Here is a 125,325-nt window from a genome sequence, read left to right on the forward strand (position 1 = left end):
ATAAAGCTGAAGAGAGTTAAATGTTGGTCTTAAATGTGAGAAAATACACCCCCCCCCACACACACACACACACCCAGACACACACACACACACACACACGCAAAATTGCTCCAACTGTATGTCTCAGGATAACGGACAAAAAATCTTCATTTTTAAAAGTAGTCTTAAATGGGGGAGTATTTCAGAGTGCTTCAGAGATGTCTTGAACTGTTGTGAAAGTTGGAAGCACCGAGACAGGAAGGAGAGCATAGTGCAGTTACTAGATGATGTAGAGATCATAAAGATGACCCAGGCTGATCATAAACGTTTTTTACATCACAGATTTCATTAGTAATCTAATATATCCAATAACACACAAACAGTGTAGAAATTGCCAATTGAAGCCCAATCATTTTAGAAGTACCATGACTGGACTACTCTATTAATGATCTCTGGACCAAAAAGCTACCATGTACAATATGTGGATTGTAAATATGAATGAATAAACACACCGGTCAATTAAGACCGGCTTCCTTTCTTAGCCCTACGTATAACATATGTTGAACAAAAAGAGTACTAATCTGATCTTTCCTTGTAGCTCTGGTGGTACCCTTATCTTTTGTACCATTAATAAGTATCTTTTACAAGAAATATGGATAAAGTGACTTCAGTATACCTTCAAAGAAGATTTTACCTCCCACTTTCCAAAAACATGCCGATTATTTAATTGGCTACTCAAATTGCCCCTAGGGGTGTATGCGTATGTGAATGGTGCCCTGTGATTGGCTGATGTCCCAAGATAGACTCTGACCAGGATCAAGCGGTTACAGAAACGAATGAACGAAATGTTTTTCATGTAAACAGGAAACGTTACCTACCCTGGTTTGTGTTCATGCTTGCAAAGTGCAACAAGAAGCTAATGATTGACGTGACAGCCTGAGCTGTCCAGATACTGCAAACGTGTAGCCATACAATGCAAACACACTTTCTCTTGCTCTCTCATTTTCTCTCTCTCTCTCTCTCACACACACACACACACACCGAGCAGTCTCATTAAATCACAGTTCCTCTCTGCACACCATTTTCCTTTCCTAGGCATCTCTGTAAATCTGTTAGCTCACTAGCCAAGGCCCAGCAGGACATTTTTACAGAGATATGAGATGTTCCCTGCACACTGGCTGTATTAATGTTTTATTAGTCAGTCCTCAGCAGTTATCCTGTCCTCACTGGTACCCGTCTCAGCCCCAATGGCAAGCACAGCCCCCAACTACAGTACATGCTGCAAACTAAGGCTAGCTCCTAAGTTTCAATCTTATAATGCCTGTGATATTTTAAACACCTTCTCTTAACATTTTGTCCACCTGCTGAGAATATGGATCTATCTGTATTTCTAAACATTTTGCTGCATTCGCTTTTAGTACTTTCCCTGTTTCTTTAATGATCTCGTTCTCAGCACTACCCTTGCTCTATTGCGATATCTATTTTTGCAGGGGTTGACAGTCTCTCCCGCCTGTCTGTGCTATCTGCTCCAAACATCATCAGACCAAATTTCCAGTCAAGCATTGGTTATGACAAAGAAAACAAGTGGTTTTGCGGAGGAAGACACAACCTCCGGTGGCACGTCGAACGTCTCCTTGTCATGGCATCCATTTTTTCTGGGGTTTATGCGAGTTTAAACATTGAGGGGAGAGGCTGTGATGCTGTGCACTTTCACACATTTCTTCATTTTGCAGCAATCTGTTGCATCTCACAGGTATTTCAACACAGCATGAAAGTGCACATTTATAATGCAGAGTTCTCATCTGTCCTCCCTCTGAACGATAAATACTTTTCATCAATGCACTCTTCGTTGGACTGAATAGCTAATAGATAGATATTTAGAATAGATTTTTTTCCCCCACATATAATTTGCCACTGGTGGCATGGTGATGAAGCGTGTAGAGTTGCCACCTCACAGCTGCCACTAATTCTGGGATTGACTTCTGGGGTTGAATGCATGTTTAATGTTGAATGCAACTTCCTGTGTACTCTCTCTCTCTCTCTCTCTCTCTCTCTCTCTCAGTCTCCAATTCAATCCTGAGATTTTGTTACTGTCTTTGTAGAGTTTTCCGTGTTCTTCTTGTGGCTGCACGAGTTTCCTCTGGTTTGTCTGGTTTCCTTCCACCTCCTAAAACATGCAGGTAGAAGCTATGCTTAATAGTCCCTAGGTGTGAATGAGTGAGTGTGTGTGTGTGTGTGTGTGTGTGGTGCCCTGCAATGGGCCGAAATCTCATGCATGGTGTATTCTCTCCTCACCACCAATGTTCCTGGTATAGGCTCTGAATCCACTGCGACCCTGACCAGGATAAGTGGTTACTGAAGTTGAATGAATGAATGAATAATTTGTCACTACTTATATATTGTTTAATTTGAACAAAAAATAATCAGATTTGAGTGTTTAGCATGTTTGCCTCGCACATCCAAAGTTGGAGCGTTGGGTATTTCCTCTGTGTTCTCTCATTTCCTGCCCCAGTCCAAAGACATGGTGTAGGTTGATTAGCATTTCCAGATTGTCGGTAATGTGTAAATGTGTGTGCGATTGTGCCCTGTGATGGGTTGACTCCTCACATCCCTGTGTAGGATAATATCTATGGAATTTGGATAGATGGATAGAGTAGTTAGCATACTCAAATACATTTCATACCATTATTACTACATTCATTCATTAACGATTTAAAAAAAAAAAAGTTATAATATTATACATAATTGTCTATATATAAACAAAAATATATACAAATGTTCTAGTATCTACATTTTGGGGGGGAATAAATAAATAGAAATTATGTATATCTTAAACTGCTACTCATTTAGCCCAGAATTAGATTGTGTTCTTTCAGGGTTACAAAACAGTACAAATTGCTAAGCTCTAAATGACCAAATCTAGACCTGTTTACAGTACATCTAATTATTTCAACCTTTGTTCTCTTAATTCAAAAGTTAAAAAAATAAAGCAAAGAAAAAAAAAATCTGTGCTAAACGTTTGTCATTTTCTAACCTTCTTTTTTAGTTGTTTTCTGATCTTATAATATAATTAAATTATTAGCTTCCTTCTCCTTGTATAAAGGAGTTTAGCATATTTCCAGAGCACTTTTAATATTATCTGTGAACAAACTTGAGAGTTAAACTTTCCCTAACAATTCTGTCATTTAAATCCACCCCACACTAACAGTTTCTGGTTCTAGTACATGAAAAGCTTTACATTGTCTCCCAGTGTTAATACCAATGAAATTAATCTGTAATTTGCTATATCAATGGTATGTGTATACACAGCAAAATCCCCAGTGTTGATTTAACACACAGAGTGTTGAATTTGCACACTACAGTGTTTATATAGTTCAACTGGACTGTATAGTTTGTTTAGTGAATCTATGCCAATGCATGAGTCATCACTGGGTCATCTTAACAGGCAGGAAGACAACAACGGAGACAATAATGTCAGACACACACCGCAACATTTGTAATGTTCTGAGGTGTTGAGCAATTTTGTGGTCGGTTATGGCCAGAGTCATGTTTAAGGCATAAATTATGATCTGTTTGACACCAGTAGAGAGCAACAATAGGGGCTATACTTGCATGAAGGTCACTGGTGCACCAGTCGTCCTCTTATTCCTGGGCTGAGAAAAAATGAGAATAGCACTCCTTTAGAGGCTGTCTCATAAATCAAAGGTTTATTACATTTTTCTGTTTCAGTTTGTAGCTTTGTTTAATCTTCTACCTTTGCTCGTTTTTATAATCCTCTTTAAATCTATGCATCTCAAATGTTCTAGACCTGTTCCTTAAATAAACTATCAAGGCCTGTTTCGACTGTTTTTGTATTTTTGGAAATTCTCAGAAAACCTTTAAATGCATTAGTCCTTACTCAGTTGAGTCAAAAAAGAATAGGTTCCTCATAGTGCTAGATAGTATGCAAGATGAGCTCTTCCTCTTTTCTGTGTAATATAATGAAATTGTGACCTTTGCCAGAATACACATTTTTGCGGTTTAAGTACACCTGAAACAAGTTTCTGTAGAAATTACACAATACACGCTCTGTTGAACACCTATGATTTGTTTTCCTATTAATGACTTCTTTTATTGCGTTTGCAAAGACTTGCCGGCCTTGCAGATTGAGTCTTTTTCTGCCTAGTGGTTCTGTGGCTTCCTGTTTAGTATTCCTTGTGTTTTACCACGTTAAGCATTGTCTCATTTTCATTGACGTCAATTTGAATATGTACATCAACCGCCAGCCTCGAAGTGTGTCACTTACATTTTATCAGTAGTTTTTAGCAGTTTTTACTGGAGTCTGTGGTCATGTGAATTTTGCGGTCTCCTTAAACTTTCCCACAGAGTCACCCTGACATTTGACATGTTGCATTTTGCCATGTGTTGAAAATCAACCACATTTACTTCTTACTTTATGTCTTACGGCATCTGATGCATCACTGGCTAAATTTCCATATCATTGAGAATTTTTTTTCCCACCAGATTGAGATCAAAGTATCTCCAAAACCACACTCATGTGGGTCTGGCTAACATGTCTGCCATTAGTCTTCTCAACTAATGGCCATCCCCAAACTGACTCCTTTAGCCACAGTATAATGATTTATTCTCAACATACAGCCTAAACTTATGGCATGTATACTGACATGCCACATATATAAGCTTTCCTAGACTGTTATGATTCCATGTTGTCCATGTAGTCTTGGTTTCTCAAAAGATTTCTTTTTCATTCTTGAATTTATTTATTTATTTTTTGCTTTTGCACAGTGGGCCTTGGTTGGCTCTGTGGATCTAAAGCCACTGATGTCTTTAAAGCTGCATAGATAATTGCACTGTAACAGACACCTGAAAATGATATTCTGTATTATTCCAAGCCATTCTACCCAGTGCATAAGTAGCAGCTCAAACAATTAGTTCTCCTTTTCAGCCTTTTCAAACTTTCCCACTGAGACAGTCAGACTTTTGATGCACTGCAAGAATGCTTGTAGAAAACCACAATAAGCATCATACTGAGCTTAAAAACTGGGTTAAAGCTGCCTCAGTTATCTGATGTGTCTTTGATATCATTTCTAAGCTATTCTGCAATATGGGTCAAGAGTAGCAAATGGGATTTAGAACATTTGAAAACATTAGTAGCTTGAAATGGGATGAAAGACATGCCTCTGGAAAAGGCTTCTTCATTATCATCATTTGAGGGTTGAGCTGAACATTTGAGGGTTAAGTGATTTCTCAAAGGCCCAGTGGTGGAGCACTGGAAGTGCTTTCTTAGTTTTCAGGTGTTCCTCAGAGACTTTACAGAGTTTTTATGAAGTTGGTTGGACATGCCCGCATCTCTGTCAATCCTTTTAGTCTGATTCCACCAGAGAAGCTCAATTTGGATTAAGATTGGATGACTGGGCAAACCAGTCTGTTATAGGCTTCCTCTTCATAAACCTTTTCAGAGCCTTCCATTAAGTTTGACTGCAAATCAAATGACATGGAATTTTTAGGCAATGTGTGTTCAAACTTTTGACATTCAGAATATATATATATATATATATATATATATATATATATATATATATATATATATATATATATATATATATATATATATATATATATGGGTGGGTTACTGGCACTCACTGCTGTATGCTGGGAGGGCAGAGTTTTTGGAGCAAAGGGTGAGAATGCATGAGTGGGGAAGCATCCTCTTTCTTTGGTAGTGGGAAGGTAAAATCAAATATATGTCCAATGCACTGGCCACCTGAAAACCTAAACATAACTCCTTCTGGGAATACACAGCAGGCAGACATTTTTCTCTTGGAGTCATAAGGATGGATCTTCTTGTCTACAGCAAAAGACATCTTACCCAGGGGCTTGGGTGAGCAGCCAGACTGGTGGCTTGTTGGCTTGTAACAGCACTTGGTTCTGCCAGAACCTTGAAGCACCCAGACAATAGGGGTGGCTTGTGGGGGCAGTGAGTATGGTGTTGCCTTCCTGTGTAGGCAGTGAGTTTAAATGCCTCATCCTCCTTCTTCTTGTCACATCACCTTAATGCTGCTTAAGGGTTAGTGCTCTACAGGTACTCCTGCAACATGCCTTTTCTCACTGACAAGCACACCATAGAGATTGAGCCAGAGGGCAAGTCTGTCTTTCACATAAAATCCAGATATGCCATGCTTCAGGTCAAGTGAATCTCTCCAGTGATGCCTCATATTCCTTGTGCATGCAGGAAGTACAGGCAGAAGCTATTTCCTAGGTCTGATGGGAGGGCTTGAAAGTTTTTCATCATACACATATAGGTCAACTCTCATATTTAGTGTGATTTTGAAGCAATCTGATTTTGGTGACCAGCTCACACACCTCCAACATGATATCAGTTGGCTCGCTGGCATGGAGCATGGGTGGAAGGAATTGTGTCATCATCTGCAAAGTCCTCAAATTCATTAGCTTCCTTATCATCCTTTCTGGAGTTGAGCAGCATCCAGAGCTGCTGTACTGTCACAATGGCAAATAAATTGTGCTGTTCAGAATCAAAGTTCTAGGAGGCAGTGACAATGAGCAGAAGCTTCCTCAGAATGTTTTAGCCTCATTCAAGTAACCTAAAAGTGATGTGAATTTTTCACTGTGATAAGAACACAGCAGGCGACAAGACATGCTTGCAACTGCTCTGTCTCAGAGGCCTCAGGTGCAAAGGCTTTAGAGAGCACCATGCTAGAATGGAAACTCACTAACTGTGACCGACAGGTGGACAGCATTGTCAGTGTGAAAATGTGATAAACAATGTGGCAAAGCTACAAGGTAACATGTCAGACATGTTGCAATTGGATGCTTCTACAGAGGTCCCTCTTACAGGTGGATTTCAAATATGAGATGATAAGAGAACGTATACTAGTTATTACAAGACCTGAAATAGACACAAACCACCCATCCCCCACCCAAATATTTGCCCCAAAGCAGTTTAGTCTTTCAGAATTTACATATACTTTCAAGATGCATCATCAGAAGGAAGGTTTCCCATTATTCAAACTAGAAAAGTTTGTTCTGGAGACTAATGCTGTAAAAGGCTATTAGGTTTGTTTACTACAGATGTATTGAGGGTTTATTTTGACCAGTGCGTCACTGTAAACAGTGGTTAGAGGGGACAAAGATAACATGTTTGAGAGGACGTTATTAGATAGTAGTACAATTCCTTCATGAGTCTTAACCTCAGGGCAAATGGACAGGGTCTTAACTCATCTAAATAAATAAAAAATTCAAAGCATGACCCATAGAACTTCACAGCAATCTAGGCAGGCTGCAGGGCATGAAAACTACTTTGGTTTTTTTTATGAGTAGGTTAGATGAGTGGAGAGAGGTTGTTCTGTTGGTTGCAGAGCGAGAGGAATAGTCTGAATATTTCATCAGCCTCCTCTCTAAAAATACAGGGGAGGAAAAAAGGAATCAAATTTTGACAGCATTTAGCTGTACTTTGACTTCCATCTCCCAACCACCTCCATCATTCTATCACTCGTTTTTGTCATTCCTGTGACATTCCTTCACTCCATCAATCTTTCTCTGTCTGTCTCATTGTCTCTCCCTTCTTGTCTGACTCACATGTCTTCAGCAGGCTTGCTTGTGATGCAGGAAAGGTCTCCCTGGAGGCAGTTGCTAAGCAACTGGCTGCTATTGGATTATGGGTTAAGTTCAAGGCAAAGAAACACACCATGCTAGATGGTGTATGTGTGTGTGCAATGATGAAACATAAGGTGTTGCTTGTATGTGCTGTGTTTGAGCATCTGTGTCTGCATGTTGGTGTGTTTTGTGTGTGTATGAGGTTATAAGTACAGAGAGTCAAAGCTTTAAAGTAACAGGTATTCCTGCCTTAAGGCTCTGTGCACATAGCAACAGACCCCCTCCTTTCCTTCTTACCCTTTCTGAGATTCAGTATATATGATTAGTATAGAATTTGATGAAGAGACAAAGACAGAGAAAAAGTTACATAAAACTTAGAACCCATCTGGTGGGTAGAGTAGAAAAGGTACCATGTGCTGTACCCGATGACAGGGGGTATTTTGCTAAGTGCAAGAGGCACAGGCCCTCCAGGCATCTCCGATCCTCCCGTAGGACTGAATCGTGATACAAACCTATGAATCTATTACTCAAATCTATGAATGAAATCTATCAATACCACAATATATGGTAAAATCTAGATGTAGATGTGACAGTTTCTGGTTGTTTTTTTTAATCACTTACAACTGTCCCTCTCACTACTGAGGTCATAAATGTGAATTATTACTTCATAATCTGTGGCCATGCTGAATGTCTGTCTCTGCGAGTGTGTGCATGTGTGTGTATTCCGAAGCTAGTAATGTGAATGAATTCTGCTGTCACTCTGTTAACTGCCTGCTGTTCTGGGAGCTTCCAAATGGAAAGGGAGGGAGGAAGTGAGGGAGAAGAATGGTGAGAGAAAGAGAGCACCACACGAAAAGGGAGGGAGAGAGGAACAAGTGAGGAAGAGAGAAAAGAGGGAGAGAGAGAAAGGGAAGAGCTTAGAGCTGTACTGAGAGGGAAAGAAGAGACACGCCAAACAGGAAGTGAAATAAGGGAAAAGAAGACTTTGGTAGGATGTAAAGGAATTATACGCCAGGAGTGCTAACCGGAATCCTCTTTTTTTTTTTCTAGAAGAAATGATATAAAGAGCAAACAGAATAACTGAAATAGGAGAGAAATTTTTGCCTGGAACTGCCGTCATTCTCCTGCTCCTCTGTACCTCCCTCGGACGTTGAACCCTGTTGAACCCCTAATGCTTGGATACATCTATCATATCCATGTGCTCCTGAAAGTTTCTGAATCAACAGACGAAAAGAAATGCGAAAGAACCAGGAAGAAGCATGAACTCTTTTTTGAATCTTCAAACTTGGACCATTCGTAAGGTATGAAGTCTCTAAGGGGTTTGTACCTGTAGCGCACTGAGGGATGTATGCAGTTTTGCTTGACAAAGTGAGATTCACTTCAAGTTACTTATAATGAAAGATTCATGCAGACAGGCATACTGGAAGACAACCCCATGCTGTCCGATGCCTCGTAACACCGGCAAGCACATAAAGGAGACAAGATTTTAGCATCTCTGCAAGACCAAACTGACGACTCCACAAGGTTTGGCTAAATCCTGAGAACAATCTCTTTCCCTAATCTTATGACAGACTACAAGTTTTAGGAACCTCTCAGAAGCCTGCTGTGTGGGAAAGCCTTTCCACTGCGCACTCAGAAAGAAAGAGAAGACCTCAGAGGCATAGTGAACAACAATAATAATAATAATAAGAAGAAAACGAAGAAGAAGAAGAATTAAAGAACCAGGAGAAAGGGACAGACAGCCAGAGCTGGCTGTGGCAGGAACAAGGGAGCAGGGGGAAAGGGTGAAGAAGAGATGGGACTTCATGGGCTTTTGTGAAAGCTTGAAAGAATGGAAGCAGCTCCAAAATAAAAAGCAGAACAGGGAGTCCCTGCAATCCCCCTGGTACAATGCGTGGTAAGTAAAATAATGGGACTTTGAAGAATTTAAATGGATTTATGAAAAAAGTGAGAGTGTCTAGGCTTGTGTGGGTGGATGCATTTTTTGAAGATACTTCTGACAGGTAGAGATTTCATGTTTTAGGGAAAATATTACATAGAACAGATGCTCGGTTTAGGTTTCAATCAACCAGTATAGTAATTTCCTAATTACTAATTTCCATTTCCACATTTTTCACATTTTCTAAACTGCTATAAAATCAAGGGGTATTAAAAATTTAACAAAGGGGTTTTCTTTCATCTGTAATGGCTTTATCCCTACTGGTTTGACCAAGAAGTCACTGTGCTAGGGGTCAGGCAGTAGGCCCAGAAGATCAGGACTGACTCGGTACATGATGAATAATATGCTAAATGCATCAAATGATCTTTAAGTCTGGCTTCTTGTCATACGGTATCCTCCTTCCCAAAAACCCCTCACTCTATAAAGCTATAAATTATTTCTTTAACCATTAATATTTAACACCCTAAATGACAGACTTATAGTAGTATTACTTTAGAAAATGTGGACTGATGAAGCAGGTATTTTTTTTTTCTTCGAAATCTTTTGCTAGTATATAGGCAGTCTATTGCTGCATGAATATTCCTTGTTGTAAATATCAAATGAATCACTGAAAATTTGTTTTAATTTAACAATATGGCTGCAACGTCAGTATTCAGCAGCTTATAAAATAGCACTTGATCCAGCACATCCTTCTTTCTGCATGAACTAGAAGTACAGTGTCAGAGAGTATGAGGCTTAGGGAGAAGTGACAAAGCCTCTGTCTACTGTTGATGATCGAACCAAATAACTGGACAGGCCACACACACACAAACACAAAAATTATATATATATATATATATATATATATATATATATATATATATATATATATATATATATATATATATATATATATATATATATATATATATATATACGCTCTCTATGGACTTTCCAGGGACAGCACAATTGGCCGTTCCTGTTTTGTTGAATGTATTTATATGTCTAAAACCTGAATTAATAGGTCACATATTTCAGCACTGGATTTAATACTGCTCCTCACTCAAACTGATTTCTCTTGTTGGGCTGATATGATGAGACCTCATGACATAAACCGCAAAAGGTCACAAAGAATATCTCACACTTCTTCGTGTGCTACATCACTTAGACAACCTAAATCAGGATTCTGTACAACCATCGCAGCCATGGGATTCAAGTGATCAAAGCAGATGAAGCTGAAGAAAATCAGGTAACTAGCTTAGTTATTGCTGGGATAAATAAATAATGAGCATACTAGATATGTTCCAAATAAATTTTTCAAATGTTGTCCACTAATCAAAGGGTTGGCGGTTCGATCCCCGGCCCACATGACTCCACATTCTGAAGTATCCTTCAGTATCCACCAATTTGCTCCCGATGGCAGGCTAGCACCTTGCATGTGTGTGTGAATGGATGAATGAGAAAGGCTCTTTGTAGAACCGTTACGGATAAAAAGGCGCTATATAAGTGCAGACCATTTACCATTTATGATGTACCTGATGACACACCACCACAGTCACTGAAATAAAATATTCAGCACAATAAATAGGAGCTTAAAGATTTTAATGAGGATTTTTGCTTTTGACTATACAATATCTTTTCTAATCTTAGCTGTCATGATAAAAACAACTCAAGTCTCAAAGGATATCATTATATACTGAGGTGCCAGATTATTAGTTACAGCGGAACCTCATCCAATGAGGAATATCTGCATTTTATTCATGTTTCCTTCTGAGAAGACAGTGTTTAATCACTTTAATTTCAAGGTTGATAGAATTTAGGCCCTGGTCTATTGATTTACAGAACCCTGATCAATTTTTGACCCCAATATACATTAGTGTGCACCTTCATTTGCTGCCTTTAAAAGAAAAAAGTTAAATCTGCCGTCTGGGGTTGCCTACACTTAATGCAGTCAGTGTAACAGACATGTGGGTAAATGTTGATGTATTATATTCTCCTGTTTCACTTGCTCTCAGAACTCCTGGTCCCTTAGACTGAGGACCTAATCTATGATCAATATGTCCCTGTCCAACATTATTGGATGATTGTGTTCAAATATTAATGCTGTTCAAATGGTCGCTAGAGAGCAAGAATTGGATCTGTTGAAGTGTTGCAGTATGTTAAAGATTGACATCAGGGTTTCAACCTTTAAATCCATGAGGAAGATTCTTTGCAGCTTATATGTAATCTTTTCAGCTTTGTAGATATTTTACTTTTAGGGGCTGGGAAATAGCGGGGCTTGAGATGTTGTACTGTAGGTATAACATTGTTTCACAAAGCATCATAAACCTTTACTGTAGTACAAAAGTGTCAAAGATAATTACGAAAAAAAAAAAAAAACACTGATGTTGAACTGGAACGTAGACAAAATTGCTATTAAGGCTGTATTTTTTCCATATTATGATTTTTCCTGTAAATGGCTTTATGAGACAGCATAGGAGAGTGGGGAAAATTATAATGTAGTATACAGCCATGTGAAAAAAAATAGGTGCAGCCATGGAAATTGTTGTGTGTTTTTTTTTTTTTTTTTGGACAAATTTGGACAAGCATTTGATTCTCTTCGAAACAGTTCCTATTAATAAAGTTGATACACTCTATCAAATAACATAAAATGTAAAAAGTAAGTACATGGAGAAAGTAAGTACACCCCTACATTCAAGTGTTCAAGATTGGGTGCCAGTGATTAGAACCTGCTTAGGGAGTGCCGGTGGAACCTGTCTTATTTATACCCCTCTCATGTCTAGTGTCTAGTGTTCCCTTTGTTGTTGAGGTGTGTGGAGTCATCATGCCAAGATCTAAAGAGTTCTGTAAAGCCTTCAGGAAAAAAATAGTGTGGATGCCTATGAGTCTGGTAAGGGATATAAAAAGACCTCCACATTATTTGAAATACATCATTCCACTGGAAGGAAAATAATATAAAAGTAGCGTAGATTTCAAACAACTTCCAATTTGTCCAGGACAATTTTTAGTTGAACAACTTGTGTGCTTAGGGTCATTGTCTTGCTGCATGACCCACTTTCTCTTGAGATTCAGTTCACAGACCGATGTCCTGATATTATTCTTTGCAGGTATAATTCAGAATTCATTGTTCCATCAATGATGGCAAGTCATCCTGGTCCTAACCCAATCCATGATACTACAACCAAAATGTTTCACAGATGTGATAAGGTTCTTAGGCTGGAATGCAGAGTTTTACTTTCTCCAAACATACCGCTTTTCATTTAAACCCAAAAGTTCTATTTTGGTCTCATCCATCCATATTATTTCCAATAGCCTTCTGGCTTGTCCACATAATCTTTGAACTTCAGGCTGGCAGCAATGTTCTTTTTGGAGAGCAGTGGCTTTCTCCTTGCAACCCTGCCATGTACATCATTGTTGTTCAGTGTTCTCCTGATGGTGGACTCATGAACATTAACATTAGCCAACATCAGAGAGGTTGCTTAGAAGTTACCCTGGGTTCCTTTGTGACCTCGAGGACTATTACACGTCTTGCTCTTGGAGTGATCTTTGTTGGTCAACCACTCCTGTGGAGAGTAACAGTGGTCTTGAATTTTCTCAATTTGTACACAATCTATCTGACTGTGGATTGGTGGAGTCCAAACTCTTTAGAGATAGTTTTGTAACCTTTTCCATCCTGATGAACATCAGCAATTCTTTTTCTGAAATCCTCAGAAATCTCCATTGCTCGTGCTGTGATACACTTCCACAAACATGTGTTGTGAAGATCAGACTGAAGATGATAGACACCTGTTCTTTGACTAAAACATTGTACTCACTCACACCTGATCGTCCCATTGATTGAAACACTTGACTTTAATTTCATCTTCAGATAAACTGCTAATCCTAGAGCATACCTACATGTTTTTGCCACTCACATATATGTAATATTGGATAATTTTCCTCAATAAATAAATAAGCAAGTTTAATATCGCTGTCTCATTTGTTTAATTGGGTTCTCTTTGTCTACATTTAGGACTTGTGTAAAAATATGATGATGTTTTAGGACATATATATGCAGATATATATAGAAAATTCTAAAGGGTTCACAAACTTTCAAGCACCACTGTAGAACTCTTTAGTGTCCCCCAGAGAGACCTCTGAAGAACCCTTAAGAAGAGTTCTATATTTTCTAAGACTGTAGGAGCCAGGTAAAGAAACACAGTGGTAAAAACTGTCTGCCTAGAGAAGATGCTTCATCTTGCAAGCTCATGCTGTGAATGTCATGCTGTGATCATGTTTTTAGATATGTCACACAGCAAAACCGACATAAGCCTAATAGATTCAGTTTGTAAATGATCTAAATACCAGCTGTCAAATTATCCGTGTGCCATCAATGACAATGCATAAATGGCTGAGGACAAAGTTTGGCTTGAATACTAATATAAATCCGGGAAATTTAGCTAAAAGATGAGCCAGTGATCATTCAGAGACTGATGTGGATGAGGCTGATCAAAGTGTTTACAAATTCCCTGTCTTAAATGTGTAATACTTTGTGTCACTAATGCTGTTTATACATAAATATTTCAGATTAAAATATAGAATATTTGCTTAATAGTTTTCATGACCATATTTATCATTTTAGATTTATTACATACACACACAGATTAGCGAGAAAGGAAGTGTGTGTCGGTAAAATGTGGCCTACATTAGCTGTGCTGCTGCACGTCAAATAGCAGCTGGGACCTTCTCATAATTTTAATCATTTCCACATTCAGCAAATTCAGTTTGGTAAACGTCAGATTTTATGTAGAATATTTGTAAAAATATTTGCTTGCAGAATTCCACAAGATCATAGGTAGGAGAGAGAGAGAGAGAGAGAGAGAGAGAGGGGGGGGGGGGGGGGGGGGGTTATTGCTATCTCTTGTTTTTCTGTATCTTTTAATAATTGCTTGAACAGGTTTGATCTTGAGCCCAGGTTACTGTCTTACTGTTTACTGTGGGAAGCTCAGGTTACAGGTTACTGTGGGAAGCTTCCTTGCCATGCACATGCTTTCCTCGCACTTCCCAAAAACATGTTGGTTGTTGGATTGAGTATGCTAAATTGCCCCTGTGTGTGAAAGTTGTGTTTTGTGATGCCCAGCAATGGACTGTTTAGGCTACACCTCATATTTCATTAATTTACACAATGACTATTTGTCTTAATTACTACAGACGAGTGATCAACTTAAAGTAAATAAAAACATAAAATGGGTTAGGAAGGTGTTGGGCCACCACTGGCTGCCAGAACAGCAGAACAGCTGCCAGATATAACTTCATATCATCTGAATTCTTATCAAAGTTGTAAAGGTTATGCATACTACCATTCATACATATCAAATGTAATCTAACCAAATCTAATCACATCACAGTCACCCAATGATGATCTAATACTCCAGACCACAATGTTGTTCCTGGAACAAAAATATATTTTGATACTGATCCAGGAACTGGAGATCGTGAAGGCTTGAATGACAACAGTGTAATGATGCCCAAGTCTCCTGCCCAAGACTGGCTAAATATGACTAAGGGAGAGAGAGAGTACAAGCAAGAGAACAAGAAGAGAGATAGGGAGAGAGGAGGGAGAAGTGGACAGCCATCTAAAGCCATAAAGAGTTTGATAAAGAGCCTGCGCATGTCCTGGCATTATAAGTCTCGACTCACTCCAGCATCACAATATGAGTCATCAGACTCTGTGTGTGGGGGCAGATGGAAAAATACATGTGTATGTTTGGGTGTATACTAATGAATCTCTGGCATCATCTGTTTTGCTCTTTGAAGCTCAGATAACAAAAATCAATAATGACAAATTATTTTAATCTTGAATTTGTGCATTTCTAATGCTGTCAGTTTGAACAATGTGGTTTTATTTTTTATGAATGATCTTGAAGCAACAAGCTTAATATAAACATAGACTATGTCAACCTGATATAACTTAAATGCATCAACGAACCTCGTTTCTCTGAAGTGACACTGTAAAGAGTGTTTCTTGCTCTTTTCCTCAGTCCCCGTCTCTCTTTCTCGCTCTGCTCAGTGGCCCATAGTAATCTTATTACTTCCTTCGTTATGCAATAACCCCCAAACACTGGGGAATAAGTCACTACTTTCATGTAGTGATTTTTGCCTTGTCTACATTCAGAGGTCTACTAAAGGTCTGTGTGTGTAAAACCACGTAGAAAACTGATAACACCCACAAAAACTTGCAAGCTAATTTACTAACAGTCTATGGAGGATTGTGTATTGTCTGTTTTGTGTGTTTGCATAATGAGTATGGAATCTGGGTCATTTCAGGCTAAATGTGAATATAAGGCATTGTCAACGGAAATATTTTATTTTAGCACCAGCAGTGTGGATTACTGCAAAATCACTATGGGAACATTGATTTCAGGTGTAGATGAACATGGCTGAAGGGCCAGTATTAAATTAGCAAAAGCCTTTTTACACCATTTAAAGACAAAATAAAACCATTCCTAAATTATGTCTCAACAGCTCAAAATAATGAAAGAATTTCTTGAAATTGGCTTAGATTTACAGCAGTAAAGTTCATGGCTTCATATTAAATATCCTTCACACGTTCGTACCTGATCCCAACAACGTATAAAGAAAGGTAATGAAAAGGATTTCCTTACATATACCAATAAACAAATTAGTAACTCATTTCATTCTTTAATTTAACCTTATTTTGTATTTTGAACAGTGTCTCAATGTTTTTAATTCTATATATATATATATATATATATATATATATATATATATACTGTCTGATTCACAAACATTTTGGTTTCATTTTTCTTGAACACTGATTTTCTATGTATTCACAGTACGTATGCAGTATGTATGTTGATAAATGCCAATCACTCCATAAATTGCAATGCACATTTATGCTACAACTAATTACTACTAATTAATGTTTAGTGACACCCATAAAACTCCTTAAAAGGCAAAGCTCACAGAGAGCTAAAAATGGCAAACTGACGAACTAAACAGTGAAAAAGTGTGTTGGAGCAGTGTGTTAGTGTGTGTTAGCGTGTGTTAATGCCGCACATTGGCGACCATAGACACACGCTGTTATACAGTGCCATTTATTTTGTCCTAATTGAATGACTAATCTTTTCTGTCTTAATATATGGAGTTATTTTGTATTGCTTTCATTCACTTGTTAATAGGAAATGAACAAATTTCACAAAATTTTTACTAAAGTCATTTGTGCAATAAATAAATAATTGAAAAATGTATACAATTTGAAGCCGATCAACTGAGGCTGGAATTATACATACATTGACAGAAATTCAGGAATTCTCATAGTAGTGTCTTTCTAAACGAACTTGGTATTCACGAATGCCACATTTCTTGTATAAATGCTCCTGCATTATAGATGGAAATAGGCTTAGTTGAATGTAATTTCTAAAAAATCTTTCTACGTTGCTCTTTCCACACTCTTCCAGACCAGAGAGATAAAATGATCTCACATGGACTCAAAAAGTTAGGGTTGGGTCAGGGATAGTGTTCATACTATTGTTCCATGTTCCAAGTGTCCTTGCACTACTATCCTGGCTGATGGAGATAATCCACCAATCAGGTCAAGGTTTACGGTTCAACCCACCAAATCAGGACCAAAAAAAAAGAAACAGTTTAAAAGTGTAAAAATGTTCTCAATTTTTAAATCACTTATGCTCCTTTATTTTTGCAAACTGTAAGCCTTATTATGCAGTAGCTACATGGAAAATAATATCAGTATGAGTCCATAGTATGCATATGGGACTATCAACAGTTCCTTGGAGGTCAAGATGAAATGCCAGAACACTTAAATGTCTGAACATGTTCTCCCATGACATATCAAGTCTCCATCAATGTGAGAGGCCGACACGTCTTCTCTGATACACGTTAAGCCTGTAACTGCATCTTTATTGCACGTCCAGCCAGGTCTCACAGCTCTGCTAATCTCTTCAGTGCATCTCTGAGGATGTGTGTGCGGCTTTACAGACAAGCAAACATCTCACTTTTCCTCTCATATGTGTAGTGGCCTGGGAAAACCTGTTGGCTAGCACTATAGCTGAATTCTGGCAAACAGACTAAATAGTTTTTTTTCTGACAGTTCTAATTTATGAAGAGATAAATATTGTATATTTCACCAAATATCTGTCTAAAGATGCCTAAAACCTTGCTAGCTAGGTGTGATTTCCTCACGCAGTGAATGTCAGACTTTGATAAAGTTGTTGGAGAGCTACATGGCAAAATTAAATGGACATATGCATTAGCAATTTGTAGTTTTAAAACCAAAGTTTCTCATCAGATACTGACTGTCAAATTGGATGTAATGCTCCAGCACTGTCACATCATCATCAAAACAGAGAAGAGTGCTTACACACTCTGTAGACCAAGTTTTAAAGTATTTAAATGACCTATGGGGAATTGAAGCCACAGATCAGAACTCAATGAACTAACTAGTGATTATTTCAGCAATGTAAGAGCGAACATTGTTCACTCAAGTGATGAGATGATGATGAGGCTCTTTTTTGTTTTAATGCCAAAAGTGACTTTGACCTAATGTGATGAGACAGATGTGGATGATGCAGATGACCAAAATGGTTACATTTATCATTCTAAACATATAAGTAAATATATTAAAATATATAAATATGTAACATTAAAACACTTTTTTCGAGTAATCAGACTTTAACATGCTATAATTTTACTCAGAGTTGAGATCAATACAAAAGCAAAACACATTTAAGGTAGGAAAAACTGTAGTTTAAAGAATTACAGTATATGTAGTAGAAAATATCCAAATGTGAAGGGTTTTCCCAGGCCATTACACATATGAGGACACGGGACATTTATTTTATTTCTTTTACAGCGGTTTCAGCTTATGTCTTATGATTATGCATTGGTTAGACTACATAGTTCATGTTTTCTAAAATCAATAACTAGTAGGACATTGCTATCTCAGCTACAGGGTTTTCTTTATTGGGGTTTGTGAAGCCGAGAACCCAGACATCCTTCTCCCCAGGTAGGAACACAGAGTGCTACGGCCCTGGGCACTTCTCTACTCAGACAGCATGAAGCTCTGATTCAGCAACATTTCTCTATGCTATGCCTACACACTATCACCTCGAAGGAATTTTTTTTTTTTGTATTGTATACTATGTACATATTGTGTGAAGAAGTGCAGACAAGCAATATCCTAATATATATTTTCAGAAGAGAACACCGGGAAACTCCAAACTCTCGGATTTCCAGGTTGCATTGAACAAAAAATATTTCCACACTAACAAAGTACATTCAGACTGTTTCCTTTACCTTTTGCCTTGTTGTTTTTCTACCATGCTGACTACTTTAGAGCTCCCCAGAGCTACCTTGTTGAAGGATATCTGATATTACAATACTAAAATTATGTTCATAGATACTTTATTATCCTGAAGGTGTTTTGCTTATATGCCATATGCTTTCTTTTTTTCAGGCACACATTATTTTTTAGCTGTATGAATTATATTTAGTATTTCAGGCACATGTTGAATGAACGCTGTAGGCAGAGTACAGATTGTGTGTGGTATCGAGAGTACTCCTCAATCCTTCCATCGTGCCAAGGCTGAGGTGACTTTGGAGGCAGACAAAACTGGGCTACAGACGCTTCATCAGGGGAACCTGTTAGCTATTTTCAGTCTTTACAGGCTGAGAGGTCTGTCTGCTGGTCTAATGGCTTTCACTGGGCCTCCGCAGAGAAATGCTATGCGTGACAACCTGAAATGACATCACGGTTATCTAGTATCTATCCATTTAAAAAGATGTCCAATTATTAATACTAGACTGTTTTTAGGTTATTCTTGCTCAAGCAGTGCAAACCCCAGTCTGCCATGCTTTGCACATTCTTCTCTGCTCTAACACAACCAGTTCAACTCATGAGCTAATTACTGAGACTTTTACTTGCTGAGTCAAGCATATTAGACCAGGGAAAAGCCCCCCAAAAAACTCCTAGATCATATTGACTTACAAGATATTCTAAAAAACCGATGGAGAATCAAGTTCATCTTTTATTCATTTTAAACATGCCAAAGGCAAAGCCAGAGTGCTGCCTCTTCACATTCATTCCCCTGACTTAATGTCTTTGCTGAGCTATTTTTGTTCTGTCAGTGCAAACTGATGCAATCTGCGGCTGCTGGACCTGATAATGACTCCGCTCCAAGTGTGCGCAGAGCTGCGGGGATTAACTCGAGAATGACGCTTAATCCCAGTAATTACTTTGATTGATTAATGTGCCAATTAGTCTCTCCGAGATCTCAGCAGAGTTTCCTAAATCTCCTGAACTGGACTGACTGTAATTTCACAGCATGCCCTCAGTAAGTTACACGAAGTGGGAGTTTATGTCACTGAAGCACACTTGATGTAGTAAAGGATGCTGCGTTCAATGTGCAAATTCCATGTGAAGGTCTAGATTTCATGTATATCCAGAAAACACATTTACTCAGTATTTGTATCTGTATATGGCACAGGCTATGTAATAGGGTTTAGATAAAATTATCATAGTCCACTGAGTTTGATATTAACACGTTTTTTATTTGTTTCTAAAAATACTATTAATACTTCCTATATCATAATCTCTCTCCATCACACACACACACACACACACACACACACACACACACACACACACACACACACACACACACACATATATAAACAGACTACAGGCAGATATATGGAGGTGGTGTTGCCCTGACTGGGAGCTTATTAACTCAGGTCAAGGTGAGTGGTGTAATAGCCAGACTCTTTATTACATCCACTGAACACTCACTGAAACGTTTGGCGCAAATCCAAAGCTACTCGACCTTCAAAGGTACTCATTTGTTTCACAACAATTCTACTTCTCATTGGCAGCAGATGAATGGAAAAAATGTTTTATTTCAACCATGGTGGATTTTTCATCGCTGCCTTCATCCACTTTAATAAGGATGATATCCTAGACGATGACATGGCATGTGTTTTCAAGAGTTATATCATACATTTTTGAGTCGCAGTGTCATCACCAGTAGGCATCTGATGCACTTGAATAACAAGTAAAATGGCATTAGTATCTCTTTTCTCGGCTTCAACATGGCTTGCTTTTCTCCCATAGACAGCTCTCTGATCTTCATGTTTGCTTATCCTTTTCAACAATAAATGCAATCTTAACAGATGAAATTGAAGGATAAAACCAAGAGTAGATGTTCAGAGCTATTTATTGTGTAAAAAATCAACTAACAGGGTAACAAGAAACACCTGTCAGTCACATGGGTTTTTTTGTTTGTTTGTTTTTTTTGCTTGCTGACATATTAGGTGATCTGATACAAAATGTGCTATGTTCTATGTCGTTTAACACATCTACATATAAATAACAGGAAATAAAATCTGAAATGCTAAACTCTCTTCTCATACTTATCTACTGATCTCAAATCCAAATGTCTTCAGTCTACAGCAAAAATAATTGAACTGGCCTCCAATAGTTTCGGAGCGGACTGTACGTTTGCTGCTAACAAGCTGCTACTGTAAAGCAAGACATACCTCTGTGAGTGGGACATATACATTCTAGGGAGCATTTAATTGGAGGACATGAACACAAAACTAGTACAGGATGAATTATAAATAAACTCAGCAAAAAAAGAAACGCCCCTTTTTCAAGAGACTGTATTTTAAAGATGATTTTGTAAAAATCCAAATAAGCGTTACAGATCTTTAAGGGTTTAAACAATGTTTTTCATGTTTTAAACAACCATAAACAATTATTACACATACACCTGGGGAACAGTCCTTAAGACAACAGTTTACAGGTTGTTGTTTTTTTTTAAACAAAAGATCAAAAAGTTAAACAATCAAGAGAATTTTTCACAGCCTTCTTTGCTCATATTTAGCAAGGGTTCCAATATTAGTGGAGGACACTGTATATTATTATTATTATTATTATTATTATTATTATTAAACATTTTACTGCTTTCACAGAAGTGACAAACTATAAAAAGTAAGACCAGAATATCTGCAAAACATGTTTTTTGTTATGTTATTTTATTGTCCGTACACAACGCTCTGAAACACCAATTTTCATATCAGAGGCACTTTAAAGGGACTCAATGGATTGTGTAAAGTCTGTTTGTGTTATTTGATGCATTTTTATGACAGATGGGGTTAAACTGAAAGTGTGAACTCTGTTGAGGTGTGTTCAGTTTAGTTATAAAAGAACTTCTCCCTGTTGTTGTGATTTTGTTGTTGTTATTGTTGTTGTTGTTAAAAAATCATAGACTTTATCTGCGCCTCACAAGAGATTTTACATAACCCACTGTGATGCACACCCAAGCACGTCATTTCTTACAGCAATCACTGTAAAGTTTGTGACTCATAAAAAACGCTTATTGAACTCATAATTCCTACTTGGAATTTTCTGAAAGCTCTGACTGACAGTTATGACAGGCGTTATAAACAAACACAACCAAAAACATGACAGCAGCATCCACAGTTAAAGCTGGTTAGAAATCGAATTTCGGGATTTAACTTGGTTTAACTCTATATGTACAGTACAGTATGTGCATCAGACATGCCTATCATTATCATTCCCTAGTGATGACCTCATAAAAAAATCTTATAGTGTAGGTTATCTTTTTAGTTTGTAGCATTTAGTTTCTTATCCTAAAACAAGGAGATTTATGCAATTTTTAATTGTTCTATACTGTGGAAATGTTGAAACAAGAAATTTCCCAGTCTGAGGAGATTACGTGACATGTTTCAACAAGACATAACTGCACTACTAAGGGCTTTTCACACAGGGGCAACAAATTTCTCTCCACTTCCGGTATGAGAGATCAGAATTCCTGCTCAGTACAACTTTTTATACAAAAATTCATAAATAAAAAAATTTCTTGCATCTCTGTCAGGTGACCATGCTAACAGCAAGGCTAAACGTTGCTAGAATTTGTTCATATGCTATATTTTCAAAAAGGAACATGTTTTTTGACATACGTCTTTCAAAAATTCTCCAGCATTGCATTATAACAGACTTATGCAATTTTTGCATGTCATCTTCACAATATTCTTGGAATGTTGCTCTGCTGAAATATAAAAAGTGTTAACATTTCTTCATCATTAAACGTGTTTCAGCAACATTAAAGGAATGTTCATAAAATGTTACATGTTCTCAGAAAACGTTCTGACATCCTGAAAAAGAAAAAGTAGGCTGTGATGTACTTTTTCTCCTTCAAGTAGCCATTCATGTCATGTCTCTGGTAAGGGCTAAATTTAGCCATAGTAAACATAGTCTTGTTCTTCAAGCTACTTCCCTTACAGTATTAATGTTGGAACGTGGGCTCATGTAATGTTGCTTGTGTTAGAAGACCATCTCTAATGCATGCTTTGTGGACCGAATGGATTGCATCCCATCGGGACTTCATCCAATATTAATTGTGACTTCAGACTGGCCTGCTTTCTCTGAAGATATAGTTGATCGAAAACTTTCTCATGAATCATTCATATACAGTATAAGGTCAACCACAGCACTGTTGAATTCTCGATTCTGATTGGTCAGAAAGTGTTGATTAATATTCAATGTGACTAACTCTGATGACGATTCGGGCTGCAAGACAAATCGCAGGTTTATAGTGATGCACTCATTCTAATATGTTATCGTCTCTTTAGTAACAACTTATGCAGGGACTTGTAGAGTAGACGCTAAAGATAAATGGACTTAAAAAGTGGGTAATGGTTAATATGGTGAAGTTCACTGAAGTTCACTGTTTATTTGGAGTCTCCAGTGTCCTTTGTATTAGTCAACGTGAAGTTGTTCCTGTATGTTTTTTGTGACTGAAAACATCTAGGTTTGAGATTAAAAGATGAACATGAGAAGAAAGTGTAGAGTTTCAGCTTTTATTTCCTGGTATTTATATGTAGATGTGTTAAATGAGACAGAACATAGCACATTTTGTATCAGACCACCTAATTTGTAGGTGAGCTAAAAAAATAAAAAAAAATTTAAAAACGTGAGAGACAGGTATTTCTTGTTACCCAGGTGTGTCCTCTTAGACTGATTTTTTTTTTATTATTATTATTTTTTAATCAATAAACAGCTCTGGATTTAGATCTACTCTTGGTTTTAGCCTTCAGTTTCACCTGTGCGGTCTGTATTTGTTGCAAAAATAGATAAGCCAACATGAAGATCAGAGAGCTGTCTATGGGAGAAAAGTAAGCCATTTTGAAGCTGAGAAAAGCTGGAAAATTAAAACAGAAAACCACTGGTGTACTGAGCAACAGACATCGAATGGGCCGGCCAAGGAAAACAACAACAGCTGATGACAGAAACATAGTGAGAGCTGTGAAGATAAACCCAAAAACAAACAAATTGGCCTTGCCGTTCCAATAGTTTCAGAGGGGATTGTACATAAAAAGTATAAAGTATTGTCCTTTTTGTTAGCATGTTGTTAGCTTTGACAAATTCTTGTTGTATACGAGGAATTAAACACTTCAGAATGTTGTTGTTGAAAAATAATCAACTTCGGGGTAATTCTGCTTAGCATTGGGCCACATCACAACATCACTTGGTTGATTATTTTCCTATAAAAGCATACCATGTCACAGTTTATTCCTTAACAACTGAAAAAGACAAATATAGATTTAGTAAAGAGATTCTTGTCAAATAATTATCAGACTATTGAATTTCCTCAAGCCTACAGTATAGCATGCAAAAGAATGCTAATCTGCCAAGACAAGAATCTGCCAATATCTAGAAATAATCTGACGTTACAATTTGTTTAAAATTATCTCATAAAAACAAATAGTAAATTGGTCAAATAAACTGACTAAAAAGAGATCATTTAAGAGCCAGTAGGTAAGATGTTTGAAATCTTTCACATTACAGAACTGCAGTGAAGAATGTTGTGAAGATAGTAGTCATTTTCCCATGTTGATGTTTATCTGCCTGACACTGGTTTTGGGCTATGGGGTGAGTCAGATCCCTCTGTCCTTCCTCCATGCATCCTCTTCTTCTAACTCACTCTCTCCTCCTGTTTACTCGCAGAAAACATCTTCCCTGCCTACTATTATTTCATATACATGTTCAAAGGTTCTTATATATTCTTTTTCTCTCTCTCTTTTCTTCACATCTACAACTATTCTCCCCACACATTGTTTGCTGTAGCGCAGTGCCACTCCAATTCCCTCAGATCTGTATGACTCATTTGGGATGTGTGCGAGCATTTTCCTGACTGGCTCCTCAAGCCCTCCCTAATTGGGTTGGAACTAATCAAGTTTTACTGCTGAATGGCTAAACCAAAGCAGAGAGCAGGGAGAGTGACAGAAGCACATTGCAGGGTCTTCTCAGTCCATATGCTGCAACAACTGTTTACTTCCACTGTGTTCCAGTGGTGTGATTGCAGTGCTGTTCTGTGCACCTGATTAGTTTCCTAATAAAAGAAGCAGCTCATGCATGTGATTCAATTTGACAGGTAAAATGTGGGGAAACAACTGATGGAGATGGAAACATCAGTCCACAGGGCACAATCTTTCCCCACATATTTCAGTAATATGTCAGCATGATTTAAACTAATTCCTATTGAGTTTATCAACCAAAGAAAACAGCTTGTTCATGCGGAAATCTACATGCCTTCTGAACATCAACTTGTCAGAATATTAAGGTAGCAGTTTGAGAATCTATCCCATTCTCCACTTGTAGGCCAAATATAGATGATTAGCCAGGCCAGTATCTAGCATTTGCTTCTTAGTTTTGCCCTAGTGCTATGCAACTAATGTAGCTATTAAGTAAGGAAAGTAGACGCTGATTAAAAAAATATCATTAGTTTACCCAGTAGGCAATAAAAGCTCCAATGTGCCGCCCAGTCTCATGCTTTCATTGCCCAGAAACCTAATTAACTAGACTAAAAGGTAGTAGCTTAGTTAACAGTAGGTTCTGTATTTTGCTCAGTTTTGTCATGGTTTTCAAATCCCTGTGTGTTGCTGATTCATAGAAAGGTTTGCCTGCCATCTGTACAAGCTAATTAATTCACCTAATAAAAAAAAGTTCATACCAACGACAATCCAGAGGTTAGTGTGTGTTAGTTGTAGTTTAGGAACGAATAGTGCATTTTAATAAAGCGCATCACAAAATCATAAAATATTGGAACTAACTACAGCATGTTTATACATACATAAACCAGTATGCATATACTGTATGTCCATTAGAGATGTAACTAAATTATTTATTTTACATTATTTGGAATGAACAGGTAATGTTGTTCTAAACAGACTCAAATACAGATACTAATAAAGGTGCACTATTCAATCAGTTACTATTCAATGATTGGTTGGTTGGTTAATTTTACTGGTTCGTTTAATTAGTTATTTATAGAGAAAGCTTGCCAGAAAGATTGAGATTAGGGGTGTTCACTAGCAACAAAAATGCATGAACAAGCAGTCAGATATAAAGCCTGCCAGACAAAGAAAGGCTACACATTTTTTTGTATTTTCAGAACAAAAGAACCATTGATTGATTATAAAATGTGATGGGTAGTACAACAACAACACCAACAACAACAACAACAATAATAATATTATTATTATCACAAATTCCATAAATTCCAAAACAGTCGCATCAATATCTCTAGTTGAAACCTATTATGAACTGAAGTTGAGGAATTGTCAGGGCCAAAATTTGACCATTTGAGTTTTGTACAGTGTTTTTCAGTATACGTGGCAGCATAGGGTTAGGGTTCATATTTACTTCAAAGAAGAAAAAAAAATACAAGAAGGAAAATAAATGTCCACAGATGATTATATGGATATTTGCAGAACTAAATAGATACAGATACATGTACATGCACTATACACTAGAGATACTCATTAAAAATATGTTCTATACGAAAAAAAAAAAGAAAATACAACAACAACAACTGAGATTTGTAGTTATTCCTTTTCATGTATATAAATAAGTTGTTTCAATTGGTTGGGTGTGGGTTAGCTATAAATATCTGATAGGATGAGCTTGATTATTTCCATACAACTCTCAGATTATTAAAAGTGTCTGGTATGAACATGTTATACTGGGTTAGCAGCTTATGTACCTTACTAGGTACTAAGGAGGCATACTTAGTAACCTTGAGATTCAGTGTATATTTTTAGCCCTTACTATCAGACACAGACATAGTAGCGGAGTTGAAAATAAACAACAGGGCTTTATTGAGGAAAACACTAAGGCAGAGGATGCAAAAGCCAAAGGCAATAACATTGTTAAAAAAAAAGCAAGCAAAGGTTGAGGACAAAGGGGCAAAGGAAAAATCCACTGCTTAAGATTTACAAAAGCAAAGGTAGAAAAACAAAGTAAAGGTTCTTGCATGGAATATCAGTTGTAATTGGAATGTAATTCTATGAGACCTATTCCGAGTCATCCCTGATGTATATATATATATATACCAGTTTCTGTGCATTAAAGGAAACCTCCACCCTGAAAAACATTTCATATGTTTATACTGAAATAGTTCTGATGTGTTTAGTGTTTCTGGTGCTAATTTGTTGGTTGTGGCTGTATTTTCGTAATTCCCATGAGACATTAGTAGTGCCATGCTGATGTCACAGGGGGTTAGGGAGGTATTATCGTGAAAGGTGAAGCTTTAGAAGCTTCTGCTCGAGCAAGCTGAAGAGACTAAAGGACTAAAGCACTGATGCACTACTTTAAACAGAGATTAAATAGTCCAGTGAAGGACGTTTAAACAAAAAAAAATGTCAAGACAGAATTTTGTTGCAAAAAATAGCTTTGATTCTTCATTTTACTCGAACTATTGTTTTAAAACTATCCATCCTTTAATTCAATATATTCCAGTAATTAGCTGTGTAATTTCATTTCTATTCAAACAGTTTTGTGTAGAAGATCTATACTTCAGATGTGTGGGAATGGGAACTGCACACTGTATGAATATTAAGTTTGCCTGAAATAGGGTTTGGAGCGATGCTTTTATATCACCAAATCTGGATCAACAGCTAATCCTTTTTAAGCTGATCTACAGGGTATATAGTATACTACCCTATAAAACTATGAAATAAAACTTATTAATGATCCATGCTACCAGTTTTGCAGATATAAAGCAATTAGATGAGTGCTACATATGTCCTGGTAATGCTCCACTAGCTCTAAGGTCAAGGTTGGATGATGATTATTGTAGCTCTCTGCTGACATTGCAAACTTCTCCTCATCATAGAAAGAAAACTATACTCCATGTTTGTATTAGAGTCACTCTGTCCTTATTTAACAGCAGGATTTTGAAAACACATTTTAACATTTAGAAAATATGCACCAAATCGTGTGTTCATTTTGAAATATTGCAAGCCCCTTTGAATAATGCGAATAAGTGTCCTTGATTTTGTGTTCATTTCTGCGATTGAAAAATCACAAAATCCTGGAGAGACTGATATCTCTAATAGATCTAATAAATAAATAAGATGCCTAGTATTTAAATAGCTGAATTAAGTTAATCAAATAAATCTGTTCAGCAATCATAAGGTAGTCATGAATCTGAATTTTGAACTTCTGAACTGAAACTTTACGAACTTGCTTACAGAACACTCACATCGATTTCCTGTTTGCTTCAGCAGGTGTGGTGCCCCCTGGAGGTGGATATCACTGATGATAAACATGCTCCCCCATGGCCTTGCTCACGCGTGCCAGGCCATCGAGGAGGAGCAGGACAACGACAGAGAGGAGAGGATCTTGGCTATCCTGGGAATAGTTGGCACCATTCTCAACCTGCTGGTGGTCATCTTTGTCTACATCTACACCACCATCTGAAAACTGGAGTGGGAGAAGAGCCATCCAAAGATCTGAGAGGGAAAAGACTGGAAAGATTTGGATTAGTATATACACTCAGTGAGGACAGGAGAAGATGAGAAGAATGGACTAATGGACTACTTCATTTTCCAAAATATAAATATCATTCACAATCATCATTCATGCAAAGTAAATCTGAATAGTGTCCACCATTTTCACCATTAATTTAAAAAAACTCCATGTTTGAACTATTACGTTTGAATTATTATCTTTGAATGCTTTACTTACTAAGTTGTGTTGTAAATATTTGACCAATGGCATGGCGTTCTACTGTATTTCTCATGGCATGGCATTCTAATCTATTTCTTATGCAATTGATTGATTGATTAGTGACGGTTAAGCGTTTGCCAACTTTAACGATAACCCTTTCAACAAGAAGCACTGCAGATAATGGAGGCATCTGCTCAGGACACAGTTGCAACACTTGCTGGATGTCTTACTTTGAGCAAATCTGTTAAAAGGAGGGACATTTCCCTGAAATATGCAAACAGGACAGCATCCTCCGGCTCCATATACACTACTAGAGGAATAAATATCAACATGTACTTTATACTTCATGAGCTTTTCTCGACTAACAAAGTTGACAAAACGTGATATTGAGATTCCTATATGGAAGACATGCTAAGAGGCAAACTTAGCTTCTTTGGTTTACAGTATATGGTTATTCCAATGCCTAAGCAGGATCTGTAGCAGTGTACATGCTTTGCATCATTCATGGGCAGAAAAGTGGATTGTTTTGGATGTTCTGATTCACATGGCTTTTCTATAGCTTTATCAATCCATTAAAATGGGGGGTTAGAGTTTGCGCAGTATTATAACAGAAAAATGGAATGGAATAAAGTTACAGTTAAAGTTACGAGTTGCAAATGCTTACAGGAATTTCATTGTTTGTGTGAGATTATAGTTGACTCGATGACATCTTTCATCAAATTGCCTCAGCAATGCACAAGCATCGAGAACATGTCCTTACATGATAAGGAGACGTTCAGTCTTAAAAAAAAAAATTGCCTTCTTCTACTTCTAGGTCAGGCTTCCTGATTTTTTTTTCTCTAGCTAGACAAAAGCACTTCTTTAAGCTTGCAAATAAAACATTGCACAACACGTAATGATGTCTGAAAGAATGAGAGCGGACCAAATGTAATTTCTCTCCCTCTCTGACAAAATGGCACGAAGGAAGGCCAGAAATGAGCAGTGTGGTGGAGAAAAACAAGAGAGTACCGAGGGGAACAGGAGAGCCTGCAGCGAACACAGTGCCATCTGCTCTCCTCATGGACTACTGCATCACCCCCTTCCACATTTCAAACCCTAACACGCACACACACACACACACACACACATTTATATATACAACCTCTAATCTACATTGAATTGCCAGTATATCAAGTCCTAGATTACTATACCATGCAATTTAACGTATGTATGCAATCATGATCTTCAGAAACTTTGGATGAGGCAACTTCCTGTTAAGGAAACATCCATTTTCCATCCCGCTTATCCCATGGAGCCTATCCCAGGAGCTCAGGATATAAGGCAGGAGACACCCTGGACGGGGTGCCAACACATCGCAGGGCACAATCACACACACATTCACACACTAGGGACAATTTGGAAATGCCAATCGGCCTACAACATGTCTTTGGACTGGGGGAAGAAACCGGAGTACCTGAAGGAAACCCCCGAGGCACAGGGAGAACACGCAAGCTCCGCACAAACAGGACGGAGGTGGGATTTCAACCCCCAACCCCAGAGGTCCGAGGCAACCGTGTTAGCCATTAAATTATTGAGACCTCTAAGGAATATTTTTAAATAAATGTAAACAAATTGTCAAACTTGAAAAACGTGATCTCTCTATACAGGAACTCTGTTGTTGCCTTTAACCATGTCAAATCCACACGTGTAAAAATCCCTTAGTCATCCAATACCGTAGGAAAAAATAAAGATCTTTCAGCACAAATGAGGTAGATGATTGTTGAGCTTCACAGAGTAATGAATTTTAGGTAATGAATTAAAGGTAAATTCATTCAGGTAATGAATATTACATTAGCAATTAAAAATACATTTAAGCACAATTAGAGCCATAGATTATAGCTCCACATATCGGAAACTGTCGGATATTTGCTAGGAATTGCCACAAAGAGGCAGAAAATGACAAATTACTGGTTTACCAAATAATTATGGTTTTACAATTTCATTTTACTTGATTCTTGTGGATGTCAAGTCAACTGTGAAATCCAATTTCAAAACAACACACTGTTTGGAAATCATGAAAACAAAAAGAAGCCCTTCCTGAGATCATCTCACAAAATGCAGCTCTTGAACTTCACTAATTATTAGACCTACTGTACTACTGGCATTGTGTGTTGTCAACAGATGAGACCAAAAACAAACTTTTTGGCCATTCACACAAGGATATTTAATGCCAAAAGGGGACTGCATGCATAGAAACGCACCTGATAACCCACTGTAAAATATAGAGGTGGATCCATTGATGGCATCATGAATTCTGCTAACTACCAGCCCAAAACCTGGTTGGTTCAGAAGGTTCGTGCAAATGTCTGTACTGCAGTGACAATCTCAGTCTCTGGATTTGAACTCTATTGAAAACATATGGTCTGAATTGAAGAGGGATGTCCACATGGACAAACCCAACAAGCTAATATAATCTAATGTAAAATGTTCTGCATGGAGAAGTGGAGCAAGATCCCTTTAGTGTCTCCAACCTTGTTAGACATTACAGGAAGCGACTCTGTTACTCTGTTAGAGGCAGAGCTGTTATCCTCTCCAGGGCAGAGAATATTAATTGTATGTATGAGTGCCAATTCAATTCATTTTTATTTGTATAGCACTTTTTACAATGGTCATTGTCTCAAAGCAGCTTTATAGAAATGTATAAACACAGGACGCAGATTTTAAGTGTATGAATTTATCCCAATTGAGCAAGCCGGTGGTGACGGTTGGGAGGAAAAACTCCCTTAGATGTAAAGAGGAAGAAACCTTGAGAGGAACCAGACTCAGACAGGAACCCGTCCTCATCTGGGTAAGAGTGTAAAAGCAAAGGAAAGTTCATTATGGTTTTTATATGAAGTCTTCAAAGGCAATAACATTGAAACCAGTGTATTGACAAAATAATAATAATAATAATAATAATAATAATAATAATAATAATAATAATAATAACTTGCTAATAAAAAATATATTTTGTGTGTTTGAAAAGAACATGTTTAAATTCAGCTATACGGTATAATTAATAGCCAGCTTGTAATTAAGATCGGTGTATTACTTTCTAGATTTTCCTACCACAGTCTTGCTGTTTGGGGCTCACAGTATGGGGCTACACGTGCAGACATTGCCAAGACAAACCAAGACCATTTCAACATGGTTTGAGAGTGTGATGATTTGCTTCACTTTTGTTTAAGCTCAATCGGTTTCCATATGCGTCACTGTAGATCATCTAGCTTATATAATAAATGTGCCTAAAAAAAAACAACAACAACAACATTAAATGAACCCCTCAAAGTGCAATTTTATAACTTCAAATGTTTTGCAAGCTCTGTACAGTCTCTCTCCTCTCCATCATTCCCAACACTGAGTCTGTCTCACACTCAATCAGACATGCAGAGATTCACATCCAAAGAACACGATAATATACTCCCCTAGCATGCAAAACTTTTATCACATTCACTCTGTAGCATTCACACACATTCTCTCACACACACACAAAGTCCATACATGACACTCATTACTGCACCACCACCACCACCACCACAGCCCCTCCTTCATTATGGAAGCTGGAACTTCCCTGAAGCCAAAACAGAGCCTTGCTTTTCTTTTTGTAGCAGGCCTATAAAAAGCACATTGAGAAAAAACAAAAGAGAGAAGATTGCAGGAGGAGGATGAAAGAGATGAGAGTAAATAAATCATTCACTTGGAGCAGAATCTGTGCACAGTGCAAATATTTGCAGCAAGAATGTGTGGCTGTGTCTACATGGCTCAGTAATGAGAATGAGGATGTGACATGTGACGATAATAATTAAACCTAACGCGATACAAATTGGGTAATTCTGTTTATTTTCACAAAAACGTCCTATTGCCTATTACATTTTTATATTGCGAATATGCGATCAGAAAAAGTGGAAAATACTTAACTAATAAAAAGTCTATCTTGTTCAATTTTATAGTTGTTTTTTTTTCAGTACAAGCTGAAACATTACAATAAAATAGTGTCATGGCTCACTTAATTATCATGCAATAGAGTGAATACATGGGAGATTTTTTTTTCTTTGTTATTGTCAGGTCTTTTAAAGAAAGTGATACCAGCACATCTCTTTTAAATGAATAATAATGCTCCAAAAATATATAAAGTAGTCTTTACATCAAAATCAGAGATTAGTAACAATCTACAATTGCTTTTTAAGTGTCTGCATTTTACTCATGTTTCTCATTCGCCTAATACTTTTATTTACTACATTTTCGATATTCTCTGCACTACTACATTTCTCTTAGCATCAGATATCAAATCCCTAACTAATCTAAACTTTAACAGATGTGACACCTAATATCAAACCCAGAGCACTTTGTATTTATCTTGGCAGTTTGTATTCTGACAGCTACAATAAATATAAAAAGTCTACACACCCCTGTTAAAATCTGAGGGCTTTTTTGATGAAACCCAGATAAATCATGTTTTCCATCCTCAATGTGAAATTACAACATATGAAAATTAAGCAAAAAAAAAAAAATGGTCAGAAACATTTTAGGGGAAAAACGGTGGGGGGGGGGGTGCAATTACCTGGTTGCATAAGTGAGCACACCCTTTTATAATTGGGGATGTGGCTGCATTCAGAATGAACCGATCACGTTCACGCTCATGTTCAAAAGTAGTTATCATACAGATGTCATCAATGAAGTTATTCTAATTAACGCCAAATAAAGATTAGCTGTTTCAGTAGGATTTTCTTCACATCGTCTTGGTTTTATCCGACCGCTGAAGCCATGGTCTGCAAAGAGCTTATAAAGCATGCATGGCATCTCACTTGTTGAACGATATCAATCAGGAGAGGGGTATAAAAGAATTTCCAAAACATTAGTTATACCATGGAACACTGTAAAAGTATATCATCAACAAATAGAGTAAATGGAGCACCACAGTGACATCACCAAGAACAGGACAAACATCCAATATGTACAAAAGGACTAGATAAAAACTTACCAGGGAGCCTGCCAAGAGACCTATGGTAACATTAAAGGAGCTGAAGGAATATCTGACGAGTACTGATTACTCGTCAGATAAAGATTACCAAATAATTTCAGGTTATAACAGAATTCCAGCCCTTTAACTAGCCAGCTAGCTATTTGCGAGAGCGGGAAGATGTCGCAGCATGTCTGAATGGCATATTCATGAATATTAGTAGACCATAGGATGAGGATTTTAATGAGAGTAAAGATGTAGAGATCTTCCTAGGCCATTTCGATTGCCATTAAATTACATACTAAATGATTAACAGATTATTTAAATTTTTTAAACACATTTTCATGGATATTTCATGGACGTTACGACATAAAAATGTCCCTCATCAATAAGTTTGCCACACTGATTGTTAATACTCTTGAGAGTATGAATATAAATCTCAAGTATTCACTCATCAGTGACTTCTTCACTCCCTCTCAGAGTAAAGACAGATTACGATGACTCTAATATATCCAACAATCTAGGATGTGTAAGCTTACCATTGTCACCTGTCTTCCTGCCATAGGCCTCATGGGTATTTCTGGGTAAAATCCTCAGTGTTCCCAGTGGATAAGAGGGTCACAATGCCAGCAGCCATGTGTCAGTTTTATAAATTGAGCAGGACACTTAATCAGAGAATGCCATCCATATGTGAATGTCACAGAGTGAAGCAGTGTTAATGGAAGCTTTAGTATTCCTCAGTGGAAAAGTTCAGCCAAAAATGTAATTTATCCTCCCTCCCTTATCTTCCCCATTTACTTTGTCCTTTTCTGTAGATAAGTGTCATACAGTAACAGAACCTACATAAGTGATTAAGTAAAACTCTTTGCATGGTGAGTGTAAGCTTTTCTTTTAAATATTGAAGTCCAAAGGCACATTCGCCTCACAACTCCAGGGTTGGGGGTTCGATTCCCGACACAGCCCTGTGTGTGTGGGGTTTGCATGTTCTCCCCGTGCTGCGGGGGTTTCCTCCAGGTACTCTGGTTTCCTCCTCCAGTCCAAAGACATGCATGGTACTCTGATTGGCATGTCCAACGTGTCTGTAGTATGTGAATGTGAGTGTGCCCTGCGATGGTTCAGTACCCTGTCCACGGTGTACCCCACCTTGCACCTCATGCTCCCTGGGATAGCTCCAGGTTCCCAGTGACCCAACAGGATGAGCAGTACAGAAAATGGATGGATGGATGGAAAGAGAATAATGATTTGGTCTTTTAAACTCCTTATCCATACACTAACATGTCTGGTCTTTCTTCCTTTTCTTTTTCATTTATTTATTTATTTATTTATTTATTTATTTATTTATTATGGTGGGTTTTTTGTTTGTTTGTTTGTTTGTTTGCTTGTTTTTCAAATTTAATTTCCTATCTCCACTCTTATGTCTCATACTGACATCACATGGCAACCTTAGAACGATTGTCCTGTTTGTCTGGTCCTTCCACTGCTGCCATCTAGTGATCAAATTGTAACATTGAAAGTTGTTTTTAATCATTAATAATTAATAGAGCAAAAACAGAGCATACTTTGCAAATCAATAAACAAATCAATGAACCAAGGCATGAATGCATGGATAGATCATTTAAATACCTGTCTTTTTCTTTTAGGTTCAGGAAGAGGTCACAGTGTTACACCTTGGAAAGGATGTTTTATCCATCTCAGACAAAAAGAAGAGGAACAAGTCCGTAGGGGAAATATGTGTTGCCTTGGCTGTCTCCACCACCATGATCAACCTTGTTCTGTTGGTGTTTGTGTATATTTACACACCAGGGTGGAGAGCTACCACCATCCTCATATCATGAGGTTTGAACGACCTTCCAGGCTCCTAAGTTTCTTGACCTGCTATATTGCATCTTCTACCTAGCATGCTCTTATATTTGCATCACAGTGGTGCAGACATTAGTGTAGGAAGCTGGTTGGCTTGTTCACCCTGTGTAAGTTTCCTCTAGACTTCTTCACCTTCACTGACTACTCTAAATTGCCTCTTGGTGTAAGTGAGTATGATTTCCGCATACCTGGAAGAGACTCGGTTACTGAAAATGAAAATTAAAAGGTTCTCGCATGCCTAAAATCTTCTACAGGGGTGAACGTGGAAATTAAAGTAAGCATTGCAATAGAATACTGTTTCTGTTTGTTTAGTTGATTTCACTTAGCTAGCGGTTTCCATGCATCATTGAATCGCAAGATCAAATTACTCTATGGACTAGCTAGCTAGCTAATTTAATCACCGATCCAACAAGCTAGCTACATTTACAGTACGTATTACTCTTTAACTGTCCAGTATGGGGTGAATCTGTGCGCATGATAGCCTCAGATTCCTGTTGTTGGCTGACGAGTGTGGTCCCAATGTGGTCGTCTGCTGTTGAAGCCCATCCACCTCAAGGTCGATGCTTTTCTGCTCACCATAGTTGTAACGAGTGACTATTTGAGTGACAATATCCTTCCTGGCAGCTCGAACCAATCTGGGCATTTTCCTCCAACCTCTCTTAGGCCTTTCCACCCACAGAACTGTCACTTACTAAGTGTTTCTTTTGTTTTTCACAAATTCCCCAGAGATCATCAATAACAATGCCAGGGTTAAAGTCACAGAGATCACACTATTTCTTAATTCTGGTGTTTGATGTGAACATTAACTGAGGCTCTTGACCTGGTTTTTTTTTTTGTTTTGTTTTTTTGTTTTTTTTTGCACTGCACTGCACTGCAACCATATGACTGGCTGATTAGATAACTGCACGAATGTGGAAGTTCACAGGTGTTCCTTAAAACGTGTTGAGTGTATATGAGAGAGATTTAACATATTAGAATCAACACAAAACCTCATTTATCAGTCTTTTCTATATACAATCTGATTCACTCCCAAATTTGATTTAACTTTAATCCCAATTCTAAAATGATCAATACGACTATATCCAATCTGACTATATCAATATGACTATATGACTCAAACTTCACTGTGCAGTGGTATCAAGACGATGAAAAGCCGCTGTATCTAGCTGTCTGTTATAAAAGCATGACAGACAAAATCAATTCCTTGACTTTACCCAGCACCAAGCACCAGTGCATTTCCAGACTCACCAGTAGGGGTGTGACAATATATGGGTAGAGAGCATACCATGCTAAGGAAAGAGAGATACTGTTCAAATCATGCAATAATTCTAATACCAATATACATTCAAATATGCTATAAGACTTAAACAATTTGGTAGTGTAAGCTTCTAAAAGAATGCGTACTAGTTGAAAATGAGAAACATTACAATTTCAGGCTAGCTCTAAGTATTAAAAGTCATTGACATGAAAGGAATGATGGCTTTTTTTTTTTTGCTATGCCTGATATGTTTTTTTAATTATTATTACTGTTTTCATTTGGGGCACTTTTTTGCTAGACACCTCCCTGTATCCAGAACTGGACATACATGTACAGTGAACAGTGTACTGGGTCTAATTTGTCATTAAGATTACATCACTGCATAGAAATGCCACATAGTTGTGGACAATTGATTTCCGTAAGGATTCAGAGTGAAGTCAGGTGTGAAGCAAATGATTAATAAATAAGTTTAGTCATACTTTCTGAAGTCATCAGACTGTTTGTGAGTCTAATCTAAGCTGCTTTGGCTAGTGTTACAGGAAACAAAATGCCACACCCATGTCTAAGACTCCTGAAGTTGCATACTATCATCCTATCATCCTCAGCCCATGACCTCATCACCTGACCTCCATTCCAAAACCCTGTCCCCACTCACAGTCACGTGCTTACTAATGACACTTACCTGTTCGCAATCACACTATGCCTTTCAAATAACCTGGACTCTCTCGCTGCATCCCATTTTGCCTACTTATACTATGCGCTAAAAGTATGTACTCTTTTTGTGAAGAAAAAGTACATAATTTTGAGTGTGTTGCAAAAAGTATGCAAGTACTGGGACATACTAGCACATCATGTAACAGTAGAGAACATTGTTGCCTAGTTACCCACTGTGTCACCGTAAACAAACTCCTCGTTGCATTTCAGCTTTTCTTCATTCATTATTCCTTATATGTATGTGTGTGTGTGTGTGTGTGTGTGTGTGTGCGTATTTATATATATATATATATATATATATATATATATATATATATATATATATATATATATATATATATTCCTTATACTATATAATTTAATTTACCAATCCCTTGATTTATTATTTAACATTTCATTTACACCTCTCTAAAATATCCATGACCAGTAGGGGTGTGATTATATACTGTATTGGCTGGGAGTATACTATGATAAGGAAATAAATATACTGTTAAATTCATGCAATATAAATACATGGATCAGCCATAACATTAAAACCACCTGCCTAATATTGTGTAGCCCCCCTCCCCTGTGCCATCAAAACAGCTCTGACCCATCAAGCCATGGACTCCACAAGACCTCTGAAGGTGTGCTGTGGTATCTGGCACCAGGACATTAGCAGCAGATCCTTTAAGTCCTGGAAGTTGCGAGGTGGGGCGTCCAGGGATTGGACTTGTTTGTCCAGCACATCTCACAGATGCTCGATCAGACTGAGATCTGGGGAATTTGGAGGCCAAGTCAACACCTTGAACATTTTGTCATGTTCCTCAAACCATTCCTGAACCATTTTTGCAGTGTGGCAGGATGCATTATCCTGCTGAAAGAGGCCACTGCTATTAGGGGATACAGTTGCAAAGAAGTTGGTCTGCAAGAATGTTTAGGTAGGTGGTACGTGTCAAAGTAACATCCACATGAATGACAGGAATGACAGGTTTCCCAGCAGAACATTGCCCAGGGCATCACACTGTCTCCGCTATCACCGACGTCCATCACTGACATGACACTCGTCCGCCATGTTTGTAGGTTGAATTCGGTGAAGCAAACCGTCACAAAACTCCCTTATTGTGCAAGGAGTTGTGGGCAATATTAGCTGTAAAAGTGTCCATGGATCCACTCTTCGAAACTCTACCAGAAATAGTAGGCCATTCAGGTGCCTTTGAGGTTACTCATTTCAACATACTATGATTTGGGACTCACTAATTCTAATCTCAGATTTAGGATGGATAGTAGTCAAATTGGGATGCAATTTGTGAAGTCTTGCTCCAGCTTTGGGACTGTTTTGATTCCAAGCTTTCATATGAAACCATTCTCATTTACTTATACTTGTAAAAAAAAAAATATATATATATATATATATATATATATATATATATATATATATATATATATATATATATATATATATATATATATAAATGCTCCTATACTAACATCTGATACCATGTGATGCTACTGCACACCACATAATAAACAGATATATCAAAATTATCACGAAATATCACCAATATGTATGTGTTTCATGATTCATGATGGCAAGACTGTAAACTGTGCTCTGTGAAAATGTTGAGATTATTTAGTATTTAATATTGAATAGCTTAGTAATTTACCAATACAGTACATCTCAAGGAAACTGAATTTCTATACCAGGGGTATGCAAGTAAAATTTTTGAATTTCCAGTTTCATAAAATTCCCTATAAAGCAGACGACATACATTTATAAACTTGAAACTGTCACTTGGTTTGGATGGGAACTTGGAGAATAAACTCAGTCATATCTGTCCATTCGTCTTTTTCATTGTTGACATTTATTTCTTTTCAGTTCCTTTTTTTTCTTTTTTACAAGCTATGTCATAACTTCACTAATCAGACCAGTCAGACCAGAGAGACCAGGGTAAATGAAATTAAAACTCAATCAAAAACTAGTCTCTGCTCTGATGAGCTGTTTGAGGAAGTACGGTATATAAATGCATGTGATTGGATAAGCTGGAGCTGGAGTCACTGAACCACAGCCAGCTTTTTTTTTTAATACACTGAATGGCTCTATTACAGTATTATTTCAGTTTTGGTCCCCTAAAACACTTTGCTAGGTCCCCATCAGGATCAAGATCTGCCAGTTGATGACCCCTGTTCTAGACAGTTCAGACTCATTTCCACTGTCATGAATAATCATGCTGTGCTCTACATTGTCCGTATACTGTATAGGATCCAAGTGCAACATGCTTGGTAGCTTTCATATTTAGTGTTCATATTTCAAGCCAGCTTAGCATCAGTGGTTTCAAGACTTCATCTTCAACTCTCAATATCTTCAGTTAAACTAACAGGAAAGATATGTCATTGAGAGAGTAAGAAATGAGTCTGGACCCGCTCACAAGTCTTGAGAGGTGATGCGGAAACCATGACTCCTCATTTGATTACACCGTTAATATGGACTTAAAATGGCATATATTTAGATGCAACTATTTTTCTCAGTTTAAATGTTGAGAAATGGTTACAAGCAGCAAATGGATTGACACATAAATGTATATAAACTTTAATAAAAGATCATTTTAGCTATAGCTAATTGTACTATCCCTGTGTTTACATTGTTTGAGAGCTCGTAATCCATGTTCTGATCCTTCTCTGTGACACAATATTTACATACAGTCTCCTAACCTTCATGATGATCTGTCTTTTCTAGAACAATCAATTCTAAAAAGGTCTTTCACACATTAAATAATGGATTAACCGGATTATATTGGGGTCCTATTTTAGCTGAATTATTCACATTTAGCACATGGCACAAATACTTATCATAAATGCTTATCTTCAAGCCTAGTCAATGTGACAAAATCAATCAGTGTATCAGTTCCAGCAAAGAGACTGAATCATTGAATGATACCTCATTAGAGGCATGCAATGACCACTCCTTTCTACATTATGCAGCAAGATGGGAAGTGAATTGCACGTTGAAGTTACTGTAAGGTTATATAAAAAAAAGAGGACCTGAGAACCATATGAGCATGTAACCAGAGCAACAGGTTAGAGCACATGCGGGACGATTTGAATGTATAATCAGACAACTTTAACAGGCACACAAACCAATTCAAAGCTAGATACAACTACAACTTCAACACAACTTCAACTTAAAGCTAAAGAATTTTTTTTTTTTTTTTTTAATGCAAAAACTCATACATTTACTATAATTTAAACCTTAAACAAAGGTTCACAAAAGACACAGATGTGTGCCTCAACTCACACACTGATTTCATTTAAAGTAAATTAGTTCCTCTTTGTGGGGGCAAAGAGGCTTATTGGCTTAATGTTTAGCATGTTTGTCTTGCACCTCTGGGGTTGGGAGTTCAAATCCCAGCTCTGCCCTCTGTGTGTGCAGAGCTTTCATGCTCTTACCCATTTTTTATGGGTTTACTCCGGGTACTTTGTTTTCCTCACCCGGTCCAAAGAATCTGTAGTGTGTGAATGGGTATGCAATTGTGCAATATGATGGGTTGGCACCCCGTCCTGTGCCCAGAGTTCCCTGGGGTAGGCTCCTGGCTCCCTGCGACCCTGTGTAGGATAAGCAGTATGTAAAATGGATAGATGGATAAATAGTGCCTCTTTCACGAAGGAACATGGCGGGAATAAATTACCTAAGGCTAACTAAGAACTGCTTTATTTCGAATCTCTCAAATGCCAGCTAGATGTAGAGATTCGTTTGTTTCAACATGTAGTAAATAAAAGTAAATGTAAACGTCAGTAAAAGTATTTGGCGAAAGAAAATCCTCATTCATTTTAAGTACATTCACAAAGTAATAGTAGTCTTAGACTTCTAAATTTGTAACGATTTGTATGACGCAGGGTTTTTCTTTTAATGAATAGATATGAGTATAAAAGGTCGTGTTAAGGGTGTGGCTACCTTTATGTCTTTGCTTATGACTTTGTATTGGTATAAAAGCGAACAATGGCAACTGTGAATATATAAATGTTGGAGTTTGTTCAAAGGGCACAAATGCTAACCCTGCCCATTTGACCTTTTGTAACCATCCATCCATCCATTTTCTGTACCGCTTATCCTGCAAGGGGTCGAGAGGGAGCCTGGAGCCTATGCTAGGGCACAAAGCAGGGGTACACCCTGAACAGGGTGCCAACCCTTCACAGGGCACAATCACACACCCATTCACACACTACGGACAATATGGAAATGCTAATCAGATTACAACGCATGTCTGTGGACTGGTGGAGGAAACCGAAGTACCCGGAGGAAACCCCCAAAGCACGGGGAGAGCATGCAAGGTAGGAAACTGCCCCTCAACTCCGGAGGTGTGAGGCAAACATGCTAACCACTAAACCTGGGAATAAATATTTAATTAATTAATCAATTAATGGATATGATCGAGACTTTTTTTATTTATAGGATTTATCTACTTTAAAATTAGCACGCTATAATCCGAGTAACCAGGACAAAGTTGCGAATCGAGCAGGACTGTGAAAAGAAAAGGCGCATTTATTTAGAATTGACATGCGGAGCATCCCCGCACCAATCCGGCTGGGTGTTCCACCTGTGAGCAAACACCCACCCACCCACACACACACACACACACACACAAACAAGCACGCATACACACAGACACTCAGGTTCCCACAGCATTCACGTGCGCGGACACACCAGGCTTTCCTATCAGCTCCTGTGGCCTCGGCGCAGAACAAGGGCGCCTTTCAGTCCATCATACAGCTGCACATGGCCGAGACACACTGGCTCACTGTTAGAGCAGAACTGATAGATAAAGAGGCTAAAAAAGAGGTAAGGTGGAGTGAAAGGGAGCGAAGTGCAGCATGTGAAATGTGAAATGCAGTAGACAGAGAGCACAGGCTAAACAAGCAGAGGCAAGCCGTGGTTTCCTAACAAGTCGATTTTAGGCTGGTCTACCTGTACCCTCAGGGGCTAGGAAAAAATACCCGTTCTCATAATATATGAGTCTCTCAATAGCAGATATGCCAACACTCATCAACACTCATCGAGTTTTGATTGCTTACTCTTTTTTCCCCCACTCTTACCCCTTCACTACCCTCTTCTAATTGTCTTTTTCAATGATGTTTAATTCACATTGCTCACTCTGCCGTGTTTCACAAGAACTCTCTAGTCACCCACTGGCTTTGTCTCTAGCAGTCCTGCCCTCCCTCTTTCACACATGCACACACACACACACAATCACACACACATACTAATGCACATGACAGTTCCTTTATCTCTCAGAGCCAGTGCTTGTAGGGGACTTGTGTGTATTGACCAGTTTTGGCTTGCTGCTCATTTTGGAAGATTCCCTTCTTGACACACTTTATTTCGCTGACAGTCTTTCACCATTCTGAACTTGTCGTCGCTCGAGTGGGAGTTTTTCTTCTTCTTTTTTTTTTCTTTTTTCTTCTTGTGGTCGGTTGGTTTGTTTTCGCTCTGCTGTTTACTCAATTAGGTAGAGGTGTGGTAGAGAGCGAGAAAGAAATCGTGCAGCTGCTAGTGTACAGGTCTGGTGTTCTGGGTGCTACTGAACAGGACTGAGAAGATCCTGTCAGGCAGAGAGAGAGAGAGAGTGAGAGGAAGAGAAAGAGAGAGAGAAAGAGAAAGAGAGAGAGAGAGAGGTTGGACCCAGCGTCTCTGTTGTGGGCATAAACAGAGTGTGACAAGCCAACCGATCGACAGCACAGCCTCATGGGAAAGTAGGGCCCCAGGACTTGTGAACAGATGCCCATACGCATCCAGAAAATCAGCGCAGGAGTTCAGAACAGAGAAGATCATCCATATGCCATGATTCGAAAAGAAACCAAAAGGTAACAGGGGCCTTCCCTACTTTCTCAGCTCTTACAGATGATCTATACAGGTTATGTGTCAGCGCAAATAGGGTTTAACTGCTTTGCCTTTTTCTGTGTGGTGTGTTTGCGAGGTCCGTTAGAGCTGCCTGTGCACTGCAGTGCAGAGAGGCACGATAATTGTGGTTACCAGACAAGGTTGTGGCTTCCCTTTGCGTTCTTTAGAATTTGCAGTTCAGTTCTCAATTCCCTGTTAGAGACACACAGCACTTATTTCTCGCACATAAACCCAGAAGAAGAAAAAAACACCTCACGACTTCTGAATTTAAAGTTAGTTCGGTCCGTTTTAGCACTTCTTTTCTTTTCTTTTTTTTAAAGTGAAGATGGGTGGATTTACATATCTGACACGTTTGTGTTGAATCATCAAGTTTGTTATCACTGATCTGTCGAGAGGGGATTTCACATCAGGGTCGCTTTTGAACTTAACATTTCGCTGCCGTCATCTGCTGCAGATAGAGACTCCTGCCGTAGGGCTTGGCTTTGAGATCCAGGCGATGTCGTTTCGTGAAGATCTGCGCAAAGTGAGGAAGAAGGCATCGTTCTGCATGACGCACTGGACACAGCAGAACGGCTCCAGCAACACCTCCTCGCAGTGAGTGGTGCAACTCAGCAAGTGGCTGAGTTTACTTCGAAATTCTATTCCGAGAGAAACGGTGCGAAACATCCGAAACATCAGCGTTTGTTGTGATAAGTGTCACAGCCACGATGTGTGTGTTGTTTTTTTTTTCGTCTTCTTCTTCATCTCTGTGCTTTTATCTGATTGCTGGGAAATGACAGTCATTGCAGTCCTAGATACATGATACTATCAGCATCAGCCAGTGAGAGCACTACTTAGGAAGTGCCTATGTGTCACATGTCTTGCAATATAAACAAATAAGTCGTGATGATCTATCATATACATATCAGCACATTTTCTTCGTTTTATTAGCTAAGAATTTGCTTTACACGTATTCGCACGTGATTCGTTTTTAGCGTTGTTTTATATTATATACAAAAATCGAAAAAGTACCATTTTATACGTTTTAATATCAAGAGCTAAATCTTAAAGGTACCGTTGTGTGACGTCACTGAGATTGCTTTTTGTTTATTTTATTGATTAGCTGCGTAATTATGGAGATTTGGGAATCGTTTTAGTTTATTGTGTTTGTCAGTGTATTGGGTTTGCAAACAAGAAGTAAATGAAAGTAAATGACTAAACTAAGGAAGTGCATTTTAATTAAAAAACAAAAACAAAAACAAAGTCAGTCTGTTAAGTCTAATTCAATATACTCAATTATATATATATATATATATATATATATATATATTCAATATTCAATCTGTATGCAGGTACGAATATTGACACAGTCGGGGCTGACATATTTTAGAACAGAAAAATAAATCAAAGCTTGACTTAAAAGCTGGAATAGAAGAAGTGTACCTTGTGTTTTGTGAAAGCCTGTGACAGAATATTTTGTATTCAGTTATTCATCTTAAAGCTTATTAGTCAGTTACTACTATTAATTATTGAATAACTCCACTATGAGAGTGAGGAATGTCAGGAACGTCAGGACTAACTGGTGGATTCTGGGAGTTTGCATGATAAACTGGATCAAGTCGAATTTAAATGTCTGTAACATTATAAAACTTAGTGCTGGTGAAGAGTCTATCTGTTGAGCTGGTGTACTAAATGTAAACGCATTAAGCACAAGGATTTGGAATGATCGGACCCAGACAAGATGAAGGTACAACCTTTCAGGTCCTGAAAGGATGAGATGACTTTTCGAAATTTCCATGAGTTGCTAAAAGGTATTCTAGGTAACAGATCTGGGGTCAAGACCAAGACTGGCACCATGATTTGTTGCATGTGATTTAACACATTGACACGTTTGCAGTTTGTTCATAGACGTATTAGTCGGTATTAGTTCTTTGGTTGATGCACATATGTTTTCGAGATACTTTAATCCAGGGGTCAGACAGACTAATGACTCGATTATAAATAGAATAAATCTACTAATCATTAAATTATAATTAAATCAAATGTTTTGATAATTTAATGACTACACAGACACCCTGCCGGTGCTTGACAGATCCCTGGGGTTCCTGGAGAGTTCTTTGAGAACCATGGCTTTAATCAGTGGAGTTATGTGAAGCAAGGCCGGTCGTTGATTATCTACCAAGTTGGAGATATTTGGAAACAAATAAGTCTATATTGTATTCTTCAATGCATTTGGTCTTGTTATGCACTTAAACAATAAGTTAGGTAATAATAATAATAATAATAATAATAAGAAGAAGAAGAAGAAGAAGAAGAAGAAGAAGAAGAAGAAGGGTCTGTACAGCTTATTTTCAATTTGTAAACTAGATGTAGATACAAAATTAGATTGCAAATTTTTGCGTGTGTGTGTGTGTGTGTGTGTGTGTGTGTGTGTGTGTGTGTGTGTGTGTGGTGTCTTAATGAGTCTAGCATCAATTAATCAATTACTGGGAGAAAAGGACTCTTGACTCCTGTGTGTGTGTGTGTGTGTGTGTGTGTGTCTGTGTGCACGCACATGTGGGGATGTTGCTTTGGCCAGGAACTTGGAGTAAAATACCAGCTTCTGTGTCAGGGAAGAGGAGAGGGGAGTGTTGAGGGGGGATTTCCAAAGAAAAAAGGAGAAGTTGTTTTCTGAATGACCTGAATAGAGCAAAGGGTTCTGAAGGAGAGGAAGAGAAAGTGTGTGAGAACGAGTAGGTGCTGTATAAAGCCGAAACACATGCATGCACACACATACACAAGGGAATGCTGCAATATCAAATATGGCAGCCTAATGAATCATACACAGTACCCCAGGGCTTTTTGTAAACGACTAGCCAGGTTCTGAAGAATCCTGACGCATTTACCTCCACGTAAAAATATTACAAAACACTTTTGCATATTCGGGGTGCATTAAGAAGTGTGTGTGTGTGTGTGTGTGTGTGTGTGTGTGTGTGTGATCAGTAACTACAGTGGTGTCTTCTTACCTGTAACATGTGAGGACTGTTGGTTTATGCAAATAAGGGACAAAAATATTAAATAGAGTATTTTGCATGGGGTTTTACTGATCTGTTTTAGGACCAAGAGAACGTGAAGAGGAAAGAATAGTGGAATGAGGCGTGTGCCTCTTTTGAGTCAATACTGATAAAAGTGCTTATGAAAAGTAAATATGGAATCTCGTTCACGCTTAACAGTCGACTGATTAAAATGCAGACTTAAAAGCAAGTCTGTGTGTGTGTGCAAATGTACTGTATGTGTATGTTCTGCTGAAGGTTTTAGGATGTGAGACTCTAAGCAGTGACAAGAGGAGAATTGAAAATGAGCTAGTGCTACTGGATGAGAGAGAGAGAGAGAGAGAGAGAGAGAGAGAGAGAGAGAGAGAGAGAGAGAGAGAGAGAGAGAGAGAAAGGGGTTGGTCATTCTAAGAACTTGTCCCCACTTCTCTACACACGCAGCTAACTTCCTGTTTGTGTCGTCAGTTCAGCCATGAAGCCTGACCACACTCATACATGCTACTCTTTTCAGAGAAGCCTTTATCTTTTCTACCTGCTGGAACACACAAACAAAAAGGCCTTAGTGTGCGACTACTGAATTAGAATCAAATAAGTCGCCTGTACTCCTGGTACTGGATGTTCCTCTTTGCATGTGTAATGAGCCTCTGTATTAAATAGGAGTTAAACCTGAAGACTAGTTTTCAGGTCACCTGACAGTTCCATTATGTACATACTGTGTAGTAAGCATACAGTATGTAGTGAATAGACAGTGTGTTTGATGGAGATGGAAACATAGCTATTGGCAATTTGTTTTCATGTATTCCATGTCAAAAGAATTTGCATTGTTCATCCCGTGTAGTGAGCATACAGTATGTAGTGAATAGACTATATACTCAAAGAAGTTAAATAAATTAAATGCATTGAATAGACTGTGTATCTAAAAGGAAGTATATATATATATATATATATATATATATATATATATATATATATATATATATATATATATATATATATATAAAACCAACTCAGAGGATTAATATTGATGATTCTACGGTTTATGTGATATGAATACATAGTGTATCACTACTGTGCTGTGTATCACTACAGCTATATAAATGGCACACTATGTTCTGTGCCTGTGTCAGTAGTATAGTGAATCACAGGCTTTTATTAATAATCAACTACACATTTTGAGTAGTTGATATTCAAGCTTTTATTTTTTTTTAAATCTGGCAGCAATAGTACACACGCATCATGAGAGTATACATAATAAGCAAAGTATTACATTTTACACGGCTGTGCATTTTCTAGTTGGCAGCCATGAGGAACTTCAGAGGTCGAATGTAGAGCTGGAACACTATCACATATTAACACAAAGGGCAAATGTTGTAGTCGCAGCCTGACAGACTGCAAATAGGTGTAAATAGCTGCAAAGTTAAAGTGTTCAAAGGGGGTGTATATCTGACATTGACAGCTTTGCAAAGTGACATTCACACATTGTAACTACCAATATGTTGGAGTGTGTGTGTGTGTGTGTGTGTGTGTGTTGCGATACCAGGCAGGTGATGGGACACGAGCAGCGACAACAAACAGTGCACTGCTATGACCAAAACAGTAGTGCAGATTTGATCAGGACAAACACAGGAGCCGAGTCACTCTGTAAACATCAATACACATGCCATGCTGGTACACACACACATACACACACATATACACACACATGCGCACATAGGTACATGTTCCTACATGTTTGCTGAATCTCTGCCTCTCTGATTCATCTGGGCTACAATTTCAATTTGTGTTTCTGAAATTTATAATATAAAAGTCTATTAACAACGTGAGTTCATCAAAAGAGCACCAGCAAACATTCAGTAATTATTCAATTCGATTCAATTTGATTTGTATAGCACTTTTAACAATACATGTTATCACAAAGCAGCTTTACAGAAATCTGGATATTAATTTTTTTTTATTATTTAAATTTATCCCTAATGAGCAAGCTAGAGGCAAGGAAAGGGTGGCTTGCCAATGGTGGCATGGAAAAACTCGCTGAAGCGATAAGAGGAAGAAAGCTTAAGAGGAACCAGACTCAAAACGGAACCCATCCTCATTTGGGTGACACCAGATTGAGTGTGATTAAAAATCATTTCACTTCTATAACTGTATACTAATTATATTTAAGTGCACTAAGTGGTGTATTCTGTGAAACTATCTAGTGACCTTGCCATTTGCAGCGAATAGGACAGCACTTAGAACACTGGGAATGTATGCTAGCCAGTACTAAAGAAATGCCCACATTGACCTCACAACATGCAGGTAAAAGGCACTAGGGTGCATTTAGAATGCTAGACATAAGCTTGTGCAGAAACCTAGTAAAGATGTTGTCACTTGTAGGTAATAAGGGTTAGACCACCATTTGGGAGATTACAGGAAATAGGGACTAGAGTGCCTTTTAGAACACTAGGAATCTACCCTAGCTGGTGCAGAATGTCCATAATGACCTTGTGATATCTAGGGTATAGAGACTAGGATGCTGCTACGCACCCTAGCTGGTGCAGAGTCCCAGTATATACCCTAGCTGTAGCAGTATCCCCATAATGACCATGCAATATGTAATTAATAGAGAATAGAGCACCATTTGAGACACTTGGAATGTAACCTTGCAATTCGTAGATTCTAGGAACTAGGGTGCCATTTAGACACCTAGCTGGTGCAGAATCACAATAATGACCTTGCCAGTTGTAGGTGCTAGGGACTAGGGCGCTATTTGAAACACTAGGAATGTACCCTAGAGACTAGCATGCAGTTGGGGACACTTATACAGTGTGTACCCTAGCTGGTGCAGAATCCCAGTATGTACCCTAACTGGAGCACTATCCCCATAAGAGCCATTTGAAACACTAGGAATTTACCCTACCTGCTGCAGAATGTCCAGAATGACCTTGCAATGTGTTCGGAATAGGGACTAGGGCACTATTTCAGAGACAATGGACTGCATACTCCTTACAGTCTTTTCCTAACAACACTCATTACTTATGATGTTCTCTTTATCAGTACACCAACTTTTACTCCAGTTGCAATAATGAATCTTTTTTTTGTGTGTGTGGTATTTCAAACATTTCCATCCAGCCTTTCTCATGCCCACATTCAAAACTTTAACTAAAACAGAGTGATGAAAACTGACTACACATGCACACACTCATGCAACCTCTCTGAGCACAACACGCAGATCAGAAGTTGAAGCCACAATAATCAGATAGCTGAGGCCCTGCAAGAGAGCTTGCACGTTTCACTTGCACAGGTCAGCACAGTTTTCTTTGGTTGATTTGCATACCAAAAGATTGCTAGTGTCTTGCTTATGTTCTGCTTGCTACTTAAAAATGGATCTTGAGGTGAATCTTACATTTCTGACTTGTAGCTGTAACGTGTCTGTCAAAATACCCAATATATCTGATGTTTATCTAAATTGTTGGTTATAAACTATATGGCCAAAGGTTTCTGGATACCTGATCATCACACCCATACAATATGTGGGCCCTTCCCAAACTGTTACTACAAAGTTGGAAGTACACACTTGTATAGGGAAGTCTTTGTTTGTTATAGCATTACAAATTCCCTTCACTGGAACTAAGAGGCCCAAACCTGTTCCAGTATGGTAATGCCCCTGTGCATAAAGCGAGCGCCATGAAGACATGGTTTGCAAAGTTTGGAGTGGAAGAACTTGAGTGGCCTGAACAGAACCCGAACCTCAACCCCGAACACACTCGTGCATATATCTAGTTGAGACCAAGTATGAGCTCAAATGATCGAGACCATGCTTATATTCATCCATCAATCCACCCATCCATCCATCCATCCATCCATCCATTTTCCATACCACTTATCCTATACAGGGTCGCTGGGGAGCCTCGAGCCTATCCCTCCGAGCTAATGGGGGGGGGGGGGGGGGGGGGGCAGCCTGGATGGGGTATGCTTACATTTATATTTAACTCAATATAAAAATCCTTCTGATCAAGCATACTTTTTATCCACATAAAAATATAAAGACTAAATGTGACACAAAAATTCTAAAACAAGCCCCCAAAATGGGAAAAATGGGGAAAAAATGGATTCACAATTATAAACAGCATGCAGTGTGATATGAACGTACACCCTGTATCACCTGACATTCTTATTGGGAAATTAGTCTTCTCTATTAGTTGCCATGGATCATGTTTTTTTTTTTTTTTTTTAATTATTATTATGAGGTCTTTAATAAGCACACACATGATTATCCATCAGAGCAGCAATTATTTAATTTTCTATATAAAGCACTTTTGTCCTGAGTGGGTTTGCCTCATGTCTTTTAAGAAACAAAGGGAAGCTGTATATTTTAAATAAATTAAAAAATAAAATTGAGATAGCAGTCAACACAAGCAAGTGCTATTTGGTCAGAACATATAAGAACCAATCATGGTCCAGTATGCAAATTCAGGACATGCGATACTCGTTTTGAAGAGATAAGGGTTGGTGTATGTATGGTTTAGGGCATTTCTAATTTGCATATTCATAGAACCTGGCTTTCTTAATGCTTGTAAAAGTATAGGTTTGTTTCTGCACCTTTCTTTGTGGAGCCATCATACCAAGCAATGTGTTATTCAATAAAGGTTGTGAGAACGATACGTGCCCTTCTAGCCTGTTGCTGGAACACCACGAATGGAAAGCATGTGCTCTTTGCGTGCTCTCTTGGCTTCTTCTTTCTTTCCTTGGTGGATAAAAGTGCATGGCAAAATAACCTAATTGTAAAGGGTCGCTTTCTAAATAAATAAATAATACTGCTTTGTCTCTCTTCATCAGCAGGAAGTCACGCCAGGAAGGAGGAAGCATGAAGAAGACCAGGAGGCCGGTACAGAGAAGGATGACCTGTCCGAGTCCTCAGGAGATCAGCCGGGCGCTACAGAGCCCTACTATACCTGCGAGTGCTCGTGCTGCCAGTCTGGACGAGCTCATCCAGCGCTGTCTGCACTGCTTCGGTCAGTGTGTCTACCTGTCTGTCCAGCATAATGACATTCCCTCTCACCGTCTACCTGTCTAACATAATGCATAAAAGCATAAAACAGACCTTCTCCGGTCTAACTGCCTCCCTTTTTTCTCTCTTGAAGTTAATAAGACAGAAACTGCAGCTTAACATGTTACCAATGTTAATCTTCAGGACTTTCCTATTTCAGAAAACTGAAAAGTACTTAAATGTTTACCTCTGAACGTTACAAAGTGCTAACACTGGAGACTCCTTCCAAAAATGTTAAACCAATACATCTTCACAGAACACTTCACCATATCAATGATTACACACTTAAAAATAAATAAATAATCTGGTTATGTGGTGTTACCATACAAGACCCTGAGCTGTTGGGTAGCTTATGGTAACTATAACCTATGCAACACATGCATTATAAATGTAAACCTTGCAGCTAGGACTGCTGTCAGTGCTGCGGTTATAGATAACATTCTGAGAAGTTAGATTTGAGATTCCAGTAGTGCTGTGGTATAAAGTCCATTATCACCAAGTTGTTACAGTCTTCTCTATAAGGGCTTTTTATTATCTTGTCATCTCACGGTAACACAATAACGATCACTGTCTTCTGTACTCTCATACCCATGCTTCAGCTCCAGTCTAATGTCTAACTTTGCCTTAAGCCTGTCTCTGAACTACTCCACATGTTTATATTGGGTCTTTCTTGTACCAGTGATGATGCAATCTTCTAATAGCGTCATAGGGGAAAAGGAATGAAGACATGAAAGACGTTCTTTGCGCTCACTTTGCTAAAAATTACTATTATGCATAAATGTTTTGTCGTGTCATTTTTCTCTTTTGCCTTATACGGCGTTTTGTTTCATTTAAAATGTTTTGCTGTCTTGAAACCCATAAAGTGCGGGAAAGAGAAGAATCTAGTTGGCTGTTTTTTAGATCCTGGGAATGTCTTTGTCCTGCCTTGCTATTCACATAAAGCCTGTCTCGCTTCTTCTTCCCCTCTCTTGCATCACTCCTCACTTGTAAAATGATGCTAATTTCTTTATTTGTGTGTTGCAGACTCTGAAGGGAAATTAATCCGAGGAATGCAGCTGGTCAATATGACACTGATGATGCACAACTGGGTTGTACCGTCACACATCTTTGCCCATAAACTGCTCTCTCTATATCCTTTATTGACTTGGCATTGTATATTCACTTCCAGAACAATATTTCATATTAGTGCCCTAGGGGCAGTCTTTACCTAATCTTAATACTAATGGGCTGAGGTCAGGGTGTATACAGTATGTAGCTACACAAAGCATCACATGGCATCTAATCTCCAAAACAATGAAACAAGAGCTGCCTTGTTGGGCATATTTACAAATCTGCCTGCTGGTAGACCGGTTCCTTTGAGAGTGTGCGTATGTGTGTGTGTGTTGCAATAAGGGTGTGTGTCCATGCTCTTCTAAGACTACTCCTTGACTAGGCATTACCTACAAGGACTGTCCTGCGGAGAAGAGACCCCAGAGAAGACCTCAGATCTGCCAGTTCATCAGGTCAGTATTGTGAGACATTTACCAATGAATGGACTATTGTGTGTGATGTTCTTCATATTTACACTCGCCTTCTCACTCAGGCACTGGATAGCTCATTATCCTCTGATGTTTGAGACGGATCCGCTGTTGGAGGAGGTCATGGGGGACATGTGTGCTCTGGTCAGGGCTGAAAAGGACTCCCACTGCCAGCTGATTGATACTCCATACCCGTGAGTGATCACAAATTTGATCTAAACTGCATATGGTCCATATACAGTACTGCTAGTTCTGAACAATTTTCATATCTTGTAACATGACTGCATCACTGATCTCTGAAAGACACTGATAGTAAAAGAAAAATCTAGATTAAACAGATTATCACAGAGTTTCTGTCCAGTTGCTTTTTAAATGAAAATTTATCAACATTTTCGTCAAACTGTTTACATGCGTGCTGTTGCTTATAACCAAGCTAACAACCTCTAGATCCTTATGCATTCAATTTCTGAATCTGGTAAGATTCTGCTCGACATCTGGAAATTAGACACTGAATATAAGCTGGCTAATGACTAACGTTCGTAGCCTAAGCCTAGCTAGTACGTAGCTGTTCAGTCTTTCATAAAGACACTGTAGAGAAAGTACAAGCAAGACATCTGTTATAGCAGCATTTCTCTCAGATGTGTTGATAAATGACTAAGAAAAGGCCCTGTATGACACAAATTACTCAGTAATTAGACTTAGCATTGGCCGCTAACTGAACATGCTGGGTTCTATCATATTTAAAAACTATTCTAATATATATTTATTGTATAGTAACAGCTCATTCATACTGACTTGAATGGCGGACGCTGCAAATAATTTAAGACTAATATAAACAGATTATAATGTGCTGTATAACAAGGAAAGACTATAATCATAATCATTGATATGGTGAAGTTTTCTGGAAGTTTTATTTAACATTTATTGAAGGAGTCTCCAGTGTCAGAGCTTTGTAACAGTCAGAAGTTGAAGTTTTTCGCCAATGGAGAGTCTTCAAAAGTTTTCACTTTCCCGTTTCTTTGTGAACATGAAAATCTGTATTTTTGTCTCATTACATGCATGAGAAAGGGAAAAAAATGAGAAGGTGTTTAGGGAATGCACGGAAGCCCTAAGCGGCCATGCATTATTCATTTTTTCTTTCTTGTTTCCTCGTGATCTTGACTTAATTTTCTCGTGATCTCGACATAACAAAAGTTGTTTTCTCGTGATCTCAACCTCATTTTTCTGTGTACTCGCCATCCATCAGCCCTGAAGTCAATGGGTTTTTAGTTAAATGCCTGAAATAAGGTCTGCAGTGAACACAAGATCAAGATATGTTCACGTTTTATACTACAATATAAACTACATCAGTAATACCCCAATCAGACCTTTGTCTTTAAAAAGACGGTTGCTAACAAGTGGCTAAATGGGACTACAGAAGTTATCGGGGACATAAAACGTCATCACGCTGAACAGGAAAACTCATCTACTACAGCCTCGTTGTGCTTATAATTGCGCTCTTGCAAACTATTCCAACTCAAAATTTCCAACTTGTAGATTTATCCATTTATACTATTTTCCAATTGCGGTGTTTGTTTTTTTAAAAAAAATAAAGACTGAAAGAGTTCTCAGAAGCGTAGCGGTGGTGACATTCGTTTTTAGCCTAACTTTAGCTTTTTACTTCTGGCGATTGTATTTAGGCTTCAAAATTCATAAAAGTTGCGTTCATTTGTGAAGATTGTCTAGATGAATAAAACATTAGGAATGAGCATTTATAGCTTTCGTAATGTCAGTCATAACAGGAACAAACCTACTTCGTTAGTGGACGTTCCACGATATTAAAAGTAACTATAAAACACTCCAGGACATGATATTACAGGAAAATAATCTACTTCAGGACGGTAAGAGTAACTCCGTTTCACACTGCGCCAGATCACACCATCTTGTTGTTAATTATTTTTCCAATAAGAGCACACCATATTATGTTTTATTCCGTGCTTGTCCTTCAATCTCAGAATCAGACTCACTTCAACATATAAATAAATGATGTATCCTCGTTTATTTTCCACTCTATTTCTGAAAGCAGTAATCCTCCTACGGACATCTGCCTGGCTCCCTCACCCTCAGTGAAGAAGAGGAAGGTGTCTCTGCTGTTTGACCACATGGAGGCTGACCAGATGGCCGAGCACCTCAGTTACCTGGAGTTCAAAAACTTCTGCAGCGTTTCAGTGCGTGGGCTGACCTTAAACACTTACCACACCTGCTCACACCTTCAGGATTTCCTCCAGACGCAGACTGTTACACAGCACAAAATAAACATTGCTTCACCCTAGTAATGGCAATATCAATAATGACCGTTTAAATACGACTGATTATAAAAAAATATGTCCCATGTATACATTCATGTTGGGGTCATCGAAACATGACTAACATGCTCTGAATTGGAAACTGTGCTCTCATGTTTTGACTGGTTACTTATGAGGAGTAGCTGAGTTTGTGATTGCTAATTGTGTGATGTTTACCGTCTTAGTTCCTGGATTACCGGAGCTACATGGTGCACGGCTCGGTGAGGAATAACCCGGCTCTGGAACGCTCTGTCATGCTGTGTAACGGTGTCTCGCAGTGGGTCCAGCTCATGATCCTCAACAGACACACTCCACAGCAAAGGGCTGAAGTCTTCACAAAATTCATTCATGTAGCACAGGTAAGCTCCCAACAACACAATTTATACACATACATCTTTAGTAGATAGATCTTTAGGAGCTCATTGGGTAGCAAGTAACATTTATTTATTCACTATTGCTCACTAGTTAGCACCATATTTGAGGACAGAACTCAAACTAGAGGCTGATTCGTGAAGTAACAGTCATTAGCCTTATGAACAGTAACCTAATTTGATTAGCTAGCATGCTAAGTCTGACTGGGTAAAGATATATGTAGCTATCATGTTCATGATACAGGAAATATAAAGGCACTGTGGCAGTAAAAATGAGACAACTGATTCTCTTCCCTGTTCTTTTTGATGTTTCGAGAGAAATACCAGAATACACACTGCACATTGTGTAACACTCATGAAACAGGCGCTTTCTTACTGCCACTCACTATTTCCACACTGAACTGGAAGCCACGTGAGCGTTGTGCAACTAACATTGAAAAAAGAAATAAATTCTTGACTCCTTCTTATTTTGTTTAAAGTTGTTTTTGTTTTTTTTGTTTGTTTGTTTTTTTTCAATTTAATTTTAGTATTATTTCATTTTTGTTTAGTTTTATAAAATCAAGTTTGAGGGGTTTCTTTGAATGGTACCACTTTTACTTAAGTGTGAATAGAAGTACATCATACCTGCGTAAATCGTTCCTTACACCTGATATGAACCTACATCAACATGCTTTTTTTCCTTTTGATGTCAAATTGACGCAATACCGGAGTCTGATATCTTTTGACATAATCCTGCGTTAGGACACTTTCTGGGCTGTTTGCTGTTAGATCTGTGTGCTGTGGTGGACAGTAGGCTAACTTTTCCGTTATTTAAGTTAACTTTGCGAAGTGATATGGAACTGTAATGCGGACAATAACTGGGCACCTCAGAATGTCTGTCAGCCAATCAGAATAGGGAATTCAACAGTGCTGTGGTATAATAAGCAATAATACAACGAGTGTACATATATACAATAATGAGTAATAATACTGAGTGTACGTATATACAATAATGAGTAATAATACTATAGCGTACTTATATACAATAATGAGTAATAATACAACATGTTCTTACATACTGTACAGTAATGAGTAATAATACAATGAGTGTTCTTATAAACAGTGTTAATATAGTAAGCAAATTTTTGAAAATGAACTTTAAATGCATTTTCAGCGGAAGGCTGACGTAGAAAGATGACGTAAAATCAAGACTCCAAGATACTGAGTCAGCGTATTATTAAGGAAGTAACATTCACAGGAATTCCAAAATGTCAGTGTGTTAATACATAGGTAATATATTTTCCACAGAAGGCATTCGTTGTTGTTATGACTCATACATTACTGAGAAACCAGCACCCATTAAATTAATACATATAATGATGTTGACCACTGTACTAGTTGCTGTATCACAGGAAATGAGGTCATTGAGAAAGCCCTATGTTGTGCCCTTGAGCAGTAGTTTTATAGTTCACACCAGTACTGACACTCAAACTTGTGCAAACACATAGGAAGCTGGTGAGCTGGTGTGTCATGATGTGAGTGGTTGGTAGTTAAATAAGTATGTCATTCTGACACTATGTGCCTTACATAAACTTCCTGGACCTTTCAAAAGCAAATTTACAGGAAGTAGGGTGTTCAGAACACACATAAGTGCTCACGTAGTAAATAGATGTACAATAAGAACTGTAAAACCATAGAACATTCTTCCCCTTTCTCTATGTGTGTGTGTGTGTGTGTGTGTGCGAGCAGAAACTAAGGTCCCTGCAGAATTTCAACACTCTGATGGCAGTCATAGGCGGTTTGTGTCACAGTTCCATCTCCCGACTCAAGGACACGGCCAGTCTACTCTCCTCTGACATCACCAAGGTTTGTGCAATCCCACAAAATTACCCACAAAAGACAATTTTGGAGCTCCCCAGCCAATCACACACACACACACACACACACACACACACACACACACACACACACACACACACACATCACAAAGCTATGATCTGAATTACAGTTGACACTATTGTCAGTGCTGCTGTTATAGAAGATTAATCAACACCGTCTGACCAATCAGAATCGAGAATTCAACAGGAATGTGGTATAAACATAGTGTACATATCAAAAGAAAAGTTGATTTTAAAAGAAAAAAACAAATGTAAGTTTTTCTCTGGTTGTTGGTTTTATTCAACCCCGCACTAATTAGACGCTTGTACCAATTCATTTGTGTCTTACAACCGATAATAGCTCTGTCTCTGAATCTTTTATCTATATATTTTCCTTCGAAATTGACCTTTTTGGCTTTAATAAATCCCTAATTTTTGGCTCCCTAAAGTGGCACAACAGAAAATCATTCAACATATCATCAGAAGAGGGTGGAAGGGATGGCAAACGCTCTCTGACCTGTCAATCACAGTGACACTAGCCAATCGGGGGTGTCTGTGAGCTTGCGTGAGCTTTACTCGGAGTGTGTTACGCTGCCTTGTGATGAAGCAAGAGTAGCATTTTGAAAAGGTGCAGTTGGCTGACTTCACGTGCTAGCCAATATAATCTTATTGTGGCAGTTGTATATGATGTTTTACCATCAAAATAGCTTTAGTTGTGCTGTCTGTTTTATCTCTGTACCAGTGCTATTGTGGAGAGGTGTGAATTATTTGCCCAGCAGGGGGCTCACACCAACCCCATTTCCCACTTCCCTGCTCACCAGCAGCTAAACATAGAGTCACGATACTCTACACACAGAAACCCAACAGTGTCCTGACGAATCTTATAACAGACCTGCGCTGATGAAATAATTCATTTGTTTATACTGATTGAAAATGTCTGATAAGACAATGGAACGAAGTGTACTGTTAGAAGGGGTTAACCAAAAAATATCTCATTCTCTGTCTGCAGGCGCTGAGCGAGCTCACAGAGTTGCTCTCCTCCTACAGTAACTACAATAACTACAGACGAGTGTACAATGAGTGCAGCGGTTTTAAAGTGCCTATCCTGGGTGTGCACCTTAAAGACCTTATCTCTTTGAATGAGGCACTGCCTGACTACCTGGAGGGTGACAAGATCAACCTGGGAAAGCTACAGCACCTGTTCAGTAACATCAGCGAACTGCTGGCCATCCACAAGTGCAAGCCACCGTTCGAGGCCAACAAAGACCTGCTGCACCTGCTAACGGTGAGGGAATAAGAGTACAGTGCTGTGAAAAGGTATTTGCCCCCAAAAACAGAAGAAATCAGGATACTTTTTCACAGCACCTTAACCAATAGAGGTTTTAAAGGGGATAGTAGAGGAGATGGAGTTAGACAAAGTGGTACAACTTGAAACGTCCCTTCACGGAAGTGTTTGTATCAGTCACGCCATGTGCAATGGTGTTGTTATAAATACATGGTCAGTTCAATGGCACCATGCTCAAAATAGTAATAGAAAACACAAACATTTCTGTGCACATACACCTGGCTGCTTTGTTGATCCAACAACACCTGGGTTTATTATTAACTTGTAGCGGTATTTTTTTTTTTTTTTTTTACCACCATCTCTACTTGTCTTGCTGTTTTGCCTCACTCTGTTGCTCGTGTGATTCTTAGAGGTATTAGTATAAAACAGATAAAGACATGCCTGCAGTAGTCGGTCAATGACATAGCCATGGCATCAAATAAAGACTTAAATAAATTATTTAGCAGTTGCATTCGTAGTGAATTAGCTAAAGTACATTTATGTTTACATGAAAACATATCACACTATACAAATGAGGTATTTACCTATGCAGGACATGCCACTGTTTCCATCTTGACTATCGAAACCATCAGACTGAGTATGAGTACATGCTTTTTGGCACTTTATTAAGCCCATTTTATGCTTCTCTAGTTTAAACATAGCCGTGAAAAGTGCACATACGCATTCGTATGAGTGTCCAGAGTGCCTAGGCTTGTTCTTAATAATGTTAGCTAGTTGATTTGACATGAAGTGCATTAGCTAGCTACATTGGTTACCTTGGATCGAGTAGGGTTGCAATGAAAAAGAGGACATTTTGTTCCAGTTTAATATAGAGCACTTATGTACAGCTGTAAGTAAAATACATTTTATTGTTTTCATTAACCATTAGCGGCCAGCACTGGGAAAGAACTGTTATTTTCACTCAGCTAGGGTTGTCTGTTGACATTTTTTCCCCACCTAGCTACTGTAGCATTTCCTGCAGCTCTGGTTGCTGCCGTGAGTTTAATGTTTAAGATGTTATGTTACTTGGCACAGTTTGCAGTCTGCTATGCATGGATTTCCATGAATGAAATAGTGATCCAGATTGCTATCATTTCGTGCCATTAGAGCAGCAATGAACATTCACACGTGGTATCAGAGCTTTTTTTTCATGAATATGATAATAAGTAAATGGCACGGCATCAGATGGATAACCAATATCGATATACCGGTATCAATATTGAGGCAGCCCTAGTTTTGACCACAGTTTTTTTTTTTTTTTTTACCAGTAGTAGTTTTAGTAGTACATATTATATAGATGAGATGATGATTTAAATTAGTTGTCATCAGTAGTACACCATCTCCTCTCCTATGTATCGTTGGTGTACTGTAAATACTCATATCTGTTCACCAAGTGTACTACATGCTGTCTTTGTTTAGAGTCTAGTATGAGTATGATGCATAGTATGCCATTTCAAAGACAACCTGGCTTCAATGAAATGTACTGAAGCTAGACCAGTAGGTCCTAGTAGGATCCCAAATTGCACCTCTTTTTTTTTTTCTAACACCCTTTTGAACTCTTTAGCTAATTGACCCTTCATAAACTAGTCTCTGGAGCCAGGAAAATGTGCTGAGATTGAATTTCAACTTAATTTCTAAAGCGCTTTTAACAATTTGACCCAAAGCGGCATTTACAGGAATCAGGATGTAGACTTATATCCCTAATGAGGAAACCAGAGGAGACAGTGGCAAGAAAAAGCTCCATGAAACAAAATGAGGAAGAAACCCCGAGAGGAACTGGACTCAAAAAGGAACCCGCACTCTTCTGAGTGGCACCAGATAGTGGGACTATAGATTTTATATATATATATATATATATATATATATATATATATATATATATATATATATATATATATATATATATATAAACCTTCCAGTGGATCACTATTCATGTGTTAAAACGTCACTATTCATGTGTTAAACTGAACATTGTTTGAAGAGCTCAAACAGATCGAGTTATTTATGGCTCAAATACCTTCTTCTTTTATCAAATTACTCAACACCTCATACAAAAAAAAATAAAAAATCCTTGCTGGTGTGCGCGTTCAGTTAAATTCTGCTCGTTAACAAATAGTGAACAATATTCGACGGAGGTATTCCATTCAAATTTGTACATTGGCACATTTGTAAGGTTTCATAAAATGATAAAATCTCAGTCTTTAGGAGTACAGCTGCAGGATGTATGATCGGAAGTAAGTAGGATTATATAATATATGTAGAATAGGAAGCGGGAAAGGGTGAATGCTTGAGGTTGTGATAAACTCATTCTGACCTGTACATATGCACGTGTGTCTCGTCCTGCTTCTTCTGCATGCAGCTTTCCCTGGACCTGTACTACACCGAGGACCAGATCTACGAGCTCTCCTACGCCAAGGAACCCAAGAATCCCAAAATACAGGTAAAATTATTCATGCTAAGTCTAAACAAAAAGGATTCCGAGAGGAAATCTGCTACACTGTAGTTCAGAAACTGAAGTTCATTGCTGTTTCTTAAGGTATAATGGATCTAAGCGTACCCACAAAAAGCACCTTTACTGGATGTACTTTTATAGAGAATGGTCAAAGTGATGTTGCATGTAGTCTGAGAGTCAGAGGTATTGTAGTTCCTTATAAATAAAGGAAATAAAGGATATATTGCTTACAAAATAAATAAATAAATATAAAAACAGAACATGAAATAATATTAAAATGAATACAATCATTAATCTCCTTTGTTAATGTTAAGTTAAATATGCCATGAATCCATTTGTTTCCTATTAGTCTTACATTCAACCCAACTTTTTACATGTAGACCATAAACAACAACTTAAGCATTATTTATCTGAGTATAAGTTGTTGGATTCTTCACCTATTTTCTATTTTTTTTAATTTTTTACCTTGGCTTTTACATACATATTTGTAAATAATGTGACAATAAGTGTCACGCCAGTCGTGAAATCAACACACATAATGAAACCATATGTTAAAATCTGACTCATTTGGTCCTCTTTGGCTTCATATATGTGTTCTTTTGCATTGTATGGATATTGCATTTCATGGTAAATGTCTTGACCTTGTGAGTGAACTACTTCGAGACAGGGAGTATCCCTCAGCAGTATGGGTACAGTGAACAGCGTGTTCTTCTTCTGTGCACACACGCTTCAAAGAAAACCACAAGAAAAGATCTGAAGTACTTACAGGCGGCTGATCGTTATCTCTTTCACTTTGAGTATGGGCCTTATTACGTATGAAGGTTCTTCTAACACCTTCTGATGCCTGGGTCTGTGTGTTACATGTAAACGCATAGCACAGCAGATTGCAGTGTTTTTTTTTTTCTTCCACCAACTTTCAAGAGACTGCTCAAAACGAAACTCCATTCATATGATCTTTTAAATTAACGGTTTCTGTGTCTGTCTTTTTCTTTCGGTCTCATTCTAGCCTGTAACCCCAGTGAAGCCCCCTGTGGTTGCCGAATGGGGGTCAGGGGTGACTCCACGCCTCGACCCGGACACCATCTCTAAACACGTCAAACAGATGGTGGACGTAAGTAAAAAAAAAAAAATAATACTCAGCAGTGGAAGTGACAATGGCAGCAGTTCCTGACTGCTCTTTCACTTCCTTATTCCACACTATGTAACATGTTTCTCAGCTCACGTGGACTCTGTCTCCCTCTGCAGTCGATCATGAAGAATTATGATCTGAACATGGATGGCTACATCTCTCTGGAGGACTTTGAGAAGATAGCTGCTAATTTTCCTTTTTCCTACTGTACTCATGAAAGTGACAGGTACGGAGGACCCTAACTAGCGTTCTGTTTCACATTACATTACATTACATGGACTCAAAGTTCCAGAATGCAAGGTAGCTATATGACAGTCTCCCGAAGTTATGACAAAGGCTTGGCTCGGCTAGTTATCGATCTATGAGAAGACGAGCACAGTGGCACTGATGGCAGCATTAGCAAGAATGTTTGAGATCTGTTTGAACAGAATGTGCAGATGAGAGAGCAGGTGAGAGAGCTGGACAGACTAAAGCCCTGCTGCATCACTCTCTTTAGGTAGCGATCAAGCAAGGGCTAAATCCCACTGGCACCATTATATTGGGATGATACTGCAAAAAAAAAAAAAAGACATCTTAACACATGAAAATATTTTGAATATAGTCAAATGTATCTAGTATTCCCTAGCATAAGATCACAATATGAATATTAAACCTATTTCTAAATATTGTAACTCATTTCAAGAATTATATTTTCTTATTCTATTGGCAGATCCATTTTGCTTCTTTCTAGGAATAAATGCTTAAAATGAGCAAATATTTTAACTTGTTAAGATGTAGCTTTTTGCCGTTAATGTAGGAAATTGATTTAGAATACACCATTAAAAAAAAAAAAAAAATACAGTTGCAATCAACTCCAATTATACAACCCCTATTGCAAATCAGGTTTATTATAGAAATTTACAGGCTTTCAGTTGTTTGCAATGCAGAAATCAAATAAAACAATTGAAATAGGGTTAGGGTTAGTAGTGTACGTCTACAGGGCCATCACAGTCACCACACAGAAAATCTCTGGTGGGATTTGAAGAAGGCGGTTGAAGCACGCAAACCCAAGAATATTACTGAACTGGAGGCCATTGCTCATGTGGAAAGTGCTAAGATTCCTCAGGAACGCTGCCAGAAGCTATACATCTCGTTGCAGCAGGTCATAACAGTAAAAGGGTGCTCTACTAAGTACTAAAGATGCTCGCCCTGAAGGGGTTGAATAATTCTGAGACTGGAGAAATCCTTATAAGTTGCATTTTCAGTTGAATTCGGGGAAACCACTTGAAGCATTCGTTGTGTTGAACTATTTCATTTTAATCGCTTTTGTTTGATTTGTTCATTGCAAACAGCTGAAAGTCTGTAAATTTTGACAATAAACATGATTTACAATGGGGGTTGAATAATTTAGATTGCACCAACCTGCTTAATGAATGTAACTCGTTTTCTCTTTTATAGAAAAATAACATGCAGATGAATTGGGTAAATTGTTTGGGTTATTTTGTTTGTTTGTTTGTTTCCCCAAACATTTCTTAATTAGTCCAAAATGCTCTGGATGAAACTTCCACAAACCCTAATCTTTGAATTTTTGGCACAAATTAGATTCTGTTGTTATATTTCCGTTTTCTCTCTCCCCAGGGAAGGAAAAATTAGCAAAGAGGAGATCACGTCCTATTTCATGCGAGGGATGTCAGTATGTGCTAAGCTGGGCTTCAATTTCCACAACCTGCACAACTTCCATGAGATGACATACAAGAGGCCCACCTTCTGCGACACCTGCCGAGGATTTGTGAGGACTTTTTTTAGTGTGCCATGTAGTGTTTTTATTGCTCGTTGTACTAGTCCTGTGAAATGAATTGAATAGTAATTGTGCTTACATTTTACACCTAATTGTCTAAAGTTGCTTATGACATTTGATGCCATTTATAAATATGCAATCTATTTGTTTTTCTTTTGTCCCTCAGCTATGGGGAGTCATAAAGCAAGGATACCACTGCAAAGGTAAGACCAGATACACTTATGCATTTCTACTAAAGGACAAGTAATGTGAAAATAAACCCTAAACACAATCATATCTCTCAATCTCTGTGTGTCCTGCTCTCTAGACTGTGGGGTAAACTGTCATAAGCACTGTAAAGACCTGGTGGCAATGGGGTGTATGAAGTTCCAGGTTTCCGGAGGCTCCTGTCCCTGCACTCCAGGTCCAGGATCCGGGATAAGGACAAAGGGAAGCTGGGGTGAGATTTCCTCCATGACATAGTACATAGAACAGTTACCTTTGTAAAGATGGTGGTAAAGTTATTGGCTGAAGATAGCTAAAGATATTACATTGATACTGAAAATAAGATATGTGTGGCAGTATAGGATAAACCATTGGAAGTCACTGTGGCTTTTACATATATCAAGTATCCCCAAAATAATGTAGAAATGTTTTTATTATCTTAACCTGTTTTGGGTTAAACCCTAACCCTTTTTCTTTTGGAGGTCACCAAATTGAAATAAAAAGCTGGAACTTGTCTTTGAGATTTCGCACATTTGCGTCACTCCTCCAGGGTTAGGGGTTCGATTCTCGCCTTTGCCCTGTGTTTGTGGAGTTTGCACGTTCTCCCTGTGCTTTGGAGGTTTCCTCTGGTGACCTTCGATGACATTATAAACACAAAAATCTTAAAGGGACCACCAGATTACAGCAACCGCATTAACAGCAAAATGCACAACAGGAAACTTAACCGAATTAGAGATTGTTTAAACCTTCACCCAGGGCGTACGGTGGCTTAGTGGTTAGCACGTTCACCTCACGCACCCAGGGTTCTGGTCCTGATGCTGCTCTGTGTGTGCAGAGTTTGCATGGGGTTTCCTCCGGGTACTCCGGTTTCCTCCCCAAGTCCAAAGACATGCATGGTAGGCTGATTGGCATTTCCAGAATGTCCGTGGTGTGTGAATGTGAATGATTGTAATGTGATGTGATGGATTAGCACCCTATCCCGGGTGTACCCCGCCCTGTGCCTGATGCTCTCTGGGATAGGCTCCAGGTTCCCCGCGACCCTGAAAGGATGGAAACCTTCAACAAGTTAACAATTTATTCGGGTATTGTTAAACAAGTCCTGTTTAACCAAGGTTTAATACTTAAAAATATCGGATACGCTGTCTTCCGCGATTTTTTTTTCTGAGCTCCTCCGCACCAGTCCGGTTGCATTATGGGGATTTTTGACTTGTATAGTGTCCATCACTTGCACACTGCAAAATCACGCCAGAAGCAGTACACCATCCTGATTGGCATTTCCACATTGTCTGTAATGTGTGAATGGGTGTGTTATTGTGCCAATGCGATGGGTTGGCACCCCATCCAGTGTGTTCCCCGCCTTGTGCCCTGAGTCCCCTGGGATAGGCTCTAGACTCCCTGCACCCCTGTGTAGGATAAGCGGTACAGAAAATGGATGGATAGATGGATGGATATAGACAAACATAACAAAAACGTTTTTATTTATTTTTGTGAAGGGTTTCCCATGCTACCACACATATTCAATGCATTTTCCAAAAACACTCTCCAAGATACATTGCAAAACATTGTATGACGCATTGAGTTTTGACAATTTTTAAGCCTCTGTGTCCAAATCTAATACACCTAATTATAAAGTGTTTATCCAATTGCTTTGTTTCTCTTTTACTCAATAAGGTTGTGAGGAAGAAACATTTGTGTTTCCTCATGGAAATGGACCTGACCACTCCAAGAGTCACGGTACACCGCAGAGCATAGCGGAGAACGCCTCGCTGTCGGACCGCTCCACTCAGACAGACCCAGGAGTGTGGACACCAGTGGCAAACCGCAAAGACCTGCACCATTCCAAAACTCCTTCAGCCCCTGAGAAGGTACGAAAAAGATGCCCACACTGGGAAACGTGGATTTCAACTTTACAGATGTTTGGAGTTCCAGAAATTTCGACTGGTGGGCTGAAGAGCATGAAGGGAAAATTATTGCAGCGTAATGTGATAATATTATGGACTAGGGGGTGTAAGGTTATGACACTACCTGTATCTGTGTACAGATTTAAACCTGAAGTGGACGTGGCGTAAACTGTAAGGGTTTTTTTTTTTTTTTTTTTTTTTCAGCCAGTGGGAATCACTGGAAAGTTCATAATTATTATTTTTTTTAATCCCACTCGTGCAGTTATTATTTCCCTGTTTGTATCTGCCTGTGATATTTCTAATGAATTTAATTGGTTCTATTTCCCAAAGTATAAACAAACTAGAAGCCAGTATAAACCACTGTAACCCACACCAGGCAGCTACTAAGGATTAATGAATAAACCTTGCAAATGCATCATGCAGCAACTCCCGTTCATGCTGATGAACATTGTCTTTCTTTATCGCACATGCTTTATACCTGACTGCTCACTCACACCTGCAGGCTTCGTGTCTGACCACTTGCTCACGCCCGAGAGATTCCTAACTAAATCAAATGAACAACCTCCTGCTCGCAGACCCTTTTTCCTGCGTCCCTTGTCCCTCTAGACTCAACCAGAAGCCCTGGCAAGCTTGCTCATAAAAATTACAGTCAAAAATAAACACGAACACCGTGACTCCTATGAGTATCTGTAGTTATATCCGTTTAGAACAAATGATCTGTTCATTCTGAATAATATATTCAGTTACATCCCTGTTATAGATGCAGGAGTAAGAGAAACCCAGTTTAAGATAAAGTAACCGGTTTTAAAAAACCGGCTAATTTTAACCTGCCTTTCAAAAGGTAGTTGTGCAAAAAAGTTCCTATTTATTGATTTGTGTTGTTTTTGTACACTGTTATTTATACCATCCTGTATGTGTGTGTGTGTGCACATATTACTCTTACTCTACAGTAAAAGTACCTTGTATGTAGTTTTGTGTATAGAGTACGTTTGTGGTTTTATATTTTCTCCGGTTGTACCGTCACTGTTGCATACCGAAACAAACTAAATATACACCCACTGGCCACTTTATTAGGAACACCTGTACATTCATGCCAAGACGGATATAGTAACTGTTACTAATCACTCTTTACAACCGTGGTGAGCAGAAAAGCATCTCAGCATGTGCAAAACATCAAATCTTGCGGTGAATGGGCCACAACAGCAGGAGACCGCGTTTGGTTCCACTCCTGTCAGGCAAGAACAGGAATCTGAGGCTACCATGGGCTATCACCTGGTCTTTTTCTAATGTTCAACTGTCCAGTTTCAGTGACTTTGTGCCCATTATAGCTTCAGATTCTTGCTCGATTTGAAGCTTCTGTTGAGTTTTCTGGCCCTGAAATTGCCTCCTTACCCAGATAACAGGCAGATAATGTGCTGGCCATTTATGTTTTTTTTGTTTTTTTTTAAACAGATCAGATGAAGCTACTAAACAAACGTTTTGTTTTTTTCATTGCAAATGCAGGCAGCAGAGAGCTCGAAAAAAAAAAAATGACAAACCTCGTCTTTAAAATCACCTCTCTTGTCCTGTATTGTTCCAGAGTGCCATACTGCCAATCAGAATGAGAGGCTCATCTGCACCCAGCTCTTTCCTCCAGGAGAAAATGGAGGAGCTCCAGTTAAACAAAGACAAACGCAAGGAGCCAGACTGAACTCCGGTGCATGGCCAAGACAGAAAAAGACTGCGCCTCAATTTAGCATTTGGGAATTGACTGTTTAAACACATTGAACACATATTTCATTACATGTAACAGAGAACCGAACTGTGCACACACCTTCTACAGATGCATTAATGTTACGAAAACTTGAGTGGGAACCATCGTGATATCAGCCTACACCTTCAAAGCCATTTTGGACGAGAACAGAACCGAGAGATAATCACCAGCATCCACTGCCAATATATATGAATATTAATGAATATTTCTACAGAAGCATCCAAAGGTGGACTATCAGAGTACTGCTTTCACCACTACTGCCTGCGTGTAAGAGTTAAGGACTTTCCTATGCACCTCTACACCACCCGCACGATTAAACCACAGGGAGAAAAAAAAAAAAGGTGCTTACTGCCACAGCTGTGTTCATGTGTACCAAAAAAGTTTGACATTTAGCCTTTTGTGTTCACACTGACGCCTGTGTTTTGTACTGTGAATTACATCGAGATGTGTTGAGGATGTCGTCTGTGTCTCGTGTCATAGGAATGTAAATCACTCTGGCTTGCCAAAAGTCCATGTCGGCTGGCGCTGTACTCCCATAATGCATCACTTTCCCTCAGAGTAGGGAAGAAGGCTACTGAATACACTGAGCCAGTGGGGAATGCAGGAAATGAACACTGTGGACTCAGTGTTTGTTTGTTTGTTTGTTTTTTAAATGTTTCCTCTAACAACATTCCACCGAATGTATGTTTCCAACTTGAATGTGTGTCTTACTAAATCCTGAACTTAGGCTGTAAATATTTATTTATTGAGAATGTATTAATATGAATCTACAGTATTTTTCACCTTAGAGCACTGTCAGATTTCTGGTCATGACTGTGGAGGGGGGAAAAAAATAAATAAATCAAAAATAAAGACATTTGTTTTACTGTGTGTTTGCATTAAATGTTGAATGACAACTACAAGACACGTTTTATTCTATGGATCGAGCAATGCCTACGTGTGGGGTTTGTACAGTATTTCTGAGACTCGAGAGGTTTTGCGTTGTGAATTTATTTTCAAAACATGAAAAACAAAACCGCACGATAAGACCCTGTGAAAAATTGCTCAGGATCAGCATTATCAACGTTGCTAAAATCTTTCCAATTACTGAAGTGAAATGTCAAAAGTCAATTTTACAATAAAAACAAAACAAAACAATGCTTTCCATTTTAGACAAGACCTGACAGACGGTTCAAAAAAAAAAAAAAAAATGAAATCACGTCACAGACCACATGTTTTCGGCTATGCCATTTATGAACCGTAATCATTTACAATGTATGTACCTGTGCTAAATTAACATTCCACTTTCCCTAAAGGAAACCTCCACCCTGAAACATATTAAATAGATATTTAAATGCTTACATGAACGGATTTGTGATTCTCGTGCTAATTTGTTGGTTCCTAGGGTCTACTTGTGAGAAGACAGTGGCTTGTGAGCCATGCTGATGTCACAGGTGGACACTGCAAGTGCAGTTACAGTGGTGCTTAATAGGAGAACAAATTTCAGTGATCTCAAATGTAAGTGAGAACGCTCATATTTCGCGGTTAGTTCCTAAAAACAAAAAAGAGAAAGAGCTTCGTTTCACTGTATACATCCACTGCTCACCATTTCCAAGCAACATCATATTAACGAGAAAGCCAATACAGGAGTAGGCAACAACAACACACTTGCTCTTCGCTTGGGTAGTTTCGTGAGCTACGAGATAACAAAGCTGACGGTGTTCGAGGATGTATTAGCATTAATGTTTACATTTATTCATTTAGCAGACACTTCTATCCAAAGCGACTTACAAATGAGGAAATACAAGCAAAGCGAATGGAAAATGGAGAACAATACAAGTGGAGAACAATACAAGTAGTGCTACCATACACGATTTTTTAATTGAGTTCTAGAGCAGCAAAGTGCGCAGAGTAAGTTTTTTTTTTAAAGGATAATGTGGGGTTGGCGTTTTAGAGGTTAGTTACGTGCTCACGGAAGAGGTGGGTCTTTAGCTGTTCCACCACTGAGGGACGGTTAGAGTGAAGGTTCTGTAAAGGAACTTTGAGCCACGCTGAGTAGGCATTACTAAGCGTCGGATAATTGTTAATCAATCGCAGAATGCGTGAGGGGAACGTAAGCCTCAAGGAGAGTGTTGAGGTACGGGGGTGCTGTTCCAGACAAGGTCTTGTACGTGAGCATCAAGGCCTTGAATTTGATACGGGCGGCTACAGGAAGCCAGCGGAGGGAGATGAAGAGGAGTGTGACATGGGTCATTTGGGCTGGTTGAAGACGAGACATGCTGCTGCATTCTGAATGATTTGAAAGGGTTTGATGGAGCTGGCTGGGAGGCCCGAGAGTAGTGCGTTGCAGTAGTCCAGTTTTGGTATGACAAGGGCCTGGACTAGTAGCTGTGTAGCCTGTTCAGTGAGATAGGGTCTGATTTTCTTGATGTTGTACAGAATGAACCTACAGGACCATTGAACAGAGTTTGAGCAGACTGGCACCACTATCAGCAGGTCGTCGAAGGGCATTGTGGATAACGTAGGAAAACAGTAACCCAAGTGAAAATGGACCAGTTGAAATCGTTTAACTATAAAGATTAATATGCCGAGTAGTTCAGGGTGGATTTTTCCTTTAACATTAAACCGTAATTGTTTTATATTAACAGACACAAGCAATGCATGATGCAAAGTGGTGATGGAATTAGCTAAATAGAAATGAAAAGATCTTATATCTTATATTCATAATGTACAATTCAAACTAATTACACAAAAACTCTTCTTTCTTGAAGGGCAGTGGTCGCTCAGTGGACTGAGACTTACAGCTGCACAATAGATCATTTACTAATCGTTATCACAATAATAATGCTAAAGAGGACACAAACACAAACATAATTATTATTATGTTTTTTTTAGTTCTGTGAGCACTGCACAAAATTAAAGAGGGTCTGGATAATATTCTAGGGTGATTGACGGGGGGGTGGGGGGGGGTGTTAAATCAATGCAGGTCCAGCTTTAACCTTGACATATCCTCAAATATGTTTTAGACTACTAAGTATACTGTGATTGCAATCTGTAACTATAATATGCTGCTTGTCCATATGTGCAGCACTACCCCTAATTTACTGTAAGGTTAAGATTTCAGGACTGCCAAAGAGCCACCCAAAACCCTTAACCCTCACCTGCCCAGCTGTACTTTTACATTGGATTCTGCTTCACTTATAAGTCGCTTATAAGCTAAATTACAATATAAAAGGTTTTCTGCCTGGACCAGATCATCAGCATTTCTCAAACGAATCCAAAATGCAGCATACACCCTGCTAGGATGACTAGAATGGCTGGAGAAGACTGGATATAAAGGGATAAGGTCATGATAAAATAGGATGAGTGCTGATGCATGCAGGTTCAAGAATGATTACATGAATTATAAGAATGTCGCTGGATCTCTCACATTCACACACACACACACACACACACACACACACACACACTTCACTGGCCCTGGCTGTTGCCCTGTTGCCCAGAGTAGTTGCCATACTGGCTGTAGTACTGGTTCCACTGGCTCTGGTTCTGGTAGTACTGTTGCCACTGCTGGGCATACTGGCCAAAGAGAAAGAGAGAAACAGACAAAGAGATTATTGAGCTACAAAGCTTAAGTTCTGTTTGAGTAAACATTTGCTCATTTCAAATTTCTACTAATAGTGTGGTTGTAATGCTATTCGGACAAGATAAGCTTTCCAGATGCATGTCTGTTAAAGGGGTCATATTTTGCCTTTTAAACATTTTAAACCTTCATTATTTTGTTTATTAGGTGTAATATAATAGGTTAATGTGCTTTAATGTTCAAGAAACGCATTATTTGTCACATACTGTACATTATTGCAGTACTTCTATTCCCAGGCTGCCTGAAACACTCCGATTGAGTTCCGTTTTCTCCAAAACCCGTCCTCTACAAAAGCTGACCCGTTGCATTGTGATTGGCCAAAAACCTCAAGCGTGTCGGAAATATAACGCCCCTTGAGTTAGCTTCAGCCTCCGAGGATTCTAAAGCAATTCTAAGCTCCTACGCGACGTCATTGGTTTTACCGTACAAGTTCGAGCCCGAGTCAGATTCGGAAAATGTGGATGATCAAACGGAAGCAACTTTACAAGCACGACTTGAGCAGAACGTTTGATAATGGTAAGTTTTTATTTTGTAACTCTCTTACCTTTCAGATATGATGTAAATTCCTCTGGCCCGCCGGCACCTTGTTAAGTGAAGAACTATGCTATGTACACAGCATCTGTGTGTACATAGGTACTCATGTGATATATCTTTGGAAAGCTAGGATTCTTCTGATATAAACCGTTTCAAGAAACAATCACATCAGCTACAATCAAGGTCCCGGTTCACCAGACCACCGACATAGCAAACTTTAGCTAGCACGTTAGCAGAGGGCTACTACACAAAACTCTGCATTTTAACAGTCAATAGCAGATACTTCATAAAATAATCACACACATTTACAGGTTCTGATTCGTAAGCACAAGACTTTCCGAGTAAACTGGGAATCGCCACACTTTTCAGGAACAGTGTTTGTGTGTAGCCTGCCTTGTACTCGCACAGGTTCAGGAAGCTGTCCTCCGTAAAATGTGCTGTGCACAAGCAAACGTTTGGGTTGTACTGCTCAGGAATAGCGTTATGAATAAACAGTAACCACTGATTCCTAATTTAATAGGCCAAACAAAGGGGTTTTGCTTTCGCATCGAAACACACAGCGGCTCCACGACATGGCGCCAAACAATTCACTTCTTTCTTCGTGGCTGCCTTTGGGCGGGATTATGCAAATATTTCACAGTGACAGACGTTTGCGGAAGTAATATCTGCACTTCGAACGAGATGTTTTGGGCAGGTCTGGAGCAGTGTTCTCTGTTAGATAGAATAAATCCCTTTGGACGAGACTATGAGCTTTGTAACTTTGCACAGACAGATACATCACACACTAAAGGTGAAGGAAAACATTCCAAAGCATAATATGACTCCTTTAAGTAATGTTGCTGGAGGAGGTCTGTAGTAATTTTGGTTCACATGGGAAAACCAATCTCTATATAAATGACAAATATGGGAGTGTGCTCACAATATACACATTGTCGAAACACTAACAAATCGATGCGTACTACTGGCCAAGGACATAATACCCATCAAAACGGCTGAAAACGAGGGTTTAAAGCAGGGGTGTCCAATCTTATCCGGAAAGGGCCGTGTGGGTGCAGGTTGTCATTCCAACCAAGCAGGAGCCAAACAGAAGAAATCAGTATGGGGGCAAATACTTTTTTCACAGCACTGTGAAACTGAGTTTAATACAGACTACTTGCTTTGTCCTTTAATATAGTGGCTTGTTGAAGGGCATGTGGTCGTGCTTGATCGTTAGTAGGTCACATGACCATAACATATGTAGGCTACACCTGTGCTAAGAGCTCAATAACATAAACCCCCTGGAAATGTCACTTCTCTGACAAGTCCCTTTAAATGTCATCTGCATTTCGTTGCTCTGTGTTTTAAACTCAGCCAATACTTGGTTTCGGTTTGGTTTCAGTAGGAGGTGAAAGAAAAGAGCTGTTTATAAAAAAAAAAAAAAAAAAAAAAAAATACAAGTTCCGTAACCCCCGAGTAAGGATTTATTCTATGAATTATTAAAATATTAGGCCCATTATTCAACTAGTCATATATTCTGGCTAGTTATTGGAGCTCTACTTCCTGAGCTTTACACCACATGAACTGGTTGAAGTTGTCAGAATTTAAAGGCCTATTTTAATAACTATAAGAACTCAATAATACAGATTTATTACAAATAATGGTGGATTGTGATCTCCACTATTGTAACTAAACTGGAAAATGAAGCCCCCCCCACCCCCGGTTATGCTTCATGGACCCGATTTTGAGTCATGAATCACTGGTCATGACAGTAACACAAGGGGAAATGAAAGTATTAAAATAAATAAGGTTTTGTAAATATGTTCCAAACACATGTGCACATACTTGCCATGTTAATAACGGAGATGAAGGAGACACACTGGGTATCATCTGTCTTGGGTCTTACCTGCTGGTACTGCTGGTTGTAGCTCTGTTGCTGGTTGTACCCAGAGGCTTGATTATCACTGTAGCCTTGTCCATACCCAGGATACTGGCTGTAATTCCCATAGTTGTAGCTTCCTTGGTTGTAGTTGCCTTGGTTATAGTTGCTCTGGTTGTAGTCTTGGTTATATCCTTGGTTGTAGCTCTGCACGGATCACATGAAAGATTTCCACATTGTAGAAAAACATCAGTAGAGAACCAGGGTATCAGAGATGGACGACTCTTACCTGGTTGTATCCATCCTTACTATAGGAACCTTGGTGGTTGCTGTTATAGCTTCCTCCATAGCTCTGGTTACGGTTGTAGCCACCTCTCGAGCTGTTGTCTCTGTAATTCCCACCCCAGCCGTTCTGGTTGTAGCCTCCACGTTTAAAACCTGACCAATACATGCAACTCCATCAAGCACTGACACTCATGACATACAGGATGTTTGATTTTATGAAATAATTACTCAAAGGGGTGTGTAGCAGTGGGTAATATCATAAAACATGAAGAACATTTCTACGATACATGATATGCATGATGGTTAGGTTTAAATAAGTCTCAGCTTAATAGTTATGAACACTAAAAAAAATATTAAAATAATATTTGATCAAATATAGGCTGAAAGAGAGCAAGGACCTGGTCTGTATCCTCCTCCAGAGCCGCCACGGATCTGATAGCCTCCTCGTGGACCTCCACGGTTGTCATAACGCTGGAAGCTGCTGCTTTGGCCGCGGTAACCCGTCTGCCGGTTATCGTAGCGTTTTTCAGGTGGAGGCGCAGCCTGCCGGCCCTCCTCGTTGTACTGCTTCACCATCTTTTCTGCTTCGTCTCTCTGCAGCTCAACGAAGGTCACCTCGTCCAGGAAATCTCCAGACTCCGGCAGCACAAAGTTAGCTTCGAAAGGACATCGGGCCGGAAAGAAGAGGGAAAGCAGACGGGACACAGAGAGAAAGGGAGGGAGAAAAGAGTAGCAGAGAAGGGAGAAGAAATGGTGGGGACAAGTAGAGTCACACCACCAGGAGACAGAAAAATCTTAATTAATATCATATAACAGTAAACATTTCACAACACCCTTTATAAAAATAAAATAAATAAATAAATAAAAACAGGTGACAACACAATCATGTAGAGATGAGAACATAAACAATAAGACCTGGAGCAAACATGGCCTCTCAGAAAGGATGGGATTCAATACTTGCTCTAGTTTACATAGACAGGAATAAGTGAAAACATCAAATGATCCAAATAGGCAAAGGTTTTAAATTGAAGAGATGGCAGAAATGAACACTGCCGCTGCAAACCAAGAGTTAACTCAATATGAAAAAGTATGAATAAGCCAGGAAGATATTGTTGGATATTTCAGTCAATTTGAAGCCAGATAATGGTACTGATTAAGCCTTGATCATCTGCTCAGTTTGCAGTGCTTCAGCAGAGAAGGAGGATGGGGAGTAAGGGGTGGGCGATATAGCCAATACCTTAAACCACAATAGTGCAGACAGTAGCCGTGTATGATCATACACGCATTTCTATGGAAAAAAATAATCAGATATAATAAATGACAGATTCGACTTAAATCAATTTCGTGCAGCTTAACGAGCCCAAGGCGGCACATATGAAGAATATTGCGTTTGTCTGTGTAAGGTTATCTACACTACAAATAAAATCAGAAAACAACAAAACCTATATTTGCAAAATAGCGAATGTTTTATTATACTATTAAATGGCCTATAGAAATCTCTCTAAACCTTCAGTAGACAGTTTTTTTTTTTTTTTTTTTTTAAATACAAAATGGAGTAATCCCAGTTATGCCAGCAATTACAATTTTAAAATGTATTAATGAACAACACATCATGGTTATAGTTACATTTAAATGTTGTAGAATGTCTGCAAGACAAGTTAGTTCCCCTTATCACTTACATTAAAAGCAGCTTTTAATGTAAGTGATATTACATTAACCCCCCCCCCAACGCTTGTTATGTTACCGAGACTGGAGTGTCCACCATAACATACCACACGAATGAGTTCCTACTATGAACCTGAACTGCAGTTATAAACTGCTTTTACTGGTATACCGCCCACCACTAATGGGGAGGGGTGAAAAGAGAAATAAAATTTTTTAAATGTTAAAAAAACAACAAAAAAAAAATAAATCAAACTTAGGTCAAGGGCCTAACAGACAGAGTTCTTAGTTCAATGATGAAAGGGGTAGGGGGCATCGTCCAAGTTTGACTACAAACAAAAACATACAAATAGTTGAGCAGAGATCTTGAATCTGTTTGAAAAGTGGTTTGCTTTTGTCCACTGCATTCCTACCTTTCATTTCTAAAACAGCATGATCGGGCACATCCTTCCCTTCCACATCAGTTTGCTTTAACGTTCGCTCTTTTAAGTCCTCGTCCGTGGGACAAATTACAATAGCCTTGCGTTGAAACCCTTCAAAGGGACGCATTTTTCGTCTCTGGGCTGATCCATATACATTTGTCTAGCAATGGTGACAAGAAAGAAGTAGAAGCTGTTCGTTATTGTTACTTTGTGTTCTGGTTTGGGCAACGCGAAGCCTGCAATGATGAAGTGAGAGTGGCGTTTTTCCTGACGAGCTACTGACAGCCTCTCACAACTCCGCCGACTTACCTTCCGTATCTGCTCATCCGCACCTACGACACAGCTGATAACTGGGACCCTTTCACAGTTCTAAAATTCAAACAAAGCTGAATCTGAAATGGGATGCACATTGATTTAAACTCTCTTCACACTACAACATACTTCAGCACCACTTACTGAACCTTAAAGCATCGAAATGATAACTAATATAACTATACTAAGATTTTATTTAACAATCCTTGGAAAATAAGGCTAAGACCAAGGCTCCTACTAAGTCTCACATTAAATACCATTGACTTCATTAGTTTTGTTTAAAACCCAACAATTTGCAAAGACTCTGGAATCAGAGGTTGCAAAAAAAAAAAAAGCCTGATTTATATTTCTATGAAGTGTATCTGTGAACAGATGTTCATCCAGGTTTCTGCCAAAATCTTTCTACGTAATGTAACGAACTACGTGGCGGCAGCCGAAACAACAGACGGCAGAAAGTCGACCGAACAGATCCTTCGAGAGCCCGGATGACCCTATCACAGCTCACGATACTGAGGATCACACGTTTGTTTACATTTTCACCTAGAAGAAGACGTAGCATAAAGAGTCGTAACAGAAATGTTATAAACTAGCTCCTTTTTTGCAATACCACATACTTCCTCATTTGCGTCAATCAGCTTTTTCGTTAGCCAAAACATTATTAGCATTCGGTCTAAGAGTTTCCGGCTATTGAAAGAAAAAAAAAATCTATCAGTTTATTTCTTTCATTATAAGGAAAGAGCTTGCTTAGCAATGATTAAATGCCATATGTTTATATTTTGCCTCATTCGCCCAAATGAGAACATTAGAAAATCTTGTGGGTGGGTAGAAAAACAAACCACGAGCCTGAGATGGAGATGTCGAAAAAAGTACCAATCCCAATAGTATTGGATATCCAGCTGCTAGCTAGCCGACATTATCGGTCATTTTAATGTAAGTAATATACGCTAATGCAAGGGACCAAATGAAAACAAACAGCAGGGCTGCAATCTCAATAAGAATTTCAGATCTGTGTTGCAAAATGCACGTGTGTTCATGAGACTCGACTGTCACTTCTAGCCCAAAACAACACGGTCGATCATCTCATCAACGGCGGCCTTTTATTTATCATAAAATAAGATAAAGGATAATCCATAGCTAGTTGTGTGTTACAGGATTTAATGCATGATGTGGAGGTAAAAAACCACCCGACACATGGTCAGAGAACGGTTAATTGTCATGAGTTATTTTATATATATTGTTAGATGTAGAATTCTACCTACTCTAAATCACACACAGTTGTAAAGTAGTGCGATAAGATTATATTTATTTGAATTGATTATGGTAAATAGTTAATAGAGAGAGAGAGAGAGAGAGAGAGACACGTGTGTGCGAATTACCTGCGTCTGTGCCGCGTCTCTACTAACAATGAAGCTGTGAGTTTTACTACTGTATGCAACTATAACTGTATGTTACTATGGTTACAGTTGTTTATAGGCAGCGCATTAATTGAGAACAGTGATTAAACTGACCGGAACTACCTGTGGTATATGTTTTAACGCACACCTTCTGTCCAATCAGAATAGAGTAGTCGGACAGACTCCTATAAAACGCATTTATCATGAGGGGGATAAAAATATTGGGCGAGATCTCGAGATGAACTGAACTTAACAATGCTATTCCTGGAAAGAATTTATGGAGATGCAAGTTCAAATAAAAGTCTGGGTCTTTTCTCCTTCACTATCATGGGAAGACTAAGAGACTAGGAGACATTTTGGCTTCAAAACTGAATCCTGTTATTATTCTGACTTCACAGGGCAATTGTGGTCTATTATCTTTTATTCAATACTTTTAAAAATTACATGTAATGGTGCTACAATATGCTGAAAGGGTCCCATAACTCACCGTTACTTACCTCTCCAGCATTGGTGCTTCTGTCCCATAGACATATATATACACACATACACTACTTACCTGAATAAACTTACAGTTCCAAAGGTCAAGCCAAAGCACCACCATCGGACCTTACTTACCTTACAAACCAGACGAGTAGCTCCTACAAATCTAAAAATGTTAGTTTTGACTTACCTTGGTGCTTTACCAAAACATTAACACTTAACATTTCCAACTGTACATGATACTGCAGGTTACTTCTGGTAATTACCAAAGCAACAAAAGTTGTTTTTCTTACTCACCAGGCAGAGCTTACTTGTCTCTCAACATCTTAACACTGTAATGGATCTACTTGTATGGTATTGAAAAGGCTCACAAGACAATATACAAAAGTATGAGGAAATAAAGGACGCTGAAAATACTGCAGCAGTAACAGCAATCACTTTCCTCTCGTGTTACAAAATAGCATTTCTTTACAATACAGGATCAACAAAACTAAGAAAAGAGAGGCTGATGCTTCTTCTACTCTATCATATTTTGGCTCCCTGAAAGATAAATAAATAACGCATTAGAAAGATGGCATTAAAGGTCATCCACAGTTTTGTCTTGGTAGAGGATTATGAGGCTGGAGGCAGTACCTGGTCCAGAATGTAGTTGCGTTTCTTGCGGGCGGCGATCTGGATGAGTCGGTTCAGACACTGCGTGGCTTGCTGGATGAGAATGTCCCAGCGACCTGCGTAATTCCTCTGACGCCGCAGACCCATCACCTACAAACAATATACACACAGCCTTCAACATTCAGGATTAGAGCTGCAACCACTAATCGATACTACAGTAGGTGGTCAACCAGAACATCTATTACCGCCGCGTGTACATACAAACCGCATGCCACGTGAGTCATTTGAGAAATTACCACCAGGTGGCGCAAAAGGCGGTGTGCAAAACGACTGGAATTGTGACGTTTTGGTTTGCAAAAGGAGACCAAATAAGAGAATAAAAAAAAAATTATAGTTAATGTAAATAAATAAAAAAAAAAAGTCACATGGATGTCTCACACCTCCAGGATTGGGGGTTCGATTCCCACCTCCGCCATGTGTGTGCGGAGTTTGCATGTTCTCCCTGTGCTTTGGGGGTTTCCTCCGGGTATTCCGGTTTCCTCCCCCAGCCCAAATACATGCATTGTAGCTTGATTGGCATTTCCAAATTGTAGTAGTGTGTGAATGGGTGTGTGCGTGACCCAGAAAAGGATAAGCGGTATAGAAAATGGATGGATGGATTTAAACATTTTTAAAACTTTCCCACTGGCTCCCTGCAATTACACCACTGACCACTAGGGTCTGCGGACCACCGGATGAGAAACACTGCACTAGACTAGATAGAGGGCGCAGTGTATAGTGCGTCATTTGGGACACACCTTTAGTATTTACTCTCCAAAGCGTATTTTCAGAACAGAAGTAACGTAATGAGTAAATGTACCACGCGCAGACCAACTAATCGATAATGACATTCATTGACCACAATTTTCATAATTGATAAACTGTTTGTCGGCAGAGTGTGTACATAACTTCCCTACAATGGTAAAAAACCACCCACTCCTTTTTTTATATTCCCAATAAATCATAAACAGTGTCTCAAAATGAGCCGTTCACGGTTTCTATCTAATGTGAAATCATGTCGGAACAGGCCCCGCCCACGACTGGTGATGGACTCTGCCCTATTAGCTAGCATAGATCCTCCCATGAGTGAGCTGCACACAGTCTGTCATGTTCTCCACGCTGGAGCTGCTACAGTGATAAGAAGAATGTCTCAGTTTCGTAAGCTTTGGAAGTGTTCTATTGTTGGCCGTTAGAATGAACATAAGAGTCTTCACGTACTCCCAGCATCAGAGGCACTGAAGACGCAGTGGAGAAGTTTTATTTTTGAAGGAAATGTGTCCCAAAAAATAGTTAAAATCATACATGTTTGTGCGAATCATTTTACACCAGACTGCTTTGTGAATGAGGGTCAATATAAAGCAGGATTTGCTAAAAACTTGGTTCTCAAGCATGGATCAGTACCAGATGTTCATGATCCAGCTTCACATCCAGAAGACGTAAGTATCGCACTTTACATTTTGTGAATGTTTGCAAATCGCCTTTCCAAATGTGCTTGTCAGCAGATTCCACAGCTAATGCGGATAAAATCATGGTCTCTGGTTGTATTCACGGAGACCAGACCTATGTCGTTGTTTCAATTTTTAACCCAAAAACGCTTCCTGTCTGTGTGTAATTCATACATATATGGCTGAACACGGGAATTTATGGTGTCAGTCATATCGGTTCTCCTGACTTCTTCTTGGCGTGGTATCCCGAAGCACGAGCTATAAAGGCGCAGCCCGATTCCGGAAAGGGGGCGGGAAGCAGCAGCTCATTTGCATTTAAAGAGACACACACGAAAACAGTGTGTTTTTGCAACCACCCAAAAAGGTGCATTTACAGCATGGTATAATAAATGATCCGTGGGGTATTTTGAGCTGAAACTTCAGACACATTCTGGGGACAGCTGAGACTTCTATTACATCTTGTAAAAAAGGGGCATAACAGGTCCTCTTTAAAAATGTCACCCGTTATGCCGTGGAATCCAATCCCTATAACGGTGTAGTAAGGCTTACCTTCATCTTCTCCATAATGGCGTTGGTGCCGAGTATGTTGTATTTCTTCTCGGGGTTCGTCTCAGCATGCTTGGCTGCCCAAGTGGTTTTGCCACACGCGGGCAGACCAACCATCATCAAGATCTAAGACAAAGGTACAGCAATGTACAAACTATATGGTGTGTTTGCTCAGGGGAAAAAAAAAACCCCGCAATAGATAAGAGTCAGGACATAAAAAAAAAAAAGACAAAAAAACATGAAAGGTACACTGTTTTACCCTTACCCCTAATGTAATTTAATCCACATCATGTAATATATTGTAACGTATAATGTAAACCAGAGATGTCTAACTGAAGGCCTATACGGTTCCATTCGGAATGTGCAAATTTCGAAAAAATGTAATAAATAAATTACTGGAACAAACATAAATCTGACACAAAATGGGATTACCGATGGTACCAACCTCACAGTCAGCCTTGGTTGCAGGACCCACAGTGCCTCTGATCCTGTCCTCCACTGCAATAGTCTGGATGAACTCATATCCCTCTGGAGAAGGGAAGAAAGGCTCCTCCTTTTGGCCAAAGTTAAACTCCACAGCACAGTTCTTCACCAGGATATGAGGGAAAAGCGCTCGACCAGACAGCTCCTCCTTTCTGACCCGGAACGCTACATCCAACCACTTCCCGTTCTTCGAGAATGAAATCTCCACTTCATGACTGCTGTCAAAGTCCTGAAACATTAGCACATGGATATATGACCGCACACAATCGTTATGAGGAACGGTTAGGATTGTGTTCTCGGAAATACCTGCAGAACTCACAATATAGCATCCGACGACGTCGTTTTCGCCAAATTTCTGCCCGTAATCTTCAAATTTGCAGCTGGAGGATTTTTTTCCTGTTCCGCCGTATCCGTAAGAGAATGGCTCTTCACCTAAAAGTATACACGAGAAAATGAGCCATTTACACAACCTGCAAGAGAAAGATTTTAATGAAGGTAAATGTAAAGCAGTTTCTCAATTGTGTGTGTGTGTGTGTGTGTGTGTTTTCCACTCGCCAAGCTGTGTGCTGCAGGAATCCAGAGACCAGCCCACGCGCACTACATGTGGGTCAGGCTCACTACTGGGAAGATGTTTGACTGAGATCTCTTCTGTTATCTGCCACGACACACACAGACAAACATTTCAACTCCCACGGCCTAGTTTCAGCAGATCCTGTACTGTAACCAAATCCTGTAACCACTCTTTACAGCCGCGGTGAACAGAAAAGTAGGCATTTAAGGAGGCACAACACATCGCCTGGTCTTTTCCCGAACTTCAGATGTTCAGTTTGTGTGAGCCTGTGCCCCTGGAAGCTTCAGAGTCCTGTTCCTGGTTGACAGGAGTGAAAAGCGACATGGTCTTCTCCTGTAGTAGCCCGGTATGCCTCACAGTTCGACATGCTGTGCATTCTGTGATGCTTTCCTGCTCATTACGGTTACAAAGAGTGGTTATGCGGGATAACATTATTACCCTCATCTCGTAGCAGACACGGCCCTTGTTCACACCGTATGAGGCGCGTGCGCCGGACCACAGGTAAGCAAAGCCTTCGATGGTAAGAGGGTAGCCACTGTAGCGGTCTCGGGCAACTTTGAAGTGCAGATCGCAATTATCTACAAGAGAGGTAGGATCTCATTTAAGTCTTTTCTAAACTTCAGAAACTACAGTAGAAACTGTATTTAAAAGGTAGGTAATTTCCTACATTTATACTGCGACTATAATGTTTACAAAGACCGCACTCTATAGAAAAAGAGAGACAAAATGACACTAACAGGTATCAATGGCCACCAGCGTGTCATCAAAATCCTCCTCATCTTCTTCAGCTGGAGGTTGAGGTGAGCGGGACCTAGAATAAAAAAAACAAAAGTAGTAAACATAATCAACGTCTAAAACTGCCCTTTTAAAACAAATGGCTTATACCAACACACGTTCTGGGACAACCAAAATCCTCACCTCTTGTCCTCTCGATGCTCGTAGTAACTATATCCGGGGGCATCGTCGTGGTGCCTTTTGCGGCCGTGAGGTGCCTGGTTGTCCTGATGGGATGTGTAACGTGAAGCCTGCTGGGCCTCTTCCAACTCGCTGGCTGCTCCAGGGTCTTGCTGCTGTTCTGGCTTTACGTCATCCTCCTCCTTCACCTCACCTGGTAGTGCATTTTGCTCTGAAGACACAATAAGAGTCTCACGTCACACAGTTCCGTCTGAAAAGATTGGGACAACAAGGCCAATTAATTTGTCTTTGCTGTAGACTGAAGACGTTTGGGTTGGAGATCAAAGTAGAGGTCGACCAATTGATCGGTTCTGCAGGTTAATCAGCACCGATAACCGACTGCTGGATCTATTGGTTATCGGCAAAAATCCACAACGGTAGTTTTTCCCGGTTGAGTCCTTTGCAGGAGCGGTTGAGAAGTCATTATACAGTATGAGAGCGGCCTCTAGAGGCGAAATAGCACTGGTGCCTCATGGTGTTTGTTTTTGATACGAGAGACTACACTGTGCACGACGCGCGGGATACTTCAGATATGGGTTTAAAACATCAACGAGAACAACAACAAAAAAAAAAGAGTCACTGGGAGTGTTACTTTTCAGTTCAGTTTGTATGTATATCTTTTATTTACTTCAATGTTTATTAACGTTTTTATATATGTATGTATACGCACACCACCCGTCAAAAGTTTAGACACACTCATTCTTTATTTTTATTTTTCCCCACATTTTAGAATATTAATAAAGTCATCAAAACTCTGGAATAGCACAAACTATGGGGACTATACGAATTATGTTGTGATTAAAAAAAATCCAAAATAAAATCAAAATAATTTAGCATTTTAGCATCTTTAAAGTAGACCCTTTTTGCCTAGAATTTCCACAAATGTATTCTTGGCATTTTCTCAACCGATTTCTTGAGGAATCCTCCCGAGATGCTTTTTAAACTGTATTAAAGGAGTTCCCACCTACACTGGACTCTTATTGGCTGCTTTTCAGAATATTTCATCCGTTTAAAAAAAATATATATTTTCTGTAAATAAAATGTTAGTTTTCTAATGAAAGAAATTAATAGGTTGGCACAATTATATTTTTCTCTACAACATCGATTTCAAACAAGACATACTGTTTTAAACTTGCATTTGACTGTTGATGTCTACTTTTAATATTATTGTTGTCATACTTATTAACTTTGATCATTTTTTCCTGTGTACTGCTAATTTTGTGTACAGCGCTTTGAGAAGCTGCTTTTAAAGGCGCTTTATAAAAGAAAGTTTATTATTACTATTATAAAGTTCAGCAATATTTTACTTTGAGTGTTACTTTTCATTCAGTATCAATATTAAAAACTATCGGTTGATTAATCGGTTATCGGCAGGTACCGCCCAACTTAGTTATCCGTATCTGTAAAATCCACTATCGGGCAACCTCTAATCAAAAGATAATTATGAGAAGAGAGATTACAATTTCAGTTTTTATTTCCTGGTATTTATATGTAGATGTGTTAAACGTCATAGAACATAGCACATTTTGTATCAGACCACCAAACTTGTAGGTGAGCACAAAAAACAAACAACAATATGTGACTGACATGTTAAAACTTGTTCAAGTTTAAACAATAAATGGCTCTGAACATCGACTCTTGGTTTTAGGCTTCAGTTTCACCTGTGAAGTCTGCATTTGTTGTTAAAAAGGATAAGCCAACACGAAGATCAGAGAGCTGTCTATGGGAGAAAAGCAAGCCATTTTGCAGCTGAAAAAAAAGAGGGAAAAATCAATCAGAGGGGCATTACACAAACACTGGGCATAGCCAGTACAACAATTTCGAACATCCTGAAAAAGAAAGCAACCACTGGTGTACTGAGCAACAGACACCAAATGGGTCGGCCAAGGAAAACAACAACAACTACAACAACAACAACAACAGGTGATGACAGAAACATTGTGAGAGCTTTTCTTAAACTTTTGCTCACCTAAAAAAAAAGGAAAAAAAAAAAAGGGTGGTCTGATACAAAAGGTTCTATGTTTTATGTTGTTTAACACATCTAGATGTAAATACAAGGAAATTAATGCTGAAATCCTAAACTCTCATCTCATATCCATCTTTTGATCTCAAACCCAAATGTCTTTTGGGTTTGAGAAAAGTTTTGTACTGGTGCTATGAGGCTAAATTGTTTAATTAGTTTAACATCTTCGCCAACTTCTCAGACAAAATTGCAGTAATTAAACCTGTATTTCTATATCCGTAGATAAGGACACTGTAAAACCCGAACGCGATCTGACCTTCTGTGAAGACAGGCAGCATCTCTGTTTCAGGTTTGACTAGATGCTCCTCGACAATCTCCGCTCTGTTCACATCGTGATCTACGTCAGGGACGACTTTTGTCTCGTCTTTGATCTGAATGCCCTCGTCTTCCTGCCGTCCCTGGTGAGACACGTCTTCATAGCCAGGCTCCTCGTCACCAGCAACTGCACATGTAGAATAACATTCTCAACCTTAGATGCCCTGCTCACTGCCTGATAATCTCTGAACTTTTCAGGCCACAAGCTTCAGAATTCAAATCTGCAATCCGATTGGCTCTCCACACTTTTGAACTTTTGGCGCAAGACATACTGCACCGTGTAGACGTATTCACAACCGGTTCACAACTGGTTGGGGGGAGGGAGGAGGATCCAGATCTTATCATGTATTGTAGAAATGTTTTCAAGTATTGTGTGATGATATGTTTTTGTTATTACCTGCTTCGGTTTGCTGTCCATCACCAGGTGTGACTTCCTGTGCATCCTGTGCTGCTGCTTCGCTATCTAAAGCAGCCTTCAGTCTGTCCACCAGGTCCGCCTTCAGGCCACGGATGTCTAATCCCCTCTTCTGCAGCTCCTCCTTCAACTCGTTCACTTTTAGCCTTTTCACATCAATGTCCATTGCAGATTAAGGTAGAACCGTCTTCAAAATATGCACAGGGAAAAAGTAGAGGGTAAAGAACAATAACAACAACGCCATGCGACCTGTCAAACAGAATAACTATATACAATATATACAAACTATATAAATACTACGTATATACAGTTGTGCCCAAAAGTTTGCATACTCCTTACAGAATCTGCTAAATCTTAACACTGTTAACAAAATAAAAGCGATCATAAAAATCCCATGTTTTTTTATTTAGTTCTGTCCTGAATAAGCTATTTCACATAACAGATGTTTGAATATAGTCTACAAGTCAATAGCTGAATTTATAAAAATTACCCAGTTCAAAAGTTTACATACGCTTGATTCTTAATACTGTGTGTCGTTACCTGGATGATCAACGAAAAAAAAAAAAGACCTTTAAACAAAATAATTTACACCGATCATCCTGTTCAGAAGTTTACACCCCCTGGCTCTTAAAGTATCGTGTTACCTTTTTGAGCATCTGTAAACATTTAAACCTTATGTAATAGTCGTGTTCGAGTCCCTCAGTCGTCCTCAGTGTGAAAAGATGGATCAACATCATATAGCCGCTGTTGAAAGGGGTCAAATATGCAGAAGATGCTGGAAATGTAAAGAATGTGCAGGACCTGGAGGATTTTTCTGAAGAACAGTGGGTGGTTTAAATGCTCAGGACAAACAAGGGACTCGTGAACAACTCTCACAAAACAAACACGGTCGTGGATCATCCAGGTAACGACACACAGTATTAAGAACCAAATGTATGTAAACATTTGAACGGGGTAATTTTTTTAAAATAAATTTAGCGATCACCTTGTCTTGTAGACTATATGTAAACATCTGTTATGTGAAATAGCTTATTCAGGGCAGAACTAAATAATAATAATTTTAAAAAAACAACAACATGGGATTTTTATGATCACTCTTATTTTCTTATTAAGGTTTAACATATTATGCAAGGGGTATGCAAACTTTTGGGCACAATTGTATAATGCTAAATACAAACTATATATAACCGATCATTTCTGTAGAACAAAATCTGCCAACTATGTAGTACCTAAATGTCTTTACAAACAAACAAACAAACAAATACCACAATGTATCCACTATATAGTGCACTTATTTTACAGTGCTTATTAGTGCACTTATTTTACAGTGCTTCTTAGTGCTTATTTTACAGTCACGTATCTATACATAAGTGTACATATGAAACATTACAATTAAATGCAACATGCTAGTCTGCTAATAAATGCAGCCTAGTAAGTAAACCGAGTATGCTTAGCTAATTGTCGGGACAAAATGTACAATTTCGGACACGTCCCCCGTCTATAGCTCAGTAAAGCAGTATTAGCTAACGACACCTTCCTTAGTTGCATATTTAAAACATACTATAAACAAATATATTAGTTATTATAGCAATAAAATCACACCCTAGCTCGCTACTTGTACGGTTAGCTAACTATCTACCTAAACAGTTTCCATCACAACGGTCTGCTAACTGCCTCTACCTCATCATGTTTACCGTTACATCATAAGGCCGAGTCACAAACAACTATACAGTGTATAATACACAACCCCTATACAAGTGCCCTACGTAAGCTGAGAATAGTGTTTATCTACGCCCTACATAGTGTACGACATGTACAAAAACGACCAAATTGGAACACATCCACACAACACACCACTAGGTAGCGACCAACAACAATTAATGTGCGAAACATGTTAAGGGTGCTGTGCATATGCAAGTCTGCTGCATTAAATGAAAAATAAATGCATGAAGAGCAGGTTATTACCTTTGCAAAGTGTCAGGTTTAAGACTTCAGCCTCCAAAACAAGTGAAACGCGAGGTATTATTGAACAGCTACCGACTGAACAACATCTAGCTAAGCTAGCTTGCTGGCTAATGTAGTGCGGGCTCAGGCTGCGCAGTCGTCCATACTTGCGTTCTAAGAAGGGTACAACACCGTTTCAAGTATACGCAGATTTCCCGGATGTAACCTTTGCATACTTGATAGTAGAGTAGAATTCAAGTATGCATTTTTAAACGGTGGGATGAGTTTTAAACGTTTTTAAAGCTCTTTTTTTTTTTTTTTTTTACCCCAAATACCAATAACTTTTTTTTTTTTTTTTCTTCATTATGTTAACTACTCTGTGGTTGGCTTCTTATCTAAGGAGCATGTAAAATAGTTTTTATTATTATTATTATTGTATTTATATTAAAATGGATTATGTTGATGGCTGATCTGAATGTTGAATATTTTGTCGAACAATTTGAATTTTTTTTTTTTTTAAGCACATGTATGTACAAACATAAACAGGAAGATCCCTAAGGATGCTTGGCACTCAATTTTTCCATTTCTATCAGTACCTACCTTTCTCAGAGAAATATATTCTTTACACTATCTTAGAATTTCAGTTGCGTACGTACAAAACCTTTCAAAATACAGAACACTACAGGACCACACAATATGTTCAAACGCTTTCAATATAATCATAACGAAGATACAAGAAGAAGAAGAAAAAAAACAGCCAAGATATTGGCAGGGTATTCATTTTATTGTACAATAATCAATATACATCTCTATGCACATGTCATTTCAGACATCCATCAATACAAACAGGATCAGTGCACAGGCATGGGGCTTGAAATCACAAGTCGGATGTATTCGATTTTGTCAAACTTATAATCATTGTAATCATCCAGAGTCTATCTGCAGTATCTTTTGCATTGCTCGAACGCAACTAAATTGTTTCATTAACGGATTAACTGACAATGAGTGAAAAATTGTGTTTTAGAGTTTTATGAAAGTGAAGCCAGGGGGAGGCATGATGAACCTTACCAAACGCACAAAACAATCCAGACATCCACATACAGTGTGTGAAGTGAAAGCTCTTTATGTTCCCTCACTGTTCTGACCAACAGGAAGTCAATACTGGATAAACCAGAGATATCCAATCTTATCCGCAAAAGGCCAGAGTGGGTGCAGGTTTTTGTTCCAATCAAGAAGGAGCCACACCTGATTCCACCTGTTTAATCAGTTCATCTTGACTTTCAACAGACTCAGGTGTGACTTCTGCTTGGTTGAAATGAAAACCGGCCCTTTCCGGATAAGATTAGACTTTCCTGGAATTCATAGATTCTATCAAATTCAGCTGAGCTGAATTCTGAGGCATCCAGAAACAAATTCTGAAACCTGAACCAAGCTACAGGCATCAAATCAAAATGTTCCAGATACAATACAGTTTTAGAACGAACCACAGAAAAGTCCCATGGAGAAATATGAAATGTTTCCGCAGAGCGTGATAAGAGAACAAATTAACTTGGGTTAATCTGTGCCAATAAATTTAACATTTGCTCTCCATATATGCAATACTGAACACCAAGCCATAAAATGAGTACATGTAATAAACCACAGGTTCTGATGACCTCTTAAATGTTGACATATATATATATATGTGTGTGTGTGTGTGTGTGTGTGTGTGTGTGTGTGTGTGTGTGTGTGTGTGTGTGTGTGAGTATTTTCATTAAATGTCATATGTACATGGCGGAGCTTATTTGTATTTTAGTACTTCACACGCACACACTGCTTTAGTCTGTCTGTTCCACCCAGCATCACGCATTGATGTTTGGTGTTACTATTTGCCACTCGGAGCAGGTGGCAAAGACAGAAGAAGCCTGTTGACCTCACGGAGCTGAGCGTCTAGAGTTTCTGTGGTTAGGGCCAGTTCTCCAATTTGCACCTGCAGGCTGTTGATAGTGTGGGTCAGCTCTTCATCCTTTCTCCTGCTGTTCCACGCTTGCCTGCTATACTCAAATACAAGACAGCCGCCGCCGATGAGGAAGATGATGGTCTCGCCGAGCAGCTCGGCTCCCAGCTCCGCAGCCGCGTCCTCGTTAAGTGGTTTGACGGCAGCACCACGGAAGCCCATTATCCTCATCTTTGTTTTCATCTCGATCCAGTGGTACACTTCAAAGGGAGAGAAACGGAACATGCTCCAATGCTAAATTTATTAATATACATGCCATTATAATTACGCAAGGAACAAATCATTTTTCAGGGTGTGCGGAGAAGAAGAGATACTGTCCTGTTATAATATTGTCTTCTGGGAAACATGTAAATATCTTATTTAGCTTCTGAAGGTGCTAAATGAAAAAAAAAAATCTAATAATTTACACAATATAACAATTTACACCAATCATACTGTTCAAAAGTTTACACCCCGCCCCCCCGGCTCTAAATGTATTATGTTGCCTTCTTGAGCATCAGTGAACGTTTGCACCTTTTGTAATAGTCGTGTACGAGTCCCTCAGTCGTCCTTAGTTTAAAAAGATGGATCTCAACATCATCAGTCACTGTTGGAAATGAGTCAAATATGCAGAAAATGCTGGAAAAGCAAAGAATGTGCAGGATCTAGAGGATTTTTCTGAAGAACAGTGGGCAGTTTAACTGCGCAGGACAAACAAGGGACTCATGAAGAACTATCACAAAACATAAAAACAGTCGCTGATCATCCAGGTAACGACACACTGTATTAATAATCAAGCGTATGTAAGCTTTTGAACTAAATTCAGTTATTATTGTGTCTTGTAGACTATATGTAAACATCTGTTATGTGAAATAGCTTATTCAGGGCAGTACTAAATTTAAAAAATGCATTTTTTAGGATCCCTCTTATTTATTTATTTTAAATGATTCCTATTTTGCAGTATGACCACACGTCATACTTTTAACCATTTATAGTTACATTAAATGTTTTGGAACATCCATGAAACAAGTGAATCCCTGTCATCATGCAGCTATAAACAATCATTCCCTCACCAGCTTCTATTTTTCCCCATGCAGTTAGTAACACAAAGAAACACAGCGTGCCATGTTACCGAGACACATCAAGGCGCAAACATCTCTATCCAGTAGACTCTCCTGTGGCAGAAAACTTAGTGCCGACACTGGAGACTGCTTCCATAAACGTTATATAAATGTATCCTTTCATAAAGCTGTACCATGTCAATGAGGAGTATACTTTTTTGATGTTAAATAACAACAGTGTCCACCATGCAAGTTACTGTTAATGTGTTACAATGTAAACTATAGCTGAGATTTGAATTACAGCCGGAAACCACTATCAGAGCTGCTGTCATAGAAATTAATGAACGCTCTAGAATTCGTAAGAGCTCTGGTATAAATTAGATTATATCGTCGCTGTCGGGTGGAAACCTCGTATCTCCAGATTTCATTGTCATTGATTTATAAATAGCACATTTAAATATGATGGTCTAATGGTAAAATTTTAGAGATTATAATAAATACTTTTCTTATGGAAAAAAGTATTTAAGCTAACTTGCAAATAACCGTCCCTCAATTTTTGACTATGAAAGCATGCCACATAAGGTCAACTCCTCCCTCTCTTACATACAGGAACATTTAGCATCAAGGTTTTATATAACAGACAATTCTGTAACATCAGACTCGATTTCTGATCGAGTCTGATGCTACAAAGTTGGATATCCACAACTGGATATTGTTTATATTCTTATTTATACTGTATAAGGATTTCAATAGAAGGCACTTTCAAATGTTCAACGAACACTCAATGACGACTAGGCTCCACCCCCATCAAAATGAAACAACTCTCATTGGTTGTTGTCGAGGCTAAAGTGTCCGCCTTTCAGCTTTTCATTGGTCCACTGATTAATCCATAATTCTACATATTCAATCGCAAGCGTTTGTTGACCCGCCCACGGTCCTGATTGGTTAAACGATATCTTCCGGGAAAGCCTATTGGCTGCGAATCGCACTGTTCTGCTTCCGCCTAACCATCAACCCGCTGTCATGGTCACAACAGATTTAAAAGATGTAACTCAGTAACGGTGCTCACGCTGTGCCGGAGGAAGACATATGTAACTCTTGAAGAATTCACTTCTCCGCGCTCCTGCTTTAATCCTGTTGGCCACCGGTTTGCTGAGCTGACGGACACCCAGATAGAGCAACTTTGCCATGGGGAAAGCTCCTACGACCATCTTGGCGGAAGCGCGTCATTGAACGAAGGCGGGACAAAAAAAAAAAAAAAAAAAAGCGCGAGAGAGAGCGCGCACTTGCGTGCATACTGGTTGCGTTAGTTTTGCGCAAGATTAGTTTAGTTTACTACTGTCTAATACATTTTGTTCTTCGAAATACTCTTCCCAGAAAATGTGTCTGTGTGGATGTTCAAGAATATCAGCTCATACACATACCAGAGCCTCGACAACATCCGTTAAGCTTTGACATACTCTAACGTTCTGCGATTTTTATTGGACAAATCTTCACATACTGTTTCCCGGAAAACGTAGTCCGTTTTTGTGCTGCAGATCGCTGAAATCTGCGCAGCGGCTACGCTGCTTTGTGTCCATGGTATTACGTAAAAATAAATAAATAAAATAAATAAAAAACACGAAATAATAACAATTAAAATACAACTTAAAAATAATAATGCAATTTATGAATAATAAAAAGCAAAAGTGTAACATAAAAATAAGTTAAATAAAAATCATTGTTAATATAAATTTCTGTATTTATAAAAACATGATACATAAACAATATTTATTGTATATTGTTTGCATTATTGTTAATGTAAAAAATGTTAGGAACACCAACAACAACAATAATAATAAGAATCCCAACAGATTATTATAACGATGCATTGTTCTTCTTCTTCTTCTTCTTATTATTATTATTATTATTATTATTATTATTATTATTAAATAATATCATGGCTGACTCTGCGCTCTGACCCCAGCTTCCTGACAGGCTGGGGTATGCAAAGAAAAGAATTTCACTGTGCTCTAATGTATATGTGACCAATAAAGACTCATTGTCATTATTATTATTATTATTATTATTATTATTATTATTATTATTATTATTATATTATTATTATTATTATCATCCATCTATTTTCTGTACCGCTTACCTTTACAGGGTCACAGGCTCCAGGCTCCCCTATCTCAGGGAACTCAAGTAAAAGGCAGGGGACACTTTGGACAGGGTGCCAGCCAATCGCAGGGGACAATCGCACCCCCATTTACACACTACGAACAATTTGGAAATGCCAATCTGCCTAAAACGCACATCTTTGGTCTGGGGGAGGAAACTGGAGTACCCGGAGGAAACCCCCGAAACACAGGGAGAACATGCAGACTCCACTCACACAGGGCAAAGGTGGGATTCAAACCCCAAACCCAGGAGGTGTGAGGCCACTGTATAATAATAATAATAATAATAATAATAATAATAATAATAATAATAATAATAATAATTATTTAATATTATTTAGTAATAAAAACTTTTAGTTTAATATGTTTAATTTTTTTTTACTATTATTATATGTAGATTTTATATGATATTACAATTTTATATAATTGTATTGCTATTTCATAAATACCCTCTCTGTTTTATATAGGCTATAGGCCTATATAAAATGGTTTTCGCGATTTGGATTTTATTATATATTTAAATAATAATAATAATAATAATAATAATAATAATAATAGTAGTAGTAGTAGTAGTTTCCACAATTGGTGATCTGTAATTACATTAATAACAAATACTTTATTTATTTATTACTATTAATAAAATACATTATTATGAATAACATGAAGGAGCTTGAGCAGTAGAGCAGTAGAGCAGTGTACCTGTCTCCCCCAGTCTTGCACACACCTGGGTGGAGTTTGAGAACAGTGCAGCAGTGGGCAGGACTCAGTCCGACACAAACTCCTGAGAATCTCTCCAGTACTGAGGAATTCTTGTGCTGTTTTCCCAAACGGAAGTCATGCAGCATGCCATTTTGATCTTTCGGAACCAGACCACAGCAGTTAACAAGGCCTAGGAGAACCATTTTCATCCGCAGTTTACAGGAATAAAGCCGTCGGCCGCTTTATTTGGGTAGGTAAAGAGACGTGATTTTCTCTTCGGGGCTTTTTAATTGTGCTGCGCATGCGCATTAAGTCAACCTGCATGTTAGAAGTGGGTGTCTGGAACTATGGGTTTTTTTTTAAAGACTCGACATCTGGGTAGAGAAAGTATTTTAATGTAACAGTCCAAACAAAATGACGGGGTTTTTAAAAATATATATTTTATACACCACAGGCGAGATATGAAGAGAGTGTGTGTGTGTGTGTGTGTGTGTGTGTGTGAGAGAGAGAGTGTTGTGAGTTAGTTACACAAACACAAGAGGCAACAGCTCTGAGTGAAAAAGTGAAGCTGCTGCTGTTATCACCGTTCAACAAACAGCGCCCAGTAAACAGAAATGCTCCGACATTCCATTGACTCTCTTTTTCTTCTTCTTCTTCTTTGAAGTGTGTGTGTGTGTGTGTGCGTGCACCGCCGTTCATGCAACCTTAATGAGAATCAGATGTTGGCAGATCTCAAGCATCCAAAAATGGTCGGATTGCATACTGTAAAAGTAGAACATAATAATAATAATAATAATAATAAATGCCTGAGCTTAGTTTACCTGGCTGCACACACAAATACTTGCTTAACTACTACCTCTGTTAAAACAAGTAAAAACATGTTGTGACCTCTGATACACTTTACTGAATGTCAGTGAAGTTTGGAAATTGATGGGCTATGATAAGAAAGACTCCAAACCAGGGTTATCTGGTGTTTGGGGCATTTGATTATCACAACCACAGTATGTAAACTGGGTTATTTTGGATTTTTCTGGAACTGAGCACAACAGTAATGACTGGCAGTTGTTGTAAGGGAAATGTACAGTATGGTATGAATTAGTGAGGCTGCAGCTGATTTCTTTCTAGCCCAGATGGTAGATTCACGCAGGCACGCATCAGTGACGGTTGTATCAGGCGAGTGAGATTGGTTCTCCGTTTGTGCTGATACTTTTCACACCAGCACTGATTGAGAAAGAACGGATGAAATGTAGTCACGGCTGTAATGCCTTCGGAGGAGAGACTAAAAATAGTTATCCTACGCTAAGCACACATTGTTCAGTCAAAGTACAAATTACAGAAAAAGCACAGATGACAGAACTCTTTTGGGATAAAAAAAAAAGTGCTTATATTAGGACTGAATGTTATTCTGGTATTGGTTGTGATTGCTCTAAATGTTTATACAGCCCATGGGTTCCTTCACTTCAGTCTCATCAATGCATGCTGAGCTTCTCTCCATTCTACAAGATTGTATTTCTGTCTCGCTTGTCACACCTGTGATTAAATATAGATGTTTGACAAATGCTCCCAAAGGCTAATGATGGAAGCATGATGTGTGTGTTTATTTATTTTTTTTTTAAGTTTCAAAAACCAAATGACAGAATTGGTAATAAATAACACAACTCAACTCAATTAGTAAGGAATAAAACATGACAGGTTTATATTTATTTTCTATAACAGCAGGCCCTATGATTTGTTTTGTGGTCAGCACTATTGTCAGAGCTGCTATTCAATCAAGACCATATAACCAACACGTATAATTTTATTATTCCAGTTATCCAGTTATTCCGTCAGATTTGCTCTTGCTTTACCCCTTTACACCAACCATTTTTGTAATTATTTATATGCCTGATTTAGTTAGTTAGTCAAGCCTCCACTACAGGAGCATCGAAACTGGAGAGTCTGGTAGTAATTTAATGGCAATAAAACATTTAAAGGTTTAAAAGGCCACCTTCTTGTCATCTGTGTCAAGAAACACTTACTGTACATTTATCTAATATAATGTGCGTCTTCCAAATTTCAGTAGGAAACTAGACTCCTAGTTTCCCACTGCCCTAATGCCCTTGTTTTCCAGCAATCATATTTCCTAGTTTCCTAGTGTCGTTAATTTCCTGTCTCCCCTCGCCCTTCTTTTATCTCCTTATTTCCATAACTCGTAGTTCCCCAGTCTTGACCACATTCTCTCTACATGAGGTAGTGCTAACGTGTTTAGACTCCCACAGTAAATAAAAATCTAATCCTAAATCTATCTGAAATCTCACGCTTTATTGAATGCGCTGCTTTTTGAGAAATATATAACAACATTTTTTTTTTTTCGCCCATACCCATTCGGATCAAGGCTTCAAAACTGCTTTACTTAATATCCGGCTTTCAAAATCTGGGATCTAGGAAGATCCAGCTCTGTTTTTGTGCACTACGAACCTTTTCCCTAGAACAGGGGTATCGGATTCAGACCTAAAGGCTGCAGCACTGCAATTAAGAATTGATTCAGCTCCTGAATTTGACAGTCCAGTGTTAGACGTTGTAAAGTGATTGTCCAGTGGGATTATATGTGTCGCACCTTCGGAAAACCCTTCATATGATCAAAATTTTGACAATTGCTATTATACACCAATCAGCCATAACATTACCATGGACCATGGAGCAATGGAAGAAGGTGGCCTGGTCTGATGAATCATGTTTTCTTTTACATCATGTGCACGGCCAGGTTTGTGTTCATCAATTACCTGTGGAAGAGATGGCACCAGGATGCACTATGGGAAGAAGGCAAACCAGTGGAGGCATTGTGATGATCTGGGCAATGTTCTGCTCGGAAACCTTGGGTCCTAGCATTCATGTAGATGTTACTTTGACACGTACCACCTATCTATACATTGTTACAGACCAAGTACGCCCCTTCACAGCGACTGTATTCCTTAATAGCAGTGGCCTCTTTCAGCAGGATAATGCACCCTGCTACACTACAAAAAGTGTTCAGGAACGGTTTGAGGAACATGACAAAGAATTTTTTGACACAATTTATTGACACGGCCTTCAAATTCCCCAGATCTCATTCCAGTCGGACATCTGTGGGATGTGCTGAACAAGCAGGTCTTATCTTTGGAGGCCCCACCTCTTACAGGACTTAAAATATCTGCTGCTAACGTCTTGGTGCCAGATACCACAGCACACCTTCAGAGGTCATGTGGAGTCTATGCATTGACGGGTCATTGCTGTTTTGGTGGCACAAGGGGGACTTGCACAAAGTGCCGGTGGTTTTAATTTTCTGGACTATCAGTTTATATTTAGAGTTTATTAAAACAGACATGTCTCTGAAAAGGCAGAAAATCTCATTTCTTTGTCCTTTTTTGGCTGTTTTTCCAGAATTCGCTCACACCGACATCCAGTCTGTTTTTCTTTGCCTCCTGACATACCGTATGTCCGTCTAGTCCATAGGCTGACGTCACACAGCGTGCAATGGAAAAAAATGAGAATAAACAGAACATTATTAGAAACTTTAGATGAACAGTTTGAGATATCTTGCTTCAGTGAAACACAGATTCATTTTACATTGGCAGCATCTCTCACAGTAGGTCCTGCTGCAAGACCAATCAAAGTTTAATAATAATGCGCTCATACTAATACATTACCGTTTCCATAGTACCAGCCTGCACCGTCGATGGATGCTCCATATAATCTAAGACTAAGTAAAAAATAATAAACTTTTTATCTAACAAGGATAAATAGTGTAATTGTTGATATGATGGAGCTTTCTGTAAGGAGATTTAACATTTATGGACGGAGTCTCCAGTGTCAGTGCTTTGTAACAGTTAAGCATAAAGCTGTTCCTGTAAGTCGTCCGGCAAGAGTAAAGACGTCAGGACCGAGAACATCTCAGTAAGCACTTATTTTGCTTTATTAACTTCAGGAGAGAGGAAAAAAAGAGAGTTTGGTGACGGAACAACTGTTTATAGGTACCATAACGTGAGAAGCGTATTTACATTGCGTAAATTTAAGTGGACCGCAAAAAAACTTGTGCATTTGTGTTGAATCGGCACTGAGCCGTGTTCTTACTTCTTGCTATAACTTTTCTTCAATGGTGTATGTTTTTGAGAATTATAAGCTGAACTTTGCATGCAGTCTGTTATAGTAAGAGTTTAATGAGCTAAGTTGTTGTTATGCATGAAGGCATGAAGTAATGGGAAGAAAAATCTACAGCATGTACAACAAAATTACCAAGGTGATTTGAATACACATTTCTGGATAACAGAGTAGGGTTTTTTTTTCTTTCTTTTTTTTTTTATAAGCACAACAGAACAGGTTAGGAGTATATTTGCTAGCTGTAATCTGTCAACAAAGATATCTGAACGTTGCAACAAGCCAAAATTGGCATCAATCCTAAACCTATGAGATCCAGCTGAGCGACATTGGTGTGTTGTTTGTTTGCCTGCTCAGACATGCTTCCAATGATGATCATGTTTGATCCTATAATCCAATAATTATTCTTTGATTTCACATACACACACGTATATTGTATATACTCTGGCACCAGAGTTGAGGTAAAAAATTCTATAATTAGATCTGAACCAACTGATTTACCTTTCACTTAAATAAAGTCAAATATCATTTTTATAGTAGTTTTTTTTTCATCTTCTTCCAATTACAGGTTGTAAAGTCACTCTAAACTTCATAAAGTGTTGTTTTTTTTTTAATTCAATACTTTTTGTGGCACTTCATTTTAGTCCACAGACTGATCAAAGTTTAAACATCATATGTCACTGTAGTGGTTTTGCCACTTTATTTCAAGAAACAATGAGATGAAATTCTTGCTGGAAAACCTGAGTTACTACTGAACAGGAAAGCGTTATTGTGTCATAAGATGTAAGAGCCAATCAATAGAGTATGTGCTTGGCGACACTTTCCCGCCGGAACACGCCCCCTCAGCCAGACTGAGCGGCAAATCATCCAGCAAAATGGCTGGTTTTAACAGGGGAAGCTGCGAAAACACAAGTATAATCAACAATTATCATCTTAAATTAAAGGCAGTTGGACTCGACAGTGACTCTTACAACTTGCCCAAGAACCTGTGGTCCATGGACATCAGCATGTGGCCAGAAATCGGTTTTCTTGACATTTATTTGCACCTGATTTCGACACCGGGGAAATACACTAAGCAAAGCCTGAAGGCGTACCAAAGCCTAGACGCTTGGTCCTACTTCAAGTCGGGATTTGTTGGAGAAATTAAAGTGATGAGAACAACAATAAACATTCTGGTTATATGTGGACAGATATGGACAAATTTTTATTTTATTCTATAATTTTATCTGGTGAACCATAAGCTAGCTTGTTTGTAGCGAACACTGCTTCCACTTACTAACTTTACATATTTGTGAAGGTAAAATACGGTCAGAGAATGAATGAGCCCCTGTTTTTTATCAGTGGAAACAGTAAGCGTTTAAAAGGAAATGTGTAGCAAATGATTCATCTTTGTACGACATGAACACCACATGCCAAAAGAACTCACACTTACACTGACTGCCCGACTTAGTCAAAAAGGACTGAATGGTTTTTTGGCACTCTGTAAAAATATAGCACCATACCCTATCATGGATTATTCCTTACAGAATTTAGATGGTAATTAGCGCATTCATATCTGTTATACAATTGATAAAGCTGGGAAATAGAAGTGGCATTCCACCTGTAATTGTTTTCTTTCTTTGTATCATTTCCTCACTTCCTCAGAGGGAGGAGCTAAGAACAAGCAGGGGAAGTGAGGAAAGGAAATAAGAGGCACCCACAGAATCTAGACTTTATTATTATTATTAGGATCAAAATTTTGCTGCTTTGATGAGTAACAAATGATTTGTTGAGGAGTGAATGATTAAATTGCTTCACCCTCAAAAATTCCTTAAGTTAAAAGTTCTAACCTGTCAGTTTCTGAAGAATTACTTATCCCTGTTTGGTAACTCGAAACTAAGAAAGTGGGTGTGCCGGGCTCTTTGGTGTAGTTCTATTGCTCAAACCTCTTGGTATTGCTTACAGCATTGTGTGTCAGTCCAGCTGACGTGTTGAAAGGCACTGTATTTTCCCTGCAGAACTTCACATAATCCAGTCTTTTGTCTATTTAAACTCCAGTGTTACGATTAAACCTTCTAAGGAAAGTAGCATGTGCGTGTGTCTTTTTTTTTTCCTGCCTTCAGTTAGTCTTGTATGCAAATTTCTTGGCCCTCCTGGAAGCCTTGACATGGTGCTCAGATGTTATGCAGAAGGTGTGGTCTATTTGGGACTGTTTTTGTTTTTCAGGCAGACGTGAAATAAAATATCCAGAAATTCAGTGGAAGCTGTCATCATATTCTAGCTGGTTCTCTTTCTAAGGAATTGAGTCAGAAATACTTTACACCTCATGTTTTACTTGGCTGATCTTATTTTCATTTTGAAGATGTTATGATCCCAAGCCAATCCACAAACATCCAGGTCTGTAAATGAATTGCTAGTTTCACATTCAGTCATAACTGTGAAGTTTTGTCATGGTGTAGACATGCAAATAGTTTGACATCGACATGATCCTGAGCAGTTAGTACTTTTAAAAAAAATTGGACAGAATTCTATGGACTTCACACAATAGGTGTGCTAACATACTAAAGATAAGACTACCTTCTGTATAGCACAGAGACTACTCAGATACTCATAATGGATTGTGCATTGTATTTTGCATGTGTTAAGTTGTGGGGTGTTGAGGGCTTCCTGCCCAGGGGCCTAGGATTTACTAATCTACCATTTGATCCAGTTAGCTGAGAACTACGGTTGTAAATTTTCCGTCAGTTAACGTGTCCAAGTGCGTGCAGATCTGCCAGTCATCCATCTATCAATCCATTTTCCGTACTGCATATCCTATACAGGGGAGCCTGGAGCCTATCACAGGGAACTCTCTGCACAAGGTGGGGGACACCCTGGATGGGCTGCCAACCCATCACAGCGCATGATCGTACACATATTTACACACCACCGGTAATTTGGAAATGCCAATCGGACTACAAGGCATGTCTTTGGACTTGGGGAGGAAGCCGGAGGATCTGGAGGAAACAGGGAGAACATGCAAACTCCCTACACGGGGCAGAGGTGGGATTCGAACCCCCAACCCCGGAGGTGTGTGGCTTATACATGCATAAAAATTTTAACGGTTTTGTTTTCCAGTGTTCACTTTAGGTTACTTGCAATATCATGTGGCATTCCTCAGTCAAACGGGTACAAAAGGAGACTGCTCCAAACCCAGAGATACAACATATCAAATGTGGTGTTTGTTGTTGGGTTTTTTTAAAGAATTTATTAGCAAAAGTTACTTTATTGTTAACACCGAACAATTAATAATGAGATACCTACAAGGTTTATAGGCACCTGTATGATTTTGGAACTGCTTACAGGTTGATTTTGTCTATGTGAGAGATTGGGTTTACTTTTTGTGAATTTTCCTTCTGTAAGTTTGGGTCCGTATAGGAGGGATTTTGGGTTGGAGTTTGGTTTATATGGAAGATTGGGTCCATGTGTTCTTTTGGTTTGTGGGCTTGGTTGATTTTGGCTCTTGTGGTCTGTATGCGAGTTTTGGTCCATGTGTCCGTTTGGCATGAGGTTTGCAAGTGTGCAAGCTTGTATTTTTGGGTCCAGGCTTACAACCATACTGCACGGCACAGTGGCAATAGAAATTCAAGTAGAAATTCACACTCGAAAGATTGTAAAAATTGTAAGTTTGGGTCCTTGTGCAGGTTTGAGAGGTTGGGTCATATTTGACAATGGGTCACTGTGCAAATTTGATTTAATGTTCAGAGCCATAGGAAAGACTTTAAACATCCCTGTCAGTACAATTGGTTGAATAATATGCAGGTGGAAAGCTCATGGAACCATAAATAACTGTCCTTGAACATGTGCACCATGCACGATTTCACAACACGCTCTCAGACTAATGAGAAGGAAGTTAAGAGAGAAGCCAACAGTCTCTCGAAAAGAGTTGCAGGACAACCTAAAAGCAGCAGGAACAGCAATTACACAGAACATGCTTCACTGTAAATGGTATTGGGGCATTATATGTTATTGAAGGAAACATGAATGGAGAAATGTATCTGGACATATTAGAGGAGAATTTAATCTGATCAGCCAAGAAAATTAATCTGTGGAGAAATATGGACGATTCAACAAGACAATGAGCCCAAATTTACAGCCAAAATAACTCAAGACTGGTTTCTACAAAAGAAGGTGAAGGTGCTTGCATGGCCTACCCAATCTCTTGACTTTATTTATGAGGGATTGTGAAATTGCGAGTCCATCAGAGGAACCGTGTAAGTGAAACCTTGTGAAGATGACTTGCTGAGAGCAATGGGCCATAGTTGAGCCACTTGAAGTGGATAGCTGCACTTGAAGTATATTAAATAACCAAAACGAAAGTGCCCGAATACTTCTTTTCCCTCACTGTATGTGTGCCGTGTGTGCAAGTTTGTTTTTGTTCTTGTGAGTTTGCTTTGGCTCAGAGTTTAGGTCTACAAGTTTGCGTGTTTGATTTGTTCAACCTCACATGAGCTTTTTTCTTTGTTTGTACAGTGTACGTTTTGTTTTGTGTACGAGTATGTGTTAATCTGTACCTACCTCACATATAAGTCTGTATGTGTTTATTCCAATATGCCCTTATTAGTAGCGATGTTTGTTTTGGGTGGTTGCTGAGTGTGACTGCTGAGGAATGTCTGGCACTCGACTCGACTGAATCACAGACAGGCTCCTGAGTCACGTGCTGGCCAACAGAGCTTGGAGTGGAGTTGGCGTGATGCCATGGAAAGCCACCAGCTACCGAAATGCCAGACAATATGTCCTATTTGATTACTAATGTTGTTGACTTAAGATGTATTTCACTAGCTTAGTATTTTTTTTTTAACAAACGGACGGTGAAAACATATCATTGAAACCAGTTGCACCTGCTAACCAAGTTCATTTCCTGTGAGACTTTGTCAGTAAATGATTACAGGTTAGAGTGTTTGTGTGAGCTGATGCTGTCAGTCTGTTGAAGTGGTGTGTCTACAAATAAAGGTTCTTTTGACCTTGTAATATTAATGTTAATATTAGACCTGCTTCAGATTCTCTTTTCAATTTATACTCAATATTATCACACCCTTCAGTGCTGGACAAATCATAAATGTAATATTCCCCATGTGCTGCCCAGTGTCATGTTTATTTATTTATTTTTTTACTCAGAATCTGCAATGAAATGTGCTAATGGGTGTGCAGGAGACGGTTTTAATGCGCCAGACGTTATTTTTGGCTTGTTTTGACAGGGTTTCTATATTCGTGTTCCTGTTTTGTGAAAATTTCATCTCTCATCTATGCTTGCCATGTTAAAAAAAATAAATAAATAAATAAATAAAAAAAAAGAACACACACATTCTACCATCAACTAGCTTGCTCCATGGATGATGGTGTGTGGTGGGATTCAGAACAAGTAGTTTGCACAACTTTTAGAGCAAAGCGGTGCATCATTGCTTCAAACCAACTGATAACTTGCCTTTCAAAGCCCCCCCCAACCCCCCATTATTTGGTTTCCAAATTATCCATAGTGTGTGAATGGTGTGCAAATCTGTGTGTGATTGTGCCCTGTGATGGATTGGCACCCCGTCCAGGATGTCCCCCGCCTTGTGCCCCGAGTTCCCTGGGATAGGCTCCAGGCTCCCCGCAACCCTGTGTAGGATAAGCAGTATGGAAACTTCTTGATGGATGGATGGAATGGTTGTTGAACCTACTTAACTGCTGGGCAACTATGAATAAAATACTAATAGCCTGGACAAGAAATCTGCTTGTTTCGTTTATTGATATTTCCATCCCTGCCCTTAGTTGGTATGTCTACACTCAAAAAAAAATACTGGGTTATTTTTTTGTACTCAAACGCTGAGTTCAGCCTTTTGGGCAATTTACTTGGGTTATTTTCTCAGTCTTGGGTGGTTTGGTGTAACCCAACCATTGGGTTATTGGCTGGGTCATTTTTGCTTACAGTTGAATCAATGTACCCCTCCCCCACCTCACCCCACCCCACCCCAAGTTAGTATTGTATTTGTACAGTTAAGAATCTGACTGATTATTTCTCAGATGGAGGAATTTAAGCAGGAGTGACCACAGGAAGGTTAGGATTTAGGGAAGTCTAGTATAAGGCTACAGATACATGACTGAGTGGTGATGTAAGAAGGCCAGACCTAACTTTCCACTTTTAGTGAAGAGTAAATGCTTGCTGTGGAAGCAAACATTTTCACTTTCAAATGTCAGCAGGAGAAGGAATATGCTCACCTCAGCCAGATCCTGTTCAGGGGTTGATTCTGACTAACACTGACTCATACGTAACTGCTATATCTTTTGTGTCATGTCTCATATTTCACACCTTCTCTTTCACAATCCCTCCTTTCCTGTCATACTGTTCCCTCTCACCCAGTGATGAGTAAATGCCCTTCCTAATGTGACCCTAAACCTCTTATCTCATGTCTGGATTCAGTCACTGTGCTTGTGCCATTGTATTTCACATACACTCGTCATAAGTTCAACAACACAATCCTGAAAGCAGTTTATTAATGACTTGCTGTAACATTTAAAGGTATAATATAATACTATAATAAGTGTTTGTGTGTGTGTGTGTGTGTGTGTGTGTGTATGTGGAAAAATTGAGAAATAATGTTTTTTGTAATTAACAATAGCAGCAGGTTTCAAACAATTAACATCATCACTTTGCTCTCCGTTGGTTTTGTTATAAGTTAACGTTACTCCCATCAGTGTTCAGTAATGGCCTTTGATGAATATCTGTGCTCAGTATTACAAATTGTCTGATTTAAATATTAACACCATTTATATATTGAGTAAACTACTTACTGCTGCATTCAGAAAATGTCTCTTTTTATTTGATTTCTGATTAATCATATATCATATTTTCTTTACTTTATAGCCTTGTGAAATGAACTAAATAGTCAGTTAGACACTACACCACTTTTTTTATAACATAGTTTTTTTTTTTTTATCTGATTTGAATTAGATTAGTCATAACAAAGGCTACATATGGTACAGTGAACAATCCCTTCAGGATTTTGCAGTGGCGGAATTTAACGCAAAAACAAGCAAACTCTGCAATATTCGGAGGAGTGTGGTAATTTTGAAAAATTACCACGTTTTTCCCAGATTTGGGCCAAGACACGTCATGTGACATCATCACAACCTGCACTCAGCCTAAACCTTCTTCGATTCGTGTGCGTTGAACATGAGTACAGCTAAGTACACCACTGCGAAAGAGCGTGCAAACAATTTTGCACGATTATAATTTCGCCAATTAAACTCGTTTTCCACAAAAAAAACCTCTCGGTGAAATCAGACTGTGGAATTCTTGATTCTGATTGGTTAGAAGGTGTCCATTACTTGTCAGTAACAGCACGGTTCAGACAGTAGTTCTGGCTGCAAGGATCTTAATAAACCTTGCACTTGTTCTAATACAGAATAGTTTCTATAAACTACACAGTAGGAAATGTCCTCGGTGTCAAATCTTACTGTCAAAAATTATTAAATCTATCAGTAATTTGTACCAAATGGCAGTGGTGGATCAATGGTTAAGGCTCTGGGTTACTGATCAGGAGATCGGGTTTTCAAGCCCCAGTACCACCAAGCTGCCACTGTTGGGCCCTTGCGCAAGGCCTTTTACCCTATCTGCTCCAGGGGCACCGTATCATGGCAGACCCCTGTACAGACTGTGCTGTAATGTGTATATGTGACAAATGAAGACGACTTCTCCCATAGCCCCCCCCTTCAATCCTGCATTACAATTCATGTCATTCATAGGAACTTTATTAACCTGAGTCAATGCATGAATAACAGGAAAACTTTAGCAAGTGTGTCTAACAGATGGTGTATTGTGCTACAGGTGTAGGAATGAGTGTACAGCATCATCAGCTGCTACAGGTGTTTCAGGTTGTTTGCATTTGTCTGGACTTGCAGCTCACCCACCCAGTGCGTGAGCAACAACCAAGGAAGTAAAAGGCACTGATAATTAGTAGTGTAAGCACACCAGGCTGTAGCAAGGAGACCAGAGCTTCATAAGTCACAGATTTTTTTTTGTTGGCTATTAGAATTGTAGTGAGAAGGTGTGATTTGAGTTCAGTATGCATGGTGGCTCATGTTTGTTTGTGTGTGTGTGTGTGTGTGTGTGTGTGTGTGTGTGTGTGTGGAGAGGAAGGATGGAGTTAAGCTCAGGCACTGAATTAGAGGCCTGTTTGAACTTGAACTGGTTTCTGTTTCTGAGGTCACAAAATGAATGGGTGCCCAGGCTGGCTTTGAGTGTACAATCATTCGCAGGGTGAGGCCGAGAGAGAGAGAGAGAGAAAGAAAAGGAGGAGCAGTATGCCACACTCCACGCTGATTTTGCACAACAAGACAGGCCCACGGATTTATGGGATACTGGAGGAGGTCCAGCAGCACAGTGCTGAAGAGAAAACAGCTTAAACAAAGCTGAAAGTTCAGGAGCAATAAAGCATTTAATTAATCCCTCTTTCCGCCCGAAACAGACTTTTATTGTACTTCTTTTCTAAGAGTAGGCAGTGTTTTCTAACCTATTTGGTATGATCTATTCTCTTCAGGTGAAATGATTCAGCTTACATGGAGAGACTTGTGACATCTGTGACTCAGTTTTAAATAGGTAACGCTCAGTTTTACATTCACATTGGTCTTTTAGTAAGTTGTACAGTGCTTTGCACTATAATTGAAGTTGGCTTCAATTATAGTTGTGGGCCTTCTGAGCTATTGTTCTGTCAGCTTTGCATATCTGGATCCTGATATTTTTGCCCATTCGTTCAGGTAATATTGCTCACGTTATGTCAGATTAAATGGAGACCATTGGAGAACAAGTCTTGCCACAGATTCTTAATCAGATTGAGGTCTGGGCTTAGACTGGGGCATTCTACAGGTTCTTGGTTTTGAACCACTCCATGTTTTATTCTAGGATTTGCACAGTATTTGGCACCATCCAGCTTACCCTCAACTCAGTCCCTGTTTCCCAATCCCTGCTGAACTCCTAACCCAGTTTCCCATTTCCTGCTAATGAAAAGCATCCACTCAACAGGATGCTACCATCATCATGTTTCACTGTAGGAATGGTGCCATAGGTGCACCAATGGGATTGGCACCAATGGGACACACATCATCCATCTATCCATCTGTCTATCCATCTATCATAATGTATGTATGTTTTGGTAGCTGCTTGGTCTTTATGATGCTCTTTGAGTAGGAATGCTCTCTAACAAATTATTTACATTTATTCATTTAGCGGACGCTTTTATCCAACGCAATTTTTATACAAGCAGAGAGCAATACAAGTATTGTTCACATATTCCGACACCTTCCAAGAACTTGTGTATTTATATAGTGATCAAGTGACATTTTAATTGCACACGATAATAACTAACTGCATGACTCCTGATGGCAACTGGTTCCACCAAAACTAAATGATTGGTTCACAGCAATATGTATGCAATCAAAGCATTTGTGATGTATTTATTTTTATTTATAAATAATTTTGCAAACTATACTGATTTTCCTTCCATGTCAATATTAAGCTATTTTGTGTAGATTCATAATGTATAATCCCAATTATGTCCATTTTAGTTCCAGGTGATAACACTACAAAAGGTGGAACAGTTCAAGGGGAGCAATACTTATGCAAAGCACTCTAGTGTACTTCCAAGTTTTAGATCAGGCTGAATTGAAGTGTTTTAATAATTTCTCATTTAATCCCCCAGGAAGTGTATTGAATTAATCTGAAGTTGTGCAGTAACCTCCAGGAAGAGCCTGAAATCATGTCCTCCGACAACAGCTTGGGCAGCAGCATGCTGTGTGAGAAATAATCTTCTTGACTTCTTTATTTGCCATTTAATTCTCATATGATCATCTTTTTTATTGTTTACAAACACAATGGACACATGTCCCCACAAGTGAAATGATAGTACTTGCATGCCATAGAATTTTATGATATTCAGGGAAGAATTCATTTAATTTCAAGGCTTTGTTATGCCATGACTTGATACTCTGCATTTAGAGTGAGTCACACTAGTGACTAGCTAGTCACATTAAGAGGTTAATAGTGACTACGTTTACATGTACAGCAATAATCTAATTATTGACCTTACTCTGTGTAAGATAATAATGTGATTAAGGTGTTTACATGAGTCGCTTTTAGAATACTCCTTTCATGTACCCGTTTTACATGTTCTAGAACATAATTAGATTAACAGCCCGCGTCATTACGTCACCGCGACACGTCATCTAACGTCCCTCCAGAATTTCACGTATCAATATACAGTTCGTCTTCGTTATGGTACCGTGTACAGTTTTGGGTGTTTTTATAAATTTTTTTTACAAACGCTTTAAGTGCAGTTGATTATTTGTCATGCTATACGTGCAAATAGACGACTGCTTGAAGCCGTGGGCTGCGTCCCAAACCGTGTACTTACCGTCTATATAGTAGCCGAGATACATGTATTTTTCCCCACTACAGGCCTATAGCAGGTAAGTACGCGGTTTGGGACGCAGCCGTGCTCTCTTGTTCGCCGTAAAATGTCGAGCACTGCCGTGTGTGATCGTGCCCTGTCGCAAAATGCGATAAAAACTCCCACACAACGTTAATAATGTGATTAAGGTGTGTACATGTCTGTAATACACGTCGATAATGCGAATAAAACAGGAGTACTCCACCTGTCTTCGTTCAATTTGTGTTTACTTCGAGTATGACCTTAATCAGGTTAAGGTAATTAAAAATTGCTGTTTACATGGTAGTTTCTTAATCACAGTACTGTCTTAATCGGGTTAATAGTGAATTATTGTTGTCCATGTAAACGCACTAACTGTTAGTTCCAGTTAAGAGGTTAATAAGGTTAGTTCCAGTTAAAAGGTTAATAAGGTTAGCTCCAGTTACTTTCATGCATAAATTATTTATTCACATATCTGGATTCTTTAGATATTGTCTTTTTTTTAATCCTAAAAGTACATGAACTATTATTTTGATTCTGTCTAAATATCAAATATTAAAAATGGATTGTCCATAAGGCTAAAACTGTATACCTGAAATATATTATTTTAAAATAATAATCTTATATTATAATGTCTAAACATTTTTTGACAATCAGGTCTAAAATACTGTATGTAATGCTAAAGACAAACATGTTTTAGAAAATATAATTTCAGGCATTCAGTGGTGTCTAGAACAAATTGTTGTTATTATTATTATTATTATTATTATTATTATTAATATTATTGAGCTTCATTTACATTAATGCTCTGAAGTGATATAGATTTGGATCTTATTTTATTTATATATATATATATATATATATATATATATATATATATATATATATATATATATATATATATATATATATATATAAAGTCTTACTAACAGTTTACATCACGTATGCCCAAACTTTACTTTTTGAGATCCAGGGAATGGGGGGATGGGCCACAGGCTCTCGATTAATAGCCAGTTATAAGAAACAGGCTATGTTTGCATTTAACTTAAAGTGACTAGCTTAACAGGATTTTTCTGCTGGGTGTGTGAATAGTTTTGTATAAGTAAAGATTTGACAGATTACACTCACTAGTTTTGTTCCTTCACTACTACTACTACTACTACAGCTAATACATCTGAACTCAGTTAAAAGTATTTCTTTTGCCAGCATTCCTGAATTTCCCCGTCTTCCCTGAAGTTATCGCTTCCCAAAATCTTGAAAACATTAATATGGGCCTTTTAAAAAAAAAAGAGGGGAAACAGGAAGCGGTGATGATAACATCCATTGTTGAAACTAGGAATTTTATTTTCAGAATCCTGCTTTTTTTTTTCTTTTCTCAAAACGGGAGATGTGCCACATGTGGTCTGTGGTGTGTGCTGTGTAGTTTGGACATGGCTTTGTGTGAATATCTCTGTTGTTTTCGCCTGTAGTCCGGTCCATCACGGATGACCTGAATGCGTCTTTGGCGACGGCGGATGAGCTGTCTCGTGAGTTTAATTCCCTCCTGCAGGATATCTCCTCTACCAACAGTGGAAGCTCTACAGCACAGGTAAATCATTCTACTCATCCACATCCTACTGCTCTATTATGCTAGCTTTTTATTTTAATAAAAAATTCAACTTGACAGTATCTCGCTCAGGATTCTGTTTTTTTCATATGTAGACAAAACATATTTAAAAAAAAATACAGTATGGCAGTTGGGTAAAGAAAGCATGCAGTATGGCAGTTATATAAGAGTGCTCCACCATAGACATGTGTTTGTATTTAACAGCGTAATTACTGTCTGACCTCACATCCTACTGGGACTCTAAATGAGCTCTTTATTGACGTGAGATAAACCAGTTAAACGTGTAGGTAAAAAAAAACCTCAGAAACAGTACAAATACCAGTTGTTACAGTTTATTTGGTACAGAGGGCTCAAGATGTTTTCTGCATTGACTTGGGTGTTTGTATTTGTCTCTGTCATGGGCATTGGTATTGCGAAATATGGTCTTGATTTTGACTGAATGTTGTCTTATTTTTCACATGCCACAAAGTTTGCAAAGTCATTTGATCTCAATCTTGACCTAGCTTCAGTCCCCTTAACACTCAACCTTGAATTGATCTTGGTTAGTCCTGGTATTGGACTTGTCTTGGAATTGACGATGGCGCTTTGGACTACAGTCCAATTGGGCGGCTGTGGCTCACGCTGGTAGAGCGGGTTGTCCACTAATCATAGGGTTGGCAGTTCGATTCCCACATGACTCCACATGCCGAAGTGTCCTTGGGCAAGACACTGAACCCCAAGTTGCTCCCGATGGCAAGTTAGCGCCTTGCATGGCAGCTCTGCTACCATTGGTGTGTGTAAATGGGTGAATGAGAGACAGTGTAAAGCGCTTTGGATAAAAGCGTAATGGATAAGTGCAGACCATTTACATATACTGTATGTATACACTGACTATCAGGTGCAGCTACTATAGATCTACTATAGATCACACTATTGGTATAAAATTACTGACTGTAGCCTGTTCGTAATTGTCCATCAGTGGAAATGGACCACCGCTGACTATATATAAAAAATATCAAGTATACACAGTCTCTGAGCCGCCACCACCAGGACACAAGATACCACTCGAGAGACCCTACTTGTGGTTGGTTCACTCGGTTTCAACTATCAATTTCCCATTGTTTTTAGTCTTGTTTCCCAATAAATTTACTAAACTACATTACGGAAATGTTGACTGCCACCAGCTACTGAAATTAGTCCAGCGACGATAGTCCTTGGATAGTACTGTGAACAACCGAGCTTAATATTATCTAGCTAGCCTACATCTGTAACCCTTTGCCTCCATGGCTTCGTTCTGTGAAACACTTATTTAACAAAGACCCTGCATGCTGTATTTTGCAGTATTTTTGGTCCCGGTTATCTGAATATTATTTCCGATATACAGCATTACCCAAATATGAGCCATAACTTTCCATTCACAATGGATTAAAACATTCAACATTATTAAAGTACAATAATTGACACTATTAATGACGTAGAGTTTGTGTGATCTACTCAGACTCTTAGTTGTATACAGTGTACCAAAACAAAAGCTATGAATGAAAAGTTAGAACTAATTAAGCATTAGCTCTGTGGACAGTCGTTACTGATTATTAGCAATAGTTTAACTTTTCAGTGCACTGTCCGTATCGTAACTTACCGGGAAGCCAAATCGCTCCTTTAAGCCAGACCTTAAAGATTTGGGAGAATCTTCCAGCTATTGCTTGCTGATGACCATAGCTCTTGGTGCTTTTCCCCGAGCTAACATGCTAGTATGCTATTTTTTTTTTCCACGATTCAAGATAAAGAGGATGCTATTTTTTCAAAGGAGGGAGTGTGGCCTTGATAAGTTTAAATGTTTATTACACCTCACATAATATAAGCAGCATTTTATGAGAAATAGCCTACTTTATTATGCAGTCTGTTGAATGTATTGTTCAATAAGCAGACAAATGCACCTACCATGTTGAACTCATCATTGTATTCCTATGCCCTTTTACGATAGAGCTCCAGCTTGAGACCACAGAATACCACCAGCTCCACTCAGTCTGGCCCCAGTACCACCAGTGTTTCCACTGCGAGTACCAGCAAAGATGCAGGCGGAAGTGTCATGAAAAGAGGCACCATGTCTTTACCCCAAATCACCTCGCCCATCAGAGCTTCAGAGCCCAGCACTCGTTCATCAGACTCTTTCTTTACCAGTAGTAAGAACCTCCCGACCTCCCCAAACCAGCAGGTCTATCAGTATGCACCGACTCAACCTCGAAACACTCGCGGTGAGCCTGTCTACTCTCGCGGAACCCTGACGCCCCCAAATCAGTCCCCGCATACCCAACGCCGGGCATCGCCAAACCCTGCCAGGTCACATGAGCGGAACTTGAGTGGCTCGTTCACCTTCGCAGAACTCTCACCTGGTTTCAAATATGAGCAGTCTGTTCATAGCATGCTTCAAGTCCCAGCCAAACCAGTGCCTTCGTATGACTCCTCCACCACTGGTCGTAGATCACCCAGGATGGACAGAGCTCCTTCTCCCGGACCTTTCAGCCAATCAGTAGCGAGCACGTTGCCACGCAATTTCAGTACATTTAAAACTACAGGTAGGGGGAAGAAAAACTGTACAGTATGGCAATCGGATGTTTAAAGTCACCCATTTTTTGATCATGTAGAATAATACATTGCTTGAAATGTCATAAGACCAAGGTAGACAATTTTTTCCCCTTGTAAGAGAGTAATATAACAGAAGACATGTTTTATGATCTCACAGCTCAACATATGTTTTATGATGCAATAACACTTTGCTGCCATGGAGGTTAACATTAACATGGATCATATAATGAGTTAATTCTCTCAAAATGCAATTAATTATAACACATTTTGTACGGTTTATGGTGACCTATGAGACCGCAGAATGAAATTCAAGAAATCATCAGAGTGATTACGGCAAAACTGTAACAAATGCTACATCATTCTCGATCGCACCCATAGTGTAGCTCCACCCAGGTCAAATGTGAAGCATGAAGCAAACAGGTTTTCTGTCAGAATTCCAGTCCAATGTTCAAAGCCCTTTATTGCTGATGGTGGTGTGTGTTTAGTGTGTGTGTGTGTAGTGTGAGTCATCATGCTTTTCTGAAGGCAGCATTGTGGAAAAGTGTCAAAAGTGTGTGTGAGTTTTTGTGTCCTTAATCTCTCTCTCTATAGTGCTGCTTTAAATTCACTCTCACTATCGTTGTCGCGCAGATGAGGGTGTATCGAGGCAGAGCACCCCGGCAAAATGGAACGAGACAGACCTGGATGTTTCATATGAAAGAAAACCACACCACACAAGTGACAGTGAGTCTACACCGCAGATAAGAACCAAATCTCCTATCCGTGATCTGGAGCATATATTTTTAACCTTTTTAAACTAAACCCATGATAAGCAGCAGGTATGGAATAGCAGAGTGCACACTTATTCTGATCTTCTCACATTCCAGAGAATGAGTGGATCAGACCATCTATCCCCAACAGCAACTGGAGGGAGTCCAACTTGGACTCACCCACTTTACCTCGAAAGGTGTGTGCATATGTATGTGTGCATGTCTGGTAGAGTAGCCTTTTCCAGATTAGCAACATAGTGTCCTGCCCTACAATTTTCCCATAAGTGGAGAACTTATTTATTGTAAGTTGTCGTGTTTGTATGTGTGCTTAATTTTAATCTCCTCGTCTTAATAGTGACAGAGCGTACAATATGATGTCAAACACAAGGCCCGAGGGCCAAATCTGACCCTAAGCCTCATTAAATAACAAAACCTCAAAACTATCTATGCTGCCATTTTGGCCAGGACTCCCTGGAAGACCAGATTTTATATCTCAATGGTAAAATAAAGGATACATTTCATTTGGTCAGCGTGAAACGGCCTACACTACTGCTCCACATTTTCCCACGAACAGCTCTATCATACAGCTTGTGAACCCAGCCAACAATGATCAGTAGCCCTTTTTTCTGCTTCTTAAAATATCTGACAGGAGGTTACTATAAACCGCTGTATTTACAGTATGTGCACTCCAGTTTATTATAGCGGTTGGCTTGACCGTGGTCTGAAACACAGGTTAAAATCGACAACTGTGTGCTGTGCGTGATGTAAGTCACGAAAGAGGCGTAACCAGAAACTAATTTCTGTGGGGTGAGTAAATATGCTAAAGAAAATCACGATTGTTTCCCTGATCTGTAGCGGTTAAATTGTGGAGCGTGATTCATTTCAGGTGACTCAGATGTCAGACAGCAGTAAGGGCGGTGATAACATGACTTTGTTATTTAATCAATTATAGCACAATCTACCATCAAACGATCTTTCGGCTGTTCCACTGGAGAAAAAAAGCTTAAAATAACTTGAATAATATGGGAAAATTACACCTATATTGTAAACCCCGATCTACTTTTCTTTTGCAGTTCCAGCAGGCTACTTCATCGGTTCTCACCTCCATATCGCTAGGCTTATAGTGTAGCTCTCCGGCTAGTAGGTTCGAAGCAGGAAATGCATCACCCCAATTGGCTAATTCTATAATTGTCTGTTATAGAACAGAAAAAAATGTGGTGATTAGGACTAGCCTTAATAGATTTAGAGATAAGCTTGAGTTAACTAGCGTGAAACATCCATCCATCCATCCATCCATTTTCCATACTGCTTATCCTACAGAGGGTCGCAGGGGAGCCTGGAGCCTACCCCAGGGAACACGAGGCACAAGGTGGGGGGACAATCGCAAACACATTCATACACCAATTCACACACTATGGACAATTTTGAAATGCCAATCAGCCTACAGCGCATGTCTTTGAACTAGAGGAGTAATTTTGCACCAGAGCATCGACGCGAAATACTGGAAGTCTATCTAACTCAAATACATGCCCAGATCCTATTATATTTCCATCAAACATCCATGTGAACTTGCCAGAATGGTTCACAAGGCATCTGGTTGAGATAGAGGTGTGCATCAAGACAGGGTACGCAACAAAAACATCACATGAGCAGAATGTTTTTCCTTTCATACCGGCGTGATCAAGCAGTCAGATATGAAGCTTATGGGACAAAGGACGACCTCTGAGATGCACAGATTTAGTGTTCATTCATTCATCTTTAGTTTAAATTCAAATGAAATTAGTTTAAATTCATTATTATTTCTTTAATGTTCATGTTGTATGATTGAAGCATCTTTCCAACCCCTTCCATGTTCTTCGAAACATTCTGTCTGCAGGACCTTCTGCCCCGTCATCTTCCATCAGCCGATGGCTCCTTGCCCAGGAACACCCGTATCTCTATGCCCCCTGATGGTGCTTCATCCACCCAGTCACCTTTTAACCCTCAGCCAATCATCTCCCGCGTGTCCATCCCTCCTGCAGCACCCAGGCTCCGTCCGAGTAGACCCATCCCTCTGTCTGTAATCATGAGGCTCCAGAACCCATACTATACAGCAGCAACCAGATATCCATGTGGCACTGAGAGTGAGCGAGACCTCAGCATGACACGCCAGCCTTTGCTTATGCCCAGAGAGTTGCTTTGCCACTTTCAGCCTATCTCTCAAGAGCAGAGACCTCCAGTCTATTATGCAGAAGGTACTAAACAGAGTTCCTAGCTATTCTGTGCAGAAATACTGTGAGTTGCAAGTGGGATTATTTTTTAAATTTTTTTATTCACGTGTTTTCCTGGAAAGTGTGAATTTGCACATTTCCATTACATTTCTAATGGGTAATGCTAGTCTATACCCAGATATGGCTTGGCTGAGGTGGAAAAATTAGCTTGTAATGAAAACCTGATAGGAAACATTTCCTGAAGATAATGTAGGTAGTAAAATATGGTTATTGTAGTAATTTTTGTGTATGGGTTTCCTTGTCAGCCCCCAAGTCAACCTACGTGGAGGTTACAAAACCAAACTCGATAAATAAGCCGGCACCCTTGTCCGAGCAAAGTAAAGAGCCCAAAGTTGAGGCTAACACTGATGATCCTGAGGTGGATTCGGCTCCTCGGCCCCTAAGCCCCACACGCTTGCAGCCAGTGGTGGCCCCGGAGGCTCCTGGGGTCCCTGATATGGACGTGTTGCTCCAGATCCGAGCTGAGTTCCCCCGTGCTCTGAAGAAACGTGGCTCCATTAGTGCCGACCATTCACAGAGCATGAAGATGATGCCCCTTCGCCCCAACCAGTACAAGCAGGTGATGAAAAAAATATTCGGCAGGAAAGGACCCCAAACAAAGGGCGAGACAGGGAGCGAGAGCAGCTCCTCAGATGGAGAGGAGATCTCACCATCCATACCTTCTCCACCTTCAACGATCATAAACACGGCTATGCCAGCCCAGCAGAAGGTGAGGGGAGACGCTTAACTTCAAAACCTAGCGATATTTTTTGAACTCAAAAAGCATTATATTAAACCTATTCAAATCAAGTGACCATTCAGTTAGGCTTAGGACCTGTAATAATTCAATAATAACTATAAAAGCTAAGAGTAGTGTTAAGGAAGCTATGATCACAAGAAGATTTCTGAATCAGGAGTATTTAACCATTTATGTGTTGCGCACATGTGTGTGTCTCAGGGTCTTCAGTCAATCCTGCGGAAGCCTAAAGGCAGTAGCGTAAAGGGGCCCCGTGCTCGTCTCAGTCCTCTGGTGCTGCTGCTGGACGGTGCTCTGGTTGGGGAGCTGGACACGGTGCAGAGAGCCGTACAGGTCAGCAAACCCCCAACACACCACACCACACTGACTCACCACACATTGCATAAAACCTGTGTCACATAATGTCACCTATGTCATTTATATGTATTAAATGTATCTTTTTTCACTAGATGACTGACCCGAGCCAGCCAAATGATGAGGGCATCACCGCCCTTCATAATGCTATCTGTGGTGGGCATTATGCTGTAGTGGAGTTCCTCATACACATTGGTGCCAATGTCAGCGCCCCAGACAGCCACGGCTGGTTAGTTTCACTCCTTCCCTCATTTGTGTATGTGTGGTTTATGTGTGTATCACAGGTTTGTATATAGGCTGAATTTGCACCATGTGCGTGTAAAACAAATGTAAACAAATACATTGTTTGGAATGAATGGATAATGTGCACTGTGCTGTAATGTATATGTGACAAATAAAGGCTTCTTTGGAGGTGTACTATTGTGGTTTTTTTTGTTTTTGTTTTTTTTTTTTGTTTTGTTTTTTTTCTTAAGAAAGTTTTCCAGAAAGTTAGATCGGGCATCCTGTTGAAATTAGATGTGTTATGAGACAAATACATAGCTTTACAACATTCATTCATTCATCCTTAGCAACTGCCTGGTAATGGTCACAGTGGTTTCAATTAGGCTACTGGTTTGTTTATATATTGGGATTTTTCAAGGGGTGGAGTGATAGGGTTCATATTTAATATTTAATCCGATTTTGACCACGCCTCTTCACATTTAAATTACGATGCAGATATTGGCAATGCGTTACATCCGTAATGTGTATCTGAACTCTGAATGTGTGTGTGTGTGTGTGTGTGTGTGTGTGTGTGTGTGTGTGTGTGTTTGTAGGACACCCCTGCACTGCGCTGCCTCCTGTAACGATCGGGCCCTGTGTGAGTTTCTGGTGCGTAACGGTGCAGCCGTCATGGCGGTGACGGAGAGCGACGGCGCCACGGCGGTGCAGAAGTGTGACCCGTATGCTGTGGGTTACGAAGAGTGTGAGAGCTTCCTTAGAGGTCAGGATGACATCATCAGTTACATGACACATGACCACAACCTTCATGTACATCTTAAAGACAGAGATGCAACACAAACTTTTTAACAAACAGAACCAAAGACTTGTGTATTTGTACTGTATATGGGACTCTACATGAGTGTTTTCTTAAAAGGATGTGAGGGTAAATCATGTAATCGTATACATAAAAGACTCTGAGACGGTCCTACTATCAATTTTAAGACACGGTATAGCTAGAAGCTCCTAATTAGAGTGATAAAGAGTTTATCTCCGATGTTTCCAATTCAATCTATAGTTTCCGATAAACAACTCGCATGCGTTTTCTCATCTCGCTCGTATTTATTTATGGCTTAGATTCTCTAATTGTAGACTATTTAAAATGAGTGCATTGCTTGACGTGTGACCAAAATTTAATACAAGGTACATACAGTATATAGCAGTATATAGTGAAAGCATTACATGTTTCAGTGGGAAATACCTGTAGAAATAGTAATACAGGTGTATATTTGTGTGTGTGTGTGTGTCATGTCAGGAGTGGAGGAGGCCATGGGTGTGGAGAACAGCGGTGTGCTGTATGCTCTGTGGACTTACCCGGCCCAGGCGCCTGATGAGCTGAGCTTCAAGGAGGGAGACATGGTGACCATCCTGCAGAAACCCGAGGGGTTGGATTGGTGGTGGGCTTCACTCTGCGGGCGAGAGGGCTTGGTCCCAAATAACTATTTTGGGGTAAGAGAACATATAGTTAATATTAGGAATAGTATCATATGGTACAGTACTGTTCAAACATGGATCATACAAGTTAATTATTAATAATGCTAGATCTACGATGTAGCGATTTATTCATTCACTTGGAATATAATATAATAAAATATACAAATATGGATTGTACAGTTAATTAGTGATGAGGCTATATTTCACAAATATAGATCATACATTAAATTTGTATTATTTACTGCATCTAATGTGGAAAGAGATGCAGTATGTAGTTAAGTAATACTATATTATGCCGATTTAGTTGGCATAATGTTACTATTATGTTAAAGCACAACAGGACATGCTGTTAGAAAAATAATCAACAAGGGAGGGGTATGATGATAATTAAAGAACGACACGTCATCATTTTTAAACGTCTGTAGTTATTTTTAACATTGTAGAACGTCTGTCGTTCCCTCGTCAGCTTCTTTTATTTTTCCCTCTCGATTGATTTTAAAATAATAATAATTGCAGCTTGTCACGTTCCTGAGAAACCAGAAAACCCTCAATCCTGAAGACTTTCTCATGTCAGAAAAGTTCCAGCTTTAAATCTGACTGCTACAAAGCACTGACACTGGAGACTCCTTCCATAATTGTTAAATAAATGAAAATAAAACTTCTCCTTATCAAAGGTTATACACATTTTTTTTAAAAATTAAATAAATAAACTTGGTGGATTTTAAAATATGGAGCGTCCACCGTACAAGTCAGTGTATAAGCTGTTACTATAGAAATAATAACGTATTAGAATATAATTTTATCATATAAACCTTGCAGTTGTTACTGCTGTCAGAGCTGCTGTTAAAGAAAATGAATCATTTATCAGCAGTGATGTGGTATCAGTAGTAATTATTAATCGACTATACTGTACAAAGATAGACAATACATTTCCTTAGCAATATACATATATATATGAGTGTATATAGTGTATAATCATAAAGATGACAGCGTATACATTCTCTCACCATGCAAAGATCTCCTGTTTGACTGGCAAATTCATCAGCCACATGTATTAAACCAGTGTATCTACCGTGCAATGAAGGAATGGGATAGGTCTCTGACGCCACCTGAATAACCCAGATATTTTCCTGTCTGGCTTCTTGTTAGTGAAGCTGAATATATAGTTGAGGTCATAAGTTTACATACCTGGATGATCAACGACTGTTTTTATGTTTTGTGAGAGTTCTTCATGAGTCCCTTGTTTGTCCTGAGCAGTTAAACTGCCCACTGTTCTTCAGAAAAATTCTCCAGGTCCTGCACATTCTTTGCTTTTCCAGCATTTTCTGTATATTTTGACCCCTTTCCAGCAGTGGCTATATGGTGTGGCTCGGGTTGTCCACTAATCGCAGGGTTGGTGGTTCGATCCCCAGCCCACATCCCTCCACATGTCGAAGTGTCCTTGGGCAAGACACTGAACCCCAAGTTGCCTCTGATGACAGGCTAGCACCTTTCGTGTGTGTGAATGAGAAACGGTGTAAAGCGCTTTGTAGAACCGTTAAGGTTAAAAGGTGCTGTAAGTGTAGACCATTTACCTTATTGGGCGAATACCCGACACTAGTTTTGGTATCAGTGCATCAATATCTTTAGGTGTATAGTTTTTTTTTTTTTCTTGCTTTTGCCTTGTTGAGTTTTGTGCCTAATGTCTGATCTCGTATTTCATCCTGTTACAGCTTTTCCCGAAGGTGCGGCCAAAATCACTATGCTAGAGGTCCCTCTACATGCCAATCCCCTGTACTACACCACAGAATCACTACAATACATCTATGATGGGTTTTTTTTGTTTGTTTGTTTTTTGGTCTTTTTGGTTTGTTTTTTCCTGTAGTCATTGTATTTTCTTAATTATGTAAGTTATGTCAAGGGCTTGGAAGTAGAGGTGTATAAGTCACGTTTATACAAATAAAAAGTTCTTAACAAAATAAAAACCAAGTTATCAAAAACAATTTTCAGTATTCTGACAGGTTAATTTGCTTTTGTTGCTTGGCAAATGTTACTTCCAAGCTTTTTTGTTTAAGTAGCCTAAATTTGAGGGGGGGTGGAATTTCACATTGTTTTGGTTAAATATATGTATATAAAATGTTTTTATTTAGGCTACTTTCTACTGTATGATGGACTTTTTGTGGCCATTTGCCAGAATTCAGCCACAGCAAGATCCGACAGGTTTTCCCGGACCATCACACCCATACAAAGGTTTAAATGTGAAGTTTTCTTTATTAATGACAGGATCAGTGGCTGAAATGCTAGTTACCTGAAGGTTTTGTGTTCAAATCCCAGGTTCATCAAAGAACCCTTAAATAACACCTTTTAACCTTTAGCTGCTATATTTGGATTAGATTATTTCCCAAGTGAATGTGCATGATCAACATTAGGTCACAGTGACTTAAATACTGAGAGAAATTGTCATCTCTCAGATTGGCTAGGAATACATTCATTTATCATCTCAGTATTGAATTTGGATGTGATTATTGATTGTGTGTGTGTGTGTGTGTGTGTGTGTGTGTGTGTGTGTGTGTGAGTGACAGAGAGAGATTAGATTAGAGAGATTAGTTGTGCATTAACAACATACAAATGTATTATGGTCTGATTTGTATGAATTTGAGATACACTGAGTTAGATTAGAATTAGGCCTATTAGATTTACCACTCTCCTAACTAAATATTTAGTGTACTGGGCTTTTCTTATTGTCTGTTATTTTAGTCATTGTGAAATGTTTACCACGAACATTAATCCTGTACAGGATGTTGCTTAGAATGCATTTTTATTGTCATCATTCATACATAGGAAGGCTTTGGTATCACTTTACATGTTAACCCCCCTCTCACGGGGCTGTGTGGAAGAATGAATGCGTGCATGTGTGTGTGTGTGTGTGTGTGTGTGTGTATGTGTGTATGTGTGTGTGTGTGTGTGTGTGTGTGTGTGTGTGTGTGTGTGTGTGTGTATAGCTGGCACAGGCCATTACAAAATAACATATTGCATTTTCTGTGATACAGTAAATACTTCTATAAACTTATATTAAAAACAGTAAATATTAAGTGTATGTGTTTCATTTCATGTATTGTAAACTATACACAGTACAACAGAAGTGGTATAAATAAGTGGACTCCATGTGGCTTAACAATGCATAATAATAACAACTAGTATTATTATTATTATTATTATTATTATTATTAGGGGGCCAAGCACAAAAGGTGCGTAGGCACCCTATTAATATTCTGCCTTTTCTTCTTCTTTTTCTACTTCTTCTCCTTGCTAGGGTGTCTGTGGCAGTCCACAGAACCGTCTGGTAAAAAGTTGTGAATTTGGCACACTAATTGGGGAGGGAACATTCTGATCAAATTTGGCTGAAGTGCTGCCAATGCTCTTACACCACCATTGGGTCAAATTTGGGCATAATTTGGAAGTACTTTTATGGTACTATAACTTCATAACTTTTGAACCATGTGTCCAAAATTTAAATGCCTAATGAGATTTTCCACCATCTTGGATTTTGTCAAAATACATTTTTTTCACTCCTACAAATTTTGTCCAATCGTCACCAAATTTGGCACACATATCTTCAGAGTAAGGCTATCAAAAGAATTTCTAATAATCCAAATGGTTTGACCATGATGGGCCAACAGATCTGACCTCGAAGCCGCCAAACACGAAGTGAGGCTGTATCTCAGCAACAACTTGCGCATTGACACAAAATTTGGTAGACGGTTTCACGACCAATGTGTATGTGATTGTGCCCTGCGATGGATTGGCATCCTGTCCAGGGTGTACCCCGCCTTGTGCCCGATGCTCCCTGGAATAGGCTCTAGGTTTCCCCGTGATCCTGAAAAGGATAAGCGGTATAGAAGATGGGTGGAAGGATGGATGGTTTTCAGGACCATGAACTGAGACTATGCAACGAATTTTGTGCCATCGCCACCTACTGCTCAAAAGTAAACATAACATGATTAAAAAAAAGCTTACATCTAACTGCAATTTTTGCTACTCCTCCTCCAAATTTTGTCCAATCTTCACCAAGTGTAGCTCACATCATATTGAGACCTGTCTAAACTTGCACAAAGAAAGAAAAAAGCCCAGAGTGATGAGAAAACGTAAATAACTTGGATGTTTTTAAGTTGCAAGAAGAAAAAAGTTTCAGGTCAGAGCAGTAGCAATCATGATCACAGGTCAAAGTAGCATCAGACAACACCACAGGTCACAGCAGTAGTGGCAACTGCAACAGCAATGCCATCCTGCTGTCCATTTGTAAATCTAGCAATTTCCTCCTTCAGTCAAAGAATTTCACCACTGTCCGTGGTCAAAAAATACACCTCGTGAATTAAACTACAAATCACTCTTGAATCCCTTTGCCTAAATTTATGGGTCTGCTTTCCTGTGATTGCTTAGGCAACAACTGTAGTGTGTCTGTGAATGTGTGGCTTACAGAGTCTGGGTGCTTGGCCCCTGAAAATGCTGCTTGCGGCTTTTGTTATTATTTTTATTATTATTATTATTATTATTATTATTATTATTATTATTATTATTATTATTATTATCATTAATAGTAGTTGTAGTAGTAGTAATAGTAATTGCTTTCCAAGAACTTTTTTTTTTCCATCAACCACAAGGTGGCAGAATTTTTAATGCTGCATGTCTCCTACATATTGATCCACCTTCAGCACACCCAGAAACACTGGCAGTATGGCAATACAGCTCTTCAGTAGGTATCTTCAGAAGAATTTACACCTTGGAACACTTCCATAATCGTTGCTCACAGATATGCCCCACACAATGAATATACAACTGGGGAAATTTTATTTTGGTCTTCTGAGAAGGCTAATTTGTACATGGACATCAACTCAACCTCTTACTGAACTGCCTCTAAATCTCGCAAGCACCCCCAGGCTCTTTTCACAGCTGTACTGTTTGGCAGGCGCAATAAAATATAACAGCTATCTTCATAACACACTTTACAATTAGATAAATATTTGAGAGGAAAGAACAAATAGTCTATTAGAGCAAAGTGCAATCCTGGTCCCATTTACACATTTACACACACTGATCTAAATAGACTAGAAAGCAGTTTATATATAATGACTTTTTTACTTATGTCTTTCTTTGAATTGTACATTTCTCATTAATGTAATTGCTTTGGACTAAAGTTTTTCTCTAACATGCCCATTGACATCATAGCAGTGTGATAGTGCATGATGACGTGCATTTTTATTTTATTTTATTTTTGTCATTTTGCAGGTTAATATCTATTGCATGATTGTCACAGATTATAGTTTTATTTTTTGTAATTTTCTGGTTTTGTAAACATTAATATACAGTATAATCACTTATCCAACAAGTTGATTGTTTTCAAAAGCAGATTTTACTTCATTTTTGTTCTGTTTTCCAAGGCCGTCACACATATATGCCCTTGGATGAGAATTTTTATCTTTTGATGTGATGATCTCCTTAAAATAAATAAATACATTCACAGTCTGCATTATAACATTTACCAATATTCATGTTTAATAGTTTAAACATCTTCTGAACAACAGACAATTCATAATTAATAATTAAGATAATTAAGTCAAATTTCATTTTCATATATTTTTATTTTTATTTTTTTTTTTTGCTTCCATCAGTGCTGGACCAATAACTTTGAGCTTGGAATGACTTTGAACTGAACCTGAAATTTAGTTATCTCTATCAGCTATCTTTAGAACGGCGTTCCCATGTCAGCACATGTAAAGGTAACACATGTCAGAGGTCGGGTCCATGAGACCCTGGTTCCGGTAAAGTCCAGCGCTGACTCGTTCCAGTTCAACACAGTAAACTTGAGCTGAGTGCAGCCAGCGGCCTGTCCTAGCTGTTACAGACATGACGGAAAATGAATAATAACACAATATTTATATGACAATTATACACATTACTTTTGAATACAACGATTAATTAAATTTCTTAAGTGATGCCTCAAGCACTTCTAATTTACCTATTGTCTGAAAAACCAACATTTAAAAAAACATCCCTCACCTGTGCAACTTTGCTCATCAATGCTTTGCCAATCCCCTTTCCTGGATGAGACGCAATCATGGACATGTTCCTATGTTTGTTATCTATTTCTCTAATGTACAGTAGCTGAAACAAGGCTCACCAGCAGAGAGCATCATAAACACAGAAATGTGTCTCTGCAGTTGCTGTCTCATCTTCTTGTTATTGTTGCTGGTTTAAAAAAAAAAAAAAAAAAAAAAAAAAAGCCTCTTTTGTTGTAGTGACAAAAAAAGAAAATCTAAAATGAATTTTAACATGAATAAAAAAAAGTAGTGAATAGGAATATCACTCAGCAAATCCGCCAGTGTTAATTTAACTCTGTGAGAGTTTCATATAATCCACACTGAATGGAGTTAAAAATGTTACTAAATGAACACCATCTCAGTGTTGAACATTTAACTCTCCTGGAGTTAATTAGATAACTCCTACGAGTGCTAATCTACAGTGGTGCTTGAAAGGTTTACAATGGTCTATATTTCCACATAAATATTGCCTAAAACATCATCAGGTTTTCACAGTCCTCATAGTAGTAGATAAAGAGAACCCAAATAAACAAGTGACATAAAAATATTATACTTGGTCATTTACATATTGAGTGAAATATTACATATCTGTGAATGGCAAAAGTGTGTGAATCTTTGCTTTCAGTATCTGGTGTGACCCCCTTGTGCAGCAATAACTGCAGATAAACGTTTCCGGTAACTGTTGATCAGTCCTGCATATCGGCTTGGAGGGATTGTAGCCCGTACTTCAGTACAGAACAGCTTTAACTCTGGGATGTTGGTGGGTTTCCTTACATTAACTGCTTGCTTCAGGTCTTTCCACAACATTTTTACTGGATTAAGGTCAGGACTTTGACTTGGCCATTCCAAAACGTTAACTTTATTCTTCTTTAACCGTTCTTTAGTAGAACGACTTGTGTGTTTAGGGGCGTTGTCTTGCTGCATGTACCACTTTCTCTTGAAATTCAGTTCATGGACATAAGTCCTGACATTTTCCTTTAGAATTCAGAATTTATTGTTCCATCAATGATGGCAAGTCATCCTGGCCCAGATGCAGC

General features: G+C 38.8%; 4 protein-coding genes across 13 annotated transcripts; 2 read left to right on the top strand and 2 right to left on the bottom strand.

Annotated features, from left to right (window-relative positions):
• Positions 1-42,602: 42,602 nt before the first annotated feature.
• Positions 42,603-68,765, top strand: rasgrp4 (RAS guanyl releasing protein 4). 4 transcript variants are annotated; one of them, XM_017465680.3, is made up of 18 exons: positions 42,603-43,210; positions 43,702-43,841; positions 51,080-51,252; positions 52,311-52,416; positions 52,727-52,789; positions 52,870-52,998; positions 54,870-55,011; positions 55,314-55,487; positions 57,228-57,344; positions 58,365-58,640; positions 61,039-61,119; positions 62,138-62,242; positions 62,377-62,486; positions 63,878-64,028; positions 64,204-64,240; positions 64,345-64,476; positions 65,913-66,106; positions 67,722-68,765. In XM_017465680.3, the coding sequence occupies exons 2-18, from the start codon at positions 43,744-43,746 to the stop codon at positions 67,830-67,832; spliced, it is 2,199 nt and encodes a 732-aa protein (XP_017321169.1). In that variant the 5' UTR covers positions 42,603-43,210; positions 43,702-43,743; the 3' UTR covers positions 67,833-68,765. The 4 variants fall into 4 exon arrangements, with proteins under 4 accessions (XP_017321169.1, XP_017321170.1, XP_017321171.1 ...); XM_017465678.3 differs by having other exon boundaries at positions 42,604-43,210; positions 51,077-51,252; XM_017465681.3 differs by lacking the exon at positions 43,702-43,841 and having other exon boundaries at positions 51,077-51,252.
• On the bottom strand, positions 68,247-88,001 carry hnrnpul1 (heterogeneous nuclear ribonucleoprotein U-like 1). 3 transcript variants are annotated; one of them, XM_017465675.3, is made up of 16 exons: positions 87,830-88,001; positions 85,847-86,051; positions 85,391-85,576; positions 83,076-83,283; positions 82,895-82,968; positions 82,596-82,735; positions 82,142-82,241; positions 81,906-82,018; positions 81,549-81,815; positions 81,107-81,229; positions 79,095-79,223; positions 76,267-76,435; positions 74,590-74,847; positions 74,196-74,344; positions 73,934-74,113; positions 68,247-71,453 (listed from the first exon to the last, which is right to left on the bottom strand). In XM_017465675.3, the coding sequence occupies exons 2-16, from the start codon at positions 86,028-86,030 to the stop codon at positions 71,346-71,348; spliced, it is 2,388 nt and encodes a 795-aa protein (XP_017321164.1). In that variant the 5' UTR covers positions 86,031-86,051; positions 87,830-88,001; the 3' UTR covers positions 68,247-71,345. The 3 variants fall into 3 exon arrangements, with proteins under 3 accessions (XP_017321164.1, XP_017321165.1, XP_017321166.1); XM_017465676.3 differs by lacking the exon at positions 87,830-88,001 and adding an exon at positions 87,504-87,571; XM_017465677.3 differs by lacking the exon at positions 87,830-88,001 and adding an exon at positions 87,545-87,568.
• Positions 88,002-88,571: 570 nt separating this feature from the next.
• On the bottom strand, positions 88,572-93,914 carry opa3 (outer mitochondrial membrane lipid metabolism regulator OPA3). Of its 2 annotated transcripts, none has more exons than XM_017465683.3 (2): positions 93,731-93,914; positions 88,572-90,004 (listed from the first exon to the last, which is right to left on the bottom strand). In XM_017465683.3, exons 1-2 carry the CDS (start codon positions 93,912-93,914, stop codon positions 89,673-89,675), a joined length of 516 nt encoding a protein of 171 aa, XP_017321172.3. In that variant the 3' UTR covers positions 88,572-89,672. The 2 variants fall into 2 exon arrangements, with proteins under 2 accessions (XP_017321172.3, XP_017321173.3); XM_017465684.3 differs by lacking the exon at positions 93,731-93,914 and adding an exon at positions 91,914-92,094.
• Positions 93,819-121,282, top strand: ppp1r13l (protein phosphatase 1, regulatory subunit 13 like). 4 transcript variants are annotated; one of them, XM_053677875.1, is made up of 15 exons: positions 93,819-93,955; positions 106,356-106,414; positions 106,718-106,953; positions 107,514-107,607; positions 109,709-109,827; positions 111,809-112,400; positions 113,041-113,133; positions 113,277-113,356; positions 115,036-115,393; positions 115,675-116,138; positions 116,367-116,498; positions 116,615-116,748; positions 117,335-117,501; positions 118,033-118,226; positions 119,924-121,282. In XM_053677875.1, exons 4-15 carry the CDS (start codon positions 107,571-107,573, stop codon positions 119,957-119,959), a joined length of 2,406 nt encoding a protein of 801 aa, XP_053533850.1. In that variant the 5' UTR covers positions 93,819-93,955; positions 106,356-106,414; positions 106,718-106,953; positions 107,514-107,570; the 3' UTR covers positions 119,960-121,282. The 4 variants fall into 4 exon arrangements, with proteins under 4 accessions (XP_053533850.1, XP_017321163.1, XP_017321162.1 ...); XM_017465674.3 differs by lacking the exon at positions 106,718-106,953; XM_017465673.3 differs by lacking the exons at positions 106,356-106,414; positions 106,718-106,953.
• Positions 121,283-125,325: the final 4,043 nt, after the last annotated feature.

This window comes from Ictalurus punctatus, chromosome 4 (genome assembly GCF_001660625.3).
Source record: "Ictalurus punctatus breed USDA103 chromosome 4, Coco_2.0, whole genome shotgun sequence".
In the NCBI taxonomy this organism is placed as follows: domain Eukaryota; kingdom Metazoa; phylum Chordata; class Actinopteri; order Siluriformes; family Ictaluridae; genus Ictalurus; species Ictalurus punctatus.

What these genes read in the sequence shown, in the direction of transcription:
- hnrnpul1 (XM_017465675.3), bottom strand. Translation starts at nt 86,030, where the DNA reads ATGGACATTGATGTGAAAAGGCTAAAAGTGAACGAGTTGAAGGAGGAG. An exon ending in ACGTCGTCGGATGCTATATT is followed by an intron (nt 81,816 to 81,905) that starts GTGAGTTCTGCA and finishes CTAATGTTTCAG; the next exon opens with GACTTTGACAGCAGTCATGA. An exon ending in TGCTGTTTTAGAAATGAAAG is followed by an intron (nt 74,848 to 76,266) that starts GTAGGAATGCAG and finishes GTCCTTTCGAAG; the next exon opens with CTAACTTTGTGCTGCCGGAG.
- ppp1r13l (XM_053677875.1), top strand. Translation starts at nt 107,571, where the DNA reads ATGTCCTCCGACAACAGCTTGGGCAGCAGCATGCTGT. An exon ending in GTGGAAGCTCTACAGCACAG is followed by an intron (nt 109,828 to 111,808) that starts GTAAATCATTCT and finishes CTTTTACGATAG; the next exon opens with AGCTCCAGCTTGAGACCACA. An exon ending in CGGTGCAGAGAGCCGTACAG is followed by an intron (nt 116,499 to 116,614) that starts GTCAGCAAACCC and finishes TTTTTTCACTAG; the next exon opens with ATGACTGACCCGAGCCAGCC.
- rasgrp4 (XM_017465678.3), top strand. Translation starts at nt 43,744, where the DNA reads ATGTCGTTTCGTGAAGATCTGCGCAAAGTGAGGAAGAAGGCATCGTTC. An exon ending in TCTCCTCTGACATCACCAAG is followed by an intron (nt 57,345 to 58,364) that starts GTTTGTGCAATC and finishes CTCTGTCTGCAG; the next exon opens with GCGCTGAGCGAGCTCACAGA. An exon ending in CTCCTTCAGCCCCTGAGAAG is followed by an intron (nt 66,107 to 67,721) that starts GTACGAAAAAGA and finishes GTATTGTTCCAG; the next exon opens with AGTGCCATACTGCCAATCAG.
- opa3 (XM_017465683.3), bottom strand. Translation starts at nt 93,914, where the DNA reads ATGAAAATGGTTCTCCTAGGCCTTGTTAACTGCTGTGGTCTGGTTCCG. An exon ending in TGTTCTCAAACTCCACCCAG is followed by an intron (nt 90,005 to 93,730) that starts GTGTGTGCAAGA and finishes CTCCCTTTGAAG; the next exon opens with TGTACCACTGGATCGAGATG.